Below are 121,077 nucleotides of genomic sequence, written 5' to 3'. Positions count from 1 at the left end.
CAGTTTCTGACTGGGCTCTGTCAGTGAGATCATGTTACCTACCTGCAATCACAACAGCACCCCTATAGACAAAACCAAGACTTCATGTTAGAACACCAGGATGGATCAGATGCTCCCATGTCCACCTCCAGATGACAGACTGGTGGCCTGTGCCCACATCCTGTTCAACACTTATATTATAAATCTACCAGAGTTACGGCCACCCAGACACAAACTCTGGAGGTGGGCCTAAAAGTATAAACCATGGCTGGGCCAGCACGCCCCCCACCCCCCCCACCACCACCACCCCCACCCCCACCACCACCACCCCCACCCCCACCACCACCACTACCACCCCCACCACCACCACTACCACCCCCACCACCACCACCACCCCCACCACCACCACCACCACCACTACCACCCCCACCACCACCACCACCACCCCCACCACCACCACTACCACCCCCACCACCACCACCACCCCCACCACCACCACCACTACCACCCCCACCACCACCACCACCACCACTACCACCCCCACCACCACCACCACCACCCCCACCACCACCACTACCACCCCCACCACCACCACCACTACCACCCCCACCCCCACCACCACCCCCACCACCACCACCACCCCCACCACCACCACTACCACCCCCACCACCACCACTACCACCCCCACCACCACCACCACTACCACCCCCACCACCCCCACCACCACCACTACCACCCCCACCACCACCACTACCACCCCCACCACCCCCACCACCACCACTACCACCCCCACCACCACCACTACCACCACTACCACCCCCACCACCACCACTACCACCACTACCACCACCACCACCACCACTACCACCCCCACCACCACCACCACCACCACCACCCCCACCACCACCACCACTACCACCACCACTACCACCACCACCACCACCACTACCACCCCCACCACCACCACCACCACCACCACCACCCCCACCACCCCCACCACCACCACTACCACCCCCACCACCACCACCACCACCACCACCCCCACCACCACCACCACTACCACCACTACCACCCCCACCACCACCACTACCACCCCCACCACCCCCACCACCACCACTACCACCCCCACCACCACCACCACCACCACTACCACCTCCACCACAAACCACGGCCTATCAGACCAGCGTCTCCTAAGTTTGCTCACCTTCTTACTCAAACTATCAAATCACATCAAGACCCCTCATAAATAATAGCGATCATCTATCACGCTGCCCACGCTCAGACACTAACCCCTCAACAACAGACAGACAAACGGAACAACTCCCACAGCCAATAACAAGTCTACCAGAATGAAATTGAATAATTAGCAGAGAGCCTTGTTGCTTGTTAGCAGATTGTTTGTTGACATTTTGTGCATGAATTACTGATGCCAAATTGGTTTGTCTTATCAGAGCACAACTCTATGAATAGCTGTAAAGAATAAGCCCTGTCATTAATGGATCTGCGTGTGCATGTTGGTGTGTGTGCACGTGTGTGTGCACGTGTGTGTGCACGTGTGTGTGCACGTGTGTTTACAGTCTGGGTGTCTTTGGTACATGTTTCTAAAAATGCACACAACTCATCTCACAGTTCAAAAGTTTTCGATAAGAGTTGGAAGTTAGACTTCTGATAGCAGAGAGAGCCTGCCGCCTGTATGCCAACATTCTCATTCTGTTAGTTGTTCTGGCCTCTATGTCTGAGAAACCAGCGTCTGTCTAGGTAACGATGTGCCGTCCATAACTGGCTAGCATGACTCAGCTGGAATTGGATTTCTGCCAACACTTCGCCACCAACTATACACACACTGTCACTATACAATCGCATGCAGAGTTACACACACACACACACAAGATATATTTGGAACTTTCTTCGTGCACTATGAAGTTGGAGTAAAGTCCTTCTGAGTTTGAAGACTTCCCCACCACTGTGAAAGAAGTAGCCTCTGAACGACAGCAGTGAGATAAGAACAACCGGAGTGATATTTCCCGATGCAGGGTCAGCTGACCAGACGAGCACAAGAGCTGAGGAATGAGGAGAGTGGAGGATAGGAGAGATAAGAGGAGAGGAGATGTGGGCGAGGGAGGGAGGGAGGGAGGGAGGGAGGGAGGGAGGGAGGGAGGGAGGGAGGGAGGGAGGGAGGGAGGGAGGGAGGGAGGGAGGGAGGGAGGGAGGGAGGGAGGGAGGGAGGGAGGGAGGGAGGGAGGGAGGGAGGGAGGGAGGGAGGGAGGGAGGGAGGGAGGACAGTGTGTTCACTGCTTCATTGGTCTGATTAGACCCAACTCAGTGGCTTCTTCCGTACCGCTGAACTCCTCCTCTCCCTGCCTCCACCACATCTCTCGCTCTACTTAGGACTTTCACCAGCTAAAAGTCTGTTAGATTGAATCAGGATGTCTGAGTGTGTTCATGGAAATGGGTAGATGCAACAGATAGAGGCTTAAAGGGGCAGCTCACCCCAAAACAATTAAGATTTTTTGTTTATTTCCTCTCGTAGTGTCCGCATCGTAGGCCGCTATACAGTAACTTGGCTCTTCTAAAATGGCAGGTTTGTGTGTCCCATGTCGTGACTCTCTCTGACCAAGCAGTAGTCTCTATTATTCACGTCGCCTTTTGGGATCGCCTTGGCTAAAATAAAAAAGACGGGTAGACTGTAGTCGAGTCAGTACCAAGCCACACCGCTATATGCTGCAAGGGAGCTGGTTGTTTTGCTGAGCACTGGTCACAGAAACCAAAACAAAAGCTTGTGGAGGCAAATAAATGCCATCTGAAAAATCCAGCTGTCACTCCACAAGTTGCTTTGGTGTGTGCGACCGTGCATGTGTGCGTGTGTGCGTGTGTGTGACTCAGTCCCCTCACCAGACAGTTCAGCTGGGTTCGTTAACATTCTGGAACATTCACTTGTAGGTTGGAGTGACGTCATTGTCTCTGTGGAAACAGTCTCTGAGCTCAGGGCTAAGGCTCAACTGGTGTAGTTCGATAGGGCGGGAGAATGTCAGGAATTGTAGGCATCATTTCTTCCTCATTTCACAGCCTTGACGGTACTGTTGACCCTTTCATGTCTGTAAAAAATAAATAATCTCCTTATGGTTTGAGGTGATGCTGCTGATTGTGGTGTTTCGTGTTTCCTGATGTGTCAGTAGCGGACAAGTTGTTTCACCTGTGTGGTGGTTGATGCACTCTGCTGACAAGCAGAGAGTGGGAGGGAGCAGGGAGGGCTGGGTGGGGGAGCGTGTTTGGAACAAGGGTGACAGAGAGATGGACGAGGTATGATGACAGAGAGCCCCACAGCAGACTAGTCAGACACTATCCTGTGCTACCGAAAGAGCAGACAGGGTTTTAATGACTCTATAATTAGCTCTTATTGAGCCCTGCAGCATCGGGAGGGCCGTCTCTGTTAAGACTGAGAACACACCAATCATAAACCTCTACAGACACAAACCCCTGCTGAGATAAGGGATCGGAAGCTATTCAGCCTCAGATCATGTAGTCAACAGTCATTCAATCCAATTCCTAGGGAGTAGTTTTAACATATTTTATTTTAAATTGAAACTACCTGTAGATAATTAAATACCAATCAGACCAGGTTTTATTTACATCAGATGTACAATAAGACACGTCCCATTAAAAGTTCATTATAAACTTGAATAAATTACTCCCCAGAGTGTGACAGTATGACAGATTAGGTAGACAGATCGAGTATTCTCCCTTCACCCCCTCAGGCCTCACCGCACTTCCCCACTCCACACACACACACACACACGAACCCACTCATACAGTCACATCCCAATCACAAAGATAACTTATACTCCCCTTAATCCCTTTGAGAAACATGTGCGCATCCTCCTGTAAACAGATGGAAATATAATACCTACCCTCCAGAATATCAATAACCATATCGGGTCAATCTTCCTCTGACGGAGATTACGAGAACATTCTGCTTCGGATGAGTTTCAACACAGGTGTGCACATTGCATCTATCAACACAGTACACACACATTCTAATTAGCAAGAATGTATCCCACAGTGGGTTAAAGTGGGGGCTCATTAAGATCCACAGTCTGTGTTTTCACCATGACAACTCCTCAGGGAGCTGGTAAGGTCTGTCTGCTCTTTGTGAGCTACTCAACCACACTTGGACCGAACAGCAAAGGAAAGGTGTCTCGATTAATATTCCTGTGCAGTGGCATTCTACAAACAGTAGAGTGAAATATCTACCCTTATCTTGCACGAATTGAGTTTCATGTAGGGAGTCAGATGGCTGAGCGGTGAGGGAGTCGGGGGGGAATGTCCCTGTACTTACTGTAAGTCGCTCTGGATAAAAGCGTCTGCTAAATGATTAAATGTAAATGTTTGAGTCAGTTTGAATGTGTACATACACGTTGTGTATATACAGTGTGTGCGTGTGTGTGTGTGTTTGTTGGTCAAGATGTCACACACTGCTCCTCATTACAAACCATCTCATGACTTCATGCAATTTGCAGAGCTACTCTATGGTCCTTTTCACAGTCAGAATGCCCCTCCAGGCTTTCTCCAATCCTCCTTTCGCACAGCACATCCTTTAACAGAACATAATCATGTATGGATGGATAATATCCATCCAATAGTCCCATGAACCAGAGTTAGATCATGTATGTTTGTACATCAGTGTATGAGTATGATGTCAGTTGTGTTCAGTTCTCTCTGCCTGAGCCTTCTCCCTGTGATGGCAGGAGGAAAGTAAGTCAAGTATGCAGAGGCGGAGAGACCCACAAAGGTGCTTCTGATCCCTCATGGCGTCTCCGCTGTAAAGGGCAAATGACTGATCAGATTGCTGAAATAGAGGCGAGACTTTCTGTGGTAATAAAGCTTCCTGTCTCAGGCTTGGAAAATATCTGTGAGTGGGATGAGATTGTAAAAGATTAACCGAAAGGCAAGTTGACTTTCGAAAGGCTTTGAAGGAAATATATGATCTCTTGTCAGCATCAGATGCCTGTCTGTGCTGGTGTTGTTTGCGTGTGCATGGATGCATGGATGATTTGATGAGTGCAAACGCTGAGGGGGAAATTCAAGCCAATGCCACAAACAGTGACACTACCCAACACTCTCCTGGTTAGCACACACACACACACACACACACTGCAGGACTAATCCTCTTAGTGTCATTCTAAACTACAGGGGCACCACAGGACCAGTGACCATGCTGTTGGTGCCAACCTCATTTCCACTGCTCATTTCCTGCCCGGGGTGACCCCCTCCCAGGCCCCTTCTGCCCCCCGCTTCCAACCCCCGACTTCTCCATGCGTTTCCTTCCCCATCTCCTAAGTCAATCTTTCTTTTAGACAATCTGAAAATATTTTATCTCGCTTGCTTTGAACAGATGAGTGTGCACAGTATGTGTGTGTTAAGTCAATGTATGTGTTCAATACATTTGTGTGCCTCTACAGTGTACTCAGTGTGTCCCAGAATAGGATTTGGGTTAGCGACAGTGGCCTACTGAGGACTCAGCTATCCTCCAGGACCCATACCTGCACCCACACTCTGGAGCCAGACAGCAGTCTCTCTCCTGTCCCTCACAGCTCCCCTTCCCCAACCTCGGCTCAGGAGAAAAACATCCCAGAGAGACATAAGGGTTCAAGGATCAAACTCAACGACAACTTGTTTTCCTTCAGAGGATGTCAGCTGTCGCATCGTGTCAAACTGAACTTCTTTTCACCGGAGGTGAACGAGGAGTTATGGTGATTCACTCCAACCGTGATGGATTGAAACCGGACCGCTTTGTTGCATCGTGCTGCATTGAGACTTCCTGTCTGTCGGTATAATCGAGTGAAATCTATGTTGTTAGGCTGGGCCAATCCAACGGCACGCAGCACTGCTATTGGGAGCTTCAGGTTGGGAAACGGTGAAGTACGACAGAGACAACGGTAACCTTGGCAACAGCCGACTAACGCTTCGAGGCACACCACCGGCGAGTCACCACAAGAATCCATGTTTTTATCTGATCAACACTTACTGTGGTTTGGGGGTTTGTTGGTTTAAATATGCTTCTGTCAAGTTAACCCAGAGCCGTGTTGGGGAGGTGAGACTGAGGATCAATATTTATGCCTAAAGAAGAACCCCCAAAGAAACTGTTCCGATGCCCACAAAACAATGATAAGACTTGGCAGCAGCCCAGGTTTCTTTGCTCCCTAAAAGCAAGCTGTTGCTTTATTTCAGATTCAGAGTCAAGTGAAAATACAGCAAAATAGCCCTAACACTTTATCTACACGTTTTCCACAAATTAACATCTTAAAATAGCAACGACAGCAAAGACTTCAGTGAATCAGGTCAACGTGATCAGAGCTGAAAGTATGAAGTGTTAAACAATTAAAAACAGATATGTAGTGACTTTTTTCTAGAAAGCACTTGTGGTTTCAATCATTTGAAATAGCTCCAAACATCTTGACAAAGTTAACGAGAGAACAAGAGAGAGAACACAGAGAAAAAGATTCTCATAGTCTGTTCCATCGTTAACCCACTCACTTGGATCCCTTTTCTGAATAAACGTACATACTGTTTCACTCTCAAATATGGCAACAGGAGGCATCATAGCAGATTTTGCATTTGCAACATGTCCATTGAGAACAATAGGGCTCTTGTTTCATTCTCTTGTTTCTACATCGATGTCGTCTTTCTCCACCCTTTCCGACGGTCTTCCAGCCATCAAAGATGGAGGTGGGGACATATCTCTGTGAGGATCCCCCCCCCCCTCCAGGTACCTGCCCCAGGTACCTCCCCAGTCACCTGCCCCAGGTACCGTGAGGCTGCATCGGGGAACTAGTCCACCTCACCACCCGTTAAAGAGAAGAACTAAAAATGTAAACGTCTCGAAAAACTTGAAAGATTTTCACACGCGGCAAATAAAATCCAAAGCATTTTTGTTTGTTTTCTTCCTTGTTTTTTCTTTGTTCCTCAGCAGTGCAAAACAAACACATAGAATGGGAGGATTGACAAAAAAAAAAGGAAAAAAAATAAAATAAATAGAGTTCCTCTGTCATATATTTCTGTGTTGAAGTATACATATATTTATATAGAATATGTTTGTGTTTGGGCGTGTCTCTACATGAGCACACAGCTCTTGGCACGGTCCTTCCTCATAGCAGGGGCAGGGTCCAGGTGCTCGGGCCGGCCGGGCAGGGGGGGCAGGGGCAGCTGGGAGACCCGCTTCAGGCCCCTGCGGGAGCTGCTTCGCTTCAGCTGGGGCTTGTGTGGCCGTCGCACCGACGCCAGCGTGGTGATGTGGAACACGTCCCTCACGCTGTTCTCTGACACCTTGGAGGTGCACTCTACGTAGGCCACCGCGCCCACCTGCCTGGCCAGCATACTGCCCTGGGAGCCAAGGAGACAGAAACAGCATCAGCATCATTCTGTATGTCTCTTTTCCAACATTGTTATTTCCACAAATGCTTCGTTTCCCAATGTCTCTATTTGTACACAATACATTTCATTCTAACATCTGTAGGCAACATCAATATATTAACTGGCAAGAAAACAATCTTTTTTCCCTCATTTCACCCATCAACCTGATATGTCAGACTTGCTCCACATTAACTCACTGTTTCAACACCTGTACACAAACAGGAAACAGCTCGTCGTACTGCTCTCTACCGACTAACAACAATATCTCAATCCTGCTCAGCACTGTGAGGTGTTGTTTATCTGAACACATCCAAGGACAGACACATCTACACTTGAAGAATAAATAATGCAGGGCTGCCTTTCTTGCCGGGCTGGGGCCGGGGCCGGGGCTGGGGCTGGAGCGCTGCTCGAACTGGAGTAGAAGGACTGAGAGCTGTGTGGGCCAGCTGGGCAGATTATGGAGCAGGGTAGAAGGGCATCACTGACTGGAAACTCATATTGATTGCAGGAGAGTCAGCCTCCAGTCTGACTCAATTCCCTCTTCTCAATTCTCCCTTTCTTGTTGTTTCTAAATTGAGCATCACACTGGTGCACCAGCCCTGGCAGCAAAGACAGATAAAAAGGGACTGCATTTCCCATGAGCTTCCCTGGGATGGCACAGACAAACAGCAAGTCTTTCATTCCAACAGGGCTACAGTGTGATCTTATCAAGGTTTTGCACAGAGCTGGAGAGACATGAGACAAGAAGTCTTCATTCGGTGGAATGGCAGATTTAGAAAGGAGGGTGGGGTGGGGTAGCTGTGACAAGCAGAGAAGCTCCATCAGATCTTAGGCAGATTAGTGCGGAAATGTCCTGGGTTCACCCCCTGGTCACCGTCGCTTGTGACTCAGCTATGGCGGGCTTCAAGATCAACAACGGGATAACGGTTGCAAGTTATTGGATTATATCAGCAAAGGTTTGCTGTCTGGTTTGCCATTGTTTCATGATCTGTGTAAATAAACATTTAGATAAACATAAATACAATATTTTCAGGTTGTAGGGTGTTTTCGGGTGGGGGAGTGAATCAGTTTTTTTTTTTTTTTTTTTTTTTCGCGGCTAGCTTACATTCAGATGTGGAAAAAGGCCTCTTTGTTCTCTGAGCGTGTGTGTGTGTGTGTGTGGGGGGGGGGTGAAAAGCCGTTCTACTTTGTGTATGTCTGACACAGGAGAGCACAAAATGAACAAGCAAAAAGCTGATTAAAATTCACGGATTTGTGGACCAGTTTATCAACCCCTCCCTTCCCTCCCTCTATCCCACTGGCTTACAGGGATGTGGCAGTGAGCGATAAAAGGGCTCGCTCATTTATCAAAGTCCACTTTTCTATTTATCCTGCATTTTTCAAAATCCCTAAATCTGCATGAATATTTCATTTCAGGGCAAAGTGTGTCCCTAGACATAAACCTTACCAGCCCCCTCCCGCCCTGCCTCCTACTCAGTCCTCTCACAATAAGATACCTTTACAAAGCGGTCAGCATATTGCAGTCAGAAAAAGCTTACATGGCAACATGTCAATTTTATTTTTTTATGTTTCTACCCTATCGTTGCTGATTGTGTGGGTGTGTGTGTGTGTGTGTGTGTACAAGTGTATATTGGAGTTTAGATTTGTTCTTTCACGTCGTTCTCCTGTGGGACTCACTGAGTGCATTAGCAAAGCTACAGAGGAAAACACGTTGCTGTATTGGTTCTCGTCTCATTCCGTTTCCCTTAAGAGCAATTTATGCTTTATTATATCGTACAAATCACTTTCGCAGTCAGACTCACATGCTCTATGATTATCTATGGTTTAACAAATGCTGCACTTCATCTCAATGGTACAATAACCATGTTCCCACCAACCTAGTTTGTTCGCATTTTTATTAGTTACTATATATGTTTAGATTCAAGAACCCCATTATGGAATCTGCGCCCAACAAATGTAATTTGTGTTTAAGAGACGTACCACACTTCTATAGGCCTTTATGGTTGTCTGCATATGTATTTTCATCTAGTTCTACCATTTCCTCCATCTCAACCCATCCCTCCACCATTTCACCCCTCTACCCCTCCACCTCTTCACCCTTCCATCTCAACCCCTCCATCTCCTCCTCCTCCTGCCCACCTGCTCGTGGGTGACGGGGATGAGTCTCTGCTTGGACAGCTCCCTCAGCGTGCTCACGTCCGTCCTCATGTCCAGCTTGCAGCCCACCAGGACCACCTTGGCGTTGGGGCAGAACTCCTGGGTCTCTCCCTGCCACTGTGGAGAGGCAGACACAGTCAGTCATTTAGTCAGTATAACAGGCAGACCCAGTCAGTCATCTAGTCAGTATAACAGGCAGACCCAGTCAGTCATCTAGTCAGTATAACAGGCAGACACAGTCAGTCATCTAGTCAGTATAACAGGCAGACACAGTCAGTCATTTAGTCAGTATAACAGGCAGACACAGTCAGTCATCTAGTCAGTATAACAGGCAGACCCAGTCAGTCATCTAGTCAGTATAACAGGCAGACCCAGTCAGTCATCTAGTCAGTATAACAGGCAGACACAGTCAGTCATTTAGTCAGTATAACAGGCAGACACAGTCAGTCATCTAGTCAGTATAAAAGGCAGACACAGTCAGTCATCTAGTCAGTATAACAGGCAGACACAGTCAGTCATTTAGTCAGTATAACAGGCAGACCCAGTCAGTCATCTAGTCAGTATAACAGGCAGACACAGTCAGTCATCTAGTCAGTATAACAGGCAGACACAGTCAGTCATTTAGTCAGTATAACAGGCAGACCCAGTCAGTCATCTAGTCAGTATAACAGGCAGACACAGTCAGTCATCTAGTCAGTATAACAGGCAGACACAGTCAGTCATTTAGTCAGTATAACAGGCAGACACAGTCAGTCATCTAGTCAGTATAACAGGCAGACACAGTCAGTCATTTAGTCAGTATAACAGGCAGACCCAGTCAGTCATCTAGTCAGTATAACAGGCAGACACAGTCAGTCATCTAGTCAGTATAACAGGTAGACACAGTCAGTCATTTAGTCAGTATAACAGGCAGACCCAGTCAGTCATTTAGTCAGTATAACAGGCAGGGTTGATGCAACAGTAACAGTGACATTCATTTCCCTTTTCCAAATACAGTCGGAGTAAGCTGAGCTATTCAAGGTACGGAACAGGCGGCGACAGCACTGTTCAAACAGTTCCTCGTGAGATGAAACGTTTGTTCAAACTCAGCTGGGAAAGCGTTCCACTCCTCTCCTGACACAAGAACACCGAACACCACCACCAAACCATCTGATGAGCCGGAGCCTTCTAGAAACCATGTGTTGAATGCAAGGAGCTGACAGTTCCATTCATCAAGTAGAAAAGAACCCTTGACCCTCAAAAGACCCCCCCCCCCCACACACACACAAATACACCCCCCCCCCCCCCACTGTCAGTTGATGATCTTGGTTCCACAGGAGTCAGGAGTCTAATTTGGGGTGGTGATTGTGCAACAGGTCCCAATGTGCCCCAGGTCTTAGAGATTACCAGTGCGACAGCCAGGGGTCAGGGGGTCATTGCAACCCCCTACCAGGGGATTCATGGGAAAGCGAAAAGCCCGATGGGAGTTCTTCCCCCCCCCCCCCTTGTTGACAGGGAGCACTGAGGCTTGCGAGGGACTCGTGGGTAAAAAATAAAAAGGTGTCCGGGGTTAGATCTACAAAGTCTGTGGGGGTGTTTCAGCAGCTCCCTACAGACCACTAAACGCGTCAACAGACCAGGCGTGGGAATGCCTGGAGCCCTGGGAGCAGCAGATCAAAGGGACATGCCACACATGGCTTCAAGATGGGAGAGCCAACTATAGACAACTGGGGCAGGTTTCAATGACACACAAACCAACAACCGACCGTATAAAGAAAGGTCCTTCAACACAATAGACTATGAATGATTTGTGACACTCTGGAACTAAACACAAACACACATTCCCATACGCCCATGAAACACATAAAACACACATAGAAACTGGACTGTGACCACAGTTTGCCACCCCACCCACACTTAACACACTTTTGCCACCACCATTAAATCCTACACCCAGAAACTGTACATCACACCCAAAGGCCATCAGGCAAATGTTAATTAGCACCAGCCCTCTGCCCTAACCCTAACTCAATGTACACGAATCTCACAGAAACCAAAAAAGTTATATAAATGCAGGGTTGCTTTCTACAACACACAGCAGCTGCTCTCGGGATTGAGCTGGAGCGGCTAATTTGCAATCGTGTCTCCCGGGGTTCTCCTCGCATTCTCTCCGTTCCCACGAGGTTCAAAGGTCAAGTACTCCTAGTGATTTTGAGGGCTCAAGTGGGTGGTCTTCAGCCCCCAATTGTGACCCGTTCAACTGTTGGGATTCGAGAGTGCGAATGTGAGATTCTGACGGCCGAGATTATAAAGTCGTCTTGATATAAATACATTTACATAGTCATTTAGCGGACACTCTTATCCAGAGCGACTTACAGTAAGTACAAGGACATTTCCCCCGAGACAAGTCGGGTGAAGTGTCTTGCCCAAGGACATAACGTCATTTGGCTCGGCCGGGAATGGAACCAACAATCTTCTGATTAATAGCCCGACTCCCTAACCACTCAGCCATCTGAACCCCCAGCTGTAAATAACATTTCTCTTGCTTCTCGGTGCTGACCTTCTTGAGGATGCTGTCCAGGGTTTCGGGGCGGCTGATGTCGAAGCAGATGAGCACGGCGTCAGAGTCGGGGTACGCCAACGGCCGCACGTTGTCATAGTAGGAGGAGCCTGTGGACACAAGACAGGAAATGCATGAGGGAGGAGGAGCCTGTGGACACAAGACAGGAAATGCATGAGGGAGGAGGAGCCTGTGGACACAAGACAGGAAATGCATGAGGGAGGAGGAGCCTGTGGACACAAGACAGGAAATGCATGAGGGAGGAGGAGCCTGTGGACACAAGACAGGAAATGCATGAGGGAGGAGGAGCGTGTGGACACAAGACAGGAAATGCATGAGGGAGGAGGAGCCTGTGGACACAAGACAGGAAATGCATGAGGGAGGAGGAGCGTGTGGACACAAGAAAGGAAATGCATGAGGGACCGCTGAAATGTATGAAACCTTCTTCCGTATATGGGCAATGTTGCCGATCCCATAGTGGTCTGAGATGTGAGGCACAGTGAGTGTGCATCAGTACACAGCGCGTACACGCTTCAATCAGTCAGCAGGCATACACGCACTCTCGCTCTCCTCCGGCTTGATTGTGCAGGCCCTGCATTCTGCTGACACAAACGTACGTTGATGTGGACAGCTGTGCTGTGTGTGACTAGCCTCTGTCTATTGGTTTACACACGCACACAGTCAAGCTGTGGCCCCCTTAACGCAGAACGCTCACTGAGGTGAGAAACACGAACATGTTGACCAAGAAACACCCATGGGCATGTCGACCAAGAAACACCCACGAACATGTTGACCCAGAAACACCCATGGGCCGTGGATGAGGCAGGGGCATTCCAGTACAGGACACACAGTGTCAGATTCCTCATTATTTGACTGACATAACGGTCCCTGATGGTGTAAAGCTGTTGTGCCAGAATAAGATTGTTGAACAGGTAAATAACTGTAGGTCAAGTAGTGGCATTGCTACACTGCTCAACAGCAGACTCGACACAATGGCTTCACAGCCTGGCATAGCACCGCCTACCTTTGTCTGGTGGGGGAGTGGAGACTACACAATGCCTGTTGTGGCAAGTTGTGGCACTGCTATGTTCCCTTTGTGGGACTAAATAAACCTTCACAATGGCTGCAAGCGGCTCATCCCCATGTCCATTGGACTGGTCGCTCTCTCTTGCTCTGCTCCACCACCAGACAGGACAAAACAACTGACTCTCTGCTGCAGGGTGGAAGGCCTCAGAGAAAAAGAGAGCAAGGGTGTGTATGTGTGTGGGTGTGTATGCGTGTGGGTGTGTATGTGTATGCAACACTTGGTCTATGCTCCGTCTATCATGATAGTTTACGCCTCCCTTCAGAGTTTACAGAGGACAATACAGTAAAGAAAGCCATGGCAACATAGAGAGCAGTCGTAGCCAAGAGAACAAGGCACCCACTCTCATCCTGTTCCAGGCTTGTTAATGCCGGGTGCCCTGTTCTCTCTCTCTCTCTCCTTCTTCTTTTCCTTAGTCTGCTTAGACACACACACACACACACTTGCGTGCACACACACACACACACACAGAATGAGACACCCAGAATCTACATGACAGTCCAATCCCATGGACACTAGTTCCACCAGTCATAAGAGTTCACCGTACATCACAGGTCTCTGATTGGTCACAGTTGTGGCGCTGGGGCTTCTGAAGGATGTCTTTAGTATGTATCAGAGCGCAACAGGCCCACGCTGAGAGAGAGGGGAGGGGAGGAGAGGGGGGGGGAGGGGAGGGGCTAAGCGCGCGAGAGCAGAAGGGGAAAGGAAGATTTAATGACTTTCGCTAGGGGGATGAGGGGCATGCCACGAAGGGATGAGAGGGCAGAGAATTAAAACGGATTCCAACAAGAGGAAAAAGAGATTAAAAAAAGTAAAAAAGTGTGAATGGGCTAGGGTTGTGAAAGTTTAGACCAAGGGGCTCAGTTTTAAATTATTAGGAGGTTGGGGAAATTTGTGGAAACGAGACCGTGGCGTCAATCTGTCAATCCCAACGATCGGCGTGACGGACGGCCGTTGAGCACAGGAGGCCTCGTCACAGCGGAGCAGAGCAGCCAGCTCAGCACTTTCTACAAAGTCAGAAAAGAGGAGGTAAAGTAGCGTGTGCGGTAAACAAGCCGAGCAGGCACAAATAAAAACCAATCAGCCTAACCATCGCCAGGAGGAGCAGCACGGGGGGAGAGGAGGAGGAGGAGGAGAGAAGGAGGAGGAGGAGAGAAGGAGGGGGAGGAGAGAAGGAGGGGGAGGAGCGAAGGAGGGGGAGGAGCGAAGGAGGGGGAGGAGAGAAGGAGGGGGAGGAGCGAAGGAGGAAAAGCGGTTTTCAGCCCTCATAAAATACGTCAGCTCCCCAGCCAGAGAAGTGCCCTGCTTTAATAGTTTGACGAAAGGGCAGGAGAAATAACTGGGTGTGAGAGTGTTGGGAGGGGTGAGAGAAGGGGGGGGGGGGGGGGGGTTAATGAAAGCACTGGACATGACGGGGCAGTATAGGAGCTCTGAGCCCCCCACTGCCAGTGGGCGGGGCTGCCTTCATGTGCTGCGAGGTAGAACAGAAGGTCAACTGAATTCCAGTCAGGGAAGGGCTGAGATGGATAGGGCAGGGTGGGCAGTGATGGTGAGGACTGGCTCACAATAACCAGAGTTGGGTCACAACAATCAGAGCTGGCAGTGCCAGACCTGCCAAGGACCCTGCCTCCCCCCCACCCCTCTCAGTGCCAAGGACAGCCATCAAATCCCCCTCACAAAACACCTAACGGTAACATTAGCCTGATTTAGCGTTGGCCACCTCCGACAGGCAAACTGGATGGCTGTCTATTTCCACTGGGCTAATTAGAGCAAGGCATGGAGTCTGTGTGTGTGTGTGTGTGTGTGTGTGTGTGTGTGTGGGCTTCCTCAGCCAAGACTTCAGCCTTCTCAAAGGCCACAGCCATCCCAGAGGAGGAACACTGCAGGCTGGAGCTCACTGGAGCGCTAATGTGCACTAATCCAGCCTGAGGGGCTGTAGTATGACTTGATTTAGGCCTGCAATCCCCGGGCACATAGACACTCCCACAGGAAGATCAACCGCTTTAACATTATTGACAGCTGAAGTTAAATGTAATTTAAAAACCACATACACTTTCATGCGTTTATTTTTTTCTTTCCGATTATTGATATTGTGAATCTGGGTAATACTGTCCTCTTTGTTACTTGTTTTCTTGAGAAGCTTCTGGGGTTTTCAAGAGATATCATTTAGATATCAAGAACACCACTTCTAGAAATGTCTCCACCAGTAACAAGATTTTCTCTCCTTTTTCAGTCTTACATCCTGGGGAAAGTGGTTTTGCTCAGCCGAGAAGCATTGTGAGGGCTCCCAGCAAAGTGGGGGGAAAATAACAGCCTTGGCCCCCTGGTCTTCTGATGTTCATCTATAGCAGGATGTCTACAGCCCCCATAACAAACAAGCTGATTAACCACACACATACACACACACACACACACACACACACACACACACACACACACACACACACACACACACACACACACACACACACACACACACACACACTGTTACGTACGGCACTCCTCAGAAGTGAATAAGTGGTAACAGAATAATTGAGCTGGCCACAGTTTGTATACACAATCAGATGTATACACAATTTGGCCCAATCACACAATTCAACCCCTCGCACCACCAGCCGTTTTGCCCTCTCTTTCTACCTTCGAAGAGCATAAACACATTTTATGTTGGAGTGGATGAGTGTCATAGCAACGTGGAAGGATGCAAATGGCTCCTTTGTGTGGTCCTGAAAGCAGGAAAGGAGCACGAGCGCGGAGGGAGGGAGGGAGGTCAATACTGTGTCAGAGAGGATAGGAGTAGGTTGCTGAGATGCTTTTACAGCAAATGTTCATCCCCCAGTTTATGTGCTAAATGTGCTTGATGGGTACCCTTGAGCTGGCTTCACAAAACCATATTTTTTACTGCTGTTAATTCCTGAGTTTTCAAAAATACTGGATCCTTACTAAACTAACCTCTTTAGAGAAGCCTTGTGGGAATGACCACCTTCGCTCTATAGTCTATTGTAAAACCATCTTTGATTGGTGGAGTTCAGGGGTAAGTATGTGCAGCGCCTCAATCAATTCAAAGTGTGTGCACAGTTGTGTCCACAGACACAGTGAGAAAAAAAGGATCTATGAAAGAGATTGCCGTGGCAGATTTTTAAAGGCGTTAAAAGCGCAGGTGGGGACATTGGAGGTGACAGAGGGTTAAATGGCCATTAACCTTACCAGTATGTGGCACCTCATAGCTGGACAGATTGATCAAAGCCTGCCTTTCACTCTGAAGGAAATAAACCCTTTGAAGGGCAATGAGCATCATGCATGGACATCCTCTAAGCACTGTGGATCTCCTACAGAGTTCATTCCTGTGTCGCTCTCCAGAGATAATTCCAGTGTCTTTCCGGCAGATGCAGGTGGAGCAAAGGGGGGGCTGGGGGTTATGGAGGAGAGTATGGAGAAGGGAAGCAAATGGGAGTCAGGCATACTTGAAAGAGAGAGGAGAAAGGCAGGGTAGAGGCAGGGAAGGGGCTAGCGAGGGGAGAGGCGGCTGCCAGCAGAGAACAGGATTACAGTCGGTCTTGTGCCCCCAGAGATGTGGAGAGCCGTTTTCTCTCCCCTCTCCAAAACACTCTTCTCTATTCTCTCTCTCTCTCTCTGTGTTCTCTCTCTCCACTGTCATTCCACCTGAGTGGCATCGCTGCATTTCGTCTCCCATTGTTTGATCTCTCCGTCTGTCCCTCTCTGTTGCCGTTTCCTGCTGCGCTTGGCTTTTTGTCAACCTCAAACTGTTTTTTAGTCTCTCCGTGGTTCTCTCTCCTCAGGCATGCCCCTCACTTGCCTAAAGCATCTCCCCCGTGTCCATTTTTGCTGCTCTCTCTTTCTTACCGTCTGCGCAGTTAAACATCTGAAGTGCGCTCCTTCTAGTGTAAATGACGCACAGCCTGTCGATTCCGTTCCCTGGGAATGTGTATAGAGACTGACACATCCGAGCCTGCGCTTGACTTATGGACATGCGAGTGCTTATGCGGGACGCGATCAACACACGCACACATCAGTAGTGTTCTGTCTGGGTCTGCTCAAGAACAATGCATGTCACAGCAGGAACGCTGTGTCCAGGCCTCGCGGATCCTTCTGTTTAGACATGTGAAACCAAATAATACCATTCAGAGGGACAGGAAGCAGTCAGAGCGAGCCAACAAAGCTAAACACTTTATTTTCCTCCACCACTTCACCCGGTCAAGGCAAAACCGGGGTCATTCCAACCCTGCCGAAAACCCAGCTTTAAGTCTTATGATAAGTCATCCTGTCCTGTTGCTCTCAGCAGACCTATAGGAGTGAAAAGGAGGGACGCCCATTTAAGAATCAAGGAGACCCGGGAATATCCGGTTTCACTCCCTCCAAAGCTTGCGTGTTGATCGGATTAGACAAAAGGCTTGAGGAATCAGGTTCTAAGCCCCTGCTCCCTGCCCCTGCTCAGCACCTCCAGGCTGCATGCTGCGGCCAGGGGGATGTGGCCAGTCTGCACATGCAGGCCCGGCTTGTCCGGTCTGATCTGGCAGACCAAGGCTGTACCTCACTCTACTTCTGTGACCAGTGGGAGGTGATTAACATCTTGTAATGGATTCTGTCCTGAAGAGGTCCCCACTCACACCCAATCTATTCAAATTCCCCCTTTCATATTTCCGTTCACCTGCAGAAAACAATAGATTAGATAACCCCCCTTCCCCTGTTTCCCTCTCACCCTTCCCCCCCTTCCCCTCATATATAAGAAATAAATGTAATCTTGCAATGAGAGCTTTTGTGTTTTATGTATTAATACGAAACAAATCTCATCCAGATATTAAGGTCATATAAAAGACATCTTCTCAGCAAGACAGGAGAGGTTGTCTCCCCTTCCCCCAGTCCATCCGAGCTCATCCATATCACAGCTCTGTCCCCCTTCACGGCCAGGACGCAGACTCTCCGGGGAGGATCAGGGAGGAAAGGGCACCCCCCTCTCTCGCTACATAAGCAGCAGAGAAGCGGGGAGGGAAAATCGGATGCTGTTTATAAATAAAGTCATCCATAAATGATGGGAGCTTTACTGTTGAGGAAGGAGGGGGGTGTTGGGGGGGGGGCCCAGGGGGGCCCCATATCCTCTTACGCCTGGCTGGGTGGTGGCGCGGTGCGGGTGGAGGTGGAGCAGCTCCTGGGCTGGAGGGGGCCGAGTGCCGGCCCTCGGAGCCACCTGGGTGGGGCCAGTCACTCCAGCCGTTTGAAGTGGTGTGATCAAAGCTGGAGCCACAGTGAGCTCCGCCGTGCTCCTGGGGCAGGAGCCGGTCTGTGCGTCTCCCGGTCACAAGCTCGCCTGTCTGAGGCTCCTGCACGGCTCGCTGAACCCCGTCGAGGCGGCAGTCGAAGGAGAACAAACGACTGTTTGAGTGTCAGTGTGTCATCGAGAGCCAAGCCTCTGTATTTATAACTCATTCTGATAGGATGCCATTTCATCAGAGATAAACCTTAATGATGAACAGATCAGAGTGAATGGAGCCCGGTGTGAAATTTGGGACCAGCATGTAACTCAAAGAGTTACTTTTCCCATCATGTAAAACGAGAAGGCAGTTTGATTCAAATGTTTGCTGAAGGCCATGTTTAGTCGGTGTGCCCCAGATGACTCCAGGATCGATCCCTTCCTGCTGTGTCCTTGGGAGTTCGTCACCACTAGAGGGTCACATTACGGAGGGGGGGGGGGGGGGGGGGGGGGTCAGTGGAGGCCAGAAGTCAAGGTTTCAAAACAATATTATTAGAACACACTTCCCTTTTAAACCTTTCCTCTGTAATGCCATCAATCACTTTCCGACACCATCTACATCCCCTGGGTATTTGCGTGTCGGGTATTTGCAGATCACGCAAGTCTGAGTGAGAGGGGGGGGGGGGGGGGGTCAGCCAGTGTTTGTCTGCCTGACTCCCCCAGGACCAGGGCCTTCCCTGGGGTCCCACCTAAAGAGCTGACCCACAGCACCACACAAAGCCCCAAAGGGGTGGGGTCCAGGGCGTGTAGGGGAACAAGCACAGATGTGTACCTCTTCCGTCTGTCTCTCTGTCCCACATTTCACATCAGTGGAACACGAGACCCACTTAACTGTGAGAGCGTTCGACACCCTACCCCCCCCAACCCCCACCCCCCATCCCCCCCACCCCCCAAACAGTCCTCGCCAGCTGCTTGGCTTCCCAGCCTCATTGTATCCTCAGTGCCACTCCAGGCTCCTCCCCCAGTCAGCCTCTGGTCAGCTGGGACACAATAGCAGAGGTCAGAGGAGCCGGAGCTGTTAGAATTCCTATAGATCCCAAATCCAATACAACGCACACAAAAATGTCAATTGGAAAAGAAAATCGGCTTCAGTGCCTTTTATGTCGTTCTACTGTTATTTCACGTACGTTTGCAGTCTCTTTTCGATTATCTTTCTTATTGTCAATCCAGTGCTCGTCAGTAAAACACATTATGAGCAAGTATCTGACCATTGTTTGCCATGCGTTCTGATGATCTGTTCTGAATTATCTTGGGCATGTCGTGTACAGGCTCAACTAAGACATAACAAAACAATTTAACGAGACGGTTTATCGAAATCTCCAAGTGCAGCTTTGACAGACGCTCTAACCGTCGCATGCGCATGTAGGCTGCGACATACCTTCAAACAACTGGCACTTCACTCTCTAGCATCAAACGATTCCCCTTCCCACGTATTAGCGTAAGTATGTAAGTACCATATGTACGGTAGACCAATCAGGAGTGCATGAACATGGTAAGCAGCTTGTTGACGTGGTTCAACAGCCTGGCACCCAGCTGTGAACTAACAACACTGATGTGCTACAGAGACGGATAATAGAAGGCAAACAGTGTTCAGGGTCATACCGTCGCCAACGAGATCACATGGAATGGAGGATGTCATTAGAGATCTGGGACGTCTAAAAAGCAGTCATGTGACAGACTCAGATTCTACCCCAGCAGAGGAGTCGGGGCAGTCAGACGTCCATGGGGCAGGGGTCTCATCGTTAGGACGCGTCACAAAAACAGCATGGTCGCCCATGAGCGTGACCTTTGGTCCCAGTTTTGGACCTTGGGTGTGTGTTCATTGCGTTTTCCAGTATCTGCGCGTATCCGTGCGAGGTCGTATGCATGCGTGCACACATGCATGTGAATACGCGTGTATTTCCGTGAGCAGCGGAGACATTCTGTGCGGTAAATATAGCCTGTGTTCCCTGTCAGCGAGGCAGCTCTCTCCCAGCCCCTGCCCCGCCTCTGCTACACGTGGTCCCTGACTCCAGGTCAGATCAGAGCTTCGCTTCAGCAGCCGCCTTGACTAATGAGCTATCACAGGGAGGGAGGACGAGGGAGGGAGATCGGGACGAGCACGGGGGAGAGAGAGAGAGAGAGAGAGAGGGGAGATAGGGGACACAGACAGAAACAGAAAGAGACTTCCACTGTGCATTTCAAACGCTCTGTGTTCAGAGCCCTTAAAAGTTCCGATGCCGTCACAGGAAATTCCTCGCATCTCAATGTTGTTTTCACTGTCACTAGTTTTCTGAGTTCTATCTCTCTCCTGCTCAGCATTGATAGATGATGAATAAGACCAAGGGGCTCCATGCAGCTCCAGGCAGAGTGAGGAGATTGCTTCCCACCCAGCAGACTCCTCTAACAGTGGGGCTTCCAGCACTACAGCCTGTGCCCTGAGTCTCCTCCAGGCTCTCTACACTGTCACCAAGGAGACCAGGGTGCATTGACAATGAACAGGACACATTGAGCCAAGTACAGGTATATGCTGTAGAATTGTCAAAGTAGTTACACTCCAACATACTGCATATACACCAACATACTGCATATACACCAACATACTGCATATACACCAACATACTGCATATACACCAACATACTGCATATACAGTATACATACACGTGACAGACACCGACTTGCATAGCTACTGTCAGACTGTATGTGATCATCACTGTTTGATTTTCTAATCCCTACGTAACAGGAGCTGCAGAGCCGAGTGTCTCCCTAAGATAATCAGTAAGAGCTGGAGAGGCAAAGCTCATCCCAGACCTGCAGGCTAGGGAGTGGAGACGACAACGACGGGGGGGGTCCCGTGAAGGTGCCATATTAAATCCTCCTGACAGGGAGGCCTACGCCCCCAAGGAATCCGCAGAAAGCTGGGGTCACCCCCCCCGCCCCCTCTCCTGAAGTGTTCCAACACAGTTTGTGTGAGGCTGGCAGAACCACACATCTTTCTGCCTCCTGTTGAAACACAAAACGGCTGGGACACTGTCTGAGGTCGCGTGACCAGCTTTATTACCTGGGACAGCCTTCCACGGTGCTGCTTTGGAGCGCATCGAAACTTAACAGGAAAATAAACTAGGTAATAGAAATGTTTCATGGTAGGTCCAAGTTTTTAATTTTTTTTACATATTTTACTATAATCAATTACATTAAAGTTCTCTGGCAGAATGCTAACCTGCGTTTCATGATCTAAATATATCATGGGCAACTCCCTTCCCATTATTTGAATCAAGCCTATTCTGCACAGGTCTTTATGAGACAAAAGATTTAAAAACCAGTGTGCATTTCGTTCCTGCAGAATGTGACATTCTAATTGCGACATAATGACAGTGCATGTGTAATTATCCCAGTGAAGTCTTTTTTTAATGAGTGAAATAAAAAGGGTTGGGGGTGTGGGGGGGCGGGGTGCGTTCTGGAAAATCTGCATGTCGGATCCACACACACCTCGCTCATTAAAAGTCTTTGCCAGTCTGAGTTCAGAGGGGTCAGAACCAGCACCTAGATCTCTGGGTTCTGTCATTAGCAGGCATGTACGCAGGTGTTCCTCAACCACAGGTTGCTAACCAACATGCCTGCTATGAATGATAAAAACTGGTTTCTGTTTTGGCAGTTACCGCCTGAGGCAGGTCAGCAAGCTGGCAGCAGCCGTTGTCAACGCTGAGTTTGTCAACGGAAACTCATAGGAAATAATCATCTCCTTACAGGATGTTGACTTTAAACAACTGATTTATTTATAACTTGGCAACAAATGATTTTCCTTATCCGTGTGTGCAATATCTGACCTAATCCGAGGATGGAAATCTCTACCAAACTACTCAAACATAAAAAGCTTTATTAAATTGTAATGAAGTCCCATCAATGACAGATACAGCAGGTTGAGGGCATTCTGTGTGGGATGTGATCATGCTTTCCATACAGCCAGTCACTCCAGCTCTCCTCAGATATCCAATGGCATTCAGAGTTCCAGACGAGCCTCTCGCCTCACGTTCGAGGTGCTTCCTGAACACACTCGAGCGCCAGCCAGCCAGACTAGAGAAGCTCTGTTGACTTTATTCCATCTCTGCGTCGTGTGTTCAGGCTCTCGCAAATCACTATTAAAGATGAATCAAGTGGAAACGGCCAGGGAACGGAAGAGAACGCAAACTAAGCTTTGTTTATACAGACCTCTGTGTGCCCTACTGGTCCAGTGCACTAAGAATGTGGGTTTTAACAAAGACAAAGCCAGCAGGAATGCTGAAAGGTCAGTGCGCCCTGTGAGGCAGGGAGACTGAGCTGGTGTGCGTGTTTCGTCTGAAGAAGGGTGCTCCAGGATGTGATCTGTTTGTACTGACTTGTCATTGTCACTGGAATGAAAAAACAAATCACAGTCTAATATGAAGGCACCGACTGTGAGGCACTGAGTGTTACAGTCCGTCTTACGTGCAGAAGTAGGCCTACCCATGGAGCTGGTAGTGGGGCTTGGGAGATATAATCCCGTTAAGGAACCACACGTGTAGGTATGAGACCATACGACCAAGGGAACACCGAGTCAAGGACTTTCAAACGAAGTATCGTTAAAATCCGAGAGGGCAAACAGAGATGTGACTGTGCCAAGCTGAGGGAACACAGACTGTCATGGGTTCACATTCTCTGGGACACTCACGTGTGAGCGAGAGACTCAGAGGAGAGATTTCCCATGCAGTAGTGCTACCATATTGGGAGGAGGAGGCGGACTTGAACATGCTGGTGGACTACCATTGGGCCCTGCTCTTTGATTGGTCCTCTGACCCATTGTGACCCGGTGTAGTTGTGAGGCTGGTGTATCAAAACTTGGAATGGGGCCTTGAATGGTGACATTTGGACTCAAGTAGCAGTGGAATGTTCGTCATTCATGTCTTTCTTATCATGCAAGCTTTCTTATCACCTCACAGCTCATTACTGCAGCACAGAAATAGACTATTTCCCTCTCTTTCACAAACACATTTGACACTTTATTACATTCTGTAATACCTGTACACACATTAATAAACAGTTGAGAATGCACAAACACACAAGAGCATGCTTATAAGCACACTCACGGGCGCATGTGCATGAGTGCAACTCATTTGAATTCTATTCAATCAGTCCTAATTGACTTAATTATCCAGATGGTCCCAAGCTGAATGCAGGGCAGAATATAAAGCAGCACAGGAAGTTGCCCTCTGGGCCTTGGGGAGACGTAAGGGCCCTGTTTCTGTTTATGCATCTTTAAAATAAACATGCCATTCATTTAGAGCCTTGGCTCACAAACACACTGATTAAGCACATGGAGTGGTTATGTCTTCAATAAGACAAACATCTCACCTCTGTTTCCATCTACACTGAGACAACCAGACCATAAGGAGAAAGCGAAATCAATGAGGCTAAACAAATCAATGGTATACTGCCTTGCTAAAACAATGCACACTTTGACCTTCTTAATGGCAACACAGGGCTGGCTGCGCCAAACCAAAAGCATTGCTTTGTAAGCGCCGTGACTCATGTTGCTGAAATAGATTTTGTGGTAAGGATGTTCAATGGAGCTTCGTATTACAAGAGCACGAATGAAGGTAAGTTTTGTGCTTTACATTTTCAAAGGCTGATATAAAAAATGGACATTGTAGCTGTGAAGGCAAATAATATGGGACAATGTTTAGGGCAGAGTGGGGGATCGAGTGATGCAGATGGCTCCTAACAGCAATTATAGTGGTAGGTCCAAAAGAGAAAAGAGAGAGCACGAGCAGCTGGATCACAGAAGACACTTGGCCCTTGGCAAGCACTGACACTGCCAATGTACATGAAGAACAGGAGAAGGGAAGAAAAAAAAAAGGAGTATTATTAGGTAAATACGTTTGAATCCAGAGTGAACATCTGTGTTTGCTATGAACGAATGGAGCGCAGCATGTACACACAAACACATACATACGCACAAACAGTTTAGTAGCGGTGTTGGTGGGGGGAGGGGAACTAATAAGACTGCCAGTAGTCATTTAAGATTCTAGAAATGGACAAGGGCAGAATACTGCTAACTCATCAGCAGCCTGTGAGAGCTGAGCTAGGGCACATACCAGCTAGGGCAGCCCTAGAGACCCAGAAACCCCCTTGGCCCCACACGACAGGCCACAGTAAATTTACCCTCAGGGTCGAGACAAGGTCCCAGCCATTTCCAGCAAATCTCCTCCAAAGAAAACATTCTTAACCATGCGAGTTGAACCATGAAATACGAAAACACATGAGTGGCTCCAAGTATAAGGTTAGGGTTAGGTTTGGGAATGTTTTTTTAATGAAATAGAGGGACTTCCTATGCAGGCCCCATAGGGAAGCCACAGGCCTCTCAGCAATATAGTAAAATGGTCAGATAAACATCAGACACATTACAGCTCCCAGCTCTACAGCATGTCATGCTTTAGAGCATGTCATTCCATGAGGATGGGTAAAAGTCTTCCTACTGAAGCACGGAGGAGAAGTCGACCCAGGAGCGTCACTGTCAACCCAAAGTGCTCTCCCATCACTGAGTATGTAATTGCACAAAACCACTCGGCAAGTCAATGGATAGAATCAAACATGGACACATTATAGCTACACAATGGAAGGGTTATTATTCAAGACTCGAGAGGGTTGTCCTCTCATTCCACTGCCGACCGCTGTGGATTAGAGTAAGTAAAACCAGTCAAAACACCATGGAGGAGAATACATGTTTTGGAACAGCAGGGACCATTTCAAGGAACCCTCAGTCAGTTTCAACCCCACACGCCTGGCCGCTAGGATAGAGCATGGGAACCTGCCACACACAGCGCATAGCATACTGTAGAGAGGAATGCAGACGGAGTGCGCTGAGAGACATGGCTGGCACCGATGTTTCCAGCAAAGATAACAATCATAAATAGCTAATGCCCCTTGGAGCCTAAAATATGCAGTCATGGGACTGTGAGGTCAAAACGATACGCAAATTTAATGACCTTTGTGAGAAGGCTGATTGGGTTTGGAGATGCACAGATCCAAAATACTCTTACCTGACGTGTCCCACATGTTCAGTTCAATCCTCTGTTTGTCGATTTCAAAACTGGCCGTATAGTTTTCAAAGACTGTGGGCACGTAGTTCTGAAATTAGAGGTTGGATTTGTATGAGAGCAACTTAAACTTTGAGAAACTTATGGAAATCATGGTGGCTGCGGGTGACAACCTTTATTTCCAAACCACCAATTATCCATTGACTTAAGGGCGTGAACAAATTTATCTCTGACAAATGCCTATCTAGATGCGTGATTGGCGTTACATGACATGTAGGCTTCAACCAGTCTTAATGAAATACATGATTGTCTAAATGTATAACTTGCCTTTGAGGGATGTCGTGTATACAGGATGCGGCGTGCGCTCAATGCGCTTGACTCTACATAATGCAGTCTTAAAGAACTCGCCTTTACAAATTGTTAAATTCCCCGTTTGACAGTAGCAAAACCAACAATGAAAACCTCAATTATTACAACAAGGGGCACTTACCTCTGGATAGCAGTCCTTCGCAAAAACGTGTAACAGCGCAGTTTTACCACATTGCGTATCCCCGACCACCACAATCTTACATCTGCTGCCTAGACTTTCCATCTTTGCCCGTCAAAGTCTTCTCTTGACACGGGTTGGATTCATTCACCATCCGATATGGGTAGGTAGGGTTTAAACTGTCAGAACCCCGCTAACATGCATGGGGAGTTTTAGTTATCCACCCCGCAGCTTTCACACTTCCCACGCCTCGCTTTGACTGTTGTCTGCTAACCCTAACCAGACTCAGCAAGCGGACGCCTCTGGAGTCCCTACAAACTCTAGTAGTATTTATTTGGCCACGCCTTGGCGATATGCACATCCAACGAGAGGACTATGCCTCTCTGTAATTGTACGCTTGTCTTATGCACAGGATACACAGTGTGACCATGTTCATTTATGTACTGCACGCAAAGCGTCATGATGCCGTGCCTGACCTACAAAACGTCGTGTGTAACAATGTATGATTTGTTGTGACCAGCTGATTGAGATAATGGGCAATGTCATTCATGAATTTTTGTTCAATCACACAACCAAAAACGTGTTCAATGCCTTGTTTTCACAAGACAGGGAGGTGTACAAGAAAAGAGTAGATCTCTGTGAAGATGAGTCAGGTAATTGCAGGTGAGCCCTGTTCTTTGACGAAGCCTGTTGGTCACAAGTCTTGACAATACCAATGTTTGGACAACGAACAAATGATGTATCAATAGGACCAAAATAACTACTAATGATTACTATCGTAAACATCTTGGCTCGTTAAGGGGAAGATAGCCTACTTAAATGAGTTTTTAACAGTAGATTTCATCATCAAAATAGCTTATTGCTTAGGCTACCGAGAACACTGAATCTGCTTTGAAACGCCCTCGTGTGAACCATTGTTTTAGTTTCTGATGAATGCGTTTCAACCTTCACCAGCTGGTAGTGGCGCCATAATAACTATTTTTGTTTCAGATGTCTCAAACAAACCTGGTAGCGTATGCTTTCTGCAAGCCTACACTGCCCTCTTTTGGTAACAGTATAGCTGACATCTAGCATGAAATATGGAGACACTTTCACCCATGAGGGGCCTTTTTTCACATACAACGCGACACGAAAGTTTCTGTAAAAAAAAAAAACTAAAAAAAAACACAGTGAAAGAAGAGGAGAGAGGAGTGGAAAGATGAGAACAGATAACAGAGTAAAGCAGAGCACAATAGAGTCCTCATCAAGTACTCATCAAGATAACCTTTTTGAAAATAATGTTTCAACTTTTCAAAACGTTTTTTTTTTTTTTGTAAATTCAACCTGAATTATTTCTCAAACGGGCCCTCATATTCATCGGTACTTTCTTTGTCAGACAACAGCGACACCATAAGAATGATTTTTTCACCTTCTTTGTATGATTGTGTTATATTCGTGAAAGGCAAAATACTTAACTAGAAATACAAAATACAAAATCTGTCTTAAAGCGGTTTAGATGTTTGGTTTAGTTTGTGTGTGTGCATGTGTGTATGCGTGTACATGCATGTGTGTGTGTGTGTGTGTGTGTGTGTGTGTGTCTATTATTCTTCGATCAACCACACAAACAATCAGTAGAGGGAACCATCGCACTTCTCATTTTGTAAGCTGAATTCATTTTTTAATAATACACCATTATGTTACGTAGTATGATATTGTAAAACGTTTTAGATCAGTAATAAGAATTACGATATTATGTACAATGACAATACGGACCTTGGTTTTGTACTGATTCAATTATTTAGTATAATTTTCTGAATTAGGATTACCATCAATCATGCATCCCACTATTTAACTGTACTATAATGATATTCAGTGTGTTTTGTAATGTAGATTTCAGACACCAGTTCTACTATCCTGTTGCTTGAGTCTTATGAGCAGAGGCAGGAAGTTGAGGATGGGGCAGACATCCCTTGGGAGGCCAGGACAGGTACAACTCATTTGAATTGCAAAAATGCTAAAGCAATTGATTGGAAAGGTCATTTTTCGCCATACTATGATATCTATAAAGCTTCTGCAGCAAGGGTACAGGGGAATGTTTGCCTGTCTAGGTATGTTCGTTGGTGGATGTCAGTGTGCCTGCACTAGACGCTGTTACGGTGTGTGTGTGTGTGTGTGTGGGGGGGGGGGGGGTAGGACCCAAACATGGAAGAGGTAGCCAGTCATAGTATAAAAAAGGGGTTATTATTTTATGCCGGAAAAGAGACAGGGTACTTACGGTAACCAGGGTAAGGACAAGACAAAGACTGGACACAAAACAGGAACCTAAATACCCAGAACCAAACAAGACACAGTTGGACATGATAAGACAAACGAGAACTGAAACCATTAAACGAGACACAGTTGAAGACAGTGATAGACACAGGGAAACACTAGGGCAGGGCAAAACCAAAAACAAGGGGGCACGGCTTTGGCCTTGACAATCGTATAATCTCTCAGCAAACCTGACAACATAAGACGTTCAGTAACCTACTCGGAAAATGTTAGGACACACAAAGGAACTCAGTGGTTGTTCAATGGCATAGCAATTAGAGCCCCAAACAGAGCATAATGCTCAAACACCCTGTCTGGTCTGAGGTCGGGTGGTAACATACATTGGCCGCATTTCCCTGATTCGTTAAGAAGCTCTAAGACGCTAAGAATTTCTTAGGAACGTTCTAAGAGTGTCCTGAGCGTTCTTAGAACGTTCCTAAGAAGTTCTAAGCGTTAAAAACTTCTTAATGAATCTGGGAAACGCGACCATTATCAACTTGGCCAAACACTCATCAGAGGAAGTGAGGTGGAGAATCGGAGTGCTTTTAGCATACTGACTGAAACTGATATGGGGTTTTTGTGGTTAACTGGAAAAGAGAGAACATTATTTCAATAACCATTTGTCTGTGTCTGAATTTCACTGGTGTAACAACCTGCATAGCAGAAAAGACCCAGAAGTGCTCAATAGCATTTTCCAGCCACAAGGTGGCTTACCTCAGCTCACTATGGGCCTTCCTATCCAAGAGGCGGTGAGGATCTGGTTATCACTAACCTCCACAGACTTGAAATGTAATTAACCTACCATCTCACCATTGACTTGAGACATGTGTTGAGATGATTATTTTAATGACAAACCTCAACAGTTGCTAGCTTGATGCATAGACATTAGATAAGATGAGAGCCAGATTCAGTATGAAGATATAGTTCCATTCTCCCATTCTTTCCAATCTCCTTCCACTCTGGATCTAAAGCCTGCAGAGAAACTACAAACCTCTTGACACGGGCTGTCATAGTTTGCATGAGCTGCCTGGACTGGGAAGTTCCAACAATGAGCTCTGACCATGTTGTGTGTTCCGGCCAATCAAACAGTAGAATAGGCAGCATAAACAGATGTTTCCTTTAGACTCCGTGTGTTCCACCACTGACAGCGAGGTTGGGGAGGAGGGGGGAGAGGAAAAATCAAAGGATGAATGCTTATTAGAGGAAAGAAAAGGGGTTCGAAAAAGATGATTGTCTGTTTATCTGCCTTCTTTTTAATGAAGTAGTAGGCCTACATTTAAAGAAGCCTTGTTTTTTATTTAGCAATGTAGTTCGGTTTCATATCAGAATAATGCGTAGTTGGATGGGTTGATAATTCTGTTGTTCTTCAACTTTAGATATAAAATAGAGTCAAATGGAATTGTTAAATATATTTAAATGTAATCATAAAAAACTGTCAATACTTGAAGTTAAACAGTTATACTGTCTTTAAAAAGTTGATACACCGTCATCCACTTCGGTGGGTGTATCAATCCACTTCCTTAAAGGATCTGCTTTCCGTGTTTTGTAGCTCACCATCGTCTCATCCCACTCGCACTCTTTGTCAGAGCACGGAGTTATCAACCTCTGGCCACTGTAGCCGTTGCAAGGCAGCCTCCTTTTCCACACGAACCCCTTACTCTTGGGTTTCCATGCAAGAACAGTAAAAAACGATTAACATTCGATTATTCACTTTCTTTGCTAACTGCTCCACTGAGACAGAAAACGTAGCCAGGCCCTAAAAACAGAAGAGAACAATAGCACAAGAAGTGAAAATCTGAAGACTTAAACCTACCTGTCTACAAATACTCTCAATATGTCGGGCGAGGACGCACCTGCTCAGCAGCAAAACGCCGAGGAACAGAAGCAAGAGACCAAACCTAGCGATGAACCGAAAACTGAGTCCAAAGCGGAGACACCACCTGCCAGTGCCGCCGAGGCGGCAGCTACACCCGCAGCGACCGAGAAGGTCCCCGAAGAAGATGTGTTCACTTACCGGTCCCTGGTCCTTTCCGGCTATGGGGGCTATGATAAAGTGAAGCTGCAGGTGAAGAAGGGGAAGCCTGCACTGAAAGCCGGAGAAGTCTTGGTACTAGTCAAGGCTTGTGGACTGAACTTTGCCGACCTGCTGGCCCGCCAGGGTCTGTACGACCGGCTGCCGTCCCCCCCTGTCACGCCGGGGATGGAGTGCTCCGGGGTTATTGAGGCTGTTGGAGAAGAGGTGACAGATAGAAAAGTAAGCATTCTCCAGGCTGTTCTATTGCCATCATACACTGTAATGCAGTCTTAAACGCCAGTTTAAGTTATTATTTACAAATAACTGCTTTAATTTGTTATTGTGTTTTCAATAGACCTATGCACTGTAGCTGTGTTAAAATGCACTTTTTGTTGTTGCTATAACCCGTGATTGTGTGAATATTAATAGGGCGTGTCAGCACTTTGAACATGAATCCTTTTCTCCATACATCAGCATCATCATTAGGCTACTATGATATTTTTGTATTCATCGCTCACTCGTAAATTATCTTCATGATCAGTAAACGAGGCTAAGCTTTACATTTTAGGCGACACCAAATATTGATCAATAGTCTAGTGATTAAGCAGTTCGAACAATGGCTCAGCAAAAAAAGGATACGCTTCTTCACTACGCAAGTGAATACCTTCAACCAACGGTTTAGAAATCTTAAGTGGAAAGTTCAAAACGAGAAGTGTTTCTTTTTCTTTCCATTTTTTTTGTGGCAACCACCATTGTGCAATTGGCACAGAGTGCACTGAAGCCATCGCCCCTTGTTTCCGAGCTATCAGTGTGCGTAGATTGACAGCTCCAAGTTTGTAGTTATGGAGCCACGCATCTACCTGCAGGAAGCGGTCCTACTCCGCTTGAAAATGTAAACATTTCATTGATGTATATTAAGAATCTGGTATGGTAAATAAAACTGGCTAAGATCATGAAGATTTTCCACTTTTTCACTTTTGAACAGACTATACAGAGTCCGACAGCCAAGGCGACAGTCACCATTGCCTTTGTTACCGGAGCTACACGCCACACGTACACACCGAGCAGAAAGGGCGAGGCGCAAGACTATAATAAGACGAATATAAATTGCGTGATCTTGGCAGAGTAAATCACCTGAAACCGCAGTTCAGAGTTTTAAAGTCTGCATCAACCATAATCCGTCTGCCATTATGTGCAATTTTAGAGCTTTTATCATACATCAATCATGACTCGTTCTGAACCGTGTGAATAATGTGATGACTCATGTATAACTTAGGTTGGCTGACTACAAGCAGTTATCAAATGGCATGGCATCCAACATCAATCCACAAATTATTTTTTTTAAGGCTAAACCACACCCTAATATTCATATTATCCATGTTATGAATATACTAGTGGTACACACAGTTCTTCATTGATTCAATGACACCAATCAAATATGTATCCAGGATAGTAATATATATCCATTGATGTGGTGACCATAAATCACTCCTCTCCTTCCGCCCTCACAATGCCCCTGTATGTAGCAGGTCATCCTAAACAGTATTGGGTAGCTGCCTGTCTCCTTAGCACTTTGTCGTAGATTGCATTTAAAGGTCCCCCCCCCCCCACACACACACACACACACACACACTGAACGCACAACGTTCATAGCCAATCGTCCTAATGGAGATCTTTGTGTTTTGGCAGGTTGTTAATTCTGAGGGAATGTGCTGACCCTGATGGTAGAAACTGTTTTTGGGAGTCTCTCTCTCCCTCTCCTCTTCTCTTTCTCCCTCTTTCTCTTGCTCTCTCTCTCTGCCCGATTCCCCCCCCCCTTCCTCCCTTGATCTCACACACACATTCACTCTCTCTCACACAGTCACTCTCACATACTCACTTGCCATGTTTGTGGTTGAAAGGGCCTGCAGCATGACACAGCTTTAGAGCTCTGTAATACAGTGACATCACCCTAGATGACCCTGAGACAAGCGCTGGAAAAAAAGTGCCATGACTGAGAATGACTGAGAGGGGGAAATTGCCCACAACACTTAATATCAGCGCTTTTTGACAAGGCCTTTTAGCAACCCTTGTTAGTGAGTTAGCGGTTTCTGAGTTCTGGTAGGATCTGACCCATATGTTCTCAATTATCTCCCTCCGGCCCACATTGTCAGTCTGGTATTTCCTCCATCCCTCCTCCCTCCCACAGTCCCTCCTTCTTGTCCTTTTAGCTACAGACGCAAGCACGTTCGTAGCCGGCATTTTACATAGTCCGACTTGACAGCCAGCCATAAGCAACGAAGAGAGAATAATATGATCTGCTGTTTTTCTAGCAGGAGCTACAAAGCGTAGGGAGTTTTTGTAAGCATGTCGTAGGTTACATCCCTGATAAACGGAACCCCTTCACACACGTTCATAGACTGGGATGGATAACTGTGTTTAACAGATTACCAGTAACATGACCAGGTCCAGCAACATCTCAGATACCTTTCGATCTGAGTCAGTCCGTGATTAAACCAATGTGGCATGCTTTGCCGAGCTAATTGCCCCATAGATCCACTGACTTGGAGCCCCCCACACACACACACAACCCCCCCCCCCCCATACAGTAGTGAGTTAATTTGATGCATCAGCGTCGCAGGAGAAAGAACACAGGAGGTGTAGGAGGAGGGTCACATAGTGGTGATTCTGTCACGAGGCTTACTGTGAGAGAGAGAGGGGAGAGAGAGAGATACTCACATGCCGACCGTGGGCACAGAAGAATATCTGCTGCTGTAGTTGAGTGTGATCTGTGAGTCATCAGTGTGTTTCCTGTACAGCTCAAACACCCCCGCCTATTGATTTCTGCAACACTGTATGTCCAATTAAAAAGGAGGACAAACTGAACTGAAAGGCAGAAAAAAGAGGGAATGGAAAGTGTGTGTGTGTGTGCAATGCATAGAGAGATAGAGAATAAGAGAAAGAGAGAATGGATGAGAGACAGATGAGACAAAACATCTAGAATGACAGAGGCAAAGGAACGAAATCAATGTAGTGAAAGAGAGAATAAGGAAGTCGAGATTTAAAAGGAATTGAGGAATCGGCTTCAGAAGGGGGTAAAAAAAAGTTGACAAGAGTTAGGCAGCGAGAGAGCGGGAGGGAGATCTCTCTAATTGGAGTGGATAGACAGTGAGGCGCATGGCTCCCTCCAGACCATTAGAGAGGTCCGGGCGGAGTGGGTTGGTTCCCAGGAGGAGAGGGGCTTGTCTTGTGCTCAGCCATGGGGAAGAATCTGGCAAGGCCGCTGATGAGTGGAGCGCGGCCAGTGTAGAAGATGGGCCCCATTGTCCTGTCTCACTGATGAGGAAGAGGGGAAACCGGCGACTCCTCGCAGAGGGAGGGACGAAGAGGGGGGTGGGGGACAAATAGTGAGACAGTGTGAGGTTGAAAAAGTTGACAGTGAGGGGAAAGATCATGTGGGAAGGCATGATAGGGAATGGGGACAAAAGAGACAAGGATGTAGGGAAAAAAAAGGGAAAAACCGAAATGACAGTAAGAGAGAAAGCTAGAGTACTTCGAGGGAAGGGCTGGAGGAAGGGAATGAGTTGGATGTAGAGGTGGGGCGCAGGAGGAAGAAAACAGGAAGAGGATTAGAATGCAGTGGTCGGTTCTGTTTCCTGTGTTGGCCTCTCCTGATAGGCCGGTTCTGTGGTGGAGGAAGTTTACAGTGGAGCTATTCCTCCTATTGGGAGACAGCAGAGAGTCAGAGAATCCTGCTATGAACAGGACTTTTAAGGACACAGCTTTTATTTGATAATGCAGAAGGGGTGCTGTTTTTACTGTTGCTGTGGCAATAGCGTCATCTCATGTCATGGTATCGGGTTGCAGTCAATGTGCGAACACTATGGATAAGAGGGTCTGCTAAATGACTAAATGTAACACTTTGCCATGTGGAACGATAATGAAAAACTGTAAAAAAGGAATCGTTTCTCCACTTTCGCTGATTAGGCATGTGACTTCACTCGTTTTGACCCATGTTTAACCCTCTCTCAGAAACAGTTTTTCATGACCACCAAAACATCAACGTTTTGTTGACGTCATGTGGCTACAGTAAACCATGAGCTCCTCGTTCCGTCCTCCCCTCTTCCAGGTGGGGGACAAAGTCCTGGTGCTGAACCGCTGTGGCCTGTGGCAGGAGGTGGCAGCTGTTCCTGCCTGCCAAACCTTCCTCATCCCCGACGGGATGAGTTTCGAAGAAGCCGCCGCCATTCCCGTCAACTACGTCACCGCCTACATGATGCTGTTTGACTTTGGCAACCTGCGTCCCAACCAGAGCATCCTCATCCACTCGGCTGCAGGTAAGGACAGAGACAAGGTACACACAACCCCCCCCCCCCACACACACACACACACACGTTCAGATACACCTACATTCATTCTGAAACACTCCGAGGAGCATGCTTTGTGAAGAGACTTTGACAAGTAGCCACAGTCCACAAGACGATTGTTCTCTGTGAATTATGGGCGCAAGGAAATACCTAGCACTCACTTGAATTGTGTTAGCCCTTATCTCCTGTTTATGTCTGTATTGTTTCTATATGAATGATGACTGGGGGGGGGGGGTCATTTTCCCATGGTATGTTTACTCTTAACTATGACCTTATCGTGTGTAAGTGTGTGTATACTGTAACACTGTAGATGGTACGATACTGGCCTACATACTGGGGTGAGCGGAGCAGAGATGTTTGAGGAGCACCTGGCACCTTCAGTTGAGGATCAGAGTGCTCTGTGTGTGGGACGAGGGAGGGAGGGAGGGGCGGGTCCACAGCACCTGGAGGAGGGCGTGAGGTTGTGAGCGTAAGAGTGCATGCCTTTTGTGTGTGTGCACGAGATTGGGCCAGCTGGCGAGAATTGGAGAAGCATTCAAAGTACAGTAGTATCCAAAGGAGGGAGGGAGAGAGACACAGAGAGAGACACAGAGAGAGAGACATAGTGAGACACACCAAGAGAGACAACGAGAGAGTGACACCGAGAGAGGGATACAGACATAGACATACATAGAGACATACATAGAGACATACATAGAGACATACATAGAGAGAGAGACACTGAGAGAGAGAGACAGAGAGAGAGAGACAGAGAGAGAGAGACAGAGAGAGAGAGAGAGACAGAGAGAGAGAGACAGAGAGAGAGACAGAGAAAGAGACAGAGAGAGAGACAGAGCCACAGAGAGAGAGAGACAGAGAGAGAGACAGAGAGAGAGACAGAGAGAGAGACAGAGAGAGAGACAGAGAGAGAGACAGAGAGAGACAGAGAGAGAGAGACAGAGAGAGAGAGACAGAGAGAGAGAGAGAGACAGAGAGAGAGAGACACAGAGAGAGAGAGACACAGAGAGAGAGAGACAGAGAGAGACACACAGAGAGAAAGCAAGAGAAAGAGACAGAGAGAGAGACAAAGAGAGAGAGACACAGAGAGAGAGAGACAGAGAGAAAGCAAGAGAGAGAGTCAGAGAGAGACAGACAGAGAGAGACAGATAGAGTGGGAGAGACGGAGAGACTTGATGCATTTCGTCTGCAGTGGGAGTCACAGAGGTACTGTGCAGTTTGCCAGCGGTGACAGTATGTGGGTGGAGATGGCCATGAGCAGTCAGCGCAGATGAACATACATCTGTGTAGGTTGGAGGAAAGCGGGTCGTTTCACGTTGAGCTCGGTGGGACTGCCAGCCCAGGTGTGCGTGCCCCTTGACATGAAACACAATCCAAATGAGACTGAATGTGAAACGAATGCATTACCGTGACGAGTGTGTAGTATTCACAAGGAGGTCTCAGAGCTCCTGGAGGCTAATGGGTCCATAATCACTCACACTGGATTATCATAGAAGGCCACAGTGGAATTCACAGGTGCTAAGGCTCATCGTGGTTCATTAACTTAGGTCGTTTGTGAGCCTATAGCTTGTGGACGTCATGTGAAACTGAGTTAGTCAGGGGTTTTGGTGCACAGTGAGAAGGCTATGGGTCCTGTAGGAGAGGCGTGTTCGATGCTCTGAGTGCTCCCCCAGCTCGATCACTCTGAGGCAGGGTCTCTGGTTTCTCATGGCCTACTTCCAGACTAGACTCTCCAGCTGTTTGGACGTGAGGATTCTAACAGAGCATTATTCAATCCTTGGAGAGAAGATCCTCTCAGTTTGCAACAGAAATCCTCTTTTCTTTCTGCTGTGTTATCCATCGTACTGGACCCTGAGGTTCTGTGGAAGGATAGGGTCGTCACATCAGTTGCTATTGTCGGCGTGTTTAAGCAGTGACACGATGTGACACGAGTGGTGAAACGATAGAGACAGTGATGGAGGTACCGACCAATGAGATGTTGGTTCCAAGCTTCAAACACAAGGTTTTCTTTCTGTGTGGGTTTGGGGGGAGAGAGAGAGAGAGGGGGGGGGGGGGCATGTCAAGGTGTCTGACTGTCTTTACTGATATCATATTATGTCAGATATATGTCAAATGTATATTCTGATTCACCCCCATTGTGTGTGTGTGTGTGTGCATGACTGTGTGGCCTAGCCTGTAGCCTAGTCTACCACCGCGCCTCATCATTGCATTATTTCTACATATATTTGTTTCCTGTTACTGGCAGCCAGCTGTTCTCACCAAGATTCAGTGGGTTCATGTCTCGGTAACATCATTATCATGAGGTAGCACAAGGACAGAGGGAACGCTTCTCTCTCAATAAGACGTAGCAGATTGGATTACATTTGGTGGCGTTTTTTTTTTTATTGGCAGCTCATGGATCAATAAGCTGATTCTTATCACAGCGGCCGTAGGTCTTCATTTGATGCGCAATTTTCTCCTTCTGCGGTCTTCAATCATGTGATCAGCGTTGTTCAGTGGTAAACGTTCCATTATCTCTCCTTTGAATCGATCTACAGTGTGACAGAACAATTCTGTTGAATAAAGATGGAATATTATAGCAGACAGGGTTTTGCAGGGGAGCCTGTTAAGGCTCATTTCTACAAGCAGGACACTGACATGCATGCAAGAGGGAGACGAGGTGCGGAGGTTTGTCCTGGACCGGCCCGGCCCGGCTTGCTCCACCATGCTGGTCAGCGTGACTCCCAGTGCTGACCCATCCTCAGCTGCCTCTCTCGTGGGCCCTTTGGCCGGCCTCAGCTGTCCTCTCCTCCCTAACAATGCTGGATTGTTCCCTTCCCCGCCCTGACTCTGTTCTCTCTGGGCCTCCACATCTGTATCCTCTGTCCTCCACCCCCCAACCCCCCCCTGCTCCTGCCTGCCCACCCCACCCCACCCCACCCCACCCCACCTCCTCCCCCATCCCCTCCCCACCTCCTCCCCCATCCACCCCCCCCCCCCCCTGCTCCTGCCTGCCCACCCCACCTCCTCCCCCATCCACTCCCCCTGCTCCTGACCCTGTCCGCGCCGGATTCCCCGGTCATCAAGGAGCGTGCACACGTTTCCAACTCTTGTTGTCTCCATGGGGACTGGGTGGCGGGAAGTGCGGTGACATTTGGAAGCATCTTGAGGGGGCGTCCATTAAACCAAGCCAACAGCCTTTCCTCTGACCTCTCCCTGAACTGGACCTAGTGTTTATGGATTAGGTCTGGCCAGCAGCCTTGATACCGCACCCACACACACACACACACACACACACACACACACACACACACTCTTGACCATGCTCCCAGCAACACACTATAACAACAGTTCATGCACACACATACAAAGTTGACAATTATAAACGACTGTTCTCTGTTTTACAGAAATGCATTGTTGACAGCCATGACAGTATACATTTGGTAATAGTCCCCTCTTCCTTCCTGCTATCTGGCTTGGGAGTCTTAGCCTACTTTTGTGAACGCTAATTCACTCTGACCGATAGACAGTAGCCCTAACCAGGCAGACAGAAAGACAGACAGGCGGGCAGACGGGCAGACGGGCGGTCGGGCGGGTGGACAGACACAGACAGACAGACAGGCAGGCAGGCAGGCAGGCGGGCTGTGGTTGAACCGTCTGTGTTCCCCAAGCCTGGTATACCCAGCGGCAGATCAGTTGCACTGATACGAAACGGAAACCAGGGCAACCTCCAGCCTACCTACCAATCACATCACTCTCTCACACAGTGCGCTGGCAGCCGTTGCCATGTGACCCCATTCAACTGTCCTTGCCGCACACACACACACACACTCACACACACACTCACACACACACTCACAGGTGTGGGTGTGTGTGTGCACTTGAGTTCCATTGAATGTATTTCTCTGTGTTTACATGACCAAAGAATGTGTTTGTCCGTGTATGATTACGCAGAGCGTTTGTGATAACACATTTAATCCTCAATGCACATGGTTACAGTCAATGCGTACAGTGTTTGTGTGTGCGTGTTATCGTCTCTGGGTTATGTGACGGCGAGCATTGTAAGAGTTCTTTCTCAGGAAATCACAGAGACTGCCTTCTCACATGGGCACAGGATGTTTTTTAAATTCACTCACCCAGTAACTAAAAATGAGTTTCCTCTAAGCTGCGTGTGGAGGAACCAGCCTGTGATAGTAAAGTGCAGAGAAAAACACCATGTTGCATAACAGTGAGTATTCCCTCAATCAGACTGCAATAAAAACACCTAACCTTGGTGTTCAGCTCATACAGTACATTCATACAGTACTGCGGGGAGTCAGGTGGCTGAGCGGTTATTGAATCGGGCTAGTAATCAGAAGGTTGCCGGTTTGATTCCAGGCCGTGCCAAAAGACGTGTCCTTGGGCAAGGCACTTCACTCTACTTGCCTCGGGGGCATGTCCCTGTACTTACTGTAAGTCGCTCTGGATAAGACCGTCTGCTAGAATGACAAAAAAAAAAATGACTATAGACCAAGACCATGACATGATTTAGATACGCTTTTTGCTCGCTGCCCCACCGTAGTTTCTCACTATAGCCGCAAAACTTAACAGAGCCCAACCGCAATCATGTCTAACATGTTGATCTTGCTGTCGATCCATCTCTGACTACCAGGGAGGGGTTCCTGGATCCAAGATTGTAACTCGTTCTTCTTTAACCACAAACGCCACAACCTAATTATAGGGCGAGAGAGAAAGGAAGCATGGTAGAAACCTGGAGAGAGAGAGAGAGAGAGAGAGAGAGAGGGGGCATGAGTGGAAGCAGAAGGCTCTGGTATTATGGCTCTTCTCCGCACTGTGTCGTTGCTGCAGCCAGATGACTGTGAACGTCCGTGCCCCATCACCTCTCGAGGTGGAGCTCGATACTCTTATCCTTTTCAGACAGCCTCTCTAACTCTAGGAGTCAGATGGCTGAGCGGTGAGGGAGTCGGGCTAGTAATCAGAAGGTTGCTGGATCGATTCCCCACCGTGCCAAAAGAAGTTGTGTGGGCAAGGCACTTCACCCTACTTGCCTCGGTGGGAATGTTCCTGTACATTAAGAGTGTCTACTTACTGTAAGTCGCTCTGGATAAGAGCGTCTGCTAAATGACTAAATGTAAATGTAACTCTGAGGATGCGCCCTTTGCAGGCGTGTGGATGACCGTGCATGGTGCATGGCGAGAGCACATGGTTACGTGTGAGATTTATGTTGAAGCGTTACTGTTCCCTCTGGAAATCTCTGGAGCGATGTCTAATGTCCGCACCCTATCCTCAAGTTGAACTCTGGGTGTGGACTCACAACACTGGCCAGAATGTCCAACTGAAGTCCTCTGTGTTTTAAGGAGAATTCCTCTGCCTTACTGTGGATGGTTTTGTAAGCCAAGTCTAATTGGTGCCAAAATGTGGTGCATCTGTGTGCGCGCGTATTTGTTATTCATAGAGAGAGAAAAGCGAGTCCCCTCTAAAGAAAGAGACAGAGACGTAGAGAAGGAGACAGAGAGGGAGAGAGAGATACAGAGAGGGAGGTAGAATTATGTCCAGTTAATATTCCCTAGTGTAAACAAGTCAATCTATTCCCGAGAAGAACAAATGGAATTAGACCACAACATTTGCTTAAGCTGCTATTCTTTGCCCTGGGAAGGGGTTAGTATGACCTCACATCACCCCATGAGATGATGAAAGCAGAGAGACTTCTCTGTCTGGCCTGTCCTCATTATGGAGGAGAGAATGATGGAGACATGAATCACAGATGTGAGAGAGGGCAAGTAAAAGGGAGTTAATGAGAAATGTGAAAGCAACAATGGAAACCCAGTAACAGGTTAAAAATGGGTTAATAGTGGGCTAAAACCCGGCACATATTTTATAAGATTAGCTGATATGTACCGCATTACCAGACTATTACAGACTACAGTCTCCCTCAAGTGTGGTGTGTCTATAGTGTGTGTACGTGTGTGTGTTGTGTGTGTGTGTCCATGTGTGTGTCTGTGGGGGTGTGGGGATCTTTGGCAGTGCTGTGTGGGTCTTGTGATGGGGGTTCTGTCACAAGGTAGGCCGACTGAAGCTGGTTCTCAGGGTGATCCAGACACAGTTCCTCCCCAGTCTGCCTCACCATGAACCTGGGGAAGGGAGATCATGATTGGATGGTGAAACAGACCTAATGTAACAATCTATCTATTTGTTGGACTAATTCAGTATTTGAGAGTTTTGACATTGAGACAAATAAATTATGCTCTTTTACATTTTGCGTCCTTGTCTATCAGTGTGTGTGTATATATATATATATATATATATATATATATATATATATATATATATATATATATATATATATATATATATATATATATATATATATATATATATATATATATATATATATATATATATATATATATATATATATATATATATATATATATATATATATATATATATATATATATATATATATATATATATATATTGCTGTACCCACCAGTTATTTCCCTCCAGTAAGTACACACACAGTCATGCTTGCAAGTGCTCATGTACGGTCACGCACACACACTGATGATCTTGACATGATGTTGGATGGTTTGGATGCTGGTTTATCAGTTGAATGTCCCCGACTGATCTGTCAGTTATGAGCTCATGAAAAGCGTACGATTACCACCCAATGACTCTTCAAGGCCTGGAAGAAGAGACACCAATGGAACAAAATGGCTCCCCTATGCGCATTCATCGCTGCCAATTTGGCCTGGGTTTCCTTGGCAACGGCAACTTGGTTTCCCTAAGAGGACAGGGAGAGATAGTGATGGTAGAAGGCAGACTCTCTGACACTGCCTTCCAACAGCAACAGAGTTGCCCTTGTTATTTAATCGACAATGTTTTCGGTCAGACTTGGTAACACTTCAGTTCCCATAGGCTCTAGGTCTTCTTTAATGAGGGCTGTGGTGGGAATAGGTCAACCTCCTGATAATTCCATATGCAAGTGTCATAGAAAAGAAGGTTCCTTGTGCAACTTGGTAACCAACAAGGGATTGACAAAAGCCCTCACACTCCCGTGTATACGATGCGTGTGATTGTGTGCACGCCACTGAGCCAGTGAGCTCCAAAATTCATCAAAACCCGTTCATGACCTCAGCAGCTCAGCTATGCTTTGGAGAACAGTTTCTGTTTGAATTGAAATGCACTTGTTGTGAACGCTCTGTTTGCATTGCTCTATTCGCTCTGGCGTCGATAAGATGTGCCCTTTACTTGGTCAGGCCTGACTGACCTTTATGGACGCCTTTCAGTTCAGGTTTCTACACCGGCTTGCCTTCACGCTCCTTATCAGTAACCCATTAAAACCTGTCTCTGCAGCTTTAGCAAACCATGGCTCTGATGTACGTACACGCAGACACAAAAATACTTTCACACGGTAAATACACACGTAAAATATACACCCAATGGCACGTTGATGCACTGTGCCTTGTCTTCGAAGGTGAACATGGACTCTTAATATTTGAAGATTCATTTTTCTTTTTCAACCCTACTGTTTTGAAATGATACACCCATGAATGTAGTTCTATCAATGTCACTGGTAGTCCTAGTCTTGACAAACATGTAATTTAGTTTAGCTACTTACAATGGCTCCCTCATGAACTCCTACACAGGTGGCCTTGCATAGGGAGTAAGACAAGGCTCTTCTGAGTTACAATGAAGACTTTCTTCAGAACAGGAAGTCCATATGTGCATCTGTGTGTGTGTGCCCCATTCTCCTCAGGGCAGAGGAGGTAATGTGATTGTACCTAATGCTGTCCTTACTTACCCCTGAGCAACGTAACACACGGCCACGCTGATTCTGAGTGGCCAGTCTAAGACCGTAAACAATACAAATCACATTTGGTTGAGATGCTATAGGAGGGTGGAATGGGATTTTTGGATACCTCCAGGCATGTGTGTCAGCTGAGTTTTAAGTGTCCGCCTGAATGAGCGTCTCTTATGACTAAACGATTGTGATGGTGGACAGAATTGACCAGGGCCGTACTTCTCGCCGGTTATTTTGCTCGGAGAAACTTCGACGTGGGATCACGAGGGCATATGCCTCCAGATCCAGTTTGCGATGAACCCATACTCGACCTCATTCTATTTTTTTCTCCTCACCTTTTACTCTGTCCTCCATGTCCTCCCCCCCCCCGTCCCCCCGTCTCTCTCCTGCTTCCAGGTGGTGTGGGCATCGCTGCAACCCAGCTCTGTCAGACTGTGAAGGACGTCACCATCTTCGGCACGGCATCAGCCAGTAAGCACGAAGCCATCAGCCAGGGCGGGGTCACGCACGCCATCGACTACCGCACACGGGACTACGTGGAGGAGGTCCGCAAGATCAGCCCCAAAGGTGCCCACTCTCCAGTCTTTTGGATGAGGGCTATGACCCGATGTACTGTGATAGGTCCAGAATATGGAGGGCCGCGACCCAATGTTCTCAGACGAGGTGCAGTGGTATCTCTACAGAGACGAGGCTCAAATGTATTAAGAGCCTAAAGGGATGGGTTTGGAGTCAGCGGAAAAAAATGCTATTTATGTACTTGCACCCAGTCTTAGTGCACTGCATTTGTTGAGCTTTATTTGACTTCCATTTGCTGATGGCAAGTTGATAAACACTGTTGATCTATCAGACTGTGTCAGAGCTTTCAGCGATAGTGGCTGTCAAGAGTGTAGGCAGACAGTTGCTTTCCACTCAAACAAACCCATTAGAAATGGGTAGTGACTCAGGTTGGATCCAATCCCAAACACACCTCAAGGTAATACTAGAACCAGTCATTTCTTTAATATAAACCATAAAACATGTTGTTTATCAGCACCAACCACACATCCTCCTCTACCGCCGTTCTCACAGATGCGGGACTCGATGCTGGGGGTTTACTTGGCAACCCTACCCCCCAGCACCCCCCCCCCCCCAGCACCTCCCCCCCCCCTCCCCCAGCACCTCCCCCCACCCAGCACCTCCCCCCTCTCTGCAGTAGGGAGAGAAATGGAGAGAGGAGGCCTGGCACTTTAGACAGAAACGGTCTAATTAAAGGCAGGGATCAATGTGAACCCTTGCTGGCAGCTCGTCTCCCTGCCTGTATTTCCATCAGTCACTCACTGTGCTGTGGTTAAGGCAGAGAGTTCGTCCTGGCGAGAGCCTTCAGAATCAATAGTACCAGGTTCCGTCTGATTTGAGAAGGGTTGGTCAGCTTTAACCTCACAGCTACAATACACGAGGATGGAGACTATAGAGAGCAGATGTATTGTAACTACCCTAACTGGTTAAGGTTTCCATTGTGCTCTCAAATGTCTGTGATTCCATCCAAGACATCTCCACCTGGAACGAAAGGGTCTTAACTCCAGAAGTCTGTAATAACAAATTGTTATCCACTTGCCTTATTTTTTTATGTGAGAATAAGTACATTTCCAGCTCCTCTCTCCCAAACTGGTAAGATTAAGTCTTGATCATAATGTCTGTGTGTCCCCATCAGGGTTGGATATTGTTCTGGATCCATTGGGAGGCTCCGATACCCACAAGGCCTACAACCTTCTGAAGCCAATGGGCAAGCTCATTACCTACGGTAAGCTAAGATGGAACCAAAGCCAGGACAGTTTGAGACATCCACTACTGTATCCCTACTCCAAAGACTCGCATAATACATCTGAACTGTCATTCATCACAAAGAACTGTATTCAAAGCACTGTAACAATGGGTTCGAGTCACGTACATAGCGTCCCCAATCCTGTCGCTGGCCTCTCTGCAGAGCTCCATGTCCTCAGAGCTCTCTCCCCAGAGCTCTCTCCCCAGAGCGCTCTCTTGAGAGCTCTCTCTCCAGAGATCTCTCTCCAGAGCTCTCTCTCCAGAGCTCTCTCTCCAGAGCTCTCTCTCCAGAGCTCTCTCCCCAGAGCTCTCTCTCCAGAGCTCTCTCCCCAGAGCTCTCTCTCCAGAGATCTCTCTCCAGAGCTCTCTCCCCAGAGATCTCTCTCCAGAGCTCTCTCCCCAGAGCTCTCTCCCCAGAGCTCTCTCTTCAGAGCTCTCTCTCCAGAGCTCTCTCTCTCCAGAGCTCTCTCTCCAGAGCTCTCTCTCCAGAGCTCTCTCTCCAGAGCTCTCTCTCCAGAGCTCTCTCTCTCCAGAGATCTCTCTTCAGAGCTCTCTCTCCAGAGCTCTCTCTCCAGAGCTCTCTCTCCAGAGCTCTCTCTCCAGAGCTCTCTCTCTCCAGAGATCTCTCTTCAGAGCTCTCTCCCCAGACCATTCTCTGTGGGACTGTGCCTTTGCTCTTTGGCGATGCAGTGGGCTGGGCCGGCACGCACAGAGAACAGAGCCGGCATGCACAGAGAACAGGGCCTTCCATGTTTGTAAAAATAAAAAAATAAATTAAAAAAAGACTGCTCAGCATGGAGCCCCCCTCCCACTTCCATTCATGTGTTCTCCCCTACAACCTCCCCCCCACCACCACCACAGCGCACACACCACTTCTCCACTCCCCCTGCCCCCCTTTCTCCTCCTTCTTCTCCACAGCCTCCCTGCTCCTCTTCAAGCTTATCAGAAGTATGCATGGTAGAACAATAGGCATTCTATCTGCACGGAACCTGGAATGTGTCTGAATGTAGCAGACTGAGTCTCTCTCCAGCACCCTCTCCTCTCCCTCTGAGCGAGTATTGTGTCCACAGGACAGAGAGAGAGAGAGAGAGAGAGAGAGAGAGAGTGTGTGTGAGAGAGAGATATGGGCACAGAGAGGGCATGGGAGGTTATGAGAACATAGAGAGGTTGAGTGTGAGGGGACATGGGGACATGGTCATTGGAAGGGTGAGTGAAGCTGAGAGAGAGGGGGGGGGGAGAGAGAGAGGGAGAGAGAGAGATGCCAAAAGACGATGAGGGGAGCTCATTGGGGGTTGTACTTGGTACCTGCTGGGGCCTCAAGCTGGCAGCATAACAGTTGGACATTACACAGAAATGGGACAAACTGAAAAAAGGAGAGATTGGTTATAGGATGAGATAAAAGAAGGGAGGCAGTGAAAGACAGAATGGGAGAGAGGGAGGCGAGGCAGATGATATGACAATAAATGAACGAGACACCAGAACAAAGATTCATTAGTGAATCACTTATACAGAGATCCAAACTGACCCTCTACTGAGAATCAAACAGGCCGCCTCTGCAACACAGACCTTTATACACACACACAGACACACAGACACACACACACACACACACACAAGCACAAGCACACAAGTCTATAATGTATTGACAGATTGTCAAAAAAAGTTGAAACCCTTTCTGTTGTCTGGCAGGAGCGTCTAACATGTTGGCAGGCCAGAAGAAGAACCTCCTGGCCGTGGCTAAGACCTGGTACCACCAGTTCTCCATCCACACCCTCAGCCTCATTCAGGGGAACAAGTCTGTGTGTGGCTTCCACCTGGGATACCTGGACGGGGAGGTGGAGCTCATCAGCCAGACCATGAACTCCCTCCTGGATCTCTACCGACAGGGCAAGATCAAACCTCGCATCGACTCCACCTACCACCTGGAGCAGGTGTGTGTTTGTGATTTTGTGTGTGTGTGTGTCTGTGTGTGGCGATCATGCTGCGCGTTTGTTCATGCGTGGGTTTTTTTATACGACGTGTGTACGTGTTTAAATGTGAGGATTTGGGTGTGGCTGTATACACCAAGGGTCATCTTACCGCCTTACCAACAGTGTTTAGCCTGGGTAGGCGTCAGAGCCAAAAACACAATGAATTTGTTTGTGGGGTAGAAACCGGTTAGGGAGTCGGGCTATTAACAGAAGGTTGCCGGTTTGATGCCCGGCCATACTAAATGACGTTGTGTCCTTGGGCAAGGTACTTCACCCTACTTGCCTCTGGGAGAATGTCCCTGTACTTACTGTAAGTCTGCTAAATGACTAAATGTAAAAGAATAGCTAGGGTAGACAACATCGCAATAAGACCAGTCTAGATGCCAGTGGTCAATGCCAGAGACGGTCGATGCCAAAGCTAATGATACTGACCGGTGAGAAATGTCAGTTTAAAGCGTTTGTTTTCTTTCCTTTTAGTTTCCTTTTTGTCTGTCTGACTCTCTGTCTCTCCGGCGTTTTCAGTCTCTCTGTGCACTCGATCCGTTTTTCCTTTTCTTTGAATGTATCTTTTTCACTCTTGTTGCCATGGTGACCTTCCTTGGTCTGCCTGTGCGTCTGTTGAAGGGAGGCGCTCTGATGAAGGAGAAGAGATGGAGTGGAGGAGTAGGAGGAGCAGTGAGGGACTGGAAAGAGTCAATCTGATAACAGAGAGATTTTATTCATAAAAGTTCCAGAAAATATGTCAAAGATGGAGGTTTTAAATCATTTCTGTTTATTATGTGTCTGGCCTGCTTTAAAGAGCCCCACACACACCCTGCCTTGAACCATCTATCACAACCTGCCCCATGGCACATTTCATCACTGAATACAGTGCAAAACATCTCAGTTTGTTAGCCCATACTTAAGAGGTCTTTCAGCCTATATTTCCACATCGAAGGTTGTTACTGTTGCAGTCTTTTGTCTACGCTGCAGGTAGGCAGCTGGGCTCACAAGGCCAGCTCTTGTCATTTGTATTCAAGCTTTGGATCTGCACACTCTACCTTTCCACCGTCACTGCCCTCCCCTACTCCTTCACCTGCTCCTGGTTTGTACCATCTTACAAGCACCAGTTGCTCCCTCCCCCTCTGACTCCCCCCCCCTCCCCCTCTCTGACTCCCCCCCCCCCCCTCTCTGACTCCCCCCATCCCCATGTGTCTGTGCGTGTCCGTCGTCAGGGCCAGGCTTCGACGAGACTTTGCGTTGCTAGGCGATGGCCCTCTGTTGCCGTGGCATCGGTCGTTAGGTGGCCTGCCTGCCGGCTTTCGCAGGGGGTGTGGAGGGGGAGGGGGGGGGGGGAGTGGACAGACGCTGAGCAGACCAAAGTGGTCAGAGGAGGGTGTGGCTCATGGCTGGCAGCCTTCCTCTGTCACTGTGACAGACAGGCTGTAACCAGCGGGTCGATCAGTCATTAACCCTGTGTTTTCCTCTTCCCTTGGGATGGGCCTGAGACACCTAGAGACCCGTCAATTATGCTAATGTGACATGCTATTGCCATGGAGACAACCTATCACCTCGATCCCAAGCTTGAATAAAACATGGATGTGGTGTGTGTGGTTTAAATATGAAGTTTTCATTTAGTGAAATTTGCGCATAGACTCGCTGTAGCATTTTGAGTCTTTTCTGAGACGATATCATGCATGCTGTACATTTATTTCGCAGATTTATCCAAACCTAACCCTATTCATCTTAAAACCGCTTCACTTTTGGCTTATACTGCATATACAAGAAGCGTGGCAGGTTACAGAAGTGAAAGGTAGAATCATTTTACGTGGCAGACAAGCAGGCAACCTTCTTCAGATGTGTTTTTTTTATGTCATGACAGATGGATTCAAGACTTGCCTCCCTCTCGTTCTACTCCTCTCACATTCTTTCATGCATTTTTTTCCCCTCCCTCTTCTCTCTTGTGCAGGTGGGCGACGCCATGAGGAGGATGCAGGAGAGGAACAACATCGGAAAGGTGATTCTCATCACCGAACCCATGAAGGAGGAGGAGAAGAAAGAGGAGCCCAAGAAAGAGGAGAAAAAAGAGGAGAAGAAGAAAGACGACAAGAAGAAGGATGACAAGAAGAAGGACGACTCCAAGAAGGAAGAGAAGAAAGAGGAGAAGAAGAAGGAGGAGCCCAAGAAAGAGGAGAAGAAGGAGGAAGAGAAGAAGGAGGAAGAGAAGAAGGAGGAGAAGTGAGGGTGGACTGGAGTCAGGCAGATCGTCAGGAGGGCTCTTGTCCTGGGAGTGGGGGTGGGGGGTAATTTCAGGGGGGTGGGCTGGGAAGGAGGGTGGGTGGGAATGAATGGGGTGGGACATGGAAATGGGGCGGTGGAGGGGAGGGTGAATGGGCAGGGAATGATCGAAGAGGGGGGGTGATGAGTAGAAGATGAGGTAAAACTGGATGGGCGGTGGAAATCCACAGAGCTGGGGTGCAAACGAGAAGGGTGGTCAGTTATCTCTTCCACCTCTCAGCCCCCTCGACAGTTCACTTTGACCAATCCCTGCTCCCTTCTCAGGCATGTCTGTATTTGTTGAGTCCCTTATACCTCTCCTCCCCAATGCACCTTAATGTTGGCTGTGCTCTTGTCAACAGCCTCCCAAAACCACTATGCTCTCTCTTGACTCCTAGCTGTCCTCTTAGGCATGTCTCTGAGATCTCGGAGGCAGAGAGCCCAAGAGGACTGTGGGTAAAGCCCTAGCCTGAGGCACATTTCTTTTGCCTTGACAACGATAATCCAACTCACACAGTGTGCCCCCATGGCCCTCTCCCCTCCCCAGAAACAGCCTCTCCTTCTGAACTCCCTCTGTGCTAGATTGCTCTGCTCTGACTTCCACCTGCCACCTCCCCTTCCTCTCACGCTTACAATAGTGCCCAACACTCCTTCTCCCTCATGGTCCAGAGAAAGACAGACATAGACAGACATAGACAGGCATAGACAGACATAGACAGACATAGACAGACATAGACAGACATAGACAGACATAGACAGACAGACATCGACAGACATCGACAGACAGACATCGACAGACATCGACAGACATCGACAGACATCGACAGACATAGACAGACATAGACAGACAGACATCGACAGACAGACATCGACAGACAGACATCGACAGACAGACATCGACAGACAGACATCGACAGACAGACATCGACAGACAGGCATAGACAGACAGGCATAGACAGACAGGCATAGACAGACAGGCATAGACAGACAGACACAGACAGACAGACAGACAGACAGACAGACAGACAGAAAACCACTCCCACCCATAAGCTCACAAGGTCCAGTGAGTGCTTTGTTATGTTACAGTGGATGAGTCACTGTTGTCAGTGATTGGCTATCAGCTCCCTGGAGATGCGTGGTGCATCACGGTCCAGCTAGTGGAGTTACCATGCAGGTTATCGCACCATAACTACTTTAATGTTTTCGGATTAATGGCTTCTCCTTTCTCTAGTATTTTACATCTTTATCTCAAGCTGCAACTGATGCATTTTCTAATAATCCAACACAGGGAATACTGTATGATGTATTTGACTAGCCATAGAGTGTGCTAGATGAAAGTAGATCATCTGGAGATGAAGCACCCTTCTCCTTGCAAATTAATGAGCAGTATTTTTCCAGTCTTGAATGGGAAGGGGGGAAATCATTGCCTAGTCCTCCATAGTTACAGATTTTTCTGACAGACCACCAGTTGGCAAGCAGTGTGCAGGGCCAATTAAGAGAGAATTTTGTTTCTCTTTAAACAAGGCACCCATACACTCTCACACACACAAATAGCATTTAGTAAATGAGGCACTGTCATGTGGACACACTAACTGATTTGATATTAGTGAGCTGAAGAGGTGAACAGCAGTCAGCTTCTCCCCCAATCCTCCTCTGGCACTCCACGGCGTTCCTCTGTCTCCACGGTGACCGAGCGCCTGTCGTTCGCCCTGACCTGGGAGAGGGGATCCGAAAACAGAAATTCAAACTGGCATCAACACTCAGCCTCCCATCTCTGCTCCACTCATTTTACTCTCTCTCTCCCTCCCTCTGTCTCTCTCTCTCTCTCTCTCTACCCCTCTCCTTTCTCCCTGTCTGTGGTCGGCATAGCAACAAGCGTCGGTCTCCTCAGATATGGTATTGTGGTCGCTCTCTCTCTCTTTCTCTCCATTTCCCTCCCTCTCATTCTGACCACAGCTGGAGTGATTTAGCAGTGTTAAAGAACCGTGGTATCTCTTGGATGACTGCAGTATTAAGTGCATTCAGAGTAGATGAGGGGACAAGCCACCCTTTTTTCTATCAGTGGATCATCTGAACATGAGATCCTACTTTAGATATCTGTTCTCTCTGAGGCGATTAATCAGTTGCTGGTTTTTTCCACAAAGCATCCAAGACCGCTATCAACAGTTGGCTGCTTTAAATGGGTCCACTGCTACCCCCTAAAGGCCACAATGTGTACAACACTAGCTCTCCAAGATAGCTTTCGGGCACCCCTGTTTACTACGTAGATTTAACATGACAGTCAGTGCCAGATTGGACATGACCTAGACGCAAACCGCTAATGCACCACACATCACTGCATCATTTAGGAAGCACTCCACCCATTCCAATCGTGTTTACCAACCTGTCTGTCTGTCCCTCTGGAAGTTCGGGTGACGACTTATTGACATTGTAAAGAAGTTGTTGTGTTCGCATGAGTGGCCTCCCTCATGTCTCGTGTGTGATGTGTTGTTGTGTGTGAAGACGTGTGTGTGTGTGTGTCCTCAGGTCGTTTGTCAGGTTTTTTAAAAGCACCTCCTCTTCCCACAATGCCCTTCACCAGCCCTGCACTCCTACCCTTCTACAAAGCTTTCCAGCTCCCCCGTTCTCCTTTAGCTCTCTCTCCCCCCTCTGATAAAAGGCCTATGTTTTGAGGACCATTGGTATTGGTATTTTGCACTCTGCTTGCTGATCTTAATGCACTTACGGCACATGACAGTCCCACTCTGGTTGCACGGCCTTTAAAACCATCACAGGTTTTGCTACAATACTCATTTAAAAGACCACACTGTATCTGGTCAAACACTGCAAGTACAGGTATCAAACACATGCTCCAACTCTTTGATTGTCTCTCTCTGAGCCCCTTTCTCTCTCACACACACACACACACACACACACAATTGAAAACACACATCCCTTTCATTTAGCCTCTGTACTGGCCAGACCACCTGGGTGACAGCTCAGATCCAAACCGTCCACTGTCGGCTGTGAGACCCGGAGCGGCTTTAGGTGATGCAGGCTGGAGAGGGACTGCCACTGCTGGTGTGGGGGGTGTCTGTGTTCTGTCAGGCTCTGGTTTGTGTTCTGTTCTAATCTGTTGGGCTCTCTTTGTGAATCTGTGGATGGTGCTTCTGTTCCGAATGCCATGTGAGAAACAAATGCTTCAGTAAAGGATGTTTTACTTAATATGTTATTTTGTTTTTTTCAAGGGTTTAAAGTTCAAAGCTCATGTGTGGGGGACCTCCTAAACTACATTCATTTGAATTACAATAAGTCTGTGTGTTGGTCCTGACCTTTATGTGCCAAACACCTCTGTCGATGCCTTTACTACAATGGTGCGTAACAAATATGAAAAGGAAGGAAAAAAAAAAAACGAAAGAAATCTTTTTCTGGATACTTTTCCTCTGACCTTGTAAGAGAAAAACAAAATCACTGAAAATTGATACTGTGTGTATGATTTCCATCCCAAATGCGTATGGGTGCTGGTAGAATATTGCTGCAGTGCATTAAAAGAGACACAGAAGTCGTTTCTGATTGGTTGGGGTCTTGCTGTTGAGTGTTCACTGTGCCTCGGTCCTAACACATACCAGATTACCTCGCCCTGAATCTCCTCCCTCCCAAACCATGTCCTCCTTACTGTGAGTTGAGGCAGGTAAATGCTACACAAACGGCAACAAACTGGTTCCTTGTCATCTGTGTTTACAACCCTTCTGAGTCTATTGTCACAGTCAAGATGACACGGACAAAGGTGCATGAAAGAATGATTTACTTCTGCAACTTCCGCCAAAAACAACATAGAAGTTAAAAATTAATTATTTGTACAATGCTGGGTACATTTTGTAATCCTCTGCACTGACCACAGAGTTCCAAATTAGTTATTTCTTTAAGCCTGATTCCAAATGTGTTGCTGATGAGTGGGGCAGGTGCTCTTCCACAGCTGTGCAGGGACGTCATCACCACGGCCCACAGCTGCGTTAAAACCCCCCCAGCTCAGTGGCTGATCTCAGCTCAGGCACAGACGGTGTCCCAGATGCGACATTTCCGCTCTCTAGCTGATCTGAGTCCCAGTAAGGCCTGTTTAAAACATTCCACCTTTCCTGTGTTGCCCCTTAAGAGACTCTTGGATACAGAACATGGTTGTTGTCAATCGTTAGTCCGCCAAATCTCCACCCTCCATCTCCGTACGCGTTCATACAGAACCACTCATTACATCTACGTCTGGAATGACATTGCATGCAGTGAATAGCATGTGGCCAGCATATTGCATGTTATTTGATTCATTGTTATTTCCCCTTTAATTGTATTATTTATAAGTAAAACGTCTCCTAGATGACCTCACACTGCATGTACACTGTACCTACAGCTGGGTTTTGGGTGCAACTGCAGGTCTAAAAGTATAGCGAATCTGTTAGATGAGTCAAATCCCTCTCCTTTCTCTACTGCCTCGTGGCGTTACCATGTTGGTGAATCTATGTCGTAGCTATGTCATCTGGAAAGACTATTGCTGAGAGACAGAAATTCTTATGCAAGAGATAGACTACACTAATCCAGAGACCCTCCATTGAAAAACATTCCATTAGCCACATGGTGTCTAGCCTCTTGGAAGAAGGAAATCAATCATTTCAGTGTCATACATGGCATTGCTTTTCAGTCCAGGATTTGTAAATGATACAATCAGAAGCCAAATCCCGGAGCAGTTCACAGTTTTAATGGCAACGAGCACAGTATTTTCCCAGCTGTCTGAAGGGGGTTTACAGCCCACCACTGTTCAGCTGCGAACCATATTGTTTTGTTTCTCACAGGCCAATCAAATCAGCAGTTTACCTTTGATCAGGAATTATAAATGTTTCTTTATTAGTTAGTATTCCATGTGCTCATTCAGTATCATGAGTCCCTGTCCAGCAGTGTTTGCTGTATAGTGTTTTTAGTTAGAAAGATGGACATCTCTAGACAGAGAACTGTTTACCACAGCCACAGCCACACATCTCATTCACACACACGTACAAACACACACATATATTACCCTCAACTAACCCCGTCTGGCTGTAGACGGTTATTCATTAACAATCACTTAAAACTATTGCAGTGCAGCAACTTTACCCTGGTGTCACAGACATGCTGAGTGAGTGCGTAAAGCATTTGGCCGGGCTTGTCGTGGGCAGCACCCTAGAATCCATGTGTAGATAAGTGGCAGAGAAAAAAAGAAGGCATATTCACATTTATAGTTCACTACTTCTTTGGAGAGTTAACCGCTTGTGGATTTTATCAGTGCATTCAACCAAGTCAAGGTGCCAACAGCAGCCAGATCACCGTCACTTAACCACCCCCTTTCCAAACTCCACACCTGCTTCAGTCTCACCAGGACACACTAATCTCCAGGACCGCTTCACAACTGCAGGTTCACCCTCTCAGTCCGTCCTCATAGGCACCTGCTGGTGCAGTTTGGGATCCGCAGGGGGTTTTCTACAATGCATCCTACAGGTTTGATCTGTAAACTGGTCGTTTTCCTTCGATTTCATCGTACACCATGTTGCTTTCCAGTAGCAGATACTCTTGTCTCCCCTTGTCACTCCTTTGTTTTTTAAACCCTTCAAATCGATGCTGCTTCTGTGCTGACTCTGGGTTGACTGTGTGATGCCATGTTGTCCACATGGACTCTAGAGCTTGTGACGCTTCAGTGTGTAATGTTACCATATGCCTTACATGTTTTCCAGGACTAATAAAAATTTAAAAAAGCATAACAAAACAAATATCGGAGTGGTTTCTTTATTTTGTATGATCTGTGTTGATTAACATTGGAAAGGCCTGCAGTGGGGTGAGGGGGCATGTGTTGTGCAGTTGTACATGGGTGCCAGTGGAATGATGGTTGCGAGAGCACAAGATCGTTAATCAAATCTGATAAAGAAATCGATAATAGCTGCCAGGACAAATAACGGAAAACTAGGAGACAATTAGTTTCTATCCTATTAGACATGAACAAACACAGGAACCATGAGCCATTTGGCATTACAGTATAAAAAAATATTGTTTAAGAATATAGTGCATTAGATTGCAATATATACAAATTAAAATATGCTTACATCGACAAGAAATAGACCCCCCCCCCCCCCCGCCACTAAGTTAAAATTGTAAAATCAATTACCCCATCATATTTGATTTGTATTTTGAGACTTGGCTGGCACCTGCTCGATCCCAACAGCAGTCAGCGCCTCAGATAGGCGAGTCAAATAGTTGGAATCTGGATATCCGTTCCTGAAAGAACCAAAATGATAAGCGTTACAAACCATAATCCTTGAGCAGAATTCTTAGCATCTTCCCTGATGACGCCAGCTCCCTCACCCAGACTTCCCCCCCTGCAGGCTGGTCTTGTGGGGGATGCAGTCCCAGGTGACCCTGGGCCCTGTCTTGGTGCTTGTCACAGTGAAGGTAAGGCCCAACTTGAATGCCCTCTCTAGTCGGGGCAGCAGACTGTGGGTGCGTTCACACAGGGGCAGGTAGGCCTCAAACAGCCCCCCTCGGAACGTTGAGCCAGGGGACGGGTGATCCTCCTATCAGAGATGACAGCGATATGTGGCATGCTATCAGACAGAGTGCAACACATGTTACGCTGACTTTACAACGCTCAACAATTCCATTCGCGAGGGAAATAAACATCAACTCATTCGTTGGAAGAAAAAAAAAAGGTCGGATTTAATTGTCCAGATGATCCTTTCATTTTCGCATGCTGTTGTTCACTGACATTTAAGGAGAAGAGGTGATTCATTTCAGCTGACAAAAACAATAAAAAGATGCTCACCCCCTGAATGCCATCGGGTATGTAGTAGCTGATCTTCATTGTGGAGTGCCTGTTGTGGCCTGGCAGGGACAGAGACATCTCAGAGCAGCTCATTTTGCCCTGGATTCCACGCGGCGTCTCCTTGACTTTAGGGCAAACCCTGCAGTGGATGTGGACGTTGGCCAGGCACTCTGGACACAGGGTCGACCTGCACGCTGTCATCTTCAACGAGGCTCCACTCTTACCACACACGCACATCCCCCCCTGTGCCCCAGGCAGACTGGACCTTCTTGAACTGTGTTGTGTAATAGATCCTCCTGATCCCTCTTGATTCTCCGTTCTGGACAAGCTTTCTCCCGTCTGGGGCAATTGAGATGGAAGGTTGTGGTCTTTTGGTGGAGTTTCTATGCCTTGACTGGTTTGTGTAGACACTGAATCAGATGCTGGCCCACTACCCATCGCTGGTGCCTGTCCTCTATCCTTCCCTTTTACTGATTGGCTGGTCAATGTGTCAGTCTGGTTCCCATGCGTGTCCACTGTCTCTCTCCTCTTCACTTTCTCTCTTGTGACAGGGTCCTTCCTGGTGGACGGGCTGCTAACCACTCCATTCTTGGGCTCTGTCTCAGTCTTCCTCTGTGTCTTTGTAGAATCTTTTCTCTTAAAGTTTTTCTCCAGACTGCCGCCAGTTGCCTCCCCTCCCTCTACTCTATCGTCGCCTGTCTTCAGCTGAAGGGTATTATTCTGAGATGGTGTGGGGTGTGGATCTCCATTCATCTGAAGAGGTGTCGGCTGGTTCACGCTGGAGGTAGAGGGTGCACAGAGGTCCACTGTCTCCTGCCCCGGGGCCTGCACTCCAGAGAACACCTCTCTCAGAGCTGCACTCACCTGAGAGCATAACAGTCTGGGGCCAATCAGAAAGACACTCTCCTTCAGCACCTGGATAGACACCTTCTTGAAGCGTCCCCGGATCTCGGCACAACATTCATTCAATGTCTCATCGTGCGGGTTGGACACGCCCAGTTCGGCCAGACGCAGCTCTTGCACGGAGAAGTCTGTGGTAACCATAGCAACCAGCTTTTGTAGCTCCAACTCACAAGATTTTACCATGGATGATTCCGCACCCTTCAATGTAACAGTGACGTCGCTACTCCTTTCTGATTGGTTATCGGCCATCTGCAAGTCAGAGGTCATGTCATCAAGGCGAATGGCATAGGCCTCTTTAATGTACCGCCACATCACCGTGGAAACAGGCACCTGTGCGGTGTAAACACCTCTCCTATCCCTCCCTGTGCGGTTACTGAAGCTGTTGGACCTGGCCATGGACTTACCAGCTTCCTCTGCAGTCCTGCTCTGCCCTGTGTCTGGGTCCTTGGGCCTGGCCCGTCCAGAGAAACTACTGGCTCTCCTCAGACTAGAACCAGATCCAGGGGTTGGGAATGTGGCGATCTCTGCCAGGTTGCTCTGAGTTGTGGAGAGGGGGGCTACATCACTCCCTTGACATGTGCCGATTGACAACAAACTCGAGGCAGATTTCCTTTCTGTAGTGGAATAATTAAACAAGGGACTGCCATTCTTAAATAAGAGATCCTCTTCAATGTTTTGCCTTCCTGCGCTTGAGAATCCTTCGCCCCCTAACCTTGGTTTCTCTATGCCAGACAGATGCTCGTGAGTCTGCATAGGCCTAAGGCCTGGTCGTGTACTAAGACCTGAGGACCCTGCAGCCACCATCCCCCCTGGCTTGGCCCCCAGCCCACTCACCCCCAAGTCCTTAAACCTGGCTGCTAGTTTATACCCTCTGGCACCTTCTGCTTTCCTCTCAACCTCATAAGACTTCAGCATCTTATCTACCCTGGGGTCCAGAAATCCTGATGAGGTGAGAACATTATATGGTTTCGCCTCCTTCCCTGGCTTTGAGGGATAAGAGGTGGGCGGAGGAGATCTCAGCAAGCTGGCGACATCATCCGTTGCATACTTTTGCTCTCTCTGGCCCAAGAGGAGGATCTGCTTGGCCTCCGACACGTCACTGCCGCTTCCTACTATGTAGATGTTTCTGTCATCCTCACTGAGGAGGAGTTTTGGCAGGCTGACCTGAAGGGCCTCAATGGTCGTCTGCAGACCACCCCTGGGGGACAGGATACTCTTGGGCAGCTGAGCTCTTCGAAGCCTGGCCTCGTTGTCCTGGTAGAGCTGGCTCAGGTCCCCGCGAGCCCCCCTAAGACGCTCCAGCTCCCGGCCCGGCTTCCCTGTCCCGGTACCGTTCTGCAAGAACAGGGTGGTCACCCCCTGAGCTGACACGTCCACCGCCTCCACCCCGTGACTGCTGAGGATGTGCCGGTACTCCTCCCCACAGTGCCTCTGCAGGTAAAGGAACAGGTCTGCATCCATAATGAGGGAGAAGTCTTCGTCCACCATGGTTTGAGGTTCAGGCTGCAGAACCACAGCGCCGACCTCGGTCTGGCCCACAGCCTCCCAACCATAAGCTCCAGATCCTAATCCCTCATACGAGCCCAAGTCTTGAGCCCCTGAGGACAGAGGCTGCTCCGCCCTGGTCTGTGTCGTGTCCCTGGTTTGAGAGGTCCAGCCTGTGTGAGGAGAAGCATCCCCTTCCTCGGCACCATTCGAGGCAGCGGGGCTGGTGTCTGTGGCCACATGGTCCCCGGAGAGGCCCAGTAGTTGGGCTACTGCAGCCTGGATCTCGGAGTAATGGCCCGTCAGGGTGCAGAGCTCCTCTGGTGGGTTGTAGCTGATGTGGACGTCAGGGTGGCTAGTGAGCATGCGCGTCACCGCCATCTTTCCCTTGGGAAGCTGGCCGTAGTCTACGGTAACGGACATGTTTAGGATGACCTGTGGAAGGAGAACCGAAAATGCTCGTGAATAAAATGGTTGTTTGAAATAAACAGAACATTTTATAGTATAGTCATTTTTTTAATATCATTTGGTGTACCTTAGCCGGGTCAATATCATTGCGATGCTCTCTTAGTTTTAGTTCATAATTTTTCTTGTCCACCTTCAAAATGTGTCGGCCATATTGAAGCACACTCTGGGCCACTGTGTGAGGTCACCGGGGAAATCAATCTTAGTCTGAGAAACAGCTGGATTAAGCACTATGAACGCCTGTTCTCATCCATTGAAATGTAAACCATCCCTCCAGCCTTCACAGTAAATGAATGGTGACAGACAATAAAGCACAATACCTTACATTTCATATTTTGCAAATGTGCACAAATAAAAAATGTATGGTTGGATGTCATCAAAAAGCAGGTCAGTGGGAAATATTATGGTAATGATCATTTCTGATGCCATGACAAATATAATTCACGGCTGTTGTGAATGTCAATACAATATAGTCAACTGTATTCTTAAAACTAATTAGGAAGTTAATGTTTAGCTCAGTGGTAAGGCATTTTACTGCAGATCAAGGAGATTGCAGGTTCAAACGACACTTTGGATCAAAGCGTGTTAAATTAACACATCACATTACAACTGCATTCACACTGTAAATACCCAGCATTCTACTCCATCCCCACCCCATGCAGACCAGCACCAGTCCATACACACTTTCTATGCATTCACATGCAAAACCCCTGCTGACCTTTACTGTCCTCGAAAGTGATAAGGGCAGAGCCAGGTGTGACAACGCTGACAGATTCGATTTCCCCTCCCCCATTGCTGGTCCTGAGGAAGTGGATGAATAACTTGTCGATCAGCCGGTCATCCTCGATGTTGGTGGGCAGGCGACTCACTCTCACTGTCCTGCCCTGATCTGCCATCTGGTGGGTGCAACTGGGTCACTGCAATACAGGATTATGGGAGACGTTACAACAACCCTCATATTTTCAAATATTCCCCCCTCTGCTGGACGTTACTACGAAAATACATCAACATGCCTTCTTCAACAGTTTGGGTGAGGTCATTGCAATGCTTAAGGCATCATTATAGTTACTATTCATTTATTTCATAAACAAAACGCAATACGTATTTTTGTGTTCCTTTTGCTAAATTGGAGTGGCGGCATACACTTTGCTAGGTTTCAAAATTGCTAGTACAGGTTTAGTTCAAGATTGTTTATAATCATCATCATCCAGATAGCAAAATACATTTCCAGCGAGTAACAGATGCTGCTGCTGTCTGTTGAACAAAATCAGTTAGCGTGACATGCAGATCTACAAGGAAGTAGTTTTTCAACAAATCTGGCAGTGCAGTGTCGATCCAATTTAAACTGTAGAGAAACCATGCTGTTTATTTATCAAGAAAAGGCCAGATATTTAGTCGAAACATTAAGCAACCATCTATCTTTTCATGCCAGTAATTACCTTCCACGCGTCTCTCATGTGTTTCGTCTCGCACAACAGACACACGTCTGAGATCAAAACATGGATGAAAAGTGAAACTAAACCAACTGTGGATTCTGATGAATGTGTAGTTCTTGATTTCTACCGACAGGTGGCAATTCTTGCGTTCAATCCCTACTAAGTTTAATCTTCTGCAAGATTCTAAATTGCAATGCTACCTTTTTAAGAAGATCCAATTGTCCCTTAATTGCAAATCATGGGGTTCCTTAAGTGTGTCCCATACCATGCAAAACCAGAAGCATCTTCAAGTGTGCCGCTGATACAGCTCCACACCTCAAGATGTGCTTCAATAACTGAAACGCTCGTAGACATGCTTTACAAATGAAGCCAATGAATTGCCTCAATACACATAACCCATTATACTGTCTGTCCAATCAGAAAGAGGGTTGTTGCAAAAGCTGCGCATGCTCTGTTAAGCCAAATGTTCATGTGTTCTTCTTACGTTGTCTCCGGTGGAGGTCATAGACAGAACTGACGAAACCTTAGGTGAGTCCAGACAAATTCATCTAGAGCATTCCTTGTGTATGTGCATGTGTTTTAAAGGTGTAATTCCCTCTACCATTAGGATTTAAAAAAAATAATACTAGTGACTGTTTTGGGGGGCCATGATAAAACATGAGAATGTTGCGTGAGTAATTCCAACATGGGCACGTTCATTTCGCTGCCGGGGTTATTACTTGCTACGCATTGCGTTGAAAATGAATAAAATCTTAGCAAGATATTTAGCTACCATACATACATAGAAAACTACTGATTGGCGGACTCGAAATGTTTTATTGAAAGCGAAATAATTTTGAAGACAAGTTAATATAGTGCTGTCATGTTTAGTTAATGTAACTTTAGCTCTAAAGCTAACGTTATCTAGCTCTCAGCCCTTGGCACTGCAGCTCACCTTAAATAAGCCAAGGCCAAATGCATGAAGTCCACATGGAAACAAAAACAACATGACCAACAAGTATATTATTTTGTGGTTACCCGTGAGTGTTCATATTTGTGTCCCGTATGTTAAATGGCATCTATTTACAATTACCATTGATTTGGATAGGGTCATTGTGTTGCTGTCATCATGGCAAAACTGTTCGAGTCCATCGGGAAGTTGGGGCTGGCTCTGGCCGTTGGTGGAGGTGTTGTGAACTCTGCCCTCTTTAATGGTGAGTAGTGATCCATCTCATTGTGTCGTTGGGCTAGCTGGCTAGCTAATTGTTACAATTCTTAATATTTTGTCGCAGTTGATGCGGGGCATCGAGCAGTCATCTTCGACAGATTCCGGGGAGTTCAAGAGGCAGTGGTTGGAGAAGGCACCCACTTCCTTATTCCTTGGGTTCAGAAACCAATCATTTTTGATTGTCGTTCCCGTCCACGTAATGTACCTGTCATCACAGGCAGCAAAGGTACATCACTATATGATCTGATTCTATACAGCAGTGCGTCTAATACTGTCTCTGCTCCTCACAGGCATTTTACCCAAAGTCTGTCCCATTATTGGCTTCAAAATGGAAATCTCTACAGCATTTTGTCTGCGTTTTCTCTGTTCCAATGCATATTTTATGTTTTACTTTTTCTATTCTTATAACAGATCTCCAGAATGTAAACATCACATTGCGTATCCTCTTCCGGCCGGTTGCTGGCCAGCTCCCACGCATCTTCACCAGCATTGGAGAGGACTACGACGAGAGGGTGCTTCCCTCTATTACCACAGAAGTCCTGAAGTCTGTGGTGGTGAGTATTAGAGAAAGAGTAGGATGCAATCTTAAGTCAATGGGTGCCTTCTACTGCTGTATATCTGCATGTTTTCATATGGCTGAGTGGTTAGGGAGTCGGACTATTAATCAGAAGGTTGCCGGTTCGATTCCTGTCCGTCCCAAATGACGTTGTTGTGTCCTTGGGCAAGGCACTTCACCCTACGTGCCTCTGGGAGAATGTCCCTGTACTTACTGTAAGTCGCTCTGGATAAGAGCGTCTGCTAAATGACTCAAATCTATAAAAAAAAATGTGTGTTGCTCTTTTCTCCTTGCAGGCACGGTTTGACGCAGGTGAACTCATTACCCAGCGAGAGCTCGTGTCCCGGCAGGTCAGTGAGGACCTGACAGAAAGAGCCTCTACTTTCGGCCTCATCTTAGATGACGTTTCACTGGTATGACCCTGTTGTTAAACCCCTCACTATCAAGAACCGGTTTGTATTCATGTTTGTTGTTTTCTAATGGAAGACAACCACTTTTTTTTTGTCCCACAGACACACTTGACATTTGGGAAGGAGTTTACAGAGGCTGTTGAAATGAAGCAGGTGGCCCAGCAGGAGGCTGAGAGAGCCAGGTTTGTGGTGGAGAAGGTAAGCGTTTCTAGCATCAGTGTGCTCTATCGAGATCCCGTTTTTGAAAATCCGTTCATAATTTCACCCCCTATGACATCAACTTACCAACCCCTTTGTCATCGCTGGTCTTCAGGCAGAGCAACAGAAGCAGGCTGCCATCATCTCAGCCGAAGGCGACTCTCAGGCTGCTTTGCTCATTGCCAACTCCCTGCAGGAGGCCGGAGATGGTTTGGTAGAGCTGCGCAAGCTGGAGGCAGCGGAAGACATCGCCTTCCAGCTGTCACGCTCCCGCAATGTGACCTACCTGCCCACGGGCCAGGGCACTCTCCTCCAGCTGCCCCAGTGATACTCACAACCTCCCCCCCCCCCCCCCCCCCCAACTACCCCCTCTCTGTGACCCGCAACTACATTAGTCACGGGAGGGGGGTGGACGCAGAAGACAGCAGTGAGGGCTTCCCACCTTCACACTCAATATCTTCTCATTCCCTCTCCTAGTAATGACTAGATGTTATGGTGGCTTGGAGGGGGAATGAGAAGGGATCCATGATATGGATATTCTTAGGAGTGTGTGAAGGAGGTAATGGCTTGATATATGGTAAACTTATACATTACGTTTCTGTCAAAATTACATAATTGTGGATGCAGTCTGTAATTCTCTGGATTTGTCTTTACAATGTGTTTTGCAAATTCTGAGCAGTATGTGATTGAAAGATATAGGGAGGAAATGTTAAGGAGTATGGAATTATATAAAAGATGGGACTTTACCGCACTAATGTTACCATAAATAGTCTAATAGGTGGGAAACAAGCAGTTCAAATAAACTGCATCTACATGTGTTGAGTATTATTTATCTTAAGTACATGTCTTTCTTCTTTTTTTTTGACTGTTGTGCTGAGATGGCCTGTTCAATTCTACTGCTCAAGCTGGTTTTCCTGAAATCTCAACAATTTGTTAGCATTTGAGCCCAGTGCTGCCCACCCTGTACAGGATTAAAGGTTGAATCAAGTCATGTCTCAGAAAGCCCACTCCTATACAACCCTTTGTCCGGTGGAATGAATTGTGCCTGTCAGAAGTGGGGTGAGATTAGTTAACCTGCCATGTTTTATAGTTTGTTGCTGTCTTTTTGTCAGGAAAAATACCAAGACCTCGTATTCCACACAAAATGTCTAAATAAATTTGATTTGTCTCATTTCTAAAGCACATCTGTAACTTGGTCTCTGACCGTACATATGTTAGACAATGAAGCAATACCCTTTTTGTACAAAGTATTTTATTTCCTTGACATCACAATGGCTTTGCACACTTAATATGCAGGGATTTACTCAGTAAGGTAAGCTTGGTTGCCCGTTGACTCCTGTCAGTTCTTTTCTGAACAGTTTAATATTCTATAGAAGTTTATCTTTAATGCTTCATGCAAGGTCTGACCAGTCACATGTACCCAATACTTGTAGAATGGGGAACTTTAAAACGGCAAAAGGTGAATTCCTGGTTTACTGTTAATACATAAAGTATAAAGGATAGACATTGAGTTGGAGCAAGGGACCAAAGTAACTAGTACATAATGGATTAATCAAGATTACATTGTTACAGTTAGATTTAAAAAGTTATAATTAAAATGACCTACTTGGAAGCTTGACTTTTTATCGTAGCCTACGTTAATAATGGAGAGCAACTTCTACCTTGTTTCATCTTACGGTAGAAGACGGGTTCTTAGTATTTTTCCTCCTATTATAAAATAGTGACTAGTACGAGCACGCGCATCGTGCCCTGTCTGGTTTGGAGGGGAGACAAAAAAAATCGCTTCACGCCGTGCGCCTACCCACCCAGACAGCAGCCTGCCGTGATGAGCGCGGGACAACAGTGCGCGCGAGACCTTGGTTGGCCAGGCCACGTAGCGATGGATGCAGTATTGAATCTCATGCAAGCGTGCAAAACATGAACGCAAAACATACAAAATAATGCAAACACTTCTAAAAGTGAAACTACGCAACCGTGCATGCCATAGCCGGGAGCATTAACAAGCCGGTTCTTTTTGAACGTCTGCAGGACTCGAGAATCCCTGCAACTCTGATTGTACGGAACGAAAAAGAAGAGGGCGCTCTTGCTGAGGGTAAGTAGCTAAGGAGTGCAAGACCTTGTTACAAGTTATTTTCATAAAAAATATATTTTCAAAAGTGACAGTCCTTACAAAAGCAAGAAAAAGTAACAAAGTGCATTGAAAATACGTTTCCACTAATTCAACGACGCCTTGGTAGCGTCAAACGGTAAAGTTTATCGCGTATGAAAGCTGTCTTCATTCGAGTTTTGCTAGCTGGCTAGGTAGAACAATGTTAGGTTTTTGTTCGGAAAATGTTTATTTCATTTTATCTTATAGTGTAAACAGTTAAACCATTACACCAACCCAAATTAATATTATTTACCCTGACACCCGATATGCATATAGTTACTACGGACGCAAACGTTATTGCAGTTCTCGTGTTGTAAAATTAGAGCTAACGTTAGCCAACTAGCTCGGTCAAACAATTGGCTAGCTAGCGTGCAGAAATCTGGGCGGTTTTGAGTTAAAAAGTGATAGTCGGTTGCTATTAGCGCTTGCTAACCCATGTGTGTTGCTGTGTGGCAAGACAACGTTAGCAACCTGGTTCATGTCAGAATTGTGCTGGAAGTTGACTAGATCAATAGCACCGTTTTCGTCTGGATTGCTGACATAACGCGCAGTTAGCTAGCTACTACGTCTCTTGCTTGGATAGCTAATGCGTTAGCTTGCTAGAAGTTCGACTGCCCGTCGCACGGCCTGTGGCAGTGGTGGCCAACCAATGTTTCCTTTTTATTTAACCCTTTCTTTGCTTATATTTTTCAAGTTGAATGCACATAGCCTTGCAACTGGTCAACTAATATTTAGCTTTTTTTACAGTCTGGCATTTGGAATACCATTTCACTACAATAATTTCGGAAACGAGTGTTATTTCTTCGCACCAGCTAACTTCAGCATGTAACACTACCTATGGTGAGCCGCTAACCTAGCCAGCTGTTCACATATTAGGCCAAAAAATGATTGCACGCAGAGCTTTCTCCTGAGCTTGATAGCTAACGTTAGCTGGCTAGTCAGTGGGAAGGGGCGAAGGAATGCAGCCTGTGTCAGCGGTGAATTAGGCCCATCAGCAACCTTGCCAACTCTTCTTTCTTGCGAAACATGAAAGTCAGCTTTATTTTGGCACAATTTCGTCCAGTCAATGTGTACACAGTTGGTTGCTTTAAGCTAAGTATCAGCTAACTTTAATTATTTAGGCGGTTAAAGCGAATATTAGACATTAAAACAAATGTAGGGTCACTGTAATGTCACTTCTTGGCACAGCAGTGCTTTCCAAAGACCATCGTTTATTTTAGTTTGTTTGTTTTTGGGCAGCGTTTTGAACTTGGAACATGTTCTAAAGAAAGGTTTGAAGCACATTGGCGGTGTGCAAATGTCCAGATACACATGTAGAAATGGTAAACTTATTCTAGTCTTAATTTGAAAGACTTCTTGTGACTTGTAACAATACTGCATTTTATAAATGTCTGTGCATCCTTTCCTTTTCCTATGAATATGGAGGTATGAGAGAGAATTTGTTTTTTTTGGTTCAGGACAAATAGAGCAGAGGTGGAAAGAGGTTTAGGTCTTATGCACGTTAATCAGCAAGCAGTGCACTGCTTCTGTGATGTCAGTAACCCTATAATGCTGGGTCTAAATACCTACAAGGGCATGATGGTTTCCTGCTGTGTGCCAACCAGTGAGCACCTAAGGTCTTATGAGTTTGCTGTCAGGAATGTGAACACTCACACGTTTCCCTCCAAAGCTGTGAAAGGGAAAGCTCATTAAAGTTCAGACAGAAAGGGAGGGTGGATTTTAATGCTACAGATGAATTCAGGGAACAAGACAATGTTGGCGGTCCTTACCTGGAACACTAGGCTCATAATCACGTAACAATGTCTATAATTCCAAAACTATGACCAGACTATCCTCTTTCTGGCTGTCAGTCTCTTACCATCCTGCTAGTTAGCTTAGTATAGCCTTAAATCCAAACAAGGCTTCTTGTGGCGCTAAACACCAAATTGGTGAGGCCTGGCTGGTGGTTAGCTCAGTGAGGCATGAAAGAAACTGTTGTGGAGAAGGTAATGACTTGACCAAAGTGTGTTGTTGATCAATAGAATGTTAAGGCTTTTGAACATGCCCAAACTTCATAAAAATTAAAATATTTTACAAATATTTTTACACTGAATTTGACCTCGAGATCTGACGTGGCAATTGTGCAAATACTACTGATAGTGTGGAGTCTGCTGTCTTCCTGCTTCCCACATCAAAGAGTTGTGCTGTTTCAGGGTGAATGAAATTCTGAAGTGACTCATTGTCTAAGCTGAGCGAGTGCAAGGATTTTTATTAAACGGGGCATGCCTAATCTCAACTGATGCGTGTGCACGCCTGTGTGTATGAGAGATACCGATTCATTCTACAAACTCTTTGAAGAACATGTCACTTTGTTTTCTCCGCCCTAAATTCCCTCACCGTTGCATTCTAACCGGTCTTTGGCAGAGCCACTGTTTTTGTCGCTGTTTGTCATCGACACATTATCCAGTATCATCTAGAATGCATTGGGATCAGATTTGTTTGTTGCTCTCTTGACTGCAGCGACACCCTGCCACCAACACGTCTGCACACATGCAGCCTTAATGCTCTCAGTCAGAGCTGTCCAATTCTAAGAAAGGATCATAGTAAGCAGGCACAGGAAGAGGGCTAGTGGTTCTGAGGTTCTCACTGTTGCTTTGCATGCAATGTCAAAGTTCAGTCATTTTAAAATAGGTGTAGTCTTAAGCAAAGGACTGCTTACATTTGTGTTGTCTGTTAGCTAGATCAGAGGTGAGGAGAGCATGCAGAGAGGACGAAGAGTTCGAGTGGTTCAAGGTTACCCACAACTAGATAACATTCGTTGTCATTTTAATGTTTTCAGGTGTGCGCTCTTCTTACAGGGAGACAGTCTTGATACCCTCCCGAGACGAAGCGGAGGTATGTGACGGTTGAGAAGAGGATGTTTATTGTTTGTTAGAGAGGAAATGTTTTTCTTGCCTCCTGATCTCGTTGCAAGTTCAGAACCCAGGCCCCAGGGCTGATGCAGCATCTATATCCTCTACACGGCCCTGTCATCTAAGGTGACGGCCGCAGATGGACCATTTTCTCAAATATCGTATAAATCCATCGTAGGCTCACCTTTCAAGTTAGCGGGTTGATGCATAATGGTTCACGTTATGTATGTTTAAACAGAGCACGCAAATGAACATACAAACTAATGCATATGCTTAGTTTCCTGTGGTTGTTTGCAGTCCGTCCTGGTGCAGTAGTTCAGCTGAGCTCTGCATCTGTCACCAGAGCTCAGTTATTTAGGGTGTGGGGAGATATGAGCGCAAATCAAACGGTAATTTGAGCTTGATTTCAATCTAAGGATGAGTCAGTTTGTAACTGGGTGAAATATACTAGGTATACTATAAGCATCATTTTTTGAGGCCAAGAGGATTTTCATGTGGATACAATTTCAGTAAGTTTGATCAAACTTCATTACTAGTGATTATTAAACCCATGCTGGTAATGGTAAATCTACAGAATTCAATGTGCTGTGGTGGTAATAATATTGAGGGCCAGTTGAATAAATTCAAGTGATGATATTAAATTGTCATATATTAAAATGTATTTTAATATAGTATGTATGTTATCATAAAGGAATGAGATCGGTTTTATGGTTTGATATTGAGATGGTTAATTGTGATTGGCACTGTAAGGTGTTAGAAGGTGTGAGGTTCAGTAATAAACTGCTCTGAAGCGTGTGGTTTTGATGCTCTCTCACTGCACTGAAACTGTTGTGGTAAAGCGTAGAGTCTCGGTTTACAACATCAACCTTAGTTGTAGTTTCAGTTCAGAAACACCCATTCTCTTCAAACAGACTGGCTCACTATCCGGGAATTTTAATACCTGTCTTTTTCTCTCTCACTGTTGTTTGTGTCTCGTTTAACAGGGCGCAGACTACAGATGACTAAAGGAATCAGAAATAGGAGCTTTGATTCTGGCGTAAAGCTACTTGTAACCACTTTCTAGGTTTGAAGACTGAAGCCCGAAGCTGTTATCAGGGAGCCTGTCCCTGAGAGGGGAACTAAAACAACATTGAGCTGTTGTTGGCTGAGCCACAGAGACTAAATATCAAGTTTAATAGAAGCCTATGGAACGAAATGGCTACAGAGTTCCTCTCACTCTGCTTTCCTTCCCTTGCCTGAAGAACATGGATGCCCTCTTTGAGTCAGGGTAAACTCTTTACACTCTCACCCCCCCTCCCCCCTTTCTCTTTAGAAGCGGAAGGAGGGGTGGGGGATAAGCACGCTTCCCCCTACCCCTCCTTAAAACACGGAAAGGACATTTTGTGAAATTGATCACCTTTTTTCCTGGAGATCAACTCGTAGCCCCACCCACTTTTTAACCATTACCCCTACACCAACCCGGCTCCATTCCCGCCCTACATGAAATCCTGCCAGAGCCTCAAGGAAGACGCGGCCGTCCCAAGTCCTGGCGGGATGTCCCAGGAGGAGGGACGCAGGACGCAGGTGTCTCAGGCCTACTTCCACTCCTCCACCTCAGATCTGAACCTATCTAGCAAGCTGTACAAGCGGGAGGGCGGCGGTAAACCTTACTCCGTGCTCGTGGACAACAAGATGGCCGCCAAGACCCCTATGGGGGACCAGGCCCTTGGTCAGCTGCCCCCTCAGCATGTGACGGCCCAGCAGCAGCAGCAGTTCTTCAGAGAAGGGGCAGCTGGGCAGGAGGGAGGCCCGCAGGGGGCCCGGGCAGGCAACAGAGGCCCCTCTGAGGACTCTGACGAGGATGAGGACGAAGACGAGGACGAGGAGGGTGTGGATGGTGAGGAGGGGGCTTTCAAGCGTGAGCAGATCATTGTCGAGGTCAATCTGAACAATCAGACACTTCATGTGTCGAAGGGGGACAACAAATCAACTCCGCTGGTCGATGCCTCAGAGAGACATGATAGTGAGGAGGAGGACGAGGAGGAGGAGGATGACGAGGAGGAAGAAAGTCTGGATGAAGAGGAGGAGGAGGAAGAGGAGGATGAAGAAGAAGAAATAGAAAGTCGAAGAACGAGAGCCAAGAGAGCGTGTCGCGGGGCCGGCAGCGCCGCGCCTCCAAGTCAGCCGCGGAGGAAGAGCCTGCGAACGGCAATGAACAGCGCCCCGTCCGGCATGACCACCAGGGGGCGACGGAAGCGGACCGAGCCCCCGAAGAGGAGGCGCAGGTCGGCCAGGGAGGCCAAAGCAGCGCCGTCATCTGCCACGGCCGGCTCGGCCCCCGGAGGAGGAGGAGGAGTCAAGGGAGACGGGGAGGAGAGGGAGTCGCTGGCGTGTGAGAAGTGTCCTCGCGTGTTCAACACGCGCTGGTACCTGGAGAAGCACATGAACGTCACACACAGACGCATGCAGATCTGTGACAAGTGTGGCAAGAAGTTTGTCCTGGAGAGTGAACTGGCCTTGCACCAACAGACTGACTGTGAGAAGAACATCCAGGTGCTTTAGTTTTTTTATGTTCTCATTTAATATATGGATCATCCTGAATGATTTCTGTGTATCTGAGTAGTTAGCATTGTTTACAATCATTATTTTAATTATGGTTTATGGACAAGTTCACCCTGTTCTATGAGGTAAACCCCATAGACCAGAGGCCTTCAACCCTGGTCCTCAGGTACCCCCTGTCCTGCACGTTTGAGATGTTTCCCTGCTCCAACACACCTGATTCAAATAAATGGGTCGTTATCTAGTTCTGCAGAAGTCTGTTAACGACTCATTCATTTGAATCAGGTGTGTTGGAGCAGGGAAACATCTCAAACGTGCAGGACAGGTCCCTGAGGGACCAGGGTTGAAGACCTCTGCCATAGACTCACACTTGGGTAGGTATTTCTAAGTCGTGTTCTCGACAGCAGAGGGAGCCAAAACATGAAAAAGCAGCAGATGCTGGTTCTCTTACAGAGGCCTGATATAGCACCATCTGCACCTGCTGCCCCAGACCCAGTCTAGTGTCCAGACTTACAGCCCAATCACTGCATGTCAAAGCTGTCAGAAGGTGTTTGTAGCTTTTGAAAACAGATAACGAGCATGACGATGTATGTCACTATCAGTGAGCATCCATATGTAAAAGAAATGGACTTGTTCCTAAGTGTTTGTTTGTTCCTACAGTGTGTCTCTTGCAACAAGTCCTTCAAAAAATTGTGGTCTCTTCACGAGCACATAAAGATTGTGCACGGCTACGCAGAGAAGAAGTTTGCCTGTGAGATTTGTGAGAAAAAATTCTACACCATGGCTCATGTCCGCAAGCACATGGTCGGTATGTGAATTCTTGTTTGATGGTTCCAGCTCTACCTGTTGATTGACTTTGTGTTGCATACAGTACCACTCAACACCTAATTGGATCTTCCCAGCTATGTGACTCAATCATTATCAAGCTGCTCTGGATTTCTGGATTTGAAGTATTTAGGGCCATAAGAAAGTTAAATTTGTTGCTATTTTCATGGATTCTATATCATATTCTATGGAAATTTGTTTATTTTACCATAATTATTTTATTTTTCATTCACATGCAGATTCAATCACAGACACAGCCCTGCTTTGATGCACACATAGCCTAACAAGTTAAATCCACTGACAGAAAGCCAAATTATTCATATCACTGTTTAAAATAGGACAACGCATGTCTTTGCCATGTCGGATTTCAGTTTTATATATTCTGCGCTTCTGTCTTGATTTATCATACATGACTTGACGAAGACTGATTTTTGTTGTTGCAAATGATATTTTCTCTCTCCCTCATGCTCACTATCTCTTTGTAGCCCACACAAAGGACATGCCATTTACCTGTGAAACGTGTGGGAAGTCGTTTAAGCGCAGCATGTCACTGAAGGTGCACTCACTCCAACACTCAGGAGAGAAGCCCTTTCGCTGTGAGGTAAGACACATGCAAACTCTGCCCACACGCGCACACCAGAAAATGTAATTCTAAAACTGGTTGTTCCCATCCTTGATTGTGATTGGCTACATCGCGTTCCATGCCGTTGTAAAATCCAGCATAACCTCACAGATTGTCCTCATAACATTCCATATTACTGCGCATCGAATATTTCAAATTGAAAAAGACGGCAAAGATGTCCATCTGGCTGTTGCGTGGCAACAATTTATGTAGGAACTATACTTTGTAGTAGCGGAAAAATTGTTTATTATTAAACTATTTTGTTTCTAATTGTTTTTATTGATACAACCATATCAAATATTTGTAGTAATAGTTTTAGAAAAGCAATAAGCCCCGCGAGTCCGTGGTTTACGCTGATTTTAGAACAGTTAAGGGGGTTTTCAGCACTCCGCTTCGCCTGGTGCGTAACAACTCCCCTTACCTGTTCTAAAATCAGCGTAAACCATGGCCTCTTGGGGCTTATTGCTTAATTAAATCTGCGTTTGGGGTCTGTGAAAATCTAGACTGCTTTTTGAAGAAAGGAATGATTATGATCAAAGTATTCCCTTTGTATTTAACTTGTTGTATTGAGCTCATGCATACAAAAATTCCCTAACATGTTGAATGTCCAAAGCAGAGAACTAGGACAATAAGACCTTTTAGTTTGAACTTAGGTTTTCACTGCTTTAAAATAGCTTGTGAAATTGGCCCTGGGGCTCAGTTTCCTGTTTGTCTATGTGGCAAACCAGCTATCCAACTTGCAATGATTTCATATTGTCTGAGCAAATAATGGATGTCAAATCTTTACCATGTCAACATTTGCAGAGCAGGAATATTTCATGTTTTGCTAAAAAGGGCACTGGGATACATGACATTATTTGTTCATTTGGCTTTAAATGATTTCCATGTTTTTTTTTTCTCCTGTGAAACTTGGTCTTCCTCACCAGTATTTACTGTGGTGGATACTCCTACGCCCAGCCTCCCTGTGAGCGACTATGTCATGAATAGAGGATGGGCTCGCCACTACACCCGCTCTTGTTGGGTGGGGTGGCGCTGAGTGATGATTTAGCTGCTCTAACCTGTGATTACATGCTTATTTAAGACTTGCAGTAGTCCTGAGTGCACAGTTTCCATCTTTGGAAGTTAGGATGTAGTGGATTGTGAACGGCCCACCACTCCACAGTAGTAGGGTCAGAAACGCATGTTGCAGTGTGTGTATATACTGTACGTATATAATACTGTACGTATATAATCCCCCCCCCCCCCCGTCTCTGTAGAACTGTGATGAGAGGTTCCAGTACAAGTACCAGCTGCGTTCCCATATGAGCATCCACATTGGACACAAGCAGTTCATGTGCCAGTGGTGCGGCAAGGACTTCAACATGAAGCAGTACTTTGACGAGCACATGAAAACACACACAGGTGAGCCCCCCCGCCCCTACCATTTAATACATTTTGTATGACAGCCTTTCAAGACTTTACCCATGTACTGTTATTTATTTTTTGGGGCTGGACCAAACTCATCTAATGCTTTTAGGACCTCCAGTAGTTTTACTTCCTAGTCGGCCAAGATCCATATTTGAGATGTATGTAAACCAAAAAAAATTGATATACACAATTAGTTTGCTGTCTCTTGATGAGAGGGGTGCAGGGAAGGAGTAAGGGAGCCCAGGCTATGTAATGAGAGGGTGGCAAAGCATCAAAAGGCGAGGCTGCCTTTTAATGACTACCCGGACACATGCTAAAATACATCCCTCCAATTTTCTTCCCTTCCACTTTTCTCTTTCCAAAATTAAACTTAAGGGGCACAGTCTGTCCTTCCTCCAGTTTTTTTGTTCATACTTGCGTAGCGTGGGTGGTTTCTCTCCAGTCTGTTGGATCCGATGGCTCTATTTGTAAGATATAATTATTCTGCCCTCGCCTTTTGCTTCCAGCCTCTGCTGACCAATTTAGACTCTTGGTAGGAGACACACCCTGTGATGCTCTGTAATTGGTGCACACACATTCCTTTTTCTCTCTTACTCTCTCCAAGGTTAGAGCTTATGCAAGCCTCCTTGAAACATGCACCACATTCCTCTGAATATTACATTGTGTTGAGGTAAAGGGGAAAGTGAACACCTTCAGTTGCAATAAAAACAAATGTGTGTGTGTGTGTGTATATATATATATATATTAACATGTCCTGCTTCTGTAATGCGTGGTATTGATAATTTAATGAACACAATATAAAACGGTGTAAGTGGAGTTTCACAACACATGCATTGCAGGATTATTAAAAGTATTTTGAGAGCTGTTGAGCCCCTAGTCAAGTGTGTGTGTGTGGGTGGGTGGTTTCAGACACTGAATCGCTCCATCTAAGAGAGGTTAATGAGACTCGCACTCCAATAGAGAGATCTGCTGTTCATTTTTACATCTCATCTCCTCTGAATGTGTGTGCTGCCTTGGTCTCCTGCTGAGGGGGTGCACTGACAGCAGAAGCCCTCGTACAAGAAAGGAGGTCGTTAGCATTTTCAATAAGAGAGAACTGTCACTCTCCGGGCGAGAAATTAGTCAAGCGCAGATGTTAACTTCCTCTTGTTTTCAATAGATTAACTCAGCTTGATGATGTAAGGATTTATAAGGTGGTACATCCTTTGCCGAGTACAAAACCAATACCGACTAATGAACAATTAGGGTGTCTGAATTCCCTGATTCAGTAGTGTATCTCTCTCTCTCTCTCTCTCTCTCTCTCTCTCTCTCTCTCTCTCTCTCTCTCTCTCTCCATGTTCCCTCTTAGGAGAGAAGCCTTTCATCTGTGAGATCTGCGGGAAGAGCTTCACCAGCCGGCCCAACATGAAGCGTCACCGCCGCACCCACACCGGAGAGAAGCCCTACCCCTGCGAGGTGTGCGGCCAGCGCTTCCGCTTCTCCAACATGCTTAAAGCCCACAAAGAGAAGTGCTTCCGGGTGACCAGCCCCGTGACCCTCCAGTCCAGCGGCCTCCCACTGCCTCTCCACCTCACCGCCAACGCCCCTTGCTCCTCTGGGCCCGGCTCCAGCCTGGTCCCACCGGCAGCCACCCCTGCCCCCCACACCACCACCTCCTCCTCCTCTCTGGGCCTCAACCCCTCCGGAGGGGCTCTTCCTCCCCGCGGCCCCGTGGGACATACGTTTACCCACCTGCAGTCGCCTCCCTCTCACCATCACCCGCATCACCACGCGGCCCAGCACCACCCCAACGCGGCGCAGCACGCCCCCCCGCACCATCACCTTGCTGTGCAGACGGTCTCCCACCTGCCCCCTCCCCCAGCACTCTTTAAGAGTGAGCCCCTCAACCACTGTGGGCACAAGGACGGTAGCTACCTGCGCCACATGGCCCCCTCTGACGAGGCTCCTGGAGGCCCCCAGCACCACTGAACCCTCAACAGGATTATCATTCCACGCCACACCTCAGCCTGACTGCGCCATCTGGTCCTGTTTCATCTTTTACCTGGAATGCAGGTGTAAAGGGCCCCTTCAAAGACTCTGTAAAAAAACACCGTAGTGTGTTTAAAAAAAGAAAAGAAAATGGACCTCTACATTTAAAATGTGTGTGTGTGTGTGGTTCCCCAGTCAAACACCAATTTTACAACCTCTTGCTAAAAAATTGTTCTAAGGAAACAATGTTGGTAGACAACCTGCAGAAGATTATGTATTTGTAGAAAACCTGCCTTTTCTGGTCGGTTGTATATGTATAATGTGGGTTTCCTCTTTTTCATATGTGATCGTGTACAGTGTATGCTCTTCTTGATGGCTGCTGATGTTGTTCCTCAACAATTAAATCAACCAAGTTAGTGGATCAGAATAGGTCCATTTCATCACCTTTCAGTTCTCATAGTAATTTACATTTTGTTGTATTTTTCACTTCATATTTCCAGGGTAGGACTGTGGGCCCTGGTTGTTCAGGTTCTGTCTGCCACAGGGCTCCTTCATGTCCATACCTCCCAGGATCAACAGCAGTGTAGGGCACAAGCCAAGGTCATAGGTCACTGGGGGGGCTATCTTGTTCAAATCATTAGGTATGACCTGGTAAGGGTTTGCTTGAGTCTGAAGGTTGATTGGTGCGTTCCATTACAGGACAAAACAGTTGTCTAGTTTCAGTTTACGTTTCTGTGGCTTTCACACAGTACCACATACAATATTACTGGTCTCTGGCTGTTCCTTGACTTTCCCTTTTGATTAGTGCCATCCAGTCCTGCTCCTGGAGACCCACCCTCCTGTAGGTTTTCTACAAACGGTTGTAACTATAAACAATAAACGGTTGTAACAAACATGATTCCGATGGTCACCTAGCTAATTCATAGACTTGGATGTGCTGGATTAGGGCTGGAACGAGAACCTATGGAACGGTAGCTCTCAAGGAGCAGGGCTGGGCCACCCTGGGTGAGAGCTTCTTCTCTTGTCAGTGTAAAGGTTCAATAACGACACTGTGATGACTTGGATGCACTTGATGACCCTACCTGGCTCTCCCCCTACCTGGCTCTCCCCCTACCTGGCTCTCCCCCTACCTGGCTCTCCCCCTACCTGGCTCTCCCCCTACCTGGCTCTCCCCCTACCTGGCTCTCCCCCTACCTGGCTCTCCCCCTACCTGGCTCTCCCCCTACCTGGCTCTCCCCCTACCTGGCTCTCCCCCTACCTGGCTCTCCCCCTACCTGGCTCTCCCCCTACCTGGCTCTCCCCCTACCTGGCTCTCCCCCTACCTGGCTCTCCCCCTACCTGGCTCTCCCCCTACCTGGCTCTCCCCCTACCTGGCTCTCCCCCTACCTGGTTCTTCTGTTTCAGTCAGTCTCTGTATCTCTCATTGCTGCTGCCGTGATAATACGGGTCACCATGGAAAAGGTCATAAAACACCGTGCAGTATATAGGGGTTTTGCTCCATTATAAAAAAATAAATTTGATATACCCAGTTTATATCTTAGTGGGGTATAAAGTAGGGCACTTTGTAAGACAAACTTATTTTCCTTTCTCTCATACTGTTATCCACTTTGGGATGTATCCAAAACTTGGGACAGAGAGATTAGTCAAAACTTGTTGAATGTTCCCTACATGTTGGATATGGATAACTGTTCAATCACACCTTTTCAACAATATATTCTGGAAATTTGATATATGGTAAATAATTCTCATCCCACTGTACTTACTATGTCTTAGATAATGGGGTCAGGAGGGGGAGGGTGGGTGACTATATAACCCTAGCAAATCTATGTTTCTTGTATAGATATATGTATATTTACCCAAATTGTCAAAAGAAATCACATCTGTAAATGTAACTCTTTTTTTTTTTTTTTTTTTTTTGTGTGAATGTCTTGTAAGGTGTTCTGGTAGAGGAGATATGGGTTGTAAGTATTCTTGATGGATTGTTCAGTTGGGTTATGGCTCTCGACCTAATCCAATCTAGGACTGTTATCAGTTTGAGTGTTAAAGAACAACATTGAGCCTTGTTCTAATGAGTGTGTGTGTGCGTGCTAGCAACTGCGTGTGTGTGTGTGTGTGTGTGTGTGTGTGTTAGTAAGCCCTCTGGTGCTCTTGTATCAAAAGCTGCTTTTTAAGTGATCTGACCCATTCTTTATACGTATGGGGATTCTAGAGATGGATGATTGCAGTAACTTTAGCGCGTCCCACTAACCATCTTGAGTTGAGGGAACTTGGACCTTAAATTGAGTTATTTAAAGGTCCCATGACATGCTGATTTTGGATGCTTTTATATAGGCCTTAGTGGTCCCCTAATACTGTATCGGAAGTCTCTTTCCCGAAATTCAGCCTTGGTGCAGAATTAGAGCCGCGACAAGCAGTCCCACAATGAGCTTCTTTAGGACGTGCCATTTCTGTGTCTGTAGCTTAAAATCAGCTATGTAGAAAGAGGCTGGGCTAACTGCCATGCTTCGGTCGTTTGCAAGCCATGATGTCTTGAGGAAAAAACAATATTGCGCTCGCACAGTCAAAGCTCATTTTCTCATTGGCGGGCCAAATTCTCTTGGAGGGCAAAGCAGAGAAAGGGGAGGTAACCATTCTCCTTATGGCGACATAAAGGGAAAATTCCAAATCGGCCCATCTGAGCTTTCATTTTCTCAAATGCGGAGCAGTATATCCAGGGCTTGGTTTACACCTATCGCAATTTCTAGCCACTGGGGGACCATACGCAGGTTAGGGGAACTCATATTAATGTTAAAAAACCTCATAAAGTGAAATTGTCATGTCATGGGACCTTTTATTTAACGCAGCATAGGCACGGAAAACCCTCTTGTTGAGTCGTATAGAACTCAAGTGTCCGCTTAATCAGTAGCCCTCTTGTTCACTACTGTGCTTTGAATGTTTCAGTATCAGAGTCTTTCGGTCTTTTCTTTTTCAATGCCTTTTTATTGTTTGTGTATCCTCTGCACTTTACTGCTGTGTAAGTGAGGCGTGGTGAAGGGGGGGGGGGGGACTGACAGTGTGTTGTGGGTGTGTTTTTGGGGCAAGGGGGGCTTGTGATTGGTTTAGTGAGCGGCTGTTGGTGGCAAGGAAAAGGAGGAGAATCGAGGTGGGGATGGGCATGAGACAGACATGTCTTTGTTTTGTTCTTTATCAACTAAATAAATATACTTTAGCCCTAATATGGACCCCAAGGAGCGATGGAATCCTTCTGCTTTGGTTATTTACACTAGCCCCTCCCTCTCAGTTTAATCAAAACAATCTTTTATTGGTTGGGTTTGCTCATATCGAGTTATTTGTTGTGTATTGTTTTCTCTTTCAATTTACTGTATGATTCTCCTCCTTTATTCTTTGTTGTATAGAATGCACTTTCTACTAAAATCTTACTCGTTAAGAGAAATAATATTGTATATTCTTTAAAGAAGTTTTAAATAATCAATATACTTTCCCCCTTGTATTTTTAACCACTTAATGTAGCATTGCGTATTTTATTATTGTGAGTGTCTGGTACAAAATTGTGCAGCTTTATAATGTCTTGGGTTGTCCTTTTTGTATGTTTGTTTCTGGAGTTAAAGGAAGAGTGGAATTGTTGGGCCTTTTTTGATAATGTACATTTAACAGACTCTCAGCTAACTTTCAGAAGTAAAAACAAGTAGCCATGATTATCACACATTTGTGTACTGTCATATGTTTGTCATGTTGGGCAGCTCCAGGTGAATCTAGGATCTTCCAGCTGAGGTGTACCCTGCCAAACGGCACCGTGACGATAATGGTCCCTCGCCCACCAGTTTGCTGTCATACCAGGTGGCTGCCTTAACAACAGGGATTTAATTCACAAGGTTCTTGAGTGTTTCTGTGACTCGGCAGGTCTGTTGTCTTGAGTGTTTCGACCTGAAAACACCTGAATCTGCTTCAGGGCCTCTTTGTCCTTTCTTCATTTTGTTTGCTGGAAATCCCCTCTGGTTTCTCTTTTTCCATAAATCAAACTCGTATTATTTGCCTGTGATGGGGGGGATCTCTTAATCTAATCATGGAATGCCCGGGGTCACTTCCACAGCTGACGGTTGTTGATTTCGTCAGAGCTTTTGTGACAGTTTTTGATCATGTAGCTTTCGTGTTTCCTTTTGACATTGCTGTAATTATGAGTCAAAGCTCTCAGTTGGTGACGGCACAGTTGTCCTAGTGGTCTTTGCTCTTTATTTGAGGTCACCTCCCAAGGATTGACTCCTTGTGTCATGTCTGTCAATAATTCTAATTTGCTAAACATATCTCCGATGCTGGTGAGTTGTTGAGTGCTTTATCATGGCACCAATCTCCATGAGAGCGTATTCAGATGTATAACTGTTTTTTTTTAAATGGTGTTTGTGCTATAAAAAAAAACGAGAATGCTATTAACATGAGTAGTCCAGATGTCTACATAGTATACTGACTTGGAGGAAGACACTATAAAATGCCAACTTTGCATTAAATGCTCTGCAACTCTTTTGACTACACCCCAGAGGGTGCAAGCCAAAAGGTTTGTATCTTCAGGAAAAAGCTCATCTTTACTAAATAGCTCCACATTGTGCGTTTTATGTTCTAGTATTTGCACAGGAAATGAGTCACTGATTGTGCAGAGAAGACGTGGGTGGGTTCTGTGTGACACTCAGACGGCTGCTGTTGGTGGTGAGTGGGTGGTCAGGTTAGCACACACTCATCAAAAGTGGGAGAGGGGAGGTAATAACATAGCCTACGTCCATACTCCCATCTGCGCTCGGAAATATCTGCCCTCCCAACTGCTAGATGGGGCCTGTGCGATACGGAGGCAATAGGGAGGGAAATTGGCTTCTGCAAAGGCAGATAAGCAAGGCTGTGAAGCAGGGGCTGTTCGCGTGATCAGAGCGGCCGCTGTACTCACGTATAAAGGGGGATGCACTTCGAATACATTTTAATAAACCCCTACAACTTTAATTGAATATTGACTCAACGTGTTTTTGTATGAATATGCTTCATTCTAAGCATAAACGTGGTGTCTGTTTCGTTACATAGTGTAGTCTGTATGAAAGCGAGATTAAACTAGTTTGTTATACATTTAGGAGAAAATTAACTGTGGTCAACAAATCAGTACTCAATGTTTTCTATTCGTATTGGACACAGAGGGTCACTCATTCCTGGCATTCGAGAGAAGGCGGCTCAGCGGTGTTACGTCACTGTGTTGCGGGTTGGCTCAAGGGTTTTGGCAGCCCATAAAGTGAGCGGGGAGCGCGCAGTTTCTTGAAGAAAGAGGGCATGTATGGAGAGCTGCGCAGGACAATATCTGGATTGAGAGGTCAGCCGTTTATGAATAGAAGTCTGGACCTGTCGTGTGTGAAGTGTCCTGGTGTTGCACCGAACTGCAAGACATACCGTTGGTGATTATATTTTTGCTCTGCACGGCAGATGATTAATAGCCTAATTAACCTTGAACATGGAGATGTTGCCATAGTGATGTATTAGAGTTGTGCGTTATTGAATTGACCTCGAAAATATGTATACAGTATGAAATAATACACTAGTAAAAACTCGATTTATTATGTAGGCTACTTTAAAATATGCAGCACGTCACATATGAGCACGAAAGTATTACAAGTAGTCAAAGTTAGACGTAGGTTACTGAATGAACGTGAAGGATTTTGTTACCGATACAGTATTGGAAAATGCGCTTCTCATCTTTACAGATTGCATTGCCTGCAAGAGACCAGCTTGACATCGCCTAAAAATTGAAGGTCGGTAAGTATTTTCGGAAGAAAAATAAGAACAAACTGTCCCAGCCGCCCTCGTTAGTTTCTGTTTATTCAAATGCAACAGATTACGTTCACCACAGTTTTCATTTGGAAATCAAAGGATTCTGCAACGGATTCAAATTTGTATCGTCTATCCTTTACAGAATGATCGACGTTGCATGGATGTGATTCGTTTTGAATAGCTGAACAACAAAAACATTACATGTTGTGACATATTTCAGTCCACTGCTCTTTATCATAATGATTAATCACAATCATCTCATGAACAGGGAGCTTACTCCCTCAATCTCAACACTACCTTGGGTAGAAAGTAGGCTACTTCTGTTAAATGTCTACCTTATTCTGTCCTATAGTAAACCCAGTGTAATTTCAAATTCAAGGCCCTCTGAAAATATAAATGATCTAAAAGGGAGTCTTTCTTTTTTTTCCTATTTTTTCTCCACTTTTGATTCTATTCTTGTTTTTCTTCACTTCCCTCTATTCACTCATAATTTCCCAGAAAGCCCACCTTGGTTAACAACCCTGCATTAGTGTGTTTCACGTCAAGACAAAGTGAAGACGAGTTGGACAGAAAGAAGTATTCTACTGCCACTCACAGCAGTTATTGCTGAATAACCAGTCATGCGGGATTCTGTGTTCAACTGCTGTTTAACCCCTTCCCCAGGACAATCAGCAAACATGGCCGGAAACTCAACCTCAAGCGACAAGCGCTTTCTCATCTTTTTCGACTTTGACGAGACCATCGTGGATGAGAGCAGTGATGACGTGGTGGTGCAGGCAGCCCCAGGGCAGTATCTGCCAGGCTGGCTGAAGGACACCTACCGGCCAGGCCACTACAATGAGTACATGCAGCGTGTGCTGGCTTACATGGCCGAGTCCGGGGTCACAGAGAGTGCCATCCGTGCCGTCATCGAAAAGATCCCTGCCTCACCCGGCATGCTGACCCTCTTCAAGTTCCTGCGCACCCGGCAAGACTTTGAGATGGTGCTGGTGTCTGACGCCAACACGTTCTTCATCGAATCCTGGCTCCGTCGCGTGGGAGCCCGCCAACTTTTCGGCAGGATTTTCACCAACCCCGCCACCTTCAACCAAGACGGACGTCTCATGCTGCGCCCCTTCCACTCCCACGGTTGCCAGCGTTGCCCTGAGAACATGTGTAAGCAGGTGATAGTGAAGGACTATGTCGCACGCAGAACGCAGGAACGGGGGAAGGCGTTCCAGAGGGTCTTTTACGTGGGTGACGGTGCCAACGACTTCTGCCCATGTCTGACCCTGAGCCCTCAGGATGTGGCATTCCCTCGGCGGGATTATCCCATGCACCGGCTTATCACAGAAATGCATGAGGCAAGGCCAGGGGAGTTCAAGGCGGTCACTGTGCCATGGGTCAGTGGGGAGGATGTGATTCTGCGACTTAGAAAGCTGGCAGAGGAAAAATAAATCTGATATATGAATCCTTCATACAAACACACACACACACACACACACACACAAACTACTCTGAAGACACATTCATTCACGGATATATACATATTTAAAAGATGATATAGTGTTAATATACACACATACAATAAATGAAACACACACAAAACATTTAATGGCTCACACAATCAGACTGCAAAAAAAGAGGTTCTTCTCACGGCTGGGACAGTAAGCAAGAGGCTCAGACCACCTCGTTATGGTTAGGTCTAAAGGTCAATCAAAGACAGAAGCCTAATAAAAACATCAACTCTGTCAATGATTAAGGAGACCATTTCAGTAGTTGATCGACAAGATAGTAGACTAATAAATCTGACTAACACTGATTAAAAGGGGAAATATTACTAAAGATAAATTATTGACCAAGCTGTTTACCCTAGGTGTGTGTAAATGGTAAATTAAGAACCAATATGTGCCACCATTTATCTGTGTTCCATTGTTACTTTTATACCAAGCCTTATTGCCGTTGTGATTAACTGCCACTCTGGGTCAGTGGGGCAACCATCCCTGTTACTAATTGCGTTATTATTTGATAATGACTCTATCTAGCGAGGAAAATTTTATTATAAGCCATTTAAGTTATTAATAAGAAAAACTGATGCTTGTTCAATTGTGTTGGAAAGTGGAATACCAGTACTGGAATTAAGTTGCAATGCTGCCATCTACTGGCAATTGTATAAGCTGCCCATGCTTTTTGGAAGTGAAACAGTATTGAGTAGTGGTAGGTGAAACATAAAACCCAAATCAATAATATTAGACCTAGATTTATATAGGCTAGAAAACTGTATAACTAATGTACTGTGTGTTATAATTGGGTACATTATAAGTATTAGCATGTGAAATAATTATTTGTATGTTTGTATCTGTGCGTCCAATGTACTGTACTTAACCACCAGCAGGAATATAAAGCCATTCATTGAAAATGTTGTCTAAGACTGTTTCATTCGTCTGTAAACTATAGTGATGGACACGCGTGATCTATTTTCTGATTATTATTTTTTTACAAAATGGGCAGCGAATAAGCTATGAATTAAACAGTTAACAGTTGCACACATAATCGTATTTGATATATAATCGTATTTCTTAATTGAATGTAGTCTACTATTCATATAGTAGGCTACCACTGCCAAGCAACGAATTATCGCTAAAAGCTGCAGTTCTGTCCACTCCAATATTAGTTAATAAGCTAAGAGAGTATAGCCTGCTCTCTTTAGTAACTTCACGAATCAAAAAGTGTAATCGTAGTAAAGTCATACAAAATGTTGGGTATATAAACACAGTACATACATTGTGGCTTTACGTTGTACATGTTTCTTGCTTTAAGGCACAGGTCTAATGCCATTCCTTCCCTTCTTATGATTTATAATTAATACACAGCATGTAATATACTGTGATTCATGGGTCATTAGTTACAGATCACAGCATGGCTGCTTTCATGTGATTTGTTTCATTTATTTATTAACGCTCCAGTTCTTGTACAAAACTAGTTGCTATCGACTTGCTGGCGCTCCATCTCATAGACATATATACATGTCTATGCTCAATCTCCCTTCTGTCAGGAGCATGCGCTGTAAATGACACATCGAAAGATTTGCCTGAATATTGTTCCACCGTAACCATGTATTATTGTTGTCACATAAATCTGTTCTATGTAACTCTGACTGTATGTAAATTAAAATAAATATACTGCCTGTAGTATGTTGTGTTGGTATGTATTTTTTTACGTAGGGTTGTTTTCTATATTTATTCTGATCAGGCATTGTAAAGTTCACTAAATGCGATCGTCGTGCGTTTGTGCGGAAAGGTCCTCATGTGCATGGCTCGATTTGGAAACAAGTTTAGTACGATCGTTGTGTAAACTGAAGAATAGTGCTATTCGTCAAATAATATTCACAAACCCACTGCTGGTGCACGCTTTGGTAAGTGTATATGTGTTGCTTTATGCCAGATAATAGACAACTTGTTTTCCCAACTTTTATTTAATGCAATTACGTCAATTAACGCAGCTCATACGTAGCTAGCTAGCTAGCTAGCAGGCTGTGGTGCTATTCATTCAAAGCTTACCGCGCAAGCTAAGCACCAGCTAGAACAAACAACAGTTTGAAATGTTAGTTACTGTGTAATCTAAATACGTTTGGTACGTTCCCTGGAGTTTGTGAGTTCAGTGTTTTTTTTGTCTCCACATCTAGCACATTACACAATGGAAACTGACCTTTACGACGAGTTTGGAAACTACATTGGTCCTGAATTGGATTCTGATGAAGATGACGATCTGGAGGCAGACGCGCGAGATGTAGATGAGGTATGGGGGTGACTTTACAGACATCAGTTAAACAGAGTTCGGCCACTGAATCCCTGATCCTTAGTTCTGTGCTATATCGGCACGATCGTTAATTTGTCTCGCTTTCTACGTGTGAAGGCTGAAGAGGAAGACGACGATGAGGCTGCCGATGCAGATGAAGATGTGCCAGGGATGGAGGTGGTCCTACATGAGGATAAGAAGTATTATCCTACTGCGGAGGAAGTGTATGGGCCGGAGGTGGAAACTATCGTCCAAGAGGAAGATACACAGCCCCTCACAGGTCCGAGAATTACACCATGTAGATCTGGAAACACTTCAGACAGGATGTGGAAACGTACTCTGATAATCTAACACTAACCGAGAGGTATTTGTACTTATTATTATGTTGTTAAACTGACTGTTTCTGCTCCAATCAGAGCCCATCATCAAGCCAGTGAAGAATAAGCAGTTCACTCTAACGGAGCAGGAGCTGCCTGTCACAGTTTACGACATGGAGTGAGTAATCGTGAAAATAAAAATAAACATTGCTTGCTTTTGTTAATACCTTTTTGAAACACTGTTGAACAGTGTTACCCTGAACCTGTTTGCAGGTTCCTAGCTGATCTCATGGACAGTCCAGAGCTGATCCGGAACGTCACTCTCTGTGGCCATCTGCATCATGGCAAGGTAAAACCGCCTCTTGGCTCTGGGAGGTCCTGATAGCTGGCTGATGATCGATCTCTCTCGTCTTTATCCGATCGAAATAAAACATGTGTTTATTGCAGACATGTTTCGTGGACTGTCTGATTGAACAGACACACCCAGAGATCAGGAAGAGAGATGACGTGGATGTGAGTACCCTACAGTGTCTGGAGTGATCTCTCTTTTTCTGTCCCAGTCGTTCTCATTTCTCCCACCTGTGTGTCTTGTGAAGGGAATGTCCCCTCTCTGTAACATCAAGTCCTGTCACATCCTGATGTTCAAAGGCCTTTGACAACGTGTTGTTTTCTGTTGCAGCTCCGCTACACAGACATCCTCTTTACGGAGCAGGAGGTAAGAGCTTTGTGTGTAAAGGGTGTCAGATGGCTGAACGGTGAGGGAGTCGGGCTAGTAATCAGAAGGTTGCCGGATCGATTTCCCGCCATGCAAAATTATGTTGTGTCCTTGGGCAAGGCACTTCACCCTACTTGCCCCTGTACTTACTGGAAGTCGCTCTGGATAAGAGCGTCTGCTAAACGACTTAATGTAATGTAATTGCTACATATTAATGAAAGAGTATGATAGGAATATGGTGGTATGGTACCAGGGGACTCATGATTTTGTCCTTTCCAGAGAGGTGTTGGTATCAAAAGTACCCCTGTCACCATGGTGCTTCCTGACTCGAGAGGCAAATCCTACCTTTTCAACATCATGGACACCCCAGGTATGTCCTGCACTGTGTTTTACGCACACCCTCGTCTTCTTGGGGGCGTGAACATTTTAACCCCGTCATCCTGGGCGTCTTCCCCGCAGGTCACGTCAACTTCTCAGACGAGGTCACGTCCGGCATCAGAATCTCGGACGGCATCGTTCTGTTCATCGACGCGGCGGAAGGAGTAAGTTGTTTCCCACCTCGCCCCCGGCTGCTCTCCACCCCCTCTTCCGTCTCTGCACTCTGATTCTCCCCTAACCCCAGCTTCTCTCCACCCCCTCTTCCGTCTCTGCACTCTGATTCTCCCCTAACCCCAGCTTCTCTCCACCCCCTCTTCCGTCTCTGCACTCTGATCCTCCCCTAACCCCGGCTTCTCTGTCCGCGTGAAGGTGATGCTGAACACGGAACGGCTGATCAAGCATGCCGTCCAGGAGCGTCTGGCCGTCACCATCTGCATCAACAAGGTGGACCGTCTCATCGTGGAGCTGAAGCTGCCCCCCACAGACGCCTACTACAAGCTCCGGCACATCGTGGACGAGGTCAATGGCATGCTCAGGTACCGATCACAGGCCCGCCTGGAAGGCCGAGCTGGGGACGTGCACCTCATGAGGTGTATGGCGCTGTCAGAGCCTTCTCTAACCTTGTGCAAAATGGAAGTGCTTGGGGGTCAGATGGCTGAGCCGTTAGGGAATCGTGCTACCAATCAGAAGGTTGTCGGTTCGATTCTCGGCCGTGCAAAATGACGTTGTGTCCTTGGGCAAGGCACTTCACCCTACTTGCCTCGGGGGAATGTCTCTGTACTTAATGTAAGATCCTCTGGATATGAGTGTCTGATAAATGTAATGTAAGTATATGTAACTGGATGTGATTTCTTTCTGTCTGCAGTACCTACTCTACGGATGAGAACCTGGTGGTGTCTCCTCTCCTGGGGAACGTGTGTTTCGCCAGCTCCATGTACAGTATCTGTTTCACCCTAGGCTCTTTCGCTAAGATCTACTCTGACACCTATGGTGAGATGTTACACCTCTCCCCACACCCACCCCCCCCCCCCCCATCACACTCTGGAGAGTAGCTCCTATTTCAGGAACCTCAGAAGCACCTCAGTAACACCTCAGAAACACCTCAGAAACAAAGTCTTCTCTGTTCTCTTTGCAGGGGACATCAACTATACTGAATTTGCCAAGAGGCTGTGGGGAGACATTTATTTCAACCCTAAAACGTAAGCGGAGCTCTCCTTGGAACATGGAGGTCTGTCTACGCGATTCCAACCCAGGAGGACGCTGACTAACTTTCGCTTTCCCCCCGTGTCTTCCTGTCACTCCTTCAGGCGCAAGTTCACCAAGAAGGCCCCCACCAGTAACTCCCAACGCAGCTTTGTAGAGTTTGTCCTGGAGCCTCTTTACAAGATCCTCTCTCAGGTAAGAGACGCTCGGGCACTCGCATCGTTCAGAAGGGTTTTATTACTTTTATCATTGATGTGATACATTTTTATATAAAGCACCTTGAGCTGTAATTCTTGTATGAAATGTGCTATTTGTTGCCAGGTGGTGGGAGACGTGGACACGTCTCTGCCCCGCGTGCTGGATGAGCTGGGGATCCACCTGACCAAGGAGGAGCTGAAGCTCAACATCAGGCCCCTGCTGAGGCTGGTCTGTAACCGCTTCTTTGGAGAGTTCACCGGTACGCCCGCCAACCCACTCTTTTCCCTCTTTGCGCAGGCGGCTCAATAAATCCCTTCTGATTGCTGCTTCATCCGTCGGGGGTTCCATGTACGCTGTTTACTCAGTGTGTCGAAAGGGATATTGGAATTCAGATATGGCCGCTTTTACGTTGTGTGCACTGACTGTAATTCTTAGCGATTGAGCTATTTATTACTGGGAGAACCCAGGGTCATGTGCCACCCTGTCATGATTAGATGTTCATAATGACACACTCAGGGAAAAAGTCATGCGTCTGCTAAACGTGACTGGTAAATGTGACTAATTAATCGAGAGCCGTGCATACATTTTCCCTCCAGGCTTGGTGGACATGTGCGTGCAACACATTCCTTCTCCAAAAGAGGGCGCCAAGGCCAAGATCGAGCACAGCTATACAGGAGGGCTGGACTCGGACCTGGGGGAGGCCATGGCGGACTGTGACCCTGATGTGAGTAGGACAGACCCTGGCTTGTGGGCCTGATGTGAGTAGGACAGACCCTGGCTTGTGGGCCTGATGTGAGGAGGACAGACCCTGGCTTGTGGGCCTGATGTGAGGAGGACAGACCCTGGCTTGTGGGCCTGATGTGAGGAGGACAGACCCTGGCTTGTGGGCCTGATGTGAGGAGGACAGACCCTGGCTTGTGGGCCTGATGTGAGGAGGACAGACCCTGGCTTGTGGGCCTGATGTGAGGAGGACAGACCCTGGTCCAGCAAATTTTTTAGTTTTTTAATTGTTCTTCATGTTGTGGCCCCCCTCCATGTCTGTGCCCCAGGGCCCTCTGATGTGCCACACCACTAAGATGTACAGCACCGAGGACGGGGTGCAGTTCCACGCGTTTGGCCGGGTGCTGAGCGGCACCATCCAAGCGGGCCAGCCTGTCAAGGTGCTGGGGGAGAACTACACCCTGGAGGACGAGGAGGACTCCCAGGTCTGCACCGTGGGACGCCTCTGGATCAATGTAGCCCGGTATGGAGCTCACAACCTCTGTCTGTCTCACTGTCTGTCTCTGTCTCTCTGTCTGTCTGTCTCTCTCTCTCTCTGTCTCACTGTCTGTCTGTTGCTCTCTCACTCTCTGTGTCTCACTGTCTGTCTGTCTGTCTGTCTCTGTCTGTTGCTCTCTCTGTCTGTCTGTCTCACTGTCTGTCTCACTGTCTGTCTGTCTCTGTCTGTTGCTCTCTCTGTCTGTCTGTCTCACTGTCTGTCTCACTGTCTGTCTCACTGTCTGTCTCACTGTCTGTCTGTCTCCGTCTCTTTCTGTCTCTCTATCGCTCTCCCTCTCTCTGTCTCAGCATGCTGTCTGTTCATACGATGATATTATACATAACCGTACATACGTGTACTTGTAAGGCTACTGTAGGTAAATCCTCCTTGTCCTGAGCCCAGGTACCAGATTGAGGTGAACCGGGTGCCTGCTGGTAACTGGGTCCTCATAGAGGGCTGTGACCAGCCCATCGTCAAGACGGCCACCATCACCGAGCCCAGAGGGAATGAGGAGGTGAGAGGAGCCGTGTGTCGCCGTGCTTCTGTTAGACCCAGCCCACGTCTATTCACGAGTGGAGGGTTAACGTTGTGTTCTCCAATTCCCAGGCCCAAATCTTCAGGCCTCTCAAGTTCAACACAGCGTCCGTCATCAAGATCGCTGTGGAGCCCGTCAACCCGTCTGAGCTGCCCAAGATGTTGGATGGATTGAGGAAGGTCAACAAGAGCTACCCATCACTCACCACCAAGGTATCCTCCCCACTCCCCTCGCCCTCCCCTCTCCCTGCAGAGAAACCAGACATTCAGAGGTTATGGATTGACAACGTGTTGTCTGGCTTGCTCATGAATGTGTGTGTGTTGTCCAGGTGGAGGAATCAGGAGAACACGTCATCCTGGGCACCGGCGAGCTCTACCTTGACTGTGTGATGCACGACCTGCGCAAGATGTACTCTGAGATCGACATCAAGGTCAGCCCCCCCCTTTCCCACGCCATCCCCGCGGAGCACCGTGCTGTCTAGACGTCCTCCAACCGTTGTCTTTGAACCTTTTTTCCCACCCAGGTGGCCGACCCCGTGGTGACCTTCTGTGAAACGGTCGTGGAGACGTCGTCGCTCAAGTGCTTTGCTGAAACGCCAAACAAGAAGTAAGCGCCATCGCTTTTCTCTCATGAGTGCGGCCTCGTGCCGTGTGGCGAGATGTTATATCGGTGTGTCTAGACAGGCCTCTGGGTCGTGCCGTGTGGTGAGATGTTATATCGGTGTGTCTAGACCGGCCTCTGTGGGTCGTGCCGTGTGGTGAGATGTTATATCGGTGTGTCTAGACCGGCCTCTGTGGGTCGTGCCGTGTGGCGAGATGTTATATCGGTGTGTCTAGACCGGCCTCTGTGGGTCGTGCCGTGTGGTGAGATGTTATATCGGTGTGTCTAGACAGGCCTCTGGGTCGTGCCGTGTGGTGAGATGTTATATCGGTGTGTCTAGACAGGCCTCTGTGGGTCGTGCCGTGTGGTGAGATGTTATATCGGTGTGTCTAGACAGGCCTCTGTGGGTCGTGCCGTGTGGTGAGATGTTATATCGGTGTGTCTAGACAGGCCTCTGTGGGTCGTGCCGTGTGGTGAGATGTTATATCGGTGTGTCTAGACAGGCCTCTGTGGGTCGTGCCGTGTGGTGAGATGTTATATCGGTGTGTCTAGACAGGCCTCTGTGGGTCGTGCAGTGTGGTGAGATGTTATATCGGTGTGTCTAGACAGGCCTCTGTGGGTCGTGCCGTGTGGTGAGATGTTATATCGGTGTGTCTAGACAGGCCTCTGTGGGTCGTGCCGTGTGGTGAGATGTTATATCGGTGTGTCTAGACAGGCCTCTGTGGGTCGTGCCGGCCCTCTGGCTTACCCCGGACGTGTGATTGACAGCTGTGTGGTTTGATTGACAGGAATAAGATCACAATGATTGCAGAGCCTCTGGAGAAGGGCCTGGCAGAGGACATAGAGAACGAGGTGGTGCAGATCACGTGGAACAGGTACGACTTCACCTAGCTCGTGCCAACACACATACAGGAACCATCTCAACTCTGGAATGTTCCACTCATGCCCCCGTTATCTCAACACCTGTTTTGTCCCATTTTCCTCTTTGTATATCACTTTAAATGTGTCAAATCTTGTGCCGTTGCCCATTTGGATTGGAACTTTGTCCTTGTGTGTGTTGGACTGTGTGTGTGTGTGTTGGACTGTGTGTGTGTGTGTGTTGGACTGTGTGTGTCAGTGCCAGACTGCGTGTGTGTGTGTGTCTGTGTTGGACTGTGTGCATGTTCTTTCGGGACTGTTAGTCATCTGTGACCCCATCTGGACCTGAACGTATCAGCCAATATGTGCAGTGGTGCCAAAACACTGACATACTTGACTGGAACATTAACACAACTCTGCCCTGCTTCCCCTCCCCCCCCTTGCCCCCTCTGCCCCTGGCCCCTGCTCACTCTTCTCCCCCGACACATCAGGAAGAAGTTGGGAGAGTTTTTCCAGACCAAGTATGACTGGGATTTGCTGGCTGCCAGGTCCATTTGGGCTTTCGGACCCGACACCACGGGGCCCAACATCCTGGTGGACGACACCCTGCCCTCTGAGGTGAGCTGAAGGCCAGGGGCCAACACATGGACATCCTGGTGCGTGTGTTTCTCGGGCCAAAGTTGTGACACAAATACAAACGTTGCGTGTCTGAATGATGTCACACAAGTGCTCGGTGGAAGAGGTGTGAAGAGTATTGATGGATGAGGCTGTGGACCCTGGCTGGCTCCGCCCCCCAGAGAGACCCATGAGAGAGCAGGAACCCTGGGGGCAGAGGGTGTTCCACAGGGCACTGCCGTCAGGGCCACGGCAAGCCTTGATGCCAACACAAACAAAGGGGGTTTCCATGTATATGTGACACTAGCTCCTTTATGAGAGTGTGTGTTCAGCTGTGTACTGCAGATAGTGGAGGAATGCCCATTCACTGTGTGCGTGTGTGTGTATGTATGTGTGTGTGTGTGTGTGTGTAGGTGGACAAAGCTCTCCTGGGCTCGGTCAAAGACAGTATAGTCCAGGGCTTCCAGTGGGGCACCAGGGAGGGACCTCTCTGTGATGAGCGTAAGTCTCTCTCTCTCTTTCTCTCTCGCTCTCGCGCTCGCTCTCGCGCTCGCTCTCGCTCGCGCTCGCTCTCGCTGTCTCTGTCTCTCGCTCGCTCTGTCTGTCTCTGTCTCTCCCACCCTCTCCCTGTCTCTCTCTCTCCCACCCTCTCCCTGTCTCTCTCTCTCCCACCCTCTCTCCTTTTCTCTCTCTGTCTCTGTCTCTCTGTTGCTCGCACACATATACAGACACACGCACGTTGGTTAAACAAGGTCTCTGTGGTCCCCAGCCATCAGAAATGTAAAGTTCAAGATCCTGGATGCGGTCATCGCCCAGGAGCCTCTGCACCGGGGCGGGGGGCAGGTCATCCCCACGGCCAGGAGAGTGGTCTACTCTGCCTTCCTCATGGTGAGAGCACCTCCCCACTGCACGGCTTCTACAACAACTCAAACTCTTTACTCCCTTTTCCATGGTCGCTTTCCGTAATGTTCCATTAGCTTGATTACAATGGTGGATTCTGCTGACACGCTCCGCTTTAATTGACTCCCCCCGTGAACCCTTTTCTTTGACCACATCTCTCTGCCACACGTCGTTCTACCCTGTATTGTAATCTGCTGACCACGGGGGTTCCATGTTCCGCTCTTTTTTTCTGCACCTTCAATGACCCCCCCCCCCTCTCCTCCACCTGGTTCTAATGGTCTGCCCCCCCCCTCTACTCCACCTGGTTCTAATGGTCTGCCCCCCCCTCTCCTCCACCTGGTTCTAATGGTCTGCCCCCCCTCTCCTCCACCTGGTTCTAATGGTCTGCCCCCCCCTCTCCTCCACCTGGTTCTAATGGTCTGCCCCCCCCTCTCCCCCCTCTACTCCACCTGGTTCTAATGGTCGTCCCCACCTCTCCTCCACCTGGTTCTAATGGTCTGCCCCCCCCCTCTACTCCACCTGGTTCTAGTGGTCTGCCCCCCCCCTCTCCTCCACCTGGTTCTAATGGTCTGCCCCCCCCCCTCTACTCCACCTGGTTCTAATGGTCGTCCCCACCTCTCCCCAGGCCACCCCCAGGTTGATGGAGCCGTATTACTTTGTGGAGGTCCAGGCTCCGGCTGACTGTGTGTCTGCGGTCTACACCGTCCTGGCTCGACGGAGGTGAGTCTCTCCCCCCCACCTGACCTGACCTGACGTCCAGTAGACCGGACTAGGCCCACATTCCAGAAATCTCCAGCCTCTCATCTGATGCACCTCTCCTGCTTCTCACTTGTTAAGATGAGAAGGCTGTTGTGTTGCTCTCTGCTGACGTGATGTGTGTGTGTGTGTGTGCTGGTGAACAGAGGTCACGTCACCCAGGACGCCCCCATCCCAGGCTCCCCCCTCTACACCATCAAGGCCTTCATCCCTGCCATCGACTCCTTCGGCTTTGAGACAGACCTGCGCACGCACACCCAGGGACAGGCCTTCTCTCTCTCCGTCTTCCACCACTGGCAGGTAAGCTTGCATGCTCCAGATTGTCTCCGGTGACCCTGGTTGGCTGTGAGGCTGAGCGCCTGCCACGTCCACCCTGGTTGGCTGTGAGGCTGAGCGCCTGGCTGTCGAGTCAGCGAGTCTCCCGTGCTCAGCGGGCCCGTCGCCTCCTCTCCCCTGTGTGTTTGACGTGCCTGCGTGGATCTGTCTCTCCCACTTTAGGACTGTGTCAGGAGGAATTACCTCCCACCAGAACCTCCCCCCCCCCCCTGAGAGGAGAGGCTGTCTCCCTCCCCCCCCTTCTCAGTAGCGTGATCACACACTGCTAGTGCTGCCTTGTAAACTGGCCGCTGCTAAAGTGTGTGGGAGTGTTTACAGCCCTGTTGATTGGGCTGGAGAGACTATCGATCTCCGTCCCGTTGGACGGCTCCCCTGAGGCCGGAGGGTTTGGCTGCGGCTCTCTCACGCTGTGCAGCGGTCAGGGCTCAAGGTCTGGCCTTTCCGAAAGGTCACAGCAGATCCCGACCTGTCTGGATTCACGAGCAGAGAAACCCAGCACTGTACATCCGCCCCCGAACCCAACGCGTGTATTGCACACTGTACGCCTGATTTAGATAAGAGCTGAGAGGTGACGGGTCTTTGGTCATCATTTGAAGTGTCTGCTCGACTCCAAACATTGTGCCAACCTTTCTGCTGTGTAAAGAAAACACGCTGGCATGCTGGTTTTCCCCTCCTGATGGGCACGTGCCCTGACTCAGGAGTTCCATGTGAAGTGGTGACAGAATGGGCGGGGGGAGAGAAGCAGACATCCAGGAAGGTGAAAGGGTTGAGGGCAGCAACGCCTCGATGGGCAGCGCTCCTCGGCTACATCTGGTTGATTTGACACGTTCCGTCTCGTGTCGTCAGGGCGCGTCCGCGCGTGACGATGCCTGACCCCCCGCCGCGGGCCTGTTGTCACCGTGTGTCCTAACGCCTGTGCCTCCCTGCTGTCCCCCAGATCGTGCCGGGCGACCCCCTGGACAAGAGCATCGTGATCCGGCCCCTGGAGCCCCAGCCCGCCCCCCACCTGGCCAGGGAGTTCATGATCAAGACCCGCAGACGCAAGGTGAGCCTGGTGCCCTGAGACGGGTCCCCTCAAGGGCTCGTGTTTTGTACTCTAGCTGATGTACCTCTGTTGACCTGCTTGCCTGATAACCCGTGATAACCCATGGTTACCTGTGATAACCCGTGGTAATCCGTGGTAACCCCTGGTTTTCGTGGCCCCTGCAGGGACTGAGTGAGGACGTGAGTATCAGCAAGTTCTTCGACGATCCCATGTTGTTGGAGCTGGCCAAACAGGACGTGGTGCTCAACTACCCCATGTGAGAGAGGCCGAGGATCGGTCACCGTCCACGCCTGGCCGCCCCCCGCCCGACAGCCAGCGGCTGCAGAGCCGCCTGGTCCAAGGTTGATGAGGTCACTCGTGATCCAGAAACTCCTGGGACGTTGTCGCCTCTGAGGACGTTTTTTTCCAGAGGTGAAGCCAGTCTCCACTCTGTTGTCTGCTTCTTTTACATGTGTACATTCTCAATGTTTTGTAGAATATGATGACTTGGACAGCAGGTAGGATTGTTTGTTTGATGATGAAATGTGACGTGATGCTAAATTCTTCAATAAATATATCCACCTGTTCCAATCCAAATGGAGTCTGTAGGTTTTGATTCACGAGAGCAATTACTAAGTTAACACTTAGTCAGAGTGACAATAAACCATATTCTGTGCATACCACTCTGGGCCCCCTCTATCAGCCTGATCCAGGATCATTTTAACATGGGCGGAGGAATAAGACACAAGTGGGACTGTGCGGTGACGAGGGCTGCCATGTCGGAGGCCTGTGTCACCCTGATTGATGGGCGTGTCAGTTTGGCGAGCGGCGTGGGCTGAGACTGATGGACGGATGGCTGGATAGGGGGAGGCAAGCACGGCAGGGGAAGGCGCCCGTCACATGGCCTGTGAGCGTGCCCCGTGTTGGGGCAGAGGATGGATGCATGCTGGGGTGCTAAGGGAACGCAACGAGTATCAGTCACCCAGTGTTTGATGTCTTTGGTGTGTGGGGGGCGGGGGGGGGGGGGGTAACACAGGCTGTAACCCTCGGAAAGACTCTGAACTCTACGACGCTGTCCTCCTGTCAGTCATTTTCAGTGGCCGGTACAGCGGGGCGGGGAAGGGATGACAAGGCCCTGGGAGGGGTCAACATGGGCTGGAGTGTCCTTGACATTTTGATTGGATGCTGAGGCTTCCTAGAAAAACTGATTTTTATAGGTGGAGACAGGGTGCTTGGTTGTGTGGGATTTGGGGAGAGTTTATTTTTAAACGTATAAGGGAGACATGACAGTATGTCATAATGCAACAGACTGAGACTAAACCCCATGCACTAGTGCAGTTTAAATGAAGTTTCATTGTAGCTATTCCCTGAATTGTCACAAATTGACTCAAAAGCTCCTTCCATGACACCTGCTATGACACCTGCTATGACACATGATGGGCTGCATCCCCCCCCCTCCCTTGCTGGGATGTGTGCTCTGCTAAATGTGAATGCTGACATTCACATTTAGCAGACGCTCTTATCCAGAGTGACCTACAGTAAGAACAGAGACATTCCCCCAAGGCAAGTAGGGTGAAGTGCCTTGCCCAAGGACACAACAACTTTGGCATGGTGGGGAATCGATCCTGCAACCTTCTGATTACTAGCCCGACTCCCTCACCGCTCAGCCATCTGACACCAGCAAACCACATCACTGGCACTGACTCAACTGGTCCATTGGGCTCCATGATATTCATACACACAAACACATATACACACACAAGTGTGTACACATGCCGTCTGACTCCCATGACATGTGTTTCGTCCTATAGCCCTTCCCCCATGCTGGCATGACTTATGATCGTGTGTGGCCCTCAGCAGTGGAACTGATGGCAGCGGTTCTTGTCGGTCTGAACGCAAGGCCCCGGAGCAGTCACTGCAATCTGTGGACCCTGTTCTATATATAGACCAGAGGAAGAGTCGACTCTGTGGCTGAGGGCAGCTTCCCCAGTCAGGCCTTTCCTATGTCCTTCTGTCTCATCAACGCCTCTCATCTGCCTCGCTTTCATCTCTCGTATACCTCTTCTTCTTCGCTCAACCCTTTTGTCATCTTCCTCTCTAGGACACAGAATTTCTTTATTTGTTTCTTTTTTGTTCTGTAATGTGTTTGCCTCATACACGTCTCCTCTGGCAAAGACGCATTCTGCTCTTGAATTCATATTATTCATTGAGTATTTTACCTGAAGACGCGGTTGCTGTGTGAAAGATCAAAATATGGATACGAGACGTATCGATGGACGTTTTGTCGGACGGCAACTTGATGTGAGAGGAGAAATATGTCGCAAATTTCAGATAATGAGGACTGACTGCGTTTAGCATTTGTTATGACTCGATCTGTTCTTCGCCGTTCCTCAACAGTCAGATGTTTCCCGCGAACACAGGAGGGCGCCGTCGCTGCCGGGCAGGTCGCTGGTGAGCGGAGGTCTGGCAAGGTCGGTCAACTTGGAGCTCAAAACGAGCTAAAACCCAGGCAGCACCACATGACCAAGTGACTCCCACACCCTAGGCATCTGAAGAGCCACAATACTGAATCATCCTCCAATCAGACGACCCAGAGGTCAAAGACCGTTATGAGCATACAGGCAGGACGTTTGTCTAAAGCTGCACTTATAGTCTACACAGATATGCCACAAACACACACTGGAAGTGGTAGGATATTTTATTTTTGCAAAACAAGCTCAAAACTCGCTGGCTATTTTATTTGCTAGATGAGCTACGTGTTCCCCCGCTTGAGGCTTGACACAACACAAAGGCAAATTAGACATGAACCCTCTCAGAGTTGAACTGGTTACAAATTCTGAAACACTTTGGAGTGAATATATGTTACTTTCCAGTGGTTCATGGATGAAGGGATAGATTGTATAGGAAAGGCATGGGAGCAGCTTGATTTGTATTTTGACTGACCTACTGGAACATTGTTGTTTGGGGCCTTGTGTTGTCTATCATTTCAACTATGTTTTCTAGGTCATCAAACTGTGTCACTTCGCATCCAACAGAATGTGAACTCATCAAAGTGGTATTCGAATCCAAGCTTCCTATCTCAAGCTTTTGGCATTCAACAACTCCAGCAACGGAAAACCATTTATGTTGGCATGCCTGATCTTCGGGTGCATACACATGCTCGAGGAGACTCGACCAATCATGTCAAGCCTGTCCTGATTTGACAGAAGTTTGCACAACGGAGACCGGAAAATGCCACTGGTCACTGCTGGGACCCGGGTTTGTTGCCACTCTATATTTTATTACCCCACGGTGGTGTCAAAAACAGACCGGGATTGTTACACTGTTCGAACTTGCCCGTGATACGTGCGCTTCTCTCATGGCAGAGAATGGCAAAGAGTGTTCCACCGCGCATCAACACCCTGAAAAGCAGGCCGACTGATAGACGACTTCATCAAGCTATTCTGTAGGTAAGTGGCCAGATGTACATTTTTGTAGAACCAGGCAAAACACGTTATAATTGCCTTATCATTGTATGCGTAGCCTATGTTATCATGTATCTGTCAAACTCTTATATTTAGTAATTAAAAACAATGAGTCTTCTTAGTAGAATAAATAGGATAAACTTGTTTAGCGTTAAAACCTTTCACTGTTCAGTTGCCATCAGTTTAAAATATGTTTAAGGGGCAATTCGTTGTGAAGATAGATATAGGCCAACTGTAGTGATACACAAATAAGCTACATAACAAATTACCCAAACTCTGCATACTGAGGAAATGTACTACTTGTGTCACCATAAACCAAGACTTGTAACCTGGCGGGCACGCGCACTGTCAAAGATGCTTACGCGCAACATCCTAACGTTCCTTCGCTTCCCGAAGAAATCTCCGCTTCTAAAGAAAATCAAGCTGTCAGTCTGTCTCCGGTGTGGGTCTGTAATATACGCTGCCTTATCTTTAAACGGAACGTGTCGTAGTCTACCCAACGACCATGCCACATGGTAAAAGTGTTGACCAACCGGAAAATATGAGGATCATTGAATTGGGGTGGTTTAGACCAGGATTTATATAGAAGAAACTCTCCAGTCGCAGCATCAAGGTCCACGAAGAGCTTTCGGAAGACGTTGGCATAGCATTTACCAGAACAAATAATGATGTCAGTCCACCTCATCGAGATATAGCTTCAACAAAAACGACATCCCTCGAAATTGTGTCCGAGAAGCCTATGGTAGCCGACTGAGAGGTAATTGTTTCACACGGCAATTAATGCGAAAATGACAAGACTGCTGTTGAGCCTTCTAGCGTTACGGAATGCGCTCGTACAAATGTTGGCACCCCTTTTACGCGGCAGACAACATAGACATCCTTAAGAAAATATTCACCTGGAAAATGGACTAATAATGCTCAAGTCTTCAGTGATGATATGAGATAGCTACAGAAATACTCATAAGGTTCTCTTGAGAATTGGAGCAACAATATCTTCAAAGACAAAAGCCTACAAGTTTGGACTTTGTCTGAAGCCCAGAACCAACTGCCAATTTCGCGGATCGCCTATCTATACTAAAGCATCTTCACAGACTCGCATTGCGGTAAGAATACATCAATTTATTCGGATTTCAATTACACTGATTAAGCATATAGGCTACGCAATTGCCTAATCGAGAGACAGTTGTAAAAGCATATTGTGCGCTTTGAAGACCCGGAATCCAACGTTCCAGTATGGCAATGCACATCTGGGCAGAACGCACACATGGAGAGGGTGCCACCTCTTTGTTCGTGGAAATATCTATATTAAATATAACATTCTTTTTTTCCACAGACATTGTGGATAACATTAAGAAAATGTAAATGACCAATTACTTCAAATCACATCGGAAGGTTTATCCAGAGGTGGAATCACTACGTGTGGCACTGGTAAATTGGCATTTGACGCTCCGCGGTGCGAAACAATTTTCTCCGTTAATTTGCCCCCCTTTTGTTCAGGTAATACTCGAAAGGATGACGATTCAGAGGATTTTCACTTCGAAAATGGGTGGCATTCTCCACACATCCTTTGTTGTAGATTGTGTATGTGCTTGATTTAGTCTTACTTTTGAATAACCTTTATCACATAACCATCATTGATCACCTGCTGCACAAGTTATCAGTGTTTCTCATCTTTCCGTTTCTGACAAGTAAGTGGGGGGGATAAGATCGTCATTATGAAGATTTCTTTATAGCCTCCCAGACATGAATGCAAATAGTTTAGCCCTCAATTAGCCTACGTTAATAATCTGAGCTTTTAAGCATGCTATCATTCACTTGATTTTCATTGGTCTTTTTTCCAACATTAGTTACTCCCATGATCTAGGTTTGTGTTTTATCTGTATTTTTCCGTGGGAAACACTAAAAACGACAAGATTATTGGCTAAATGAATTCTGTTGAGACAGGATGATGCAGTTGCATTATTGTTACTATTGTAATATTTCTATTAACATAATATCTTAGATTTTCCGATATTAATAACAAAGAAAGACAGTTAATTTGTACACACAAATTTAACAAAAGACTATCAATAAACAGTCGTCCTCTTTGTTCTGTTGGTGGCTTTATAGTCTAACAGAGGTCCCAAATCAAGAGGAAGAGAGATTTTATGAAGCATCATTTCAAAATTACTAATAATGTCTTGCCAGATAGTCACATATTTTTCCATTCATCCAGCTATTTGTTATGTATTTAACTGCAGTCTTACTCTTTCTCTCAGTACATAGGTGTACTCCGAGAAACCCTCAGTCTAGTGGTTTAAATGGGAAAGGGCTTGGCTGTGATTTATGGTAATGAGTTCCTATTTCTTTGTGCAGCTTCCTATGTTAAATATTTTAAAATATTGGTTTGGTTGCCGTTTGCTTCTGATTGATTACACACCCGGCAACAGAAACACAATGTAAACATGAATACAATTTACAATTTATAAGACATGGACTCAGTGGAGATGTTGTCATGGATCATGCTTATTGGTTTCTATAAATTATGCATTATATGTATTTATTCACTCCCTTTCCTTTGGAGGATTGACTGTGGAGCCTTCTCCCTATCCTCCCACAGTTTTACTGATACCTTCCCTACCTCCAAACCTCATTCAGTGGATGGTTCTGACATCACTGTTGACCATGCAGCCCCCCTTCAATGCTATGCCCTGCTGTCCCTCGACTCACTGGACGGGAGTTTCACAAGAGTAGCCTCCCTCGCCCCAACACTGGAGATGGATGAGCTGCATCTTAGAGGAGACACACGCACCACCAGTCATCATTCTTATCAGTTATCTTTAATTCCTTATTCACATTTTTTAAATTCAAATCTGTATATTGGAAACCTATGGACAAAAAGCACTAGCAGAAGGAGATATAGGATGGAAGCTGATGTCCAAGAAGCTTAAAATTCTCTGTTAGGATTTTGATTCTAAGATGAAATACTAATTTAAAACAAAGGTAAAGGTGAAAAACAAAAGGACATTTTCCTGCACAGAAAATATAAGGTCCAGGCAAATGCAGAGGTGGGCATACAGCTACTGGAATCCCTGAAGCAGAGGGAAGACTGCATCTTAGTGTCTCAGCAACAAATACTCTGGATTTCCTCAGCGAGCCAGACTGTTACTGTTTATTCCTCTAGTTGGCAATAAATGTAAACAGAAATTAGATTAATGTCTTGAGCGAGACTAAAAGGAAGGTCTGGGTTTTTTTTCACTCTTTATTTAATTGATAGTTGTTGGGAATTTTGTTTGATAAATGTGGCATGTGGACCATCTTGTTAACAGTTTGGCACATCTTTGTTTGGAGTGTGGCTCCAGTCTGGCAGTTAGACTTCAGGTGTTTGGATCATGTTGTGGAACAGCTGTGTTCAGGTGTGCTGACTGGCTCAGAACAGGACCGGCCTATGTGGATCTGACTGGTCCTGTGGAACTGTTCCTGGAGCATTGGGTGTTCCTCTTCGGACAGAACGGAGGTCACAAGACTCCATCAGATTTAGTGGCATGAAGTGATTGACTCTCCATGAAAGAGCAAAAGAGGTGCAGTATTTGTGGGTGTTTGTGCCATACGCATCATGCATCTCTGACTTGATTTGAGCATGTACCTGTACAACAACAGTATTGTATGTAGTGGGTTTGGGAGAGTCCAAACACGAGACGACACGATGAGCAGCAGGGGAGGATTGTGTCCTCGTCTTCCTGACTCATGATGACATCTTCGTCATTGTGGGGGGGATGTTCCCTGCAGTCACCCTTGACCCCCTCGGAAAAAAAAGGACTCGTCCAATTGACATTCCAAATTTGACCATGACCAAATCACAGACATCTGAGTCTTGTCATTTTAAAATGAAAAGAAACATCCATCCTAATCAGGGAATCCTTACTGATGGATGTAGTACTAACAGGCCTGGGATATGTTTAGACAACATCTCTGTTTCAGCAGCTTACATCGTTTTCTTTGTCTATATTTGAGATACTGACTGAAATTCAGGTAGAAACATTTGTTTTAAATTGTGCAAGGGTTATGTATGAAGTGTGTGTGTGTGTGTGTGTGTGGGGGGGGGGGTTGTGTGTGTTGTGTGTGTCACTTCAGCCTCAGTCAGGTTCACCTCAGCCTGAAGAGAGTAGTGTGTGTGTGTGTGTGTGTGTGTGTGTGTGTGTGTGTGTGTGTGCACAGCCAATGAAAACTGTCATGAGACTCCTTCCCACTGGGAATGTCACAGCAGAACACGGGGATCAGTTTAGACACATGTGCTTAGTAACAGAGACACACACTCGCGCACACACACACACACACACGCACACTTTCACTCCTCCCCGGGTGCCCTCAGCAACCTCTCTCTCACACACACACACAGACACACACAGACACACACACACACACACCCACACAGAGAGAGATTCACAGGCTTTGTGTACACATAGATGCTTAGGCTCTGCTCATTGTAGGACATACATATTCACAGATTCAGTGATTTCTCAGACTGATGAAACAGCCCAGACTGACGCATTTACATATCATGGGGGTGACGGGCCAAGCCGTAACCCAAGGAGACAGGTCTCAGGACTCCTCCCTCAGGTCACTGGAGGGGTGGAGCCACAAAGTGACAGAGCCGGCAGGACAATGGCCACTGAGAGGCTTGTGTGTGTGTCTGTGTGTGTCTGTGTGTGTGTGGGTGTGTCTGTGTGTCTGTGTAAAAGTGGACACATCCAAGCTGTACATGCACCGTCGTACACACAGTTACGTTGTATATCAGGATATCAAACCAAACACACTTGTGGGTCAGATGGCTGAGCGGTTAGGGAATCGGACTATTAATCAGAAGGTTGCCGGTTCAATTCACGGCCAGCCACATGACACTGTGTCTTTGGGCAAGACACTTCACCCTACTTACCTCAGGGGGAATATCCTGTACTTACTGTAAGTCACTCTGGATAAAAGCGTAAATGACTAAATGTAATTGTTCCCCACAGACAAGGCTGAGATATGATCCGAAATCCTGCGACCAATCTCCAGCCTATGGGGTGGACACATAATCAGCACTCGTGCGAGGTTCAATCTCAGGGCGCGAATCCGTTAGGGGGGATCTGTTTCCCAGCGTAGCCCGCAACCGAACACGTGCTGATCCGTCCGGCAACACTCACGCCTGATTGGCTCAGCCAGGCCAGACGTAGGCCGGGTTCTGTCGCTCTGTCTCATCGTCACGAGAACAGCCAGGCTCAGGGGCCAGCACGGACACCCAGTCTCTGCCCGGCCAACACACCACTAACACAGCCAGGGGAGGGGCAGCACAGACACCCAGTCTCTGCCCGGCCAACACACCACTAACACAGCCAGGGGAGGGGCAGCAGGCATTGCTATCGTGGAGGGGCATCCACTGAGGGAGAGAGAGAGGACAACATGTAGAAGGTGAGGGAGACAATTGGAGTAGGGGGTGGATGGGGTGCTAGTGGTGTTAGCAAATCTAGGGTACTCAAGTCCTCACTTCCAGACCTGTGACTCTGGGTCAAGATTCCTGTTCACCCCATGTTATTCTGCTCCTCTGTACCTTTACCACAGGTGAGAACAAATGATGTCACTTTTTATTTACCTGGTCAACAGTTGCGAAGCTGCAAAACACCTCTCTCCAGAGAGGCCAATTTGATATTCTCAATAATGCTGCCAATGGGGGGACTCATTCTTCAGCTACGTAAACTATGTCAAATCTGTCTTGACGGCCAATCAATGCATGTAAATCTGAGCTGAAGTGAAATATGAGTGTGTGTGTGTGTGTGTCAGAATCAGGTGCGGTTCAAATGGATTGTCCAAGATAATAATCTCATTCAATCGAGCATCTTTGAGGGGTAACGCAAGACTGAATGCTAGAAAGAGACATGCTGGCTCAATGCTATTTTTAGCCTCCACTCCATGTGCAAGTCTTCTTAGAGACATGCCCCTGGCTGTGGTTACATTCACAGTCCATCTATATTAAGAGTAGCCTAAGCAAACAAGTGGATGTTCAACAAAAAAAGGTTCCCATGCAAAGCAAACACTAAAGGACTAACGTTTGTAATAGCATTAACGTTGTTAAATCAAAAGTTTATTCGCATAAATCATTTTTGTGTTCCATCTTCAGTGATTTCCCCCTCAAAGCATTCAGCATAAACAAACTGCGTAACTAAACCCTCCGTCCACTCTCTCCTCCCTAATTCTCCCCCTCCTCTCTCCTCCCCCTCCTCTCTCCTCACCCTCCTCTCTCCTCCCCCTCCTCTCTCCTCACCCTCCTCTCTCCTCACCCTCCTCTCTCCTCCCCCTCCTCTCTCCTCCCCCTCCTCTCTCCTCACCCTCCTCTCTCCTCCCCCTCCTCTCTCCTCCCCCTCCTCTCTCCTCACCCTCCTCTCTCCTCCCCCTCCTCTCTCCTCACCCTCCTCTCTCCTCACCCTCCTCTCTCCTCACCCTCCTCTCTCCTCCCCCTCCTCTCTCCTCACCCTCCTCTCTCCTCACCCTCCTCTCTCCTCCCCCTCCTCTCTCCTCACCCTCCTCTCTCCTCACCCTCCTCTCTCCTCCCCCTCCTCTCTCCTCACCCTCCTCTCTCCTCCCCCTCCTCTCTCCTCCCCCTCCTCTCTCCTCACCCTCCTCTCTCCTCCCCCTCCTCTCTCCTCCCCCTCCTCTCTCCTCCCCCTCCTCTCTCCTCACCCTCCTCTCTCCTCCCCCTCCTCTCTCCTCCCCAAGTCATGTTTAAACAAAGCTGCATTCATACATGACTGGGTTTCCATGACCACAAGGCCACAGGATGATTTCAAAACTAGCCCACCATGATGCCATGGATAGGAAAGAACCCCAGAGCGATGCGCAGATGCTAGCATGCTAGCATGCTAGCATCCTGCTGTAACCCGGGTTGATAGCCTTGGAGCCGTACACTTGGAGACTTTTTTTTGTTGTAGAAAAAGTGAGGGAAAAGAGATGACAGAAGGGCTCCAGGCCTGTGTTTTAATAGCCTTAGATTTTAAATAGAGGTTTTGTGATAGTTTGGGGGGGTTCTGTTGTGTCTTCTTGTCTGTTGTTTACTTGGTGGGATACAGGCAGTACTGTGTAAGCAGGAGTTAGGGGAAGAGTCGGGTCAAATGGGAGCTTCTCACATACACTGTCTTAACCTTAAGAGACGTATAAACACAAAAGAGACAATGGTTTGATGAAATATGTTTCTTCCTGGGAATGCTAATAGTTTAATGTGTGTATATGTTAGGCGTGGGGCAGGGGCCCTCGGCTGCTGTGCCTGGCTCCCATCACAGTGTTTGTCTCCAGCTTGGCATGGAGAAGCAGTCCTGCAGCCGTCTGTCCCCTCCACCACATTCTCCACCTCAAGTCACCCTTTCATCTGTCATCATAATCCCACATATGATACTGTTCCCTGAGGTCAGCACACCTGTCACATACACTGGCGTTTGGGTGCGTTTGTGCGGGTGCGCTTGTTGCGAGGCTCAGTGGCAGCCTCCCAGTTCGCCCTGAAAGGATGGCAGCGTCAACACTTGACACATCAATATTAAGTGTGTTTAAAGAGTCGGAAAGACACAAAGCAAAGAGCTCTAAGAGAAGACAATCTCTTACTAGAAGCTTGATACTACACTGTTACCTTTGTTTCAAATGAAAGTAATCTCATCCTCGAAATGTTTATTCCAATATATATATTAACAAATATAGTTTATGGAAAGCTCCAAGCAAAGTCTTACAGAGTCCATAAACAAACTAGATGCAATTAAACTCTGTTCCTGCTGGGCTTGTATGTGTGGTCTTGGATAGGAACAAGAGAGGCTTGTTTGGTACTGCTGTTTAGAAAATGCTCTCCTCAATTTGTTCCTGGTCAGCGGTTGTCTTGATCCCATAGCTTATGCTAAGAAGATATCTTGCTGTAGTTTAGGGGAACATTGTGACACATGGGACATTGGAAGGTTCATTTTAATGGCTTCCAAAGTCTTCCCTAGAACTCCCCTCTTCTGCTAATCCACTCTTTTCCTCCTACACACTCCCCACTTTCCTTCCGTCATATTTCTTGGTGGATATTTTTAATTGCCCTGGACCACACACAATCCTCCCCATCTGCTGGATATGGCTTCACTTTGTTTGCCATGAAATCTTCTCTGTCTTAGCCCTGAACGATTTCCTCAGCCACAATCTTGGGAAGCGTTTCAAGTCCCCCACTTCTCTCATCTTGCACTCCGTCATTCTGACCCTGCCACCATCACTGACTGTCTCTGCCAGTTACTCTTTCATGTCTGGATTAATCTCTCTAGTTTATAATGCAGGACTCTCTGTATTGTTATATTTGATAAGCCTGGGCCATCTCGAGATTGGGGTCTTTTATGAAAGTGTTTAAGCCCCTCAAGGCAGGTCATTATAGGGGTATGGTAGTGCCCTCGGTAATAGCTGGTGATGGATGATCCTCCACCTGAAGGCCTGGGCCCAGGGTGCTGCTGCGTAATGGACAGCAAGGTCATTGTCCCAGTGATTGGAGCACAGTCATGGCCAGCCTTCAGCCATAGTTTCTGGATTTATCGATACCAGCTTGTCTTCTAAGAGCTTGTGCTTTGTTACCACCTTGACTTTGTAGGTTCAGACTACTGATGTCTCTAAAATGATGGTCACAGCTCAGTACGTTTGTGTCCAGAAAGATAGTGGAAAGTGTTAGAGAGAGAATGACTCCAAGGAAAAAAGTAATTGGTAAACAGCCTCATGTGCCCCAGGTTGATGTGTGGGTTTTTGTGCACTGGCCATGTAGGTATACACATGTTTCTGACACAACCCTCGTGAGTGTGTGTGTGTGTGTGTGTATCTGCAGCAACAGTTCAGCCCCCTCCCCCTTCCGACTCTTGTAGAAATTGTCTTAACGTTCAGTCACTGTGACTGCAAGACTGTCGCTGCTGATCTGGAGTACGCACAGTCGACTGTGGCTGGCAGTGGCGTTTGGCCTACACATGCTCCCCCTGTCTATGGATTTGTTATGCTCCAACATTGGGGCACAAGAACAGCACAGAGCCAGCACCTTGAAAACGATTTTCCCTTCTTAAAGATGTCGGCTTTTACACTGCTGGAGGAGATTCATCCATTCATTATACATTGCTAATTAATTTCTGCAATGATGAAGTCATGCGTGTTTTGAAAAGATTGACACATTGTCACAGCTCAAATTAGATGTCCATGGCTCGTGACAACTGCTTAACTCACAATTTCACCGTTGCAGAAGGGTTAGAAGCTTATCTCTTGTGTGAGGTGAAATGTCAGGTGCCTAGGGCCAAATGGGACCAATTACTGATTTGACTCATTAGTGTTGCTACAAGCTGCACTAGTTATATACAGTATATACATAAATACACAGTATGTATATATTATGTATATATTAATATTAATATGTATATATTAATATTATATATTATTATATATTTTTTTTTATTTGGATCTTTTCCAGAATTGTATGTGGCCATTTGCTTTCTCATGCATGGGAGAATTTCATGCTAAAAGACATCTAACGGCTCAGGCAGGTTCCTGCATCCAGGTCAATCTATTGGCAGGTCCTGGGTCAGCTGGGATCCTTTGGCTCTGGGGCAAGGCAGTGGGACACTAACCCATTTGGCAGGTTCCAGGTCTGCTGGGGCCTCAGGCTTTGCTGTGTACAACAGCACCAAGCTTCTAATGCCTCCTAATGCTTTATAATGTTTTCTTTATTTCTCACTCTCTGGTCTTTTTTCTCTCTATCCTTCATTTGACCCAGTTCTTTATCCCTCTAGTCCCTGTCACTTGCCACTCCTGTGAATATTGGTTACCTCTGACAGCCTTGTTTACTGGTCAGTAATAGTTCATGTTTCTAGACAGTTCACTGGACTGGAATAGACTCCAGAGCACTGGAAATCAATCGCATTATTAAAGGAATTAAACCAAATGTCCATATGTAGAGTGTGAGTATGTGTGTGTGTGTGTGTGTGTTCAAACCTAGCTTGAGGTCTGTTGGCCATCTTTTGTCCCCAAAGATATATCCCCTCAGCTTGTTACCAGCATCAGAAGTGGGTCTGCAGTGCTGTCAAAATGGAAGAAATCCAAGCATAGGATGCAGACACAGAGGGAGTGTTGGTAAAAAAAAGGGTTTTACTACACTGGGTTTCCTAAGGGTCTACCTATGTATTGATTTTTCATCTGTTTAGCCATATACACTACCAGGTGCATGCACACATCGTGTTTGGCTGCTCTGTTTGATGTGTGAGGAAACAGCCTGTGTCCTCAGGGTCTTTGGTGGATGATGATGAGGGGGTTTTGGCGAGGGGGATGGGAGCGTGTGGATTGGTAGGGGAGAGGATGAAGAGTGGGGCTAGAACACTGATGAGGAGCGTGGGGGTGTGTGGGGGTGCGGAGGGACGGCTCAGGGAGGTGGGGGATGGGGCAGGAGGATGCCTGTGAGCCGAATCCCTTCTGCCTTTCAGTGATAGTCCACTAAGCTCCATTTTGTTTCCTCAATTCCAGGCTGTGAATAAACTGATGGTGATGGCATTGTGTCTACTGAGTCTGTGGTGCCATTGGCTGAAACAGGGCAGCCCATTCATACACACTCTGTTATTCGGTCAGTAAACTAAGGGCGCGCTGCGTGCCGGGCTGTCTTTGTGAGTGGAAGTGTGCGTGGGCGCGCGCGCGTGTGTGTTTCTGTGTGTGTGCATTACCATGTGTGAGAATCGATTGCTTTGCGAGCAGGCTACTGTTTATGGACGCACAGGGTTTGTATCTGTGGCATTCCTTTGTGTGTCAGACAGTCAGGCATTGCAGAAGGATAGGGTGAGATAGGATGAGACTAATGGGGGAGGGATGTGGTGGGGGGGGGGGGTCTGGACTCTCTAAACCCATCAAGATGCAATCTTTTCACCCCTCAGGCCGTTGTGAAATCGCCACACGCTTTGATGAATGCATTAAGCTTGCGAGCGTCTTGTCCCAAAAAATCTCAGCTACTCTTGTTGTGTGACTCCTACTTTAGAACAGAGTGCAACATATTTCCCCAGGAATAGATTTTTTATTTTCGTTCATACAGTATTTCAACATTGAGTCACGCCCAGAAGACAAATCTGGGTTGCCTCCCCAACATGAGGTCGAATCAAATAACTCCAGCCGTTGTTTTTCTGTCTAACATCGTAATTTGGCTTTTTTAAGACCACAGAAGGGCCCCCACGGTTGAGTCTGAGGGTAAAATCTACAGCTGCCACACACACACTGAGGCAAGGGACATTACCCCCCACACATGCACACTCACACACTCATACACACACACACTCATACACACACACATGCACAGACACGCGCACACAAAAACAGCTTCACATCAGCATATAACAGTACTCCCCCATCCCCATTGGTCTGATGTTTTGCTTTGCTTCAATAGCAAGACTGATGCCATTTAAATCTCTCGCTTGGCTGAACTCAGTGGAAATCCAGCTGCAAAAGTGGATTACTGAGTCCTTTAAAGAAATATCTGAATGTAAGATAAAACATGTACATAATGACAATTAAAATAATGACAATGAAAACAAACATGGAAACTCCATACCTTGAATGAATCAATCGGTGTTTGAGAAAATCAATCCCATGGGAGTCAATAGACCATCAATTTGGTTGGGCTGACCTGTCATATAAGCATGTGAGCCTTCCTCCTGACCTACAGGGATGGGAAAGGGCCTTCTGTACTCAGGTTCCTGCATGAAACTTCCAGGACATTATGCAACGTTGCCAGATGGCAGTCATTACAAGCAAGTTCATTTGAGACCATCCTTGACACAAACTACGCCACAGGATTCTATTTGAATGAATCCCTCTGCATTAGTTCTTTCTCACACACCTTCTCTGCTATCTTGATTTAACAGTATTTACGGCATCCCATTATCGTGTGAAGTTTTTATTGAGGCATACTTTAAGAGGTCGCCCTAAAAAGTAATGACGCTCAATAAACATTTTTATGATGAAAAATTCTTTTTTTCGATGAAAGATATGCGAGGGGTGTTAACACACTCAAACACACATATGCATACAGAGGTTCACCAACTATGTGCACACACACACACACACACACACAAATTGAGCCTCCAGACATACTAAAAACATTCAGTCTTGACTCACTCCCACACTGACTCACAGACACACACACACACACACACACACACACATAGAGAGTGAGAAGCGTTCAAAGCCTTAAAGCAGATTACCTTTACCAAGTCCTCTGCCGTTGGCCAAACATCTCTATTTTAGTACCATACTGTAGTCATGTCCATATATAGGCAACATGTGATACTCTATAATTACACATTTGCTCATGGATGAACCCTGTGTGGGTTTTATGTTGCTGTGTGTCACAGAGCATATTGGGAAGGTGACAGGTAGGGGACATGCACAAGTCACACTGATAACCCTCTGTCATTAGTAGGTGCGTGTGATTAGGTGGGGATGGTGGTGGTGATGGTGGGTAGGCTCTCACTCACACACACGCACACACACACACACACACACACACACACACACAAACACGCACACACACGCACACACACACACACACACACACACAAACACACACACACTAGCCTCCCTTCCTCGGCTCCTTGTTTCCATCCATCCTGTGCTATCTGCTAATGAGACATGCTCCTGGGAGCCTGCAGGTGAGTTGAAGCCTGAGGTGATGGAGGTGTTTGCCTGTGCTTTTCCTTCTGTGTGTGTGTGTGTGTGTGTGTGTGTGTGTGTGTGTGTGTGTGTGTGCTGCATTTATGCAGGTATTTACTGACAACGCTCCTGGCTCCCTTCACCTTAACTTCACCTTAACTTCACCTTAACTTCACCTCAGGTTAACTCATTTCCTCCACGCTAATTACAGACAAAAGTCTAAAAAAGGCTGTTTGGTTTAAAGGCTTTTCGCAACTTCCCATGAAATCACGCTTTTATGGTATGGTTAAAGACTGTGTTTGATTGGCCAATTACTGCACAGTGAGATAACTTACTTCTTAATGGTGGCAAGGTATTTAAGTACTATTGGTTTTGGTACCTATATTCAGAATGGATAAAACTATTCTCATAACCACGCAGTCTAAGAAGCACTACACAGTCGAGAGTTCAGAGTAGTGAAAAAGTGAGAATTTAGAGGCTATGGATTTGGCAAAATGTGATAGGAATTTAAATAGGATTCTACATCCAATTTCAGCGTGTGATGCTGTGAAATGTGATGATAGCGATCTGTCCACTCTCAAAAGGAAGATAAGAAAAGACTCTGAGATAGCGCTTAACTCTAATTTCAACCAGAAGCGCTTGGCGAGTCGATTGCTACAATACCAAACCATTTCTGCACATTCTCCCCAGCTTTGCGTGATTACAGCTGTTATGATAAGGCTGGTGGAGAGTACACGTGGAGCGAGAAAAAGATGTTGGGGATCAACACTCCCATAATACCAACCCAATTACTTTTCCATGATGTGTCTTTGTGCAAGGGACTGCATGTCTACTCAGTATACAGTATATACTGTGTTACAGCTGAAGGCCATTGTGCCCTTCTTAAATTGCCACATCAGGGTACCTCTAATACTCACGGCCCCTCCCTTCCATCCCCTCGCCTCCCGCCCTATCAGTGTCTGCCCCCCTTCAGGGATATTAACGCCCCCCCCCGAACACCCCTACCAACCCCCAACCATGACCCAGTTTTGATTGGATGAGGGGTAAGTGGGGAGACCATTGTGGTTGGAAGAGGGAGAGGAGCTGCTGTCCTGCTGCCTTTCAGGATCCCTGCACACTTGGTTAGGCACACACACTGGGGCCCTGTGTGAGCGCATGGCTGTGGGGTCTGGTGTGCTCTTCAGGTCGCCTGGGGCTGTTTGTTTTGGGTCAGGTCTCTGGGATGCCAGGCGAGGTGAAGGAGTTAGCTAAAGGAGGCTCGGTTACTTCAAAGGAGAGAGACAGAAAGATGCTGCTCGGGCTGACAATCAAGGACAGGCTGCCAGTCGTCTGGGCTGGGAGTGTGAGTATGCTACCTCCTTCTTTCCTACATCGGGGTGACTGTGTGTGTGTGTGACTGTGTGTGACTGGAGAAATGAACAAGAGTGGAGATACAATGTTTTTGATTGTGTTCATGGAGGTGAGGTTGGAGAGGAAACAGAGTTAAAGTGTGCGAAGCTGTGCGCTGGGGAAGAGAAAACCCAGATGCCTCCACTCCCCGCTCTCCTTCAGACGGCCAAACGCCCGAGAGATTCTTCTCCTAACATATGGAACAGTTTTGCTGTTGCCTTTCTTGTCTTTTCCTGCTGTTAATGAGAGAATTACTCACTGTGTTTACTTTCCCATGAACACGGAGCAAGTCTCCCCTGCCAAGCCCACCCCCTTCCACTTTAGATGTGGAGACATCTCACTCCCATCCATCTCACCAAAGACAAGCTCTTCACCCAGAGGTTCCCTCACGAACCCTAGTTCATATCTGACCGGATAGGAGCCTGACTCTTTATCTTTCCGGAAGAGTTTAGTCGTTGTGCAAAACTCCGCATCTCTATTTTTATACATTTCCGGAAAGAAATGTGTTCAATGTTTTGTCAAGTGTCAGAAATTGTTTGTCTTAGCCCACTAGACTATATATCCTGTGGGAGCCATAGGGTTTCCCTATCTCATCCAATCAGTGTTTATTTTATGTATGTTTTAGGGCTTGGTGTATGTGTGAGTGTGTGTGTGTGTATGTTATACGTTGTCTGTACGTTTGTGTGCGTGTGTTGCTGTCTGTGTGTGTGCATGCGAGCGTGTGCGTTTGAACCTTGACCAGTGAAACCAAACGGATGAAGTAAGGTCTATGAAATGTGTGAAGAAACACAGGTACCTCGTCCAACTGGATCTGAACCTGCCTTAGACTAACGTCATTCTTGGCAGACACACTTACTTATATCTGTCTCATCCACTCTCGGGACACCAGAGCAATGTTGCTGCTCAGACAAAATAACAGCCAAAGAGCCTTGATACCAATTCCATTTTTAGCTATGCCGGGATTTCAACGATTTAAACATCTCAGAGCACTTATCAAAGGAGCTTATCCTCACCACTGTGAGCAGGAGTAGGGTACAGGGACTGAATGATGAAAATACCCTGTATGCTTAACCAGCAGGATAGCACATTCACCTAACCAACCCCCCCCTCTCTCTCTCGTGGTCCCCCATAGAGTAATGGTCTCTCACACACATTGAAATCACACACAGAAGTCAATGATCTTTGGGAACCCTTCCTCAGTTGATACCCGACAGGCCTTACAGAATAAATACATAGAGACACGTGCAAACATACAGACAACATGACAAGCTGTTCTCGCTCGGCGTCAATATAGCCTCTCCATTGGATCCTAGATGTGTGTATTGGGGGTTTCTCTGACAGATGTTCTTCCTGATATTAGTCAAGTAGATGAGTATGATGCGTGTGGCCTTGTATATGTCTGGTGGGTGTCAATGAAGCTTGCGGGTGGCTCCTGTATGACAAAGGGAGGGGACAGGTTGACAATGACCCCAACGCAAGGGCATTCCTCGGAGCTCAGCCTCACGCTGAATGACCGCTGCTGAGAGAGAGGTCAGGGTGGGCGGGTTTTACTGCAGACACAGCAGTCGTTTGTTTCCGTTGTGGCTTGGTAAGTATGGTCCTGATGGAGGTTTGTAATCTGTCACGGGCCCCACTGGCATCTGGTGCCATGCCCCAAATGGAAGTGGGATTCGGAATTAGAACATGGAAGAGTTACTCGTTACTGGATGCAGGACTAGACCTGCGGGAGAGCTGGCGTCGGTTTCGGAATTCGTTTTCACGTGGTAAATCGCGGAGAAAGGGCAGACGGTGGAAAAGGCAAAACCTGAAAGAAAGCTCCCTTGATTATCCCAGACTGTATACACGTCGCCTTCATCAGTGTGGAGAGAGCTCCCACTGTGTGGGTTTAATTAGGAGGAGGGGAATGAGGGATGGATGTGCTCACCGGGACGCGTCCCTGCTGCTAGCCGTGGAAGGAGAGAGAGAGAGACAAAAAGAGGATAGACAGAGGGGATGTAGAAGGAACGTTGACCCCAAGCGAGTATTGACATTTGGCAGCAGGAGAGATCCATCTCCTCTGTGACTCGGGTGACAGATGGACGGTGTGGATGTGTTTGCGTGTGAGAGTGAGACCCGTTTGTAATCTCGCTTGTTTAAATGTTCTTCATGTACTGTATGATGAGAATGTCTCCGTGTATAGTTGCTGTGTGCTTACATGCCTCATTTGAGCTCTTCCGATAAACTGTGAAGCATTTTCTTCCAATTTATGTTCATTCTCAAATTGCCTATGGCCTGTGTTTGTGAGTAAATGTGTGTGTGTGTGTGTGTGTGTGTGTGTGTGTGTGTGTGTGTGTGTGTGCGCCGGCACGTGTATTCATGCCTTTCATGAGTGTGCATGTTTTTACATGTGCTTGTTGTGTAAATCTAGGCCCAGTGGTAAATAGAGACAGTTCTGAAGTCTTTTGTTCCCGTTGGGGATGAGTGTCATTTCAACCTTGAGAGGACACAAACCCAGTGAGGAGAGGAAGTGAGAGACAGATCTAGCAGGACGAAGAAAAGACAGAGAGAAAGAGCAGACTTCCACGGGGACACAAGAAAATTACATTAATTAAATTTTAAAAAATTAACATTTAAGAAGGAAAATATGTTAGTCTCCCCAAATTCACCCAACACAATAAATACTATGACACTACTTTTAATCATCTTTAGTTTTAGTGTAACACGCAGCTTCTGCCTCAGACACCCACCGCAGTGTCAACCCCTGCCTCATGTCCTCAGCCCCAGCTCCTGCCTCCGCCCCGACTCCAGCCTCTGCCTAAGCCCCTGTCTCTGTTCATTCCCAGCTCCTGCTCCCAGCCAGACCAATATCTCTCTCTCTCTCTCTCTCTCTCTCTCTCTCTCTCTCTCTCTCTCTCTCTCTCTCTCTCTCTCTCTCTCTCTCTCTCTCTCTCTCTCTCTCTCTCTCTCTCTCTCTCTCTCTCTCTCTCTCTCTCTCTCTCTCTCTCTCTCTCTCTCTCTCTCTCTCTCTCTCTCTCTCTCTGAGGTCACCGTGAGTCACAGTGGTAGTCACAACCTTCAACTCCTCAGCTTCCAGGTCTGTCTCCACGACTGACTTGACACCACTCTGTAGTCAGCGCTGAAACATGCCGTGGTATCTGGTGCTGCGTTTTAAGACCGGAGATATCGAAAACAAAGAATCCGCAAATATGTTGGAATTTTAACTGAGAAAGCGACACTGCTCTATGCTTTCTTTTTTGGGGGGTTTACTTTACAGGTGTGTGTGTGAGTGTGTGTGTGTGTGTGTGTGTGTGTGTGTGTGTGTGAGTGCGTGTGAGTGTGTGAGTGTGTGTGAGTGTGTGTGATGGGGGTCTGAGTCACCCTATTAACACACAGAGTGAGTCTCTCATCCCTAACTGGCCCACCAGCTCTGTCAGACACAAATCGCTTGAGAAAGGGGATGCCAGATGACGTGTTGGGGGTCAAGGCAGTGCCAGCGTAAGCCATGTGCCCAGATGGGAAGCTCTTTCCTGGGCAGGTGGTGTTAGGAAGGCAGCCTCCGTATGGGGCCTCCAGGACCAGGAGCTCGAGGACTAGCAGTGAGAGACTGCTAGTCCTGAGAGGCTGAACAGGACAATCTTCGGTGTCTTGTCACTCTCACTTTCGTGACTTTCTTTCAAACATTCTACTCCCGTCTCCCAACACACCAAACTCCTAAATATGCATGCACAGACACGCACTGAAAGCTACTGTTCAGTTCAGTTCAGTCACTCAAACGCCCACACGGTCTTGTCCTCGCACGTGGAGGCAGAGTGCGTTGCTGCGATGTGTCTTCCTCTCACTGGTGGTCATGTTTGGTGACAGGTGTCATTCAAGGTCTCTCCTTGTTACATCAAAGTGTCGACACTCCTTCAGTTAAAGAAAACAACTGCATCCCAGGGACATCACATAGCTGTGCAGGACTTTCATTAAAGTCTCTTTTTAAACATACATTTAAATCCCTTGAACTGCATCCCTTGAACTGTCAGGGTGTCTCCGTACACTATGTCAAGGACGTGTGTTTGGGCAGAATGCTGACTATAATAGTTATGTAATGCATGCAGAATGATGTCATGCAGGAAGGGCAGACCAACTATGTGCAGTCGAAGGACATAGTGATTAAAAACTCTAAATGCAAAAACATTCTCACTTCTGTTTCCATGGTGTGCTGATTTTGTTGGACGCAGAAAGGTCTTTCATGGGAGTAACCCTGTTTTGTGTACAGGAATGATATTATGTAATGTCGTTTCTAAGGTGCTAAAGTGTTAAAGTTTAAACCTCTTTAACTAGTTAACTAAACACACACCTAAACACACACCTAAACACACACACACTTACGTTGACACACGCACACAGAAAAATTCCATCTCGCTCACCATTCCTGGCATTTACCTCCCCAACGCAAGCAATTCCTTATATGGTCAGAGTAATCAATGCCCATGTTTTATAGTGAGTTGTGCTCCAAACATTTCCATTCCTCTCCTACACACTGCTACTACTGCAGACACGAAGCAGGGGGCTGGGAATAGTCACGCTCCCAGCCAGACCTCCTCCTCCAGCATACAGCAGCCAACCCTCCCCCAGCCCTCAAAGGGGTTCCCAGACTTGCACTGGAGGTGAAGGCTTTAACTCTGGAACTCACAAACAACCCTGCCTGAATTGGGATTTCATGGTCGGATTTACCTTTCAGTCCAACTCACAATAACCCCTGCATCATTGGAGATACTCGGGGGGGGGGGGGGGGGTAAAGGTGTCAGGTTCACAACCTGTCTCTGGTCACCTGCTCAGTCCCCTCCAGCCCAACCTCACCCCCTGAACCGTCCCCAAGGGGGAGAGCTGCTGGGTTCTGCTCCAGTGCTCGGGCTAATGTGGGTCTGCCGTCTGACTCCCTGCTCCAATAGTTTTGGCCAGCCCACCTGCTGGTTCCACTGGTTTAGTTGGACCGCCTGGAGGTGATTGCTAACCTACATAGGCATCATCATTTTCTCCTGTCATAGAATAGTAAACAGTACATAAAGTCACATAACACAATGCTGGTTAATACCAGAATCAAAACCGGAACAAACCGGTCAGGTTAATACAATCCTCAAAACTGCACCTGCAGGGATCACTAAGAGGATTTATTTCCTGTAAAAGAGAGAGGGTGTCATATACAGTGTGTGTTCGGTGATAGCACATTCCCTATTGGGATTATTACGGCTTCCTCTCACTACTCTGTGTAAAAGGCTTTCATACCCTGATATCCACCCCATGCAACTGTGCCACCAAAAAGGTTTGATTTGGCAGTTGGCTATCAAGGCTAAACAAATCTCTTTTCCACTATAGCGAACACTTGCTCTTATGTTGACACATCATTCGCTTCTCTTGTCTGGTTAGCTTTTAAGAAGCTCTTTGGTTTTCTAAACCTTCTACTGTATCTCCAAGTTCTGTGCTGGAAATACGATTTATAGTTTTTCTGATAAGCTATCACATGCTACGATGTATTTGATCACTCTTTCAAATGAGAGATTTTGTCAAGCAGAAACATACTTACTGTGTCCTTTATAATAATATATCATATTTTTTCTCTCCCCCTCCTTGTCTCTTTCTCTCTCTACTTGTCTCTCTCTCTCTACTTGTCACTCTCATCTCTCTCTTTCTCCACTTGTCTCTGTCATCTCTCTCATCTCTCTCATCTCCCCTCTACGCGCCTCTCCACCTACCTCCCCATCTCTTGTCTCTCCTGCCCCGTCCGTCTCTCCACAGAGTCTGTGAGCAGGCGAGCGAGGGACCCTGTCTGCCCCGCTGTCCAGCGACACCATGAGCTGGAGCTTCCTCACGCGGCTGCTGGAGGAGATCCACAACCACTCCACCTTCGTGGGGAAGCTGTGGCTCACCGTGCTCATCGTCTTCCGCATCGTCCTCACCGCCGTCGGGGGAGAGTCCATCTACTACGACGAGCAGAGCAAGTTTGTCTGCAACTCGGGCCAGCCGGGCTGCGAGAACGTGTGCTACGACGCCTTCGCCCCGCTGTCCCACGTCCGCTTCTGGGTGTTCCAGATCATCCTGGTGGCCATGCCCTCCCTCATGTACATGGGCTACGCCGTCAACAAGATCGCTCGTCTGGAGGAAGCCAAGGGAGGCGTCCCCAGCGCCCCCATGGTCAGATCGTCCGGAGGTGGGGGGTACACGCACAGGAGGCCCAGGAAGATTTGCTTCGGAGCCCGGCAACATCGAGGCATCGAGGAGGACCAGGAGGAGCAGGAGGACGACCCCATGATCTACGAGGTCCCCGAGATCGAGCCGCCCAAACGCCCCCGCGACCCGCTGGTCCCGACGCCCAAGCCCAAAGTCCGGCACGACGGACGCCAGCGTATCCGCGACGAGGGCCTGATGCGGATCTACGTGCTGCAGCTGGTGACGCGCACGGCGCTGGAGGCGGGCTTCCTGGCGGGCCAGTACCTGCTGTACGGCTTCCGCGTGGCGCCCGTGTACGTGTGCTCGGGGAAGCCCTGTCCGCACAGCGTGGACTGCTTCGTGTCGCGGCCCACGGAGAAGACCATCTTCCTGCGCATCATGTACGGCGTCACCGTGCTCTGCCTCGGCCTCAACGTGTGGGAGATGCTCCACCTGGGGATCGGCTCCATCTGCGACATCCTCCGCCGTCGCCGCCGCTGCCCGCCCCCGGAGGACGAGTATCAGCTGGGGTTGCTGGGAGCCAACGGGGGCGTGGAGGGGCCCGGGGGCGTGCCCGGGCCCGAGGTGGGCGCAGGGGAAGGCTTGGTGGGGGACGGGGGGGCCGATTACGTGGGCTACCCGTTCTCATGGAACACCCCGTCGGCCCCGCCGGGCTATAACATCGTGGTGAAGCCGGAACAGATCCCCTACACGGACCTTAGCAACGCTAAAATGGCCTGCAAGCAGAACCGGGCCAACATCGCCCAGGAGGAGCAGCAGCAGTTTGGAAGCAACGAGGACAATTTCCCTACGGGCGGCGAAGCTCGCGTGGCCCTCAACAAAGACATGATCCAGCAGGCCCACGAGCAGCTGGAGGCTGCCATCCAGGCCTACAGTCAGCAGCACCGGGCCGAGGTTCAGCTGGACGACAATCAGGACGACAAGCCCCAGAGCAACATCATCCAGTCCCAGCCCCAGCCCCAGCCCCAGCCCCAGCCCCAGCCTCAGCCTCAACCGCAGCCTCACAAGGAGCGTAAGCACCGCTTCAAGCACGGGAAGGGAGGGGGCAGTGGTGGAGGCAGCAGTAGCAACAGCAGCAGCAGTAAGTCAGGGGAGGGCAAGCCCTCTGTGTGGATATGAACCCTCGTGCTTATAAATACACACACACGCAACACTCCTGGGTTAGCCTCAAGGCCCCATGGCCATGTGGTTATGATGGGTGTTGGAGAGGGATGTGGTGAGGAGCTGAAGTGGTTGGATATATTAACACCGTGTCAGTGCCTTGAATTTAAGAATCCCACGTGCTGGAAAAAGAAATGGTGCGTTTTTATGTCTGCAGCTTTGTTTATTCAGCCGTTCACTTGAATCACCACTACTTGGATTGAAACTAGCGTATCGAGTCTGTTGTTGTCTTGTGTTTTGTACCTCCGATCCTGACCAGACTGTTGGCCCTGTTGTCTTCCTGTTATTTCAGTCTTCCTAAGGGTGGAGAAACTTGAAACTGAGAAATTTAAATCGTCATTTTCTTCAAGGTTTCTGATTGTTTTCAGATTTAAATCTGCAGATATCATGGCTGCCCCTTTGCAAAGACATTGAGTTCATATTATTGCATTGGCATCAATATTCATGGACGTCATAATACAAAGAGTCTAAACGGAACTTTAGTATTATGTAATGGCAATATAATACAAAGTTGAAAAGAGTGACTCAACCATGCAACAGCTTCCTAGCCGAGTGTCATCCAATTAAAACAGCAAAATAATGCAATGACCGATCGTAATGCACTGACAGCTAAAGCAATGACTCTAAAATGCACTCTGCGATGCAACGGTCTTTTTGTGTCACCTTCCCTTGAGGTTCCTGTTGGCATTGTACTGTCAGTAGATTTTCTGTTTATGTATTTGTCTATAAGTCCCAAAAAAATTCTGTGCGACTTTTTGAGTGTGTGTTTGTGTGGTGTTATGGCTTACAAAAAAAGTGCCACATCAACTTCTGGTCTGGAATTGAGAGTGGAGGAGCAAAATGTTCATGATGCTAACTCATCTACATCTTGAGATCATTGTCATATTTGAAGAAGAACATCCCTATATCGTAGTTCTTCAAAAGCCTCTGAACCTGCACTTTTCACTTTTCTTTACGTTTGACTCTTTCAGTCTCTGGGTCTTCATAACTTTGGTACAGACTTTGCAAACATCAACTGGTGTTCTTTCTGCCTGGTTGTTGAATGCCCCCTAGTGGTAGTTTATGTTAACACTTCATTGAATCCTATTTCAGAGTAGTTGCTCACAGCTACAGTAGCGCCACCAGCTAAGCCTGTTTCTGCCCTGAGGTGTCACTTCTGCCTCTTAGAGGCCTTGTTCCGATGCACGAGGTAGCCTTTGGCCTCAGTATTTTGATCGATAAGGTCTCCAGTCAATGCTGACAACCTTCTTTGGGATTTTTACAAATCAAGCAGAATACAAGTCGAGTGGCTTTGTAGAAATCGGGCAAGGAGCCCCTAACCATAACCTTCTGCGTCAAGATACGATGCGATTGGCTGCCTTGGTGGATTCTGCCCAATAAGTGGAAATCTGCTGCATGATGAGTAGGGATGAGATCACGGTAAACAGCTCATCTCCAGGTACAATATGACCATAGACAATATCAGTAATTGTCTTCACAAAGTTTTCCTTACAAAAAGATCCAGGGGATCTAACAGAATCACTCAATAAAAATAATCGAATTTGGATCAAGGTAGAGTTGCCTGTCTGTTCACCTCTGTCAAATGTCGTAGTGGGTCTCAGTTCCCATTAGGATTTAAAGACCGATCACTGTTTGTGTGATAAAGGCATCACTGCCCAAGTATTGTACTATGCAGCTAAGTTGTCCTCTAGCTTTGGAACTCTGTGGCCATACTACTCTGATCCTGAAACAAGTAAACTAGTCAATGTAAGACCGACCCTTTGTATTTGTTTTGTAAAAGTCCCTCATTTTTGTATCATGTGATTTGATGTGATTTGAAAGGTTTGATTTATCAGAGGTTGAATTGGATCAATTTTTTATGTTCAGAACAGTGTTTTTCTATAACTTTTTTTATGTAAATTATTTTCAAACAAGGATGGCAAATGTTTTTAATAAGATAATTTGTTACATCATTGATGTGTTTTTTTCCCATTGCCTTCAAATTGTAAAAAAAAAGTATATTTTTCTAGAAAACTCTACTGTACATCATTTAAAAAAAAAAAAAATAGTAAAGAAATAGATATTGTAAAGAAAAGATATTGTACGATGAGTAATGTGTATTGTCCGTGTTCCAGTCCCTCGGGCTGGGTCTTATTAAATAGTTCTATCGCTCTCGTTCTCCTTGAGCTGTTGTGAGAAGTGCTGCTGAGAACAGCTGTGCATAGGAGAACTAGCCAGGTTTGTGGACCAAGGAAATACTGCCAAATCACTCTCAACTCAACTCGGCTCAATGGTAGCTTTTCAAATAGATGACAATAAAATTCAGTTTGCAATCTAGGCCTCTTTCATTTAGGTCCACAGAACTCGATGCGTTCCGGCCATGATGTTGTTTATAGAGATTATATTTATATCTCTTGCAAAAATGATGTCAGAGTCAAACTGTAGCTCAGCTCTACAGGTTGCTCTGATCCTTTCCTGCTGAGTGATGGAAGTCTGGCCAATGACAGACATAAATCAGCAGAAGTACTCCAGTCAGCTTCTCTGGCAGTGATTGGCACTGACGACAGGGATGCTGCTTCATCGCCTGCAAGCCGCAGGTTATTTACTTAAAGTACCCCCAATGTCAATCTCCCTTTGTTATATCTCCCCTGGTGATCAAACCTCA

General features: G+C 47.2%; 8 protein-coding genes across 18 annotated transcripts; 6 read left to right on the top strand and 2 right to left on the bottom strand.

Moving 5' to 3' along the window:
- Positions 1 to 6,167: 6,167 nt before the first annotated feature.
- rnd2 (Rho family GTPase 2) lies at positions 6,168 to 26,334 on the bottom strand. Its single transcript, XM_084678035.1, has 5 exons — positions 25,958 to 26,334; positions 25,471 to 25,558; positions 12,086 to 12,195; positions 9,529 to 9,663; positions 6,168 to 7,359 (listed from the first exon to the last, which is right to left on the bottom strand). The coding sequence occupies exons 1-5, from the start codon at positions 26,057 to 26,059 to the stop codon at positions 7,090 to 7,092; spliced, it is 705 nt and encodes a 234-aa protein (XP_084534161.1). The 5' UTR covers positions 26,060 to 26,334; the 3' UTR covers positions 6,168 to 7,089.
- A 3,091-nt stretch (positions 26,335 to 29,425) lies between these two features.
- Positions 29,426 to 48,411, top strand: vat1 (vesicle amine transport 1). Its single transcript, XM_084678854.1, has 6 exons — positions 29,426 to 30,497; positions 34,366 to 34,573; positions 42,780 to 42,950; positions 44,074 to 44,163; positions 45,873 to 46,114; positions 48,102 to 48,411. The coding sequence occupies exons 1-6, from the start codon at positions 30,078 to 30,080 to the stop codon at positions 48,372 to 48,374; spliced, it is 1,404 nt and encodes a 467-aa protein (XP_084534980.1). The 5' UTR covers positions 29,426 to 30,077; the 3' UTR covers positions 48,375 to 48,411.
- Positions 48,412 to 54,018: 5,607 nt separating this feature from the next.
- LOC146253037 (uncharacterized) lies at positions 54,019 to 59,848 on the bottom strand. Of its 3 annotated transcripts, XM_084677184.1 has the most exons (7): positions 59,713 to 59,848; positions 59,516 to 59,562; positions 58,795 to 58,993; positions 58,147 to 58,250; positions 55,224 to 58,046; positions 54,767 to 54,975; positions 54,019 to 54,679 (listed from the first exon to the last, which is right to left on the bottom strand). In XM_084677184.1, the coding sequence occupies exons 3-7, from the start codon at positions 58,970 to 58,972 to the stop codon at positions 54,574 to 54,576; spliced, it is 3,420 nt and encodes a 1,139-aa protein (XP_084533310.1). In that variant the 5' UTR covers positions 58,973 to 58,993; positions 59,516 to 59,562; positions 59,713 to 59,848; the 3' UTR covers positions 54,019 to 54,573. The 3 variants fall into 3 exon arrangements, with proteins under 3 accessions (XP_084533310.1, XP_084533311.1, XP_084533312.1); XM_084677185.1 differs by lacking the exon at positions 59,516 to 59,562 and having other exon boundaries at positions 59,713 to 59,837; XM_084677186.1 differs by lacking the exons at positions 59,516 to 59,562; positions 59,713 to 59,848 and having other exon boundaries at positions 58,147 to 58,283; positions 58,795 to 58,929.
- Positions 59,849 to 59,931: 83 nt separating this feature from the next.
- On the top strand, positions 59,932 to 63,062 carry phb1 (prohibitin 1). The gene is made up of 7 exons (XM_084677188.1): positions 59,932 to 60,040; positions 60,600 to 60,705; positions 60,784 to 60,945; positions 61,131 to 61,273; positions 61,572 to 61,688; positions 61,788 to 61,883; positions 61,999 to 63,062. The coding sequence occupies exons 2-7, from the start codon at positions 60,621 to 60,623 to the stop codon at positions 62,209 to 62,211; spliced, it is 816 nt and encodes a 271-aa protein (XP_084533314.1). The 5' UTR covers positions 59,932 to 60,040; positions 60,600 to 60,620; the 3' UTR covers positions 62,212 to 63,062.
- A 653-nt stretch (positions 63,063 to 63,715) lies between these two features.
- On the top strand, positions 63,716 to 79,271 carry znf652 (zinc finger protein 652). Of its 3 annotated transcripts, XM_084677752.1 has the most exons (7): positions 63,716 to 63,975; positions 66,851 to 66,906; positions 67,907 to 69,455; positions 70,122 to 70,269; positions 70,772 to 70,887; positions 72,165 to 72,309; positions 73,664 to 79,271. In XM_084677752.1, exons 3-7 carry the CDS (start codon positions 68,403 to 68,405, stop codon positions 74,281 to 74,283), a joined length of 2,082 nt encoding a protein of 693 aa, XP_084533878.1. In that variant the 5' UTR covers positions 63,716 to 63,975; positions 66,851 to 66,906; positions 67,907 to 68,402; the 3' UTR covers positions 74,284 to 79,271. The 3 variants fall into 3 exon arrangements, with proteins under 3 accessions (XP_084533878.1, XP_084533877.1, XP_084533879.1); XM_084677751.1 differs by lacking the exon at positions 66,851 to 66,906; XM_084677753.1 differs by lacking the exons at positions 63,716 to 63,975; positions 66,851 to 66,906 and adding an exon at positions 67,318 to 67,432.
- A 239-nt stretch (positions 79,272 to 79,510) lies between these two features.
- On the top strand, positions 79,511 to 82,477 carry phospho1 (phosphoethanolamine/phosphocholine phosphatase 1). 5 transcript variants are annotated; one of them, XM_084677754.1, is made up of 3 exons: positions 79,511 to 79,706; positions 80,013 to 80,060; positions 80,578 to 82,477. In XM_084677754.1, exon 3 carries the CDS (start codon positions 80,700 to 80,702, stop codon positions 81,513 to 81,515), a length of 816 nt encoding a protein of 271 aa, XP_084533880.1. In that variant the 5' UTR covers positions 79,511 to 79,706; positions 80,013 to 80,060; positions 80,578 to 80,699; the 3' UTR covers positions 81,516 to 82,477. The 5 variants fall into 5 exon arrangements, with proteins under 5 accessions (XP_084533880.1, XP_084533884.1, XP_084533883.1 ...); XM_084677758.1 differs by having other exon boundaries at positions 79,513 to 79,702; positions 80,743 to 82,477; XM_084677757.1 differs by having other exon boundaries at positions 79,513 to 79,702; positions 80,013 to 80,064; positions 80,743 to 82,477.
- Positions 82,478 to 83,340: 863 nt separating this feature from the next.
- On the top strand, positions 83,341 to 94,146 carry eftud2 (elongation factor Tu GTP binding domain containing 2). Its single transcript, XM_084677961.1, has 28 exons — positions 83,341 to 83,473; positions 83,744 to 83,856; positions 83,974 to 84,136; positions 84,273 to 84,351; positions 84,447 to 84,522; positions 84,621 to 84,686; positions 84,853 to 84,888; positions 85,168 to 85,258; positions 85,348 to 85,430; positions 85,636 to 85,802; positions 86,132 to 86,256; positions 86,402 to 86,465; positions 86,574 to 86,664; positions 86,791 to 86,926; positions 87,264 to 87,391; positions 87,717 to 87,910; positions 88,328 to 88,439; positions 88,532 to 88,672; positions 88,789 to 88,890; positions 88,984 to 89,066; positions 89,849 to 89,935; positions 90,410 to 90,536; positions 90,947 to 91,034; positions 91,303 to 91,421; positions 92,059 to 92,153; positions 92,336 to 92,489; positions 93,463 to 93,570; positions 93,735 to 94,146. Exons 2-28 carry the CDS (start codon positions 83,755 to 83,757, stop codon positions 93,828 to 93,830), a joined length of 2,913 nt encoding a protein of 970 aa, XP_084534087.1. The 5' UTR covers positions 83,341 to 83,473; positions 83,744 to 83,754; the 3' UTR covers positions 93,831 to 94,146.
- A 22,748-nt stretch (positions 94,147 to 116,894) lies between these two features.
- On the top strand, positions 116,895 to 118,391 carry gjc1 (gap junction protein gamma 1). 3 transcript variants are annotated; one of them, XM_084677302.1, is made up of 3 exons: positions 116,895 to 117,747; positions 117,853 to 118,160; positions 118,272 to 118,391. In XM_084677302.1, the coding sequence occupies exons 1-3, from the start codon at positions 116,895 to 116,897 to the stop codon at positions 118,389 to 118,391; spliced, it is 1,281 nt and encodes a 426-aa protein (XP_084533428.1). The 3 variants fall into 3 exon arrangements, with proteins under 3 accessions (XP_084533428.1, XP_084533427.1, XP_084533426.1); XM_084677301.1 differs by adding an exon at positions 118,197 to 118,228 and having other exon boundaries at positions 116,895 to 118,146; XM_084677300.1 differs by having other exon boundaries at positions 116,895 to 118,391.
- The last annotated feature ends 2,686 nt before the right edge of the window (positions 118,392 to 121,077 follow it).

This window comes from Hypomesus nipponensis, chromosome 17 (assembly GCF_054491055.1).
Source record: "Hypomesus nipponensis isolate SF chromosome 17, ASM5449105v1, whole genome shotgun sequence".
NCBI lineage: Eukaryota > Metazoa > Chordata > Actinopteri > Osmeriformes > Osmeridae > Hypomesus > Hypomesus nipponensis.
The sequence above is the reverse complement of the archived record's forward strand: the minus strand, read 5'-3'. Positions and strand labels throughout refer to the sequence as shown.

Bases quoted from the DNA above. Each gene is read 5' to 3' on its own strand.
- phb1 (XM_084677188.1), top strand. From the start codon at position 60,621: ATGGCAAAACTGTTCGAGTCCATCGGGAAGTTGGGGCTGGCTCTGGCC. The intron at 60,706-60,783 runs GTGAGTAGTGAT...ATTTTGTCGCAG, and splicing joins GAACTCTGCCCTCTTTAATG to TTGATGCGGGGCATCGAGCA. The intron at 61,689-61,787 runs GTATGACCCTGT...TTTGTCCCACAG, and splicing joins TCTTAGATGACGTTTCACTG to ACACACTTGACATTTGGGAA.
- gjc1 (XM_084677300.1), top strand. From the start codon at position 116,895: ATGAGCTGGAGCTTCCTCACGCGGCTGCTGGAGGAGATCCACAACCAC.
- phospho1 (XM_084677754.1), top strand. From the start codon at position 80,700: ATGCGGGATTCTGTGTTCAACTGCTGTTTAACCCCTTCCCCAGGACAA.
- eftud2 (XM_084677961.1), top strand. From the start codon at position 83,755: ATGGAAACTGACCTTTACGACGAGTTTGGAAACTACATTGGTCCTGAA. The intron at 87,392-87,716 runs GTGAGTAGGACA...TCTGTGCCCCAG, and splicing joins TGGCGGACTGTGACCCTGAT to GGCCCTCTGATGTGCCACAC. The intron at 87,911-88,327 runs GTATGGAGCTCA...TCCTGAGCCCAG, and splicing joins CTCTGGATCAATGTAGCCCG to GTACCAGATTGAGGTGAACC.
- rnd2 (XM_084678035.1), bottom strand. From the start codon at position 26,059: ATGGAAAGTCTAGGCAGCAGATGTAAGATTGTGGTGGTCGGGGATACG. The intron at 12,196-25,470 runs GTAAGAGTATTT...TTGTGTCCACAG, and splicing joins GAACATGTGGGACACGTCAG to GCTCCTCCTACTATGACAAC. The intron at 7,360-9,528 runs GTGGGCAGGAGG...CTTGGCTCCCAG, and splicing joins TCCCCGTCACCCACGAGCAG to GGCAGTATGCTGGCCAGGCA.
- vat1 (XM_084678854.1), top strand. From the start codon at position 30,078: ATGTCGGGCGAGGACGCACCTGCTCAGCAGCAAAACGCCGAGGAACAG. The intron at 30,498-34,365 runs GTAAGCATTCTC...CCCCTCTTCCAG, and splicing joins AAGAGGTGACAGATAGAAAA to GTGGGGGACAAAGTCCTGGT. The intron at 44,164-45,872 runs GTAAGCTAAGAT...GTTGTCTGGCAG, and splicing joins GGGCAAGCTCATTACCTACG to GAGCGTCTAACATGTTGGCA.
- znf652 (XM_084677751.1), top strand. From the start codon at position 68,403: ATGAAATCCTGCCAGAGCCTCAAGGAAGACGCGGCCGTCCCAAGTCCT. The intron at 69,456-70,121 runs GTGCTTTAGTTT...TTGTTCCTACAG, and splicing joins ACTGTGAGAAGAACATCCAG to TGTGTCTCTTGCAACAAGTC. The intron at 72,310-73,663 runs GTGAGCCCCCCC...GTTCCCTCTTAG, and splicing joins GCACATGAAAACACACACAG to GAGAGAAGCCTTTCATCTGT.
- LOC146253037 (XM_084677184.1), bottom strand. From the start codon at position 58,972: ATGGCAGATCAGGGCAGGACAGTGAGAGTGAGTCGCCTGCCCACCAAC. The intron at 58,047-58,146 runs GTACACCAAATG...CTCCTTCCACAG, and splicing joins ATGATATTGACCCGGCTAAG to GTCATCCTAAACATGTCCGT. The intron at 54,976-55,223 runs GTGAGCATCTTT...CATCTCTGATAG, and splicing joins TACCCGATGGCATTCAGGGG to GAGGATCACCCGTCCCCTGG.